Genomic DNA, 141,340 nt, shown 5'->3' on the forward strand with positions numbered 1-141,340 from the left:
ACATTTGAAGTTCTTGGTAAAGTAAAAGAAGTTCAAAATAAAGAATATTGTCACCTCTGATGTCTAGTGTACATGATGAATCTATGTTAAGAGAATATCTTAGTTGAAGCTACGTGATTGGATATGAGTATTTAAAAATTCAAGATGATATGAGTTTTAACATATTGAAAATATCTTTTTCAAATGGTTAATTGGAAAGAACAAGTTTTAAGGCAAAATGATTATTTTGTCGAAGTTTAATGAAACAATCATACAGTAAGAGATGTGAATGCAGAAATGGATAAGATGTAGATGTAAATCAAGTTTCGAGGATGTAAATCAAGTTTCGAGGATGAAACTTTTTATAAGGAGGGGAGAATGTGATACCCCAGCCCAAATAATAATTGGGCTAGACTAATACCAAAGCCTATCAATTTATTAAGAGACTAATTAGTAAAAGAAAAAAGGGTTGAATTATTAAATAAAAGAAAACCTCGCTATGGAGAAACAGAAAGAAAATGTGAGTTCTTCTTTCTCATCTTCTTTAGGGTTAGAGAATATGAAAAATTAAGTTGGTAATTTAAAATCAGAGGCTACAATCAAGTTAAACCCCTAAAGGTGAGTACATGCCCTCTTTTTATTAAGAAGAAATATCAAGTTGATTGCTATTATTTAGAGTTGAAATTTTGAGAAAAAAAACTAAGAAAATTATGAAATCTTTCATTAATCTTCATGATCTATTTAGATAAATTATTGGGCTTTGTTTATTTCATATTCTTAAGATTTATTGATGATTATTGAATGGAGTTTAAAGGCTGAAAGTAGGGATTTGAGTTTTTTAAAGATTGAAGGAGAAATTCTATTTTTGGATATGATGCTGTAATTTGTAATAATGAATTAAAATAAAATTTTGTATTAATGGATAGATTATTGCTATGATTATTATATATTGTTGGAAAGCATGTTGAATCTACTTTCTAATGAAACAAACAAAAGTTGAATCTACTTTCTAATGAAACAAACAAAAGTTGAATCTGAGTTTTCTACGAAGAGTTGTCTAATTTTTACTTAAGGATATGCCGGCTGTAAGGCAGCAGCATCAGGGTTGAATTTCAAAAATTATCTTAATTTTTATACAAGGAATTACAGATTAAACCATATATTTTTGGAAAGCATATTGAGTCTACTTTCTAACAGAATAAGCGGAATTGAATTTGGAGTTTCCTATGAATAAATACGTAATTTTTATTAGAAGGTATATAGGCTGTCTAGCAGCAACATATGACATAGATTGCAAAATGGTTATAATTAATCCACAAGGAATCACGAGATGGGCCATATATAGTTAGAAACCTTATCAAGTCTACTTTCTAACGCATTAGAAAGATCTTAACTCTAAGATGGATATCTTGAGATATGGTTGTTTTAATGAAAGGAGATCATGTTGCCAGTATTAATTAGTTGAGTTAACCCTTATGTAATTTAGTTGATTTTTGTATAAATGGTCTCAAAAAGGGTTGATTAAATTCTGATGTGTTGAAATGATCTTGAATAGGCCATTAATTATTTTGGGGGAAAAACTAAGTGGTAGAATCGAAAGGAGGTAAGCAGAATCTCACACACTTTGGTTGTTTTGGAATCTATGTATCTATGTATGTTTCTAAATGAATGAATACTTTATTTTATTATTTTCGATATATGAAAATAGGATCAAGCATATGATTATTTTGTGTTTCTCTATATAAACAATGGATCATGCTTATGAATGAAATGAGAAAATGGTTTATGTTTAAAGAACGATTTTATGATAGCTACATTTTTATATCCCTGAAAAATGGGATCATCGACACTAGAACTAGTTCTACGACCCTGGCTAACAGGTAATAGTAGTTAGCAAAGACATGATCATATGACCTTGGCTAACGAGTAATAGTAGTTAGCGTATTGCCCTAGCTAGCGGGTTATAATAGTTAGCAATGATCATGATGATGAAATTATCGATACGACCAATGTCATGGGTTATAGCAGTGACCATAGCTAATAATAAACGAATGATAATGATGATTTACAATGATTTTTAAAAATTAATCCATGATTTGTATATAAAGATTATTTATGATGATTTTAATGATTGATCCATGATTTGGTTTGATTACGATATTTGAATGGTAGCATATTTTACAATGATATATAAATTGACATGTTTTTATATTGATTTATGAATTTATGAAATATTTTATAGAAATATGATCTTTGAAATGTTTTGATATTATGATTTGACAAATGTTTCGAATGATCTATATGATATGTATAAAAATGATACTTGATCTAGTAATGTAAGTGAGCGTATACTTATTGAGCTGTAGTTTGCTCATTCCCTTTTACTTTTTCTTTACAGATGGGTAAATGATAAGTTGCTTAGTTTTGTGAAAAGCTAAAAGATCAAATGGGAAAGATTACTTAGTCATCGAAGACAATGTTGGCCGTGAGATTTTATGAAACAGTTTTCTATTTTATATGATTTGTATTTAGATATATAGAGATATATCATTACTTTGATTAAATATATGGATTTTACTTGACAGATTATATCGGTTTTATTAAAGAATTTTATAATAGTTAAGAAAGAAGGCTTCGTATTGCTTTGTGGTTTACTTCAAAATAATATGATCGTATTGCATTTTGATCTTGAGGCGTGAGAGAAATTCTTGTTGGAGCAGAAAGTTAAAGTTGTGATTAAGTCCCATTAGTCATTTATGTACGTGGTTTTGGTCGCAGTGGAACCATTCCTTGGGATAAAGTAGTACGATTGGATATCATTCCCATTAAAAATGTACTTAGGATAAGATAGGAGAGTGTATAACATTCCTTTTAATACATTATATTATTGCAGAAATAGTGGCCAAAAGCATATGGCATAATTAGATATTGCGAGGCTGCTATGCTATTAGCTAGTCGTAGCAGCAGTGTAAGTAGTGGTTCTTGTGAGGAAGAAAGGTTCCATTTATTGTTCTATTCCTATTCCCCTCACAACTTGTGAAAATGGGACCTCCCAGTATCCCATACCAATAGAAACTACAAATTAAATTCAAAATCCCAAGCCACTCTTCTTTACTTTCTTTGCAGACATGGATTGCAAAATCAACAATACAGTTGTGGAAAATTGACAGCGTGTCCATGGTGGCTGACTCAAAGATACGCTTCTCCATTCCATTTCTGTCTTCTTTTAATATATCTTTTCAGTTTTCTCCTTACAAATTCTTGAGTTTACATAAAACAGCAATAATATTTTAGCCAATCCTTTGTACCTGAAATTATTTCATCGTCAGAATAAATTACTGTAGGTTTTCAAGTTGACAAAATCATTCAAATTAATCAACCCGTTTTCTTTTCTTCTGCTGCCTGAAACAACTTCTCTATGGGTTGAACTGAATTTTGAATTGAGCCCATTAGTCGTGAATGTGCAAATTTATGAAAAAAGAAAGAAAAAAGTAGCAGTAGCAGTTGTATAGTTAGTAAGTTACATAAGCAAGATTAATGAGGTCAATTGCATTTACTTGTTTACTTGTAATAGCTATATATATATATATATATATATCCTATGGTTAAAAACCTAAAATTAGAAAACCATGCAATGTTGCAAATATCCGCTTAGAATTTCGAGCTAAAAGAGGAAAGAAAAGGTAGCCAGGAAATCTAAGCCTTGAGGTCAACCAAACCAATGACTAACCGGGAAAATGGTCTGATTCAGATCAGCATTTTTGGGTGCGCCCTTGCAGCTACCCAAGCCAACTCACTCCTCCTGTCCTCTGCATATTACTTACATTATCATCTCATATTCTCTGTTGCAATCAATCCTTTTGATCTCACAATCTATGACCCATGACCAACTTTAAGTATAAGACTCCGTAGGGGTCAATGTTACATTATGGATTTCTTTTCGCTTTTGCTTTGTTGTAAATCCTATTCTCCTCTATCTTTAATCATTTCTTTTTGTTTAAGTTGTTTTTTTTTTTTTTAATTTGTTTGAATTGTTTGGAGAGAGAGACCTCAATTTGAAACCTAGTTTCATTTTGATAATCCATGCATCTAATTATCGACTAAACTATATATATTTTTATATATATATGAGGAATCAATTTATACAATGTAATTTTATTTTTTTTAATTTTACACTTTTTTTTTAACTTTTACTTTTGATTGAAACAAATGATAAGAGAGACAAGTAAAAATAGAAAAAAAAAATTAATCTTATATCTTGAATCTATTGAAATTAATAGTTAAAAAAATATAAAACTAAAAAAAAGTTACATTTTGTAAGTTGAACCCTCCTCATATAGATGTCATCATCTATGTAAAAGTGTGAACTCTAAATAAATATTAAAAGTGGTTAACCTAAATACTCCAATGAAATTTTAAATTAATAATTTTGTCCTTAAGTACATAAATTTTATTAATTTATTTAAGTTTAATTTAAATCAACTAAAATTAAAAATAAAGTCTATATGAAATAAAATAACTTAAAATTTTAAATTTTAATTTCAAAAATGTTAAAAGTGATTCACTAAAATATTTTTCATAAATATTTTTATAAATTTTAATTTAAATAAATTTTTATTATTATATTCTTTTTTATAATTTAAAAAAAGTACTAAAAGTGATAGATTAAAACATGTGTTTTTTTAGTTGTTTTAAAAACAATTGCACTTATAATTTATGATGATAAATAAGTTCATTAAAGATAATCATAATTAAGTCATTTAAAAATATTTTTTATTTTTTTATCTTTTAATTGATTTGGTAACTATATATATGTTTGTTAATGATTTTATATTTTTTATGTTTTATGAGTTCATTATTTAATCATTGATAACATAATTAAATTTTTTAGTAATCAAAGATAACTTAAAATCTATTTGAATGGATGGTGAAATGGTTCTGGTGAGAATGAAAATGATGGTGAATGTGTAATTATTACTGTAGTGATAAAATTAAAATCAATAATAATATATATTTAAATGCAAAAGTAATTGGGATAATTATGTGAATTGTAGTGAGAATAAAAAACAACTATTAAGGGCATTAAAATAAAAATTTTAAGTGATTTAATATTTATAAAATTAATAAATAATTAAAAAATTATTTTTATCACATAATAATTTATTAATAAATAAATTAAAAATTAATAAAATATATCAAATAATATTTTTATTATGTTACACTAATAAAATTAATTTATTATTTTTAAATAAAAAATTATAATGGAAAAAATAAAAGGAATAATTATTAAAAAAAGATATTTTAACAATTATAATATTATGTAAAGGGAAAAATGGAATAATAAAAAAAAAAGTGGCCTGTTGATGACTGAACCAAATTTCATCAGCAGTTAAAAGCCACACAAATCGCACCATACCATTGACACCAAAACGGGTGATCAGTGCAATTGGCACAAATTCTTGCAGCAATTAGCCTCCATTCAGGTGCAGTTGATTTCAAACGAAATTTTGATAAAAAAAATAAGTAATAATTTGGTAATTAATTATTAATAATTTAATAATACACAAATAATAATTTAATAATAAAATAAAGATAATTTAGTAATAAATTAATTTCAATTTAATAGTAATTAATTAATAATAAATCTTAAATAATTTAATAGTAAATAATTAATAATTTAGTAGTTAGTTATTGAAAACTTAAAAGTAAATTAGTATAATTTATTAGTAAATTATCGATAACTTAATAATTAATTAAAAATAACTTAATAGTAAATAATAGATAATTTAATATAAATCAGCTATAACATGATAATGAATCATGAATAATTTAGTAGTAAATTGGTGATAATTTTATAATAAATAATTAAAAATTAAGTAATAAATCAATAATAATAAAGTAGTAAATATATAATAATAATATAATAAATCATTAATAATTTAATAGTAAATGATTGATAACTTAATAATAAACTAATAATTTAGTAGTAAATCACTAATAATGCAGTAATAAATTGCTAAAAACTTAATGATAAATAAATGATAATTTAGTAACACATTGTTAACATTGATAATTTCATAGTAAATCATCTTTATAAATTAGTAGTAAATCACTTATAACTTTATAATAAATTATCAATAATTTAATAATAAATCATTCAGAACTAAATAGTAAATCATTGATAAATTAATACTAAATTACTAATAATATAGTAATAAATCAATGATAACTTAATTGCCAATCATTGATAACTTTTTATTATTTGAAATTGCCTAAAATTGAATCATGATAATTAGTATAAAGAAAATTAGAATTTGTCATCTTTGGGGGTTAAAATGAACTTACCATGAACTTATTCAATAAAAAAATTTAATAAAAAAAAGTATAAATTTGAATGAAATAATATTATTATTATACAAAAAAATTTATCTAATATATTGTTACTAGATTTTTTAACTCTATTTTATAATTGTAAATACATAATAATATAATATTAAATTAAAGATAGCTTAATACAGAATAAATGATAACTTAATAGCTGTTGACGAGTGTTGGGGAAGAAAGCAATAAAATGTGCAATGTTCCAAATTAATATGTGTGGAGTTTTGGTGGCAAAGAGGAATCGATTCTTGGACTTTTGGAGGTTTTTATTTTTAAGATGATTTTAGTGTGTTAAAGTATGATGTTATGAAGTTTTGTATTCTTGCAACAGAAGTATGATTCGGTCCTTTGTATTTGCTTTGTCGTTATAAAAAAAACTAAACTATATGTATCGCCACGTTTTCTTTTTAACCAACGCCTTTATTTGGTTCCCTCAAAAAAACAATGTCTAATTAATTTGGTAATAAAGTAGCATATGTTTGACGACTCGATTGATCATTTTATTATTATGTATATTTCTATGTTAATTTCATGAACAAAATTTATTATTTACATGTTTTTAAGGAATCTATAAAGCCGACAAAATAATATTTGCGCATCTTCAATCAAGAATTTATTCATTTGGAGAAAATTAACTAAGAATGAGTTGTTATTATTATTATTTGAAGTAAAAAGAGTTAATTAGGACATCACTCTATCTTTTTCCCATTTTCCTTTTTTTTTTTTTTTGTTTTTCTTTCACCGAAACATATGTTGAAGGACTTGACTTATATGAATGGTGTTGAGCCCTTCTGACCCCAACTCTAAAAAGGAAAATAATCTCTGGTATTTGAGATGAGGGTATGATTAGCTCAATGTATTTGTATCTATTCTTGACATGCATCTCTCGTCAGCTCTTCTTTTGCATGCATATGTTTTACAGCATATTTATGGTTCCGAAATGAGATGCCTCTCTTAAATTATACAGTAGCTAGCCTGTACTCTAGCATGCATCAATCACGCATGCCTGTTTATTCTCCAAATATTTTCTTTTCTTTTCCTTTTAGTACTGTATGCTTGGTTCGACCTTTCAAAGCATGTAATTGAATTATTCCAGGTATACGATTCTGGATTAATTACTGTCATAACAATTTTTCATATAGGAGATTCGATTGCTAGATTTGATAAAAAATTTTACAGTCACTATCAATCTTTTTAAATGATGTAATCGGTCACCCAAAAATATCATCTTTTAATAAAAATCTTTAAATTAATTAAGATTTACTAAAAGAAGTTTAGGTCTGTGAAACTAAGGTTAGGTCCGAGAATACGATTACGAGTGAAAAAGGTATCAGCGACCTTACTCGCCCGTTCGAAGAATGGTACCAATTAAAAATATTTAATCCTTTAATTTTGATAATACGATCCTTTTTTCATTTAAACTTAATTTTCTAAAATTTATTTTAAAAAATATCTTTTTGTTGCAAAATTAGTATTATTATTATTATTATTATTTCGTATTCTATAAATTCTCCAACGCTTTGACAAAATTTATAAAAAATCACTTTTTAAAAAATGCTTCATTTATTTGTTTTGAAAAAGATTTTAGGAAGTTCTCGACTTTTTGGTGAGTTCTCAAAACTTATTAAACAAATTTTAAAATTATCCCATCTCTTCGGTGAAATCTTAAAATTTTGAATAAGTTTTAGGATTATCTCAATTTTGGACAAGATCCTAGATAAAAATCATTGTTTTATAGTTAAAAGAATTAATTAATTAATTAATTAATCTTTATTATGATTATTTTAAAATTTTAAAATTTTTTATTTTTTATTTTTAATTATTTTTTATTATAAAAAAATTTAAATTATCTCGACTCACTGGTGAAATCTAAATATTAACATTTTACTTGTATTAAAGAAAATCGAACTCTTTTAATTTTTTATTTTTTTTAAATATTCAAAATATCAATTATTATTATTTTTTCATTATTATTTTTTTTTTATTGTTTTACATTGTCTAAATCAATTCTTTGTCTTAGTAAAAATAATTTTGGATTATTCCAAGTCTATGGTGAAATCCGAAAAATTATTTTTACTTGCAACAATTAAAGAAAACTTAACTCTTTCAGCTTTCTTTAACAATTACATTTAAAAGATTCATTTAAATAATTTATTTTTTATTTTATTTATTATTATTTATAATTTATTATTCTTTTAGCAAAATTAATTTTTAAATTATCTCAACACTTTAGTGAAATTTAAATAACATTTTTACTTGTAATAAAATTTTATTTTCCTTAAATAGTTAGTATTAATTTTTTTTGCATATTATATTTTTTAGGTTTTTATTTTATTTTAATTTATTTATTTATTTCTAAAAATTATTGCTAATAATAATATAAAATAACAATAATATCATAAAAAAACAATACATAAAATAACATAAAATAAATCGAAATCGAAATCAAAAATAAAAAGAAAAAAAAAGAGAAAACCTACAAAACAGGTCGAGTCGGCGCCGAGTTGACTCGCAAATCCTACGCAGGTCAGGCTCGGTTCAGATACCCAAAATGACATAGTTTTGAAGGGCTTATAAAAGGCATATTTTTAATTTTTTTATTTTTTTTCTTTCCCCTTTCTCTTTACCCTAAATCCTCTCTTTCTAAAAACTCAACTCTTCTTACCGAACGTCGTGGTTACCCAATTTTTGACTGGTTGTTGTCATGCACTGGTAGCCAAAAACTTTAATCGATGCTCAAAAATTTTTAAAAATCTCAGATTCTGGCCTTTTTTCTAGATTTTGGTGGCCGAAAAACTCAATCGGTCATCAAAAAATTTAAATTTTCCCAAATTCTAGCAACCCAAAAAAAATCCAAAAATTTTTTAAAAATTCCCCCAGTGATCCTTTTTGCTTTCTAAACACTTTTTCAAGCCCAGATTTTTCAAAAAAAAATCTCAAACTTCTTAGATCAAGAATTTCATTCTCAGTGTGGTTTTTTTTTAAAAAAAATTTTTTGTTTGCTACTAGTTTCTTTGTCAAAGAGGACTGTGATTATTTGTTTTTTTTTTATGGTATTCCCTTTTGTTTTTTTTTTTTCCTGTAGAACTTAGCTCTATTTATAGAGCTTTTGGGATTTCAAATCCCATATCTCCTTATATTTTTTTATGAAAATTTTGGGTGTCTATCTAGTGACTTTTGGTCACCAGATTTCATGCTGTCAAGTTAAGTAATGTTAGGGAGAAAAATGGACCGCTTTGGCAACTTGATTTTCAGCTACTAGAGTTGAAATCAAAGATTTTTTTTATTTTTTTTTTAAAAATTAATAATAATAATAATAATAATAATAATATAAACAAAGTTATATTTAAGTAAAAAAAATTTTGTGCCTATAGCTGCCCCTCTTTACTTATTTTTTAGAATAAAAAATAAAGCAAAGATAAAAAGACATCAATTTTGTTTAAGCAAACACATATAAAAAAATGAAACATTGAACATAAAGTTTTTTTTTTAATTTTTATATAAGAAAATTTGAAAGGCTCATCTAAACAGAGGCTATGAAACTTTAAATTCAAAATGCTCCTTTAACCAAAGGCCACAAACTTTAAATGTAAAAAGCTTCTCTCACCAGAGGCAACGAACTTTAAATTTAAAAGGTTCATTTAACCAAAGGCAACAAACTTTAAATGTAAAAGGCTCATTTCACCAGAGGCAACGAACTTTAAATTCAAAAAGCTCTTTTAACCAAAAGCAACAAACTTTAGACGTAAAAGGCTCCTCTCACTAGAGGTAACAAACTTTAAATTCAAAAGCTCCTCTCATTAGAGGCAACGAACTTTAAATTTAAAATGCTCATTTCACCAGAGGCAATGAACTTTAAATGTTAAAAGGCTCCTCTCACCAGAAGCAATGAATTTTAAATTCAAAATCTGAAAGGACTTATAGATTATGCCTTTTAGTCTTACAAATCATACCTAAGTTTGATAAAGTCCTCTGACTAGAGGCTCTTAAAATTAAAAAGCTCCTTTAACTAGAGGCTATGAAACTTTAAATGTTAAAAGCTTTTTCTGACTAAAAGCAACAAACTTTAAATTCAAAGGCTGAAAGATAATGGTATTTGAAAGAAACCTCTAAACAGAAGGTTCACATCTTTTCTGCTTTTGACTTTTTTTTTTGTTGGTCTTAAATTGTCCTAGACTTGTATATTTGCTATACTAAATGTGTGCATCAATGACATTTTCATGTTTTTGCAATGCCATGCAATGAATGATGATCATAATGCAAATGCACTTATGATGCAAATGAAGAGACCATCTTTTTTTTTTCTTTTGTCATTTTTTTTTAATCCTCAAAATTTTTGAAGGTTTGTTTCATTTCTTTTTCTTTTGAATCTTATGCATTCCAACAGTTGATTAAGTTTAAATAAAAAGATTTCTCTCTATATTTTTTATATTCAATGTCTACCATTTTTATGACTTATAGGCCTTCCTTTTCATTAACCTTTATTTCTTACTATTTTGCTTATCATTTTAAATCTCTTTCAAAATAATGTGTGTCTTTTATTGTCATTGTTATTCCTTCATCATCTTTTGAATTTTATGACAATTATAACACTGCATATTTCTCTTTTTAATAAGAGAGACAAAAGGAAGGATAAACAAAAGGTATTTTATTTCAATAAAAGGAAAAAAGTGTTTCATGCATTATCCAAAAGGATATAACAAGGACAATAAGTAATCACATAACAAATATTTAGATCATTATAAACTAATTCATCATGAATTCTTTTTTGAAGTCTCTTGATTGGTGCCCTTGACTTTTTGAAAATACAACAAACCAAACTAGCCCAAAACCAATTAGATCTTTTGGCACATATTGAGAATTGACCCACTCAATTCACTATCCCCTTTTTATTTTTATCTAAGCTACCCTTTTAGGTTTTCAACTTAGATATCTTTTCAATTCATTTGGGCTTTTCTTTTTTTTAAGCATAATACTTTTTTACTGCATCGGCATTAACTGGATTTGACAGATCATCTCTATTCATTCTTGCTAAGATCAATGTCCTACCAGAAAAAGCTTTTTTCACCACATATGAACCTTCCCAATTAGGAATCCATTTTTTTTAAGGTTCTTGTTGATTAGGAAGAATCTTTTTCAATACTAATTCTTTCTCTCGAAATTGTTATGGGTGAACCTTTTTGTCATGAGCTCACATCATTCTTCTTTGATACAGTTGGTCATGGTAAAGTGCAACTAATCTCTTTTCTTTAATGAGATTCAATTGTTCATATCGAGTATGAACACACTCAATTTTTTCTAACTCAACTTTTATGAGAATGAGCAAGGAAGAAATTTCAACTTCAATGGGTAACACTGCCTCCATCCTATAAACCAATGAAAATGGTATAGCTCCTATAGATGTGCAAATTAAAGTTCGATTAGCATATAATGCAAATAATAGTTTTTCATGCCAATCTTTATATATATCTATCATCTTTTCAACAAATCTCTTTATGTTCTTATTGGCCACTTCAACTACCCCATTCATCTTTGAACAATAAAGGGCAGATTTATGGTATTTGATTTTAAACTGAGCACAGATCTCAATCATCATTTTATTATTCAAATCAAGAGCATTCTCTAAAATAATCCTTTTTGAAAGGCCATATCGACATATGATCTATTTCTTGATAAACTTATAAACCATCATTCTTGTCATATTAGCATATAAAGTTGCCTCTACCCACTTTGTGAAGTAGTCAATCATCAGTAAAATGAATCGATGCCCATTTGAGGCTTTTGGTGTAATAAGCCCTATCATATCCATTCTTCACATAAATAAAGGCTAAGGTGTTAACATAACATGCAAGGATATTGGAGGAACTTGAATCTTATCTGCATAAATTTGATATTTATGACATTTTCTAGCATAGTTAATGCAATCTTTTTTCATAGTCAACCAATAAATCCTGCTTTTATTATTTGCTTAGTCATCATGTGACCGTCTACATGAGTTTCACAAACACCTCCGTGAATTTCTTCTAGCAATTTTTTGGCTTCAACAGTATTCATACATCTCAATAGTATTTGGTCTCGACTTCTCTTATATAAAATTTTTCTATCTAGAAAAAAACCCATTGTCAATCTTCTCAAAGTTCTCTTATCATTCTCTTATATGTGTTTTGGGTATTGTTAATACTTAACATATTGTAATATGTCAAAATACCATGATTTTCCATCAACTCCTTTCTCATTATTTGAACAATGAGCTAGTTTCTCTTGCAAGCTCAATTTGATGGATTGAATTTTAGCATTTTTATTTAATTTGAACATTGCTGCCAATGTAGCCAAAACATCAGTCATCTGATTCTCTTCTCGGGGTAAATGATGAAATCAAATATTCTTAAATTTTTTGATCAATTTTGATATGTACTTTTGGTATAAAATTGACTTTAAGTCTCTGGTTTCCCATTCTCCTCGCAATTGGTATATGACCAAAGTAGAGTCTCCATAAACTTTTAAAGCATAGACCTTCTTTTTAAGAGCAACTTGAAGACCTAGAACACATGCTTCATATTCTACCATATTATTGGTGCAATCAAAATTTAGTTTTGTAATGATTAGGTAGTAATCCCCTTTTGGAGATATCAAAACTACTCCTATATTGTGCCCCAAAGCTTTTAATGCACCCTCAAAATACATCTTTTATATATCTTTATTATGCTTTTCTTTATCTATGTGCAATATAAACATTAAGTCTTCATCTAAAAAGTTAAAATGTCATAGTCACATAATCTTTATAAGCGCGTTTTGTAAAAAATTCAGCAATAACACTTTTTTTTTTATTGCCTTTTGGGACACATGTATAATGCCATATTCAAAAAATAACACTTGCCATTTTGTTATTCTTCTTGATAATGAAAGCTTTTCAAAAATGTACTTGATTGGGTCTAATTTTACAATGAGCCAAGTGGTATGATACAACATGTATTGTCTGAGCCGACAAGCTGTCCAAGCTAGTGCACAACACATCTTTTTCAATGGTGAATACTTTGACTCGTAATCAGTAAACATTTTTCTCAGATAATAAATGGCTTGTTCTTTCCTCCTTGTTTCATCATGTTATCCTAAAACACATCCCATTGATTTTTTTATGCACTGTCAAATATAGGATAATAAGTCTTCTAAGGACATGAAACATTAATACTGGTGAGTTTGATAAGTATTCTTTAACTTTTTCAAATGCCATTTGACAATCTTCATCTCATTCTCCTAACCTGTGTTTTTTAATAATCTTAAATATGGGATCACATTTAGCTGTAAGTTGAGAAATGAAACGAGTAATATAATTCAATCTCCCTAAAAATCTCCTTACTTCTTTTTACGTCTCCAAAAGTGGTAGCTCTTGGATGACATGTATCTTATCTGGATCCACATCTATTCTTCTTTTACTGACAATAAATCCTAGTAATTTTTTTGAGATTACACCAAAAGTACATTTAGTTGGATTGAGTTTGAACTTAAACTTTTTTAATCTCTTAAATAGCTTTTTGAGATTAGTCACATGATTTTCTTTTTCACAAGATTTGGCAATCATGTCATCCACATACACCTCAATTTTTTTGTGCATCATATCATGGAATAGAGTTACCATAGCTTTTGACAAGTTGCCCTAGTATTTTTTAAATTGAAGAGCATAACTTTATAGCAAAATATTTCCCATACTGTCATAAAAGTAGTCTTTTTCATATCTTCTTGTGCCATTTTAATTTGATTATAGCATGAAAATCAATCCATAAATCAAAATAAAAAGTGCCTAGCAGTATTTCCACTATAGTGTTAATGTGAGGCAATGGAAAATTATCTTTTGAACTTGCTTTATTTAGATCTCGATAATCAACACATATTCTCACTTTGTATCTTTCTTGGTTACTGGGACTACATTCGTCACCCATTCAAGATATTTGGCCACTTCTAAGAATCCTGCATCAAATTACTTCTTCACTTCTTCCTTTATTTTCAACAACATTTCAGATTTTATCCTTCTTAGCTTCTGTTTAATTAGTTTGTACTCAGGCTTCAAAAGTAACTTATGCATTATAATTTTAGTATCTAGCCCCGATATATCTTGATACAACTAAGTAAATACATCTACATATTCATATTTTAACTTTATCAACTCTTGTTTTATTGGTGATCACATCAAAGTACCAATCTTAACCTCCTTTTTAGCTTCTTTATCCCTCAAATTAACAACTTTAGTGGCTTCTTGATGAGGCATAATTTGCTTCTCTTCTTGTTCCACTAATCTCAATAATTTTAGGAATATTGCATAGTCTTCCACATTCTCTTCATCATCGAGTTCACTAATATAAACAAAATTTTCAAAATTAAATCCCAGAATATTGTCATGATGATCTTCATATTCATTATTCAAATACCTAAAAATAAGTGAAATGGACGAAATGTAGAATAATGTATAGTAATGCAATGAATTGAAATGAAAGAGGCAAAAGAAATGGACAAATGTGCTACGTTTGTCATTTATTCAATTGAAAATGAGGAAACACACACACATAAGACATTTAATGCTTTTAACAAAAGCATTTAGACTAGGTTCAACACATTACTTTGGAAAAAATTTAAAAACAATAGGTAGCTTCTTAATATGTTAATTTTTTAGTTCTGTATCAGAATCAGTAATATAAACCCATGAATAGCTGAGATCTTCATTTTTTTTTCTTCACCCACCATTTGTATTGAAAATTCAGCAAAGATATCTTCCAACGATGGTATAAACTCTTTCTCTATGTTTCTTGATACATCTGAATAGATATAGCTAGTTGAGATGAAAGTCTCATAAAAGAGAGAAAAAGATAAGCATTTAGTCTTTACTGCTGGCCTTAGAAAATAAGCCAACCTTTTTTTTCTTTTTTCTTTTATGAACTTCATTCTTTTTTTTTTTAGTTGGCTTGTACCCCAGCCCAAATCGATCATCTTTCTTAGGCATCATCCATGGTTGTTGCATTCATTGCAAGTTAACCCACACCTGTTGTCTTTTTCTTACCGCTTCTTTAAAGGCCATCTTGAAAGCTTTAGATAGACATAGAATGGGTACTTTTGGTCTTTCATCTACATATGTTGCATTAACGAATTCAAAAGATCTGAAAAAACATTTTGAGGCTTTTTCAGCTGCTTCAACATATAATGCAGTAGATGGTTTAGTCACCAACAAATCTTTTTCACTAGCAACAATGACTACCTTTTATCAATTATGAATTTTAGCTTCTGATGCATAATGAAAGGAACAACTCCTGCCATATGAATCCATGGTCTTCTCAAAAGATAGCTATAGGAAGAAGTGATATCCATAACTTGAAAGATTATATCAAAAGTACATGGTCCAATTTGGATTGGTAGCTCAATATCACATATCACTTCACAACGAGTCCCATTAAAAGCCCTTACTATCATATGACTCATCTTTATGTAAGACATGTCAACTGGTAATATAGATAATATAGTCATAGTCATGACATTCAAAGAAAATTCATTATCAATGAGCATCTTTGCTAGTGTATGATCCTTGTATCTTGTGGAGATATACAAGGCCTTAGCATCACCTCTATCACTAGGTGAAATTTCATCATCACTAAATGATATAAAATTTCTCACTATGATATTTTTTACTATGCGATCAAGTTTCTTCACAAATATATTATAAGTTACATAAGCCTCGTTGAGTACTTTAAGTAATGCATTTTTATGAGATTCAAAATTTAACAATAATGAGAGCATAAAAATTCGAGCTGGTAAACGATTTAATTGCTCCACCATACTATATTCACTATGCTTAATAAATTTCAAGAATTCACAAGTCTTTTTTTCTATAATCAAATTTTTACATTCTTGATCTAGGACTGAGGTTGGGTGAGTCTTTTGATCGCTGGGCTATTTATCTTCTTTTTCTATGCTTATCTCCCTTTTTTTTTGCTTTTTCTTTTTGTGCTCTCTCAAATGCGTCTGGGGTATAGCACTGCCCACTTCGAGTTATGCCCCTCATACCAATTATGCTTGCTGTGCTTGCATCACATGAGCCATATTGAAGAGAAACATTATCCAAACCTTGTGATATTATATTACAATCATAGTTTCAAAAGACTACCTTATTTGATTTGTACGAAAATAGGCTAAAGGCCTCAATTGTCATCTTTGGCATAGTTGTACAAATTGGTTCACTAATTTTAGCATTCAAATTTTTATCATAAAAGATCATGACAAGCTCAAAATTTATATGAACTAGCTTACTAACCTTAACACTCGATTTCTCTTCATAGAAAATGATAACAAGCTTAAAATTCATTCGGTAAGGTCTACTTTTGGACAAGTCTTCCGTCACAACATTCACTAAACTTTTTTCACGTTTTTCATAAAATTCAACCAAAAAAGAATCCATCATTCTCTGTAACTCATGTCGAAATGCTTTACAATCTTGAAGTGAATGACCAACAATCCCCATATGAAATTCACAAGTGTGATTTAAATTATATGTGAAATTTTCATTATCTGAGTTTTCAGGTATTGGATGAATCATATTTGCTTGCACAAGGACAACAAATATTTCATCCTTAAGGGTTCTAATCTCGTTTACTTTTCTTTTAATATTTTGAGTTGTCTCACTATTTAAAGCATTTATTAATCCTCTACCATGATTAGGTAACCGATTGGCCACCACACTTGGTTTGACCTTGGTTCTGAAATTTAAAATTTTGTTATCAATCAGGCTTTAGACCTTATGTTTGAAAGCTGTACAATTTTTTAGAGAGTGACCATGAATTCTATAATGATAGTCACAGAAAGCTTCAGAATCATACCACTTTGGATATGAAAGTTCAAGGGCTTTATGGGTTGTCGAGCCACCAAGTGTTTCTGAAATAACTGAGGGAACAATTTCATGTATATCATAGGAATTGAATCAAATCGTTGTTGCTCCCAATTATTTCAAGGTTTTTTTCGATTATAGTCTGTGATATTTGATTGAAGGAAAGGTTATGGTGAATGTGCTCGGGGATGAACATTGGCATGAAAAGTAGGTGTGTGGGTTTGCATTGGTTGGTAATGGTATAGGTTTTGAGAAATATTAGAAATGGTTGAGTAAAAAGGTTGGTATATAGGATATGAGGGGTATAGGATAAAAGGTCTTGGTTTCGATTTTTTAGTGGTAACAGTTTACACTTTCACTTTTTTCTTCTTGGACAGTCCTTCTTTTTTTGATCCAAAAACATCACTTTCATCAATCCTTCCATTTTTAATGGCATTTCTATTATCTCTCACGTAATCACCATATCAGGAAAGTTTTTCATGGCATGACCAATGAACCTATCATAGTACGGTGCTCGAAGGGTATTGATGAACAGAATAATTATTTCTTTCTCGGTGAGAATAGGTTGAACCTGAACGACAACATCTTGCCATCTCTAGGCATATTCTTTAAAATTTTTATTAGCTTTCTTTTTCATGTTTTGCAGGGACAATCTATTTGGAGCCATGTCTGTGACATGCTTGTATTGAGTAATAAATTCTTTGGTTAGATCTTTTCATGAATGAATATGACTCATGTCTAATTAAATATACTATTTGACAGCTGATCTAGTAAGACTATCCTGAAAATAATGGATAAGTAACTTGTCATTATTTATATGCCCAGTCATTTTTTGACAGAACATAGTGATATGTGCCTAAGGGCATTTAGTTTCGTCATATTTTTTAAATTTTGGTACTTTAAAATTTGGTGGGATTACCAAATTTGAAACCAAACTGAGTTCATTGGCATCAATTGTATCAAAAATATTTACACTTTTAACATTCTGTAGCCTTTCTTTCAAGAGATCTAACTTCTGCTATGCCTTTGTATTCTTAGATTGTTCGAGAGTGCTTTTTTTTAGTTTCTCCAGTTCTATTGGGTCATCTAAATCTAAGACCATAATGGGCTCAACATGACTTGCCCTAATATTTAAACCAATATGTCCTTGACTACATGGTTGAACCATGAAATGAGGTAATTAAACTGAGCATGTGGCTACCTTTCAGGCTATCATTTGTGGATGTGTTTGATGAGAAATTTGAGCATAGGGTAGAGTAAACCCTGATGGATGCAATGGATCTTCCCTATCACTGGTATTTTTTTGGGCTTGAGGCTTTTTCTCAGTGGTCACTTCTTCAGTTACCTCTTTTGCTTTGTTCATTTTTTTTTATCATGTCCATCATTGCAGCCATCTCTTTTCGAGTCTCTTCTTGAGTCATAGTCATTTGTTCTATCAACTTTTGTTGAGACCTAATCATTTTCTCTTGCATATCAAATTGAGTTTTTTTTATCTTTTATATTCTAGATGTTTACTCATTTTTCATGATTTTGACTTATGAACGAGTGTTGTAACGATGACGATTGGTCTGATCTATGATTTTTTTTATGGCCTAACTATCTTTGTACCCGATTGAGTTAAAGGAAACTCTTTGAGATTTGTTATTTTGAGGCATCTTTTTTTTAGTCATGATGCATTTTTTTAAATGAAACACACATATGATGCATGAATGCAAATGATGTGCTTATTATATATCCAATATTTGTAAAAGATTTTAAGTTTGAACTTGAACCACCATATCATAATTTCACATTATCTTTACTAAATACTTCTTTCATTACAATATTAAAATTTTCAAAAGAAGCGACATACATGCTTGTACTGTTCATAAGCACTATCTAGAAAATTGGTCAAGCATTGGCTATGCTGTCATGGGTAAACTTTTTTTTTTCACTTGTTTAGCCTTTTGGGCCATGTCTCTTGCTTTGAAGCTAACTTCTCTTATTTGTTCTACTAGGTGAGTGGCTTAAAATTCTTTCAACTGATAATATTCTTCATTCCAATATTGTGCTTTATGTTCAAATTAATCTCGTTCCTCTCTCAAAACTTGAATGGCTTCATGTTGATAATGCATTTGATATTTCAAATCATCTATGAGATCTTGTAGTATTTTTTTTTCTTTCATAGACTGACTAAGCTCTTCCTATTTAGATGACAAATTAGACCAAATCTATTCTGCATTCTTTTTGAATTTTTCAAGCTCTATGGTTATTGTGGTGATGGACCTATACCAACTTTCAAAAATCTCTTCTTGTTCTTTTTCAAGCATTCGAGATTTTGCTTCACTCTTATTAGTCTTATCTTTTCACTCATTAATCTCATATTGAAACCTCTTCTTTTCAAGCACCTATATTTCTTTTTTTTTCTTCAAATTTACATTTCATAGTCTTTATATCTTCAAGAATATTTTCACAATGGGTGTCTTCTTAGTAGCATGGTCTGTTTTCTTTATGACCAACTTTACTTGTGCCTTGTTGACTTCTTCATATTAGATATTCAGGTGTGGCTTTATTTGTATATCCCCAACGATCTACTCTCTGAGTTTGCTTCCATTCTCTAATAATCTCTTTTACCTTTCCTAGAAATCTTGATTTCTCAAAAGAGAATTCTAATTCTTGAAGCCCATAAGTCATTAAGACAAATTACTCTGACCCAAATTATCGACGAACCAGTGCCAGAGCATCGCTTATACCTCCCTATGGTCAAGAGTAAAACCCATGGCTTGTCACCTCACTTGTATAACATGGCTTCTCGTGGCATCCATGGAGCTCTTCATATAACCTAAGCACTAATGAGATTTTGCAAAGTTAATACCCATTCTTCCTTGGTCTTTAATTTTGACCACTCAACATTGTATCATTCTTCAATTGGTCTACTTTTATTACTATAGGTAGGATGAAATTTACCCATGAGATGTTAAAGATGACTTTTTGCCCAAATGTAGAGTAACTGTACACACCCTATGAAGCGTCTTCTTTTTCTTCGATAGTGATTCAAAGATCTAAAGGTTTCTACTAGCGTAAAAGGAACATGATTGATTTTATTGTCCACTTGCTCGAGAAAGTCAATCACTGATACCTCACTGTGCCCCAGAACCTTCGAAAAAATGATCAAGCCATAAATTGCTAAAGTTATCATTCTCATACCTCGTTCATCCTCTAAGTGTTTGATGATGTAATCACGTAAGATTTTTCACGGGATGCAATCACTTTTGCCTTTTATTTGGATATATAAGTTCACATTCTGAGTGGAGACCTCCATCATATAGGCGAGTTTTTTTTAAGATCCAAGTTTTTAACCTTGTTAATAGATTTTATCTGGATTGAAAAGATGCAACAATAACAATGTAGTATACTATTCGATCATCGGGATCATATCTATTTCGTTGAATATGAAACATTTGTATGCAGGGTCCCAAAATTGAACTAAAGCTCTTATCAACTAATTTTTCGTAGACACCTCAAGCAGTGAAGCAATATGATCATATTTTTCCTTGAAAGCCATCTTTTTATAAGTTGTTACATGGTGCCAGATCTCGACCAACTTAGAGATGTCATTTTGTTGAAATCCTAATTTGATTTCTTCAAGCAAAATTTCTTGTTCAAATTCTTTCAAACAATTTTCCATTCTACTTTAGGCTTTTAATGATACAGTTATCACCACATTGGTTTTTTCACACATGGTGAGCTTTAAAGCTGAGAATATAATGATGGTGTTTTCGAAGCAAGACTAAAAATCTTTTTACTGATATTGGCATATTGATAAGCACATCCTATATGCAAGTGTTTATGATGATGCACGATTATATAAAAAAAAAAAAAAAGAGCAAAATAAAATAGGGTTAGTAATCATATAAAATAAATATTCCCTCATGTGTCCTAATTTAAGGTATAATCTATAAAAATGGTATGGCCCTATCTAATGTTGGTTTCTTAAGGTTCACTATATGCATGGTTTGGTAATTAACATAGGCTAAAAAAGTTCCCAAATTGATCCTCACTGTCTCCATTCTGGATTAGTAAGGCTCCTAATCCTTACCCATAATGAGTTGCCGATAAAAAGGGTTCAACTTGAGTGAAAGTATTTTGCTAGCCCAAGCGGAGGCATTATAACCTCATGAAAACGTAAGTACTCTACTCCCTCCTAAAAGGGGATAAATTTGGAAGCCCGGGTATAAAGCTCGTGCATGAATGCAAATGTGCACATATGTGAGGGAATGTAACAATTATTAATAAAATTAACAATATAATTAGCAATAATATAAAACAATAACATATCAAAACTAAATGAAACCAAAAAAAAAAAAATTACTATTCTAAGATGAGACAAAAAATTAAAATTAAATATAAAAAAGACCATAAAATCAAATTTTGGATGACGCATATTTAATTTTTTTTGGCTTGACTCTCAGTTGTCTCTAGCGGAGTTGCCAAGTTGTCATAATGATTTTTTATTATGAGGGACTCGATCGCTAGACTTGATGAAAATTTTTGGAATCGCCACTAATCTTTTTAGAGGGGGTGATTGACCACCCAAAAATATCATCTTTTAATAAAAATCTTTAAATTAATTAAGATTTACTAAAAGAAGTTTAAGTCTACAAAACTAAGATTAGGTTCGAAAGTACGATTACGAATGAAGAAGGTATCAGCACCCTCACGTCGCCCTTTCGAAGAATGATACCAATTAAACATGTGTAATCCTTTAATTTTGATAATGCGATCCCTTTTTTTTTATTTAAACTTAATTTCTTAAAATTTATTTTTAAAAAAATATCTTTTTTTTGTGAAATTAGTATTATTATTATTATTTTGTATTCTATAAATTCTCCAACACTTTGGCGGAATTTATAAAAAATCACTATTTAGAAAAAAAAAAACTTCATTTATTTGTTTTAAAAAGGATTTTAGGAATATCCTGACTCTTTAGTGAATTCCCAAATTTTATTAAACAAATTTTAAAATTATCTCGTCTCTTTGGTGAAATCTTAAAATTTTGAACAAGTTTTAGGATTATCTCAATTTTGGACAAGATCCTAAATAAAAATAATTTTTTATAGTTAAAAGAATTAATTAATTAATTAATTAATTAATTAATCTTTATTATGATTATTTTAAATTTTTTATTATTTATTTTTAATTATTATTTTATTATAAAAAATTTAAATTATCCCGATTCATCAGTGAAATCTAAATATTAATATCTTACTTGTATTAAAGAAAATCAAACTTTTTTAATTTTTTATTTTTTTTAAATATTCAAAATATTTTTTATTATTGTTTTACATTGTCTAAATCAATTCTTTATCTTATTAAAAATAATTTTGGATTATGCCAACTCTATGGTAAAATCGAAAAATTTATTTTTACTTACAACAATTAAAGAAAACTTGCTTTAACAATTACATTTAAAAGATTCATTTAAACAATTGATTCTTTTATTTTATTTATCATTTTTTATAATTTATTATTCTTTTAGCAAAAATTATTTTTTAAATTATCTTAACACTTTGGTGAAATTTAAATAATATTTTTGCTTGTAATAAAATTTTATTTTCCTTAAATAGTTAGTATTAATTTTTTTTGCATATTATATTTTTTAGGTCTTTATTTTATTTTGTTTTTTATTTTATTTATTCATTTCTAAAATATTATTGCTAATAATAATATAAAATAACAACAATAATAATAACAATAATATCATAAAAAAATAACATAAAAATCAACATAAAATAAATCAAAATCAAAATCAAAACAGAAAATAAAAAGAAAAAAAAAAGGAAAAACCTATGAAACGGGTCGGGTCAGTGCCCGGATTGACGCGTGGATCCTGCGCGAGCCGAACTCGATTCAAACGCCCAAAACGACATTATTTTGAAATGCTTATAAAAGGCCTATTTTCGTTTTTTTTTTTTTTTTCCCTCTCTTTCTACTCAAAAGCCTTTCTCTCTAAAAACTCAACTCCTTTTATCAGCCATTGTGGTTACCTAGTTTTCTATCGATTGCCGCCATGCACCGGTTACTGAAAACTTCAATTAATGTCAAAAAATTTAAAAAATCCCAAATTTCGACCTCTTTTCCAAATTTCAGTAGCTGAAAAATTCAACCGATCGTCAAAAAATTTAAATTTTTTCAGATTTCGGCAACCCAAAAAACTTCAAAAAAATTTTAAAAATTCCCCTGGTGATCCTTTTTGCTTTCTAAATACTTTTTCAAGCCCAGATTTTTCAAAAAAAATCTCAAATTTCTTAGATCAAAAATTTCATTCTTGATGTTTTTTTTTTTTATTTTTTTTGTGTTTGCTACTAGTTCTTTTATCAAAGAGGACTATGATTATTTGTTTGTTTTTTTACAGTATTCTCTTTTTTTTTTTTCTTGCAGAATTTAACTCTATTTATAGGGCTTTTGAGATTTCAAATCTCATATTTCCTTAGATTTTTTTGTTAAAAATTTGAGTGTCTATTTGATAATTTTTGGTCACCGGATTTCATGCTGCGAAGTTAGACAATGTCAAGGAGAAAGATGGACCATTTTGATAGCTTGATTTCAGCTGCCATAGTTGAAATCAAATATTTCTTTTTTACTTTTTTTTTCTTTTTTAAAGATTAATAATAATAATAATAATAATAATAATAATATAAACAAAATTATATTTAAGTAAAAAAAACAAAAAAACAAAACAAAATTGGTGCCTACAATTACCATTAAATATTTGACTCTAATTCTAATTGACAAGTAGCTTGGATTCTGGTTGAATTCTATTAATTGAAAAATTATTTGATGATTAAATTTATATAAACAACAAATAAATAATAGTAAAAGTTCTTACTGAATAGTTATTCTTTGAGATTCAGTAATGCAAGTAGCTCTATAAATATAGAATGGATCATAATTTTTTGAAGTACAAGGGGGTTGCAACTTCTATGTACGAGATGGGTTGTAGGATGTGAGGAAAAGTTGGGAAAAATATGGGATTTAATGGGATAAAAGTTATTTCTTGTATTTTAACACTAGTGAACAGTCTAATGTTTATTTACTGGTATTTTATACTTTTTTTTTTTAATCTTTACATATATAGTGATTTTTTTTTTTGGTATGGAATGTAAGCAATTGAAATCAACCATGTTAAATATTGTTTTTTGTGTATATAATCTATTTCAGGTTAATCTCGCTATGGAATATATTTCTGCTTAAAAAACAGAAAAGCTGAAATTCGATGGCAAAGTAAATATGCAAAAACAAAAAGGAGCTAACTAGTTAGGTCCTATCCTTTATACACTTTAGTGGAAAATTTCCCTCTTGTCTTTAGAATATTAATTGGACTGAAATCCAATCCCTTCTATATCCTCTCTTCAAATCAAAATGTTGATGATTTCATTGAATAAGCATATACTTCAGTAAGAATAATAAAGATGTATTTCTATAATTAATTAAACGAGTAGATTAGATTAGACGATGGCCGGCAGGGATATTTTGCAAGTATATGCTCTTACTTTGCATCTTCCACTTATGATCATCATCCCTCGATTTTGAATTGATTCTGATTGTAGCGAACGTGTTAAAATATTCTGAAGGACTTGGGAAGGGGAATAGAAATTATGGAAATTAAAGATTGATATGGATATGTAGATATATGATATATAACTGGATGATTCATGAATTAATATATATAATATACCTTATGTCGAGTATTCATCAGTAAATTATTCAAGTATGGATTACTATCCAATTTGGGATTATTAATGTTGCAAGTGATCAATGAGATTCTTCCGACCTACGTGTTTCTCACAATCTTGGAAAAAACATTATAAAACAATGCAAATGCATGCTAAATCTAATGCTACTTATTTTATCATGCACATGATTCCTTTTGGTTGCTTTGATTATTATTATTATTATTTTGGAAAAGGGCTTGTGATATTCCATTGTGCTCCAAGGAAAAATTCAAAATTAAACCTTCTTATTATCACACATATAATATTTACAAAGATTTATTTTATAAGTACGTAGCTTATGCAATTTTCTTTCGGCTATATATTAGGAGGAAATTTTGCCTCGTTCAGCTTCCCATGGCATGTTCCTCATCTGCAGGATGCAAAATATTATGAAATATTAGACTAATCAATAATATATATCTAATAATATGTTATTTTTTATCCGTAGATTTTTAAAATTGTAACATTTGGTAATATGACTCAAATTTTTTTTTTTCATTTTGTCTTTGCTTTGTAATTCTATTGGTTACTTCTCTCCTGTTTCCAATATTGTACCACTTGTATACTACTACGTAAATAAGAAACATTCATCGTATCAACTTTTTTAGATTTTCAACAATATGAAAAATCCGCAACACTACGCAGAGATGTGGCACTAATTATTTATTATATGTGCCACACTTTTCCACCCAGATTCGAAAACAATGGTTTCACCAATAACATGGAATCCAATTTTTACAGTCATTTTTTACGATTTAAGATATTTTTTGGCATGTGGATACAGTGAATTGAATATTTAAATTTAGTTAGCTGTTGGCAAACAGGACCAAAGAATGAAAAGAGTTAAAATGTTTAGCCATTTTACATTTGTTCAAATTTTAATAATTGTTAAGAAACATTTGGTTCAAAAATTCTTAAATTTTGAAAAAAAAAATTGATTTTGAAAAAAGAAACTGATATTAAAAAAAATTGTGTGATTTTTTAGTATTGTTGAGCTAAGAGAACTTAAGATTTTTATATTTAATTAGAGGATTATAAAATTATTTTAAAAAGTCTTTTGTTATATTGTTTTTTATGATAATAGAATAACACATGATATTTATAATGCATGATACATAAGTAACAAGTGATTTATTTAAATTTTTATTTATTTAACAACTAAATTATTCATTTAATATTTTCACTAAATTATTTAAGTAAAAGTATTTTAAGTTTTATTTCACGTATAATATATGTAATAATAAATTTTATATGTAATAATAAAATTTTTCATTATATATCTTCAATGAAGATCACATTTTTTATTTTTAAAAAAATGTTCTTTGTTAAAATTAAATAATTACAAAAAAATAATTTTTTTATATTTTTAACAAAAAAGGTATTTTTATCTTAAAAAAGTCATTTTTGTTAAATTTAAAAAAATAATTTTTTTATAATATATTTTCAACAAAAAAAAGTTGTCTTTGTCAAAATAATAAAAAATAAAAAATAAATTATTATATTTTTAAAATAAATAATATTGTCTATATAGTTTAAAAATGCAATTAAATAAAAGTAAATGGAGCAAAGTTTTCGCTTGTATTTGGAAATTAAAAGTAAAAAAAAAAAAGGAAGAATAAACTTTTTAATTCTCCCACTTTTCCCTCTTTGACATTATTAGAACTGTAAAATTACTAATGAGAGCAAAAATTTTTAGACCACACCAAAGAATCACGAAAAGTTAAATATCAAAAAGAAAAATTAAATTTCACAATCAATCGCCTTCTTAGAATAAAATAAAGTCGTCTGAACCGGGACAATGCAATAAAGTACTAACTAACAAACAAAACGAATCGAAACAACATTTTGTTTTCAATCAGCTTTTCTCAATCAACCACATCTTGCTTGAGCCCTTTCAAAATTGAACTGATGGATTTTATAGCATTCTATTTTCTATTCAATCTGCATTGCACTAAACGCAAGTTTCACACACAGCATATGATCAGAGATTCAAACTAAAAAAGGTTAAAAAACTTTCACCATTGCATTCACCAAACTCCGCTGCTATGCAGTCCATCTGAATTTAGTTTTCACAAAAACATTGTCCCCAGTACACTTATTAACTCAGCTACCAAACGATAGCCCTATGACAACAAAAGAAATATCTATATATATATATAAAAGCTTAGTATTCATCCCACAGGTTGCACATTGATTACCGCTCAACAGATTTAACTTAGCCAGTGTTCCTCATACCAGCAGCAATTCCATTTATAGTAATTAGCAATGCATCTCTTAGTTTGGTGTTATCATCATCACGTCTAAGCCTCCTTAGAACCTCCACCTGCAACATGTTCATCGGATTGAGATAAGGGAGCCTGCTCTCTATCAGCCTCCTCAAGCTCCGATTGTTCTCAGATAGTTTCTCATGTCCACTAACCACCAATACATACTTTTCAGTTACCATGAGCTCCCTCCTAAGTTCAGCACCAAGTTCCCGCCTGCTCTCAGACACTAGCACTTCATCATAATGCTTGGCTATTGGAATATCAGCCTTTCCTAACACCATCTCTATAAGGTCGATCGTGGATTGGAAAAAAGGCCACTCTTTGTACATCGCTTTCAAGTCTTCTGGATGACCCTTCTCACAAACTCCCTTCAAACCTGCCCCAACACCAAGCCAAGCTGGAAGAACAAATCTGGTCTGGGTCCATGCAAATACCCATGGAATAGCTCGAAGATGTCCGATTCCTGTCGAGGCCTTTCTTCTTGTGGGGCGGCTTCCTATGTTAAGAAAGCCCAGTTCAGCCTGGGGTGTAGCCTCATGGAAGTACGCAAGGAAATCTGGGTTTTCATAAACTGTGCTTCTATAATTCTGGCAACTGATTTTTGAAATCTCCTCCATGAGATTACACCATTTCTGTTCTCGAGGTGGTTGAGGAGGACGCAGAGTTGCAAGGAGCACAGCAGTCGTGTATATTTCTAGCTGTCTAATGGCAGTCTGTGGCAAACCAAATTTTGCTTGCACCATCTCCCCTTGCTCTGTTGAGCGAAGTGTGCCCTGCCAATTCAACATAGCATTATCAATCACAGAACACAGAAAATATTCCTGAAAGCAAAGATATCCCAATGCTACATATAAGTTTAGCTCAACAAGGCTTTGCTACAACATGCAATGATATTAAAGTTAATGGTGGACCACAAGTGCTTCTTTATGAAATCAGTTAAACACAATCTACAATACACAAGTTCTACCTTTGGACAATAAAAAGGTTAGGACTTGGGAACTCAACATTTCAACTGTCCACGTTAATAAAATGTAGCAAACTGTAAATTGAAGTGACAGTGTAACTTTATCACATTGAGAGACAATCAAATACGATGTTGTCATTTATTGTTTTCAATTGCTCTTCAAATATGGAGTATTAAGTTAATAACTGAATAACAATACCAATTTTCTGAGGTATAAATTACATTGGCAACTCACCATTACAGAACCAGGTGGTTGGGACTGAATGGCCAGGTATGTTGGGCCACCACCACGACCAATACTCCCTCCTCGACCATGGAAAAGAGTTACTTTGATTCCAAACTCATGGCAAGCAGCAACAACATCCCCTTGGGCTTTGTAAAGCTCCCACGCAGCAGTGAAGCGCCCAGCATCTTTACCCGAATCAGAATATCCAACCATTACCTGTTTAAAATAACTTTGTAAACACAAGATTAATGACAACTTCAAAAAAAATCTTAGAAATGGCCATAAAAACAGCATACTTCTTGATGCCCATTATGGTTCTTTATAATGTGCTCCCGGTACCAATCAATTGATAATAGTTTTCTGATCACTGAACCCGCTCCTCTAAGGTCCCTCACAGTTTCAAACAGGGGAACCACACGCAACCTACTCAAAAGATATAGATGGAAAAATGTAGTAAGTATAGATATCTGTTATGCTAAATTATTTTAACCATTACTGAATGTGTTATGCAAAAATGTAAGATGAGCTCTTATTTTTCCCCTTCAGTAATGCTTTATTATTGTTCTATTATTCTTGCCCCGGTAAATCTCTATAATAGATTAGATAGTGACTTAAATAGTTTCTGAGTTCTATTGAATTCAAACTATCTTCTGCAACAAAAATAGCTTGTATTTTAAACCCTTCCTATCCCCCAACCTCAAACCCCCACCCCCTCTTGTCACTGAAAAAAGGATGTAAACGAAAAACCTACAGCTACGCATTGCTGACTAATGCACTTCTGAAAGCTTGATGAATAAATAACCATGTAAATGTGGATAGTCAGTAACTTCAGCCACTCCTCTACAAATGCATATAAGATCATCCATGTTCAAAGAGTAGCCCAGAACTTTAATCAAACACATTATAAGAACCCATAATTAATACCAACTTAAAGCAAGTGGATGCAAAAACCAGAACCAATTCAAGATAATATAACTTTAATTCCCAAGGGGAATCATAGTTGGACATTCAGACAAACATAAACCAATAGTATTTCTCTCATTATTATTGTGCTATTATACTTTCAAAATATGATAGCATTTACTATGTCTAAGAGCATATGAGTATCAATTTGTAAGAGGTATAAACATACGTTCCACCGGGACATGGTCTCCCCACTTCCCCACTAACTGCAAGTCGAGCATCTTTCTGCAAAAGCTCCACGGTAAGGACATCGCTGGCCTGCAAATCAGCAAGAATGGTAGCATTGTTTCTTTTTATCCCACATAAGATAATTGCAAAAGCTCTTCAAAAGAAATTAAAATAGAAAAGGAAATCAAAAGTTCTGTCATGAACTGCAGAGGTAGAAAATAGTGTAAAACAAAATATAGTTTTAGTAAATCATACATTGGATGCCATAGATATCACATATGCACCAAGAGAATCACTTCCTAGCTCGGCAGCTACGCGAAAGGTATCTAAGACTTCTTTAACATCAGGAGCTACCTGAAATATCCAGATGAGAGAAGAGCTACATGTTAACTAAAGCAATAAAAGTAAAACAAAAATAAAGGAAAGGAAAGACTTTGTTCCATGATTTGATTTGAATATTGCACAAAAGAGGGCACCATTTTTTAAACTCAAATAATGCATGCACAATTTATTTTGCAGTTCTTGAAGAAATGCATGTATAACCACATAAGCAAATCCAAAAGCCAAAGCACCATGACCTGCGCACATGCCAGGGGACCCCCCCCCCCCCCCCATAAACAATGGTATGCATGTACAAATTGCATGAGCATCGGAAATTCGACCATTCTGTGCTTCAAGGAACTTTTTGTGTGCTCTGAGTTTCGACACCAATGAACCAGCTCATGCAAAACCATCAAGGCCTTAGAAGACATGGGGAATGATAATTGCAAGAAGTGTTGATCAGTTTTCTACTTTCATATTCTCATCAATTAAGATTTATATCGACTACCTAATCTCCCAGGCTGTCACAACCTTGTTTTCATTTTAAAATAAAAACTGGATCGAGTGTTTTCTAAGGAACTATAACCATGCAAATTTGCCTGGCCGTGTATCCCTTTGACATCCCTTAATGTCAATTTTCAGAATTCAACACATGTCTGGAAATCACAATGCCAAAGAAAATGTCAAAGCAATTACATATGTTATCTAATAATAATATATAAAAAAAAAAAAAAAAGAGAATGTTTCCAGCACCATAGAGAAGGCCAACTTGCAATGCATTATAACTGGATGAACATCCCAATGCTAATTTTTCAGCTTCTTAGGAACATATACAGAGCCAAGAAAAATATGAATCTAAAACCCATCTTGACATGGTAACCTGATAATACCACGAGAATATATCCTTATTATTCAACTTTTTGGGACAAAATTTGCCTCAGAATCAAGGTTATTCTAGTTTCCTTCAAACAACCATGAGCCCAACCTTTTGCACAAGTTTGCTTTCCAGCCACCTTATGACCTGACAATCAAAACCTTGCAACCACCTATAGTTGATTTTGAGGCATTATTGTAATATATTTTGATTCTTATGCTTAAGGACTTCTGATTTTAGGCAAATTTCAATTCTCTTTAATTTGTTATTATTTGTGATTATTACAGATGGCAATCAAGGAAGTCAAATTGGGTCCAGGTCCTATGTTGTTTCAAGTTGAGTACTTTCGGATTTTGGCTGTTTCAGCCATCAGGTTGTTTAATTCTGGGTTATTTAAAGTTCAACTTAATCCACATATCCAATCATTTTTTGTGTCTAGTTAATTCGGGATTTGGGGTACTTCATCTATTGAGTCACAGTGAGGCTTGTGTCATTTCAAGTTTAGAAGCTTTAAATCTGGAGTGATTTATTTATAAGAATCTAAGGATCTGTGTCTAGCATCAATTTTTATTAACATGTAGAAGAAACTTAAATACAACAAATGAATAAAAACAATGCACCAAAGTGTATGATATAAGAGTTGTTTATTAAGAATTCCTAGCAAGCCACCATACACACCAATATACTTTTGAAACATCTTTACCTCTATAGTAGGAGGAACTAGTGGTCGCTTCCCCTTTAGCTCTTTTGTCAAAAATTCAAGTTTCCTTTCTTCATCCCACTCGCTATAAGTACCCATATCCAAATATCTGGTAATTGCATCAAGTGTTTCAGCGTGCCTACCAGATTCCTGTACATTAACAAAGTTTAGCTAAAACACATAGCATGAGTAGGTCACAGAATATAACTGAAAATAAAATGCACCTGACGTAAATCAAGCTTCATTAACACCATTCCAAAGGTGGCAACTCTTCGAATCAGGTCAGCAAGCCGACCATCAGCTAGAATCCCAGCCCCACATGATTGCTGCAAATTTTACTTATAGCACATTATTTCCATATTTACAACAGCATGAACTTTCTTTCACCAGCAGGAAATGGGAAAGTGGAGTTATTACCAGAGATTCATAACATAGAAGCAGTGGTTCCAGAAGTTGTTCTGTTGTTTCATAGTAATCCCAAGGATCATGTTCACAGGGAAGATCCTCCAGAAGAAGTTCCAGCCGTCTTCGTGTTTTCATGAGCTGAAATTACAGGTCATCAAACACAAATACACTATCTTTCTGTGTATATTAAAGACAGATTTACTGAAAAAATAAATCCATAGCCTGAATTTCAATAACTACAACTAATTGTTTAATGAATTTCATAAATTTTACATGCAAAACTAGCACGGCAGAATAAGCATGACAGTTAATGATAATTTGTTTAGTTCCCTACTAGATATAATCTTGAAATTTCAGATAAGCCTTTCCTTAGCATTGCCAGTCAAGGCAATTGTCCTAATATCTAGAAATGAATTCTATTGGAAGTAAATTTTTGAAAATGCCTTTCCTTTTTGTTCAATATAATTCTTGAATGAAGCCTAGTTCACTTGAATTTTTTTTATAACCCTAAGCTATTTTTGTAATAGACCTAGCAGATAAAGTTTGTCATAGATCGCTTTCACGCAAACCTGGTAAAAGTAATGTTAAATATCTAATGCCTTAAAATTTCAAATGACAGATATAACCCCATGATAGTCTAATTAATTTATGAAGCCCAAAAATTTCAAAAATTTTAAAATCTTTTAGCCATAATCATCAGCACATTTTGCCAAATAAATTTACATGAGAGTTTCCATTTCATTAAAACTAATGTTGACACAATCAAAAACATATTAAATCTTCCAGGTTTTTGAATTTTATCTTAAACCATTTCCTACATAATGGGTAACCTGCAATTTTTTTTTTTTGCAGAAAGGTACCCTTCATTTTGTATCCATCTTGGTATTGTTTTCTTAGCTCAATTCAAAAAGAGCAAGACCATATGCTAAACAAAAATAAAAATCTAAATATTTCCTATAAGAATTAAATTGACATCTCAAAAACAGAGAAAGGACATGTTCTCTTTCAGCAAGTCGTAAATACACCTGCTTCATCTCCATGAAACAGCTTTTACACGGCATTACATATTTTAACTCATAGAGAAACAATACCTTTTCCTTGACATCTCCAAGAACAATTCGATAAGGAGCAATTCCAGGACGTAGAGACGAACTTGGCTCAAGAAGCTTATGGAAGCTGGACCTTCCTATCTGAGATTCTGCAAACAGTTTCCTCTGAGCTAGAAGCTGACTAGAGGAGAAAGAGCCACGTGGTGTAACAGCTGATTGTGACCCATTGGAGTTAGCAAAACTTCCATTTGCTGATAATTTGAGTTGATTGTGACTAGAATCCTTAGATGAATTTTCTGAACTAGAACAGCCCTGACCATCCTAAAAGTTAAAATTTAAACTAAATTGTTAGCTATGATGCTCACGGTAAAATCGAAGAAACCATTTGAACAGCCAAAAACTATGAGAGAATGAACTAACCTGACGAGTCAATGGCATGTAATCAGTCCCTGGGAGTTCTAGTTTTGGATACTGAGATCCGCCATCATTGTAATCTGCATGAATAAACAAGTCAGATGAAATCATCCAATGAACAGTATCAGTTTGGAATTAAACGAATAGATTAATGGCATTACCAAAGGAAATTAAATGATATATATATATAATAGCTGTGGATGGATTATGGGTGACGAGATATGAAGTGAAATGTTACAGAAAGAATTAAACATTTTATTTTTCTTATTATTATCACAATCAACCAATAGTTCAATATATATATTCTTGTGCTTATACTTTAGAAGAATGATGGTTAGATAATATTTTTTTTCCTTTCCAAAAGAGACATTATGATTAATTTCAATCTTAAAGAAATTGCTTTCAAACATATTCCATTTCTAATAAAAAATCAAAACAAAAAAATTCCCCTATTTAAAATTTTCACTTTTCATTTTTTCTAACAACATACTTCAGCAGTGGATATAAAATTTACAGCTTCACTCCTAAAACAAAATACATTACATTAGAGAGGCCAAAAACTCTTCAAATGTATATGCACTAATAAGCAAACTTTTCCAAAGTAAAAACTACTAAAACTACTTTGCTTTTTTTAGATATGTACCAGTGCAGGCAGGTAAATCTGCTCTAGCTGGAAGTTGGGTAGGAAGGGATGGAGCTTGTTGGCCATGAAGCTTGAACTGATTTCGGCTTAAAGGTTGGTTCCGACTCTCATGCAGGTCCACCGATGAGGTTTCTGAAGATAAAGTAAACCTACTATCAGATTTCAGAAGTAGTAAGACAATTGAGATAAAGAAAATTAAAACAGATTACAATGCAAAATCTACTATGGAAGACTTGGTTGAAAATCATCAGATCTAACTCCATGATCTATCTCACGCAAGTTGACATATAGTGTAAAGCACACAATCATCAGATCTAAGATCACTTGTTTCTTCAAGTTTAGGTCTCTTTCAATGAATTTGAAGAATAATCTTCATGTGCCTAATTGACATTTTTGGTTTTCAAGGCCAACCATATTTATGCTCATCTCAACACTTTCTTAGTTACATGTGCCTGACATTAGACCCCTAAGAATACAAGAGTAGGTAGTCCTCAATTAGCATAAATCTATCAAACAGATATAATGACCGTAAAATTCTAAAATACTTGTTTTGAGGTTGAAAAGAACATAAATATAACTAACAGCCAAACCTTTTTCTAGAATTTCATGAGCCAATCTGGATAACCTATCATTGCATTGGTTCATGGATAGTTCAAATCTAAGGCTATCAACTTCCCGGATGTACAGATCAATGGCCATCCACCTAGATAAAAGTGAGACATCCCTTGTCACCTGAAAGAATGAGAAGAAAAGGAATGAAGGCATCAGGCACTTGGTAAGAGTAGAGGAAAAATACTAATTCTACATGAAATTATAAGATAGTACATTAGTACTTGCAGTGAATGTTAGGTATCACTAGTTGTAACATAGACAAGGCGGAAAAGTGAACACGCAGTTTCAGGAAAATGAACAACATCAATCTAGAAATTCCAAAACAAAGGTTCAAAAAGCATTCCCAAATGAACCAGTTCAATTTTTATAGTATAAATCAGTTTTAAAGCAGCCATGATAAAAGGAAGCAACCAGCCCCACCTTTGCTGTGACATTGGGATTTCCATCTCTATCACCCCCCATCCAGGAGCCAAACTTTATTGGGGTGCATGTTAGTGGAAGTGGTTTTCCTGTATGCTGAAAAAGAATGACAAAAAAAAGAAATAATGTGACCAAGAATGCCATGTGTATCCATTCAAAGAACCTAGTAGCTTCAAAACAGAAATTTATATCCCACTTTCTTTAGAGCATTGCTAACACGACGTAAGTAATGAGGTATGGCCTTCCAAAGGGATTGCTCCACAATGTTCAAACCTGATAAAAAATAATATTATTGTCATATAGAAGCTTTTACAAGAAAAAATGCATACAATTTGTAATATATGTAAAGTGATATACCAGCCCTGGCTTCATCTACAGGAGTAGGTTTGTGGCGTCTAAGTTCATCAGTCTGCCATATAGATGTTATCTCTCTCACCTACAAATGCCAAAAGGAACTCTGATTTAAAAAATGGAAGACATTTTTTTCCCGTGATCACCACAATAGTAGAAACACCAACCCCCTCCCCCCTTTCACTTTTTTTTTTTTCCTGGAGAGGGATCAGGAAACATTGCATTGGGGAACAATACCAGATCTTCGATCAGCATTTCTCGATCTTCATGACCAAGATCAGGTCGGTCATTGTATTCCAACAGATGCTGCAAGGTAAGACAGGCTGACATTCAGATAAGTGGCTCTAACACAAATTCAAGACTCAAGTTAAAAATTTTCAGCATAGCACTTTATGTATCTTACAGCAATTCTTAAATGTTTATATTGTAAGGTACGACGGTTAATTTGTGTGGGATGTGCAGTAAGGACAATCTCAACCTCCTGCAGCAAAAAGAATTTAGCAGTTAATTAGATCACAAAATAAATAACTGAACAACTTTTTTGGCATGTCTGGACTTAATGTTGCAATTATGTAACTCTTTCATTAGTTAAGGTTGCAAGAGAAGCTCCTATTAGTTCAGCTTCACTGAGATGAGTTTCACACTTTTCTGAAACAAAATGAGAAGTTGGAGCTTCTAATACTTAATCTAAAAGCACTTAATCTGGAAGCACTCTAGATTCTTTGCTATTTAGTATTGTTGGATTACGCAACTGAAAAAGGCACTTTTTTTCTCTGGACAATTCTGAACAAGGTGTAGAAGAAAACGAAATCTAAAAGCAATGATAAGAAATATACCTGCTTGCAAACAGTGTTATAAAGGTCATTGGGGGAAATGCCACCCTGAACCAACTGGCCGAAAATGTCATCACAAGATTTTGATAAATGTGTAACGCTTCGTCCCTTACGAACCCTACAGAAAATAATAAGTTATTTAAGTTTTCTGATTAAATAATAATTATTATAAAGTTGGTTTGCACAAACAAAAACTGAAAATAGTAATAGTAGAGTCCTTTAAAAGGCAAATGCAGGACATCTTATATATGTCTCCAGACTTTTTTACATTTTCTTAATTTTTATTTAGGAAACCAAAATGCAAAGAATGCATTTGCAAGTAGGTAGTTAGGCATTAATCTGGCCTATTTCCTGAATAGTTTACCCGCCATTCACAGAATAAATGAGGAAGGCAAAGTAAATGCTTGAAAATGTAAACCATTTCCCAGAGTTTCAAAAACTTCCATTATACTTAAGCAATAACCAAACCAACCCTTATTCCAACATGTTTTTCTGTTAAGATAAAGCCATGAAAATGTTAATGACTAGAAATCCTTTGTCTTATTAAGTAGGCAAAGATAATAGAATCATAAACTACCAAAAAAATTTTGGAGCACTCAGAGTTGTTGCAAAAAAAAAAAAACTACCTGAAGTTACATAGAGGAAACTTTAAAATAATCCAAGCGCAACATGGGATCCATAATTCTACACGCATTATTGCTTATAAACTGATAAGCTAAATCCCACTACCTGTGATGGGTCTCAGCAATTCCCATCAAAGTGAGGTGATGGCTGAAAGCACGAGCCAGTGTCAAGGCTTCCTCTAATGTCATCTTCGATATCTCTGATGCTAGCTGCTTCTCTAGCAACTCTGCCATATCCTCTATCCCGGACAACCGCATGTTAGAAGCACTCTACAACAATAAAAAACCAGGAAAAATCATTCTCAATAAATCTTTTCTCTTTTTTGCTTTGTGGGAAATCGTAGGAAAGAAAAAAGTAAAGTCAAATTCTAACATGCACTTGCAAATACTCACATAACCATGGAGAAACTTCCCTTGATTCGGTTAATAATTTATCTTTAATCCAAAAAAAAAAAGCAAAATAAACATATAGTATCATAAAAATATAAAATACAATTTGGCATTTTCCTTTATTTTCCACTTCTCCTTTTAATATGATTTCTCAGCAACCAACCAGAATCAAAAAGCTAACCAAAAAAAAATACTTGTAAGGAATATTCTTTACGAAGAAAAAAAAATTGTCTGAGTTGATTTTCGGTTTTTGAATTAGAAAAAAAAAAAAAACTTCGTAAAACATAACTTTTGCCAACCAGCCTTCCTAACTTTCGCTTCTTTTTCACCACCTTCTAAGCAACCAAACAGAAGCATTAATTGGGAAAAAAGCAGAGAATAATAAACAAGAAAGAAGTCCGCTGAAGAAAACTCAAAACGCCACCAGTAATAAGAAAATATTAAAGAAAAACAAGCAAGCATGGAAATAAACACAGTATTCGTTTTTTCTTTTCCATTTGAAAGAAAAACGAGCAAGATAGAAACAATCAAGGTTATAATGTTCACTTGTCACTGTTTTTCTGTAACCTTAGGCTCTCTGCTTTATAAATAAAGCGCAAAGCAGAAGTGAGAAATAGATACACAAGGAAATGAAAATAATGAATGAATCAGAGAAAAAAAAAAAAAAGTAAAAGGCAAAGATGGTTTCGAGTAGAGGAAGGTGAGTGACCTGAGCGAGGAGTCGATTCCTCTCGAGCTTCTCCATGAAATGGCCGCCGACTTCTCTCTGCAAGACATCGTTGAGTAGATTCCCCAGCAGCTTACAGTCATCGTCAAAACTCTGAAATGAGATTTCCTCAGCTATATCGTCCGTCGTGTCCGTCATTGCCGGCCACCAAACAGAAACCAAGAAAAAGAGAGTGAAACAGAGAGAAAGAGAGAGAAGAGAGGTATGAAATGAAATGAAATGAAATATGAATTATGAGTCAGCACTTAGCAACCGCATCTCCGTTAAAAACAAACTTAAAATTGAAAGTAGTGGAGTAGTACGAATATTTCTGTTAATTTGCGGGGCCTCAGTTTTACCGCATGTGATGCCAAGGAGAACTTAACACGTGGCAGTCTCTGCGGTCAGACCGGGCAGTTTTTCTCAGGCCTTCTCGTCTGTTGATGGCACTGAAATTGGCACAAAACTTAAAATTAATTTTTTTAAAATATTTACTAAAAATTTTAATAAAAAATTTAGAAATATATAAATTGATTTAATTAAATATAAAATTAATAATACATAAAAAATTATTAAAATTTTTATTTATAATTTAAATTTAATTAATAGATATTTAAGGATAAAAATTTGTCAAATTTTTATTAAAAAATTTATCTAAAAATATCAAAATTTATTAAAATTCTTTTAAATTTTATTTATTTAATTTATATAACAAAACTTTTTAATTTTAAGTTTTATTTAATTATTTTTAATATATAACTTCATAAATTTTACTTATCAAATCTTATCGAAATCTTTTTCTTAAAACAGTACCTTTGAGTCAATTTTTTTTTTTTTACCATAAACTTCATTCTCAAATTTCAACTTAATTTCAAAAATATAAATTTTGAATAAAAGTAATTTGAATTTTAAAAAGTAAATTTAAGATATGAACTTAAAATTTTAAATTTAAAAAACATGATAAATGATTATATTTTTATATTATTTAAAAATAAATAACCTGAAAATTTCAAAATTGATACATTTGAATCTAAAACAATATGAACTCACCTGATAAGAAACAAAATTACCCATTTGCCACCAAAGCACAAGCAAGGAGAAAAAATTTTAGGATAATCATTATAATTATATAGTATCTAGTATATGCTATCATCAGATTCGCTCGCGTATAAGAATCTTTTTTTTTTTTAAGTAAGATGTATGGAGTATATTCTCTTTTATTATTATTATTATTATTATTATTATTATTATTATAGCATGATTTTAGTTGTTTTTTATTTTATAAAATCTAACAACAATAAAAAAAGATAAGATAAGATTAGATAAGCTTTGATAGCTTATAAATCGAGCTTTCGGTGAAGGTGAATCATTCATTTTCAAATTTATACTAGCACTAGTACTAAATAAAATACTAGTCTATATTATTATCATGTCCTCGTGTGGTCCCTGTTTGATTTAACTTCATTATTATTATTACCATGTAAATATTGCAAGAGTCCAAGATGTTAGTTGAATCATATTAAATTTACTAATCCCATCAATTTCATTAATTTAAGTAAACAGATGATCTGCTTATATATTGCAGCAATTCCCGGTACTTTTTTCTTATTATATAGCACATATAAATATATATATATATACATATATTCCATAAGCAGATAATGTCACTGTCTCAAATCAATCAAGCCCCCAAAAAATCACATGTCGATGGGTCCATTCGGCCAGCGGGTTGGACCAAAATCACAAGTATATATGTATATGACCAAATCTACATTAATTCATTTTCTTCTGTACTTAGATCCACTGAAGATATGATCCACAAACTTATGCTATTCCTACGATAAAATCATATGGTGGTTATTCATTCTTCAACTGTTTGCATTTTCATTTGCTTGTTGTGTTTCATCTTTATATGATCGGATGCCAGTGGCTATCAATTTTGATCCCTTCGGATTCAAAAAGAGCCATCCCCCCCCCCCCCCCCACCATAAAATGTTCCTTGCAACATACAGACACATATTTCCGTACAATTTTCCCATAATTCTATTCTCCCCTCCCAAACGATACATATCATATAATTACATAATATAAAATTAGCCAACAATATTTACTTACATTAATATAAATAATTTTTTTATTTGATACATAAAATATTTTTAAATTTTATTTTTATGATAAAATATTTTTAAATTTTATTTTTATGATCACACATATTATAATTATTAATTTTATGTTATTTATCAAATAAATATATTTAAAATTTATTAATTATGTAAATCTTTCAACATTCATCGTATAATAACATAATATATAAGCTTAAGACCGCACACCAAGTTTATTTAATTTTTATCATTCATATCAAATTTAAAATCATATAATCAATTAAGTTTTTGATTTAATGGCAAGGAGAAAACCTTAAAATTTTAAAATCTTAAATTTAAATTTTATTGTGTATGAGTTTGGTTCATCAATTTGTCTAGATTATCTAGTTTATTTGTTAGTTTATTTATTTGATTATTTTATAATTTTCTTAAATATGGATGTAAATTAAAACTTGTATTTGTAATTTCATAAAAAAACCATATATATATATATATAATAATCTTTATCTCTATTAACTAGATGGTAATCCTGATATATTTATCATTACCAAATATATGTTTTTTTGAAGGTTTATTAAAGTAAAAACATTGTTTTACAATCATTTTGTACGCATTTGTATTGAAATATAATGTTTGAAAGTACAAAATAAATTTAGAATGGACAACTGCTTGCCCTAGCAACTACCCTGAGTGGCGGACTTCCCTAACAATTGTTTTTGCTCTGAGACTTTCCGGTTGAGGAAAGCAACGCGTTGAAGAGTAATCGACTGCCCTATCCAAAAAAGTGGAAACTGCATTCTGTTTGAGAAAGCAGTCCACTGTACTCGAAACAAAGTCAACTGCTCTTGTTACATAATCAAAAAATAAATTCGATAGACATTATCTTTCACTTGAAAAGAGGTATTATTTATTGACCAAAAGAAAAGAATAAAGATGAAAACGGATTGAATTAGGATAAATTTTTATTTATTTTAAATTTAATTTGATTTTATAAATTTTTTTTTGTTATATCATGAGAAAAAATTTTTAATATAAATAAAAAGAGAGAAAAAAATTTAATTCAAAATCAAATCTTTGATGTTCTCTTAAATGTCATTAGCCACTAAATTAGAGGTTTATAAATATATTTTTGAACATTATTTTAAATAAATTTTTTAGATTTTTACCTCATCAAATCAATACTTTTTATTTTTGGTTCATGGTTATGAGATATCAAAAAAGAAAAAAAAATTGAAGTGTAATCAATTCTTTTCCGTGACATTACATCATGGAGACAACGTTTTCTAATAATAATTTGCACGAGAACTATTGTATTTAAGAAAACTTCCTGGAAGTGCCCTGCCCAAAGTTTTTCTTGCAACTACTTTCATCTTTAACAAAGTTACATATTGGCTATTAGTGCATATACAACAATTTAATAAGTTTACAAATGTTGCATAATTTACCAACCTCCATATACAACAAAATCCTTAACTATTATTACGATAAAATTTTTTTAATGGAAAATTCAATTTAAAAATTAACACCTAAATTTTTTAAAGAGAAATATGTGTATATCATCTTAATTTTTACACTAAAGTAAGATGCATTTTTAAAAGCTTATGTGATTGTGAACAAGCGAACGATTTTTTTATTATTGATTTTTGCATGTAAATTTACTCACGAAATTTAAATCTATGTTCCTTTATTTGTTGATATTCGTTACTTGGATGGTTTGTACATTTAGAATTTTTCCGATTTAATTTCATTCTTTCTTCAAAATTTGCATAATGTTATTTGGATTCTTTTATGCTAATTTTCGGATCATCTTTGTAAAATTTTACTATAAATTATAGGTGGTTATGAATGATTTTCGTTTTTGTATCTGTTTATCCAAATTAACAAGCAAAATTTGTGGCATCTCTTGTACCAAAACACAATACTATGAGCAATATATGTAGCTATTTCTTTCACAATAACACAACAAAACTTTGCAGTCTTTTAATGATTCAGTTGGTTCATTTAATTTCAAATTGAATTATTCAAAATTGAATTAATTGAATTGTATTATTTTATTTTTATTAATTGAATTAAATTTATAAATTTTAAAAATTAATTAATTAAATTTAATTTGATCGGTTTTGTTAATTAAATAATTAATATATTTAAGTTAAATTATATTTTAAACTCTTAATTTCTCATATTTAAACAAACTAAATAAAATTATACAACAAATATTCAAATATCAAAGTATTATGTTAAAAATTTTAATAACTTATAAATTTAAATGATCTATTTTATGTATTTTTTATTTTATATTTGTATTATATTATATTTTAATTAAAAATTCGTTAATTTGATTAATTCGATTTTTCAACAAAATTAATCAAAAATTAAAAATTTTTATAAAATTATTTTTATTAACTGATCAATATTAATTTTATAATCAATTGATTAATTAAATTAAATCAATTTAATCAATTAATTCAAGTAAAACTAAATTATTAATACTCATATGTGAAAAAATAAATAAAGATCATATAGAATCAATTTTACAATAAAGTTTCTCATGCCATATTCCTCGACAAGCGGAGAGTCAATTGTTTCATTATAGTTAGTATTTAAATGATTACGATTTTTTTTTATATTATAGTTTTTCTCTATTTCTCTTTTTTTTTATTGAAAATTATTTAATTTTTTATTTGAATTATTTTTGAATGATATTATCATTGTGATTTCCAGTAAAAATTTTACTGTTTATTAAAAAATAAAAAGTTGAAGAACGTAATAAACTATTTAACACGTTTATATTTTTTTCATTTAATTACGCCATTTTGTTAAGATTATAATAAATTTTAATCCTTCCATCATGATAACTTTTTTTTTTTTAAATAAAAAACATAATAGTTTCATGTCAACATATATATACTAAGTAAAACCATAATTTCAGTTTGACAATTTAATTTTTTTTCAATAATTCTCTATAAGAGAAATTCAAGAGTAGATTTTTTTTTTTTGTTGGTGTTAAAGGAATTGATGAATAACATAATCTACTAAAAGCAATATAAATAAATAGATATATAATTTACCAAAAAATTATCATGGCCACATAAAAGTCACCAATCTAATAGCAAAAAGGATCAAATTTAATAGTCAAACTATCATTTAACCTAAATATCATTCAAATTATCTTGATTTATTTACTAATTAAATTTCTAACATGAAATTATGCATTTTTTCTAAATTATTACAGTGAATAAGGTAAATAATAAAACATAAAGAGAAAATAAAAATGAAACAAATTATCCGTAATTGATTTGTGTGTTTAAATGTTATCTTAAAGATCAATATACCAATATTATTTATACCTTATGCAAGATTTTATATATAGCAGATCAATAGGAATATGTATATTTTTTTAATATAATATAAAAATTAATTTGTACCCAAAATATATAAAAAAAATAGTGTGAAATAAAAAATAAAAACAACTGAAAAATATGAATGAATAAAAAAATAAAGTCCCACGCACAGCACGGGTTAAAAAAAGTTAGTGGTCCAATTTCTTTTGTTTAGGTTCTGTCCTAAGAAGATTTCTAAACTAAACCTTTGTCTCCTTGAGAAATAAGAGTGTTACAGTGAATTTTGGAGTACTAACTGATATAAAGCAGTGATAGATTGATCAAATCTCTAAAAAGTAAAACAGATTAGAGTAGGACATAACACAATTCACATCATAAAGAAACCTCCGATCAGCCTTTGGTTTTTTAAAGTGAGATTGGAAAAATAATATGAGGTCACCGCACTCTCACAAGAAACCCGCGCTTCTCCCTCTAGTTTGCGCTGCTGCATTTTTTTCTGTTCTTGTTTTCGGGATCCAATCTTCTTTCTTCTCAGGTTCTTTTGTATTCTTCTTCTTCTATTTTTTTGTAAATGATTAACTGTTGATTCTTCCTTTATTGCTTATTCCTGAATCTGCCTGATTCATACTTGGTTTTCAGGTTCTAGCAACAAAATATTAGATCTCAGCAAAGAACAAGTGCGGGTATCAGATCTCAACACCGAGGAAGTGGGGATTTTATCAGACTTTCAGACCAGCATTAAACAATGCGTGGTTAGTTCTTCTTCTTCTTCTTCCTCTTCTTCTTCTTTTTTCCCCAATTTTTTAAAGCTTTGATGATAATTTAAAGTTTTTATTTTATTTTTTTAGTTTATGTTGCATAAAATAATAATTAAAAATCTTGGATTAGTTTAGTTGAATCTAACTGCTGCTTTGTCTAAAATTGGATGAATTTGAGTGTTGACAATGATTGTATATTGTTTGTGAAAGTCTGCATTTACTGAGCTTGAATTGGTTGTAGGCGAACAGAGGACTTGGACTCACTGCACATGTTATCGATCATTGCAAATTGGTTCTTAAGTTTCCTCAAGGCACAAATAGCACCTGGGTCTGATTCTCTTTACTTACTCTTGATAATGCTTCCCTTCTTCTCATTCTTTTTAAATGTGTGTGTTTGCTGACTGTTTTGCCTTTCTGGTTGCAGTATAATGAGCAGTTTAAGGTTTATGAACCATTGGAGTACAGTTATGATATTTGTGATACCATTCTATTGTGGGAACAGGTTAATGTCCAATCCTTTTCCTTGTTATATTTGCTCACTAAGGAGTTATTTGTCATGATATAATGTCTTTATCAATGCAGTACCGTAACATGACAACTGTGTTGACTAGAGAATATCTAGATGCTCGGCCAGATGGATGGTTGGACTATGCAGCAAAAAGGATTGCACAATTGTATGATTTTCTTGATACTTATTCTATGGTTTATCTTTTCCAATTCTTAGCTTTGGTTTTACGCAATTTTGGTGCAATAGATGTTTTTCGAAATTACTTAAGTTTGTGAACTTTGTTTCTTGTGGCTCGTAGGGGATCTGATAAATGTTTCAATCAAACTCTTTGTGAAGAACATCTTAATTTGCTTTTACCAGCGAAACCCCCTTTCCATCCGCGGCAGTTTCACACATGTGCGGTTGTTGGGAACTCAGGTGATCTCTTAAAGACAGAGTTTGGAAAAGAAATTGATAGTCATGATGCTGTTATACGAGACAATGAGGCTCCTGTCAATGAGGTAAACTAAAAATCTAATACGTACCAAGTGAATCTGATAACTTTCAATTTTGTTTCTTCCCATTGATTTAGTTTTCCCTTATGTCACTTCAAGGAGTGGAATAGTTCGTCAACAATTTCTCCTTAATGCTATTTATTCTATATAAGTATGTTCTGCCAGGTTTTTAGACTTTCATTTTACTTTTCTTAAACTTAGACATATCTGAATTAGTAGCAAATTCCACTGTTTCTTTTTTGTCTTTATCTTTTTCATGAGGCTGATTGGCCGATGGTTCTTTGTTCTTCTGGTTTCTGGTGGTGTTTAGTCTATGAAAGTGCTTGAAGATTCTTTGTTCTTCTGGTTTCTGTTGGTATTTAGTCTATGAAAATGCTTATCTCCCATATCACTCACTTAACAGAAATATGCCAAATATGTTGGTCTTAAGAGGAATTTCCGCCTTGTGGTACGGGGTGCCGCTCGAAACATGGTTAAGATTCTCAAGGGATCTGGTGAGCGTCTGTCTATGTTAATGTTGCTGATAAAATCTTGAATGATTATCCTGCATACTCTTATTTTCATTTCACTTTCTACATTTTTGAGAAAAAGAAAGCTGCCCTTCTCTCTATATGTTTTATGTATACATATTCTATTGTTCATCTAGCAAACATGTGCCATGCATGCATGTATTGACTTCTTAATATGATGTTAAAACATACTCACATACTTGTTCTTCAATGCAGATGATGAGGTACTTATAATCAAGAGTCTAACCCATAGGGATTTTAATACAATGATTAAGGTGTGGATCATATCTCATGAAACAAAAAATGTTTATTTGTATTGAGTACCTGGTTGTGTGAAAAAGTAACAGAATTTGAAGCTGGCCACTATGATGGCATATTTGATTTTGGGGTGCTGTGCTAGGTATCAGTTGTCAGATCAAATCTCCAGCAACCCTTAGAGTGCCATCTTCAGTGTTATTTATTCTTGTTTGCTGTTGGTACTGGTTCTTGCAAGGGCATCTTTTAGGAATTCTCTCATTTCTTAATTCTTCTGATGATTGCAGGAACAAATGCTTGATTTATAAGCTGATTTTTCTGTGTCACAATTAAATTATTTTGTTTGATTTGCATCACAGAGCATCCCAAATCCTGTTTATCTCTTTCAAGGAATTGTTCTACGAAGGGGTGCCAAAGGAACTGGAATGAAATCTATAGAGCTAGCGCTTTCTATGTGTGACATTATTGATATATATGGTTTCACTGTTGATCCAGGCTATACTGAATGGTCAGTTAATTCTTCTATTATTTTTTTCTTCTGTGTCTACAGCTCATTAAGATTTTCGTACAAAATTACTTTTCACTTTTATTGGTTTGTCTCCAATGGTTTTGGATGTGAGGCTTAAATGTACTAGAGATGGTTAATAGACAAATTTTTGTCAATAATTCTGTCAGTTCAAATGGAGAAGAATGCCTAATAGTTTCTAGTTTTCTTTTTGAAAAATAGAAATCAAGTGATTTAGGGTTGGTGTCAATAAGTTTGTTTTACTGGTTGAATTTTGAAGAAGATGAATGTTGACTTTTAATAATTACTAGTATCCGGTAGAAAAACATATGTTCTCCAATACTTTTTCAACTGAATCATCATTATTATTATTTTTTTTCTTGTTCAATTTGAGACTTTTTTTGTGTGTGTGTGTGTGTAAGATGGTAAGCAGCTTTTTCCCCTGTTTCTTGCTTATAGTTTCACAATGTTTTTTTGTAGGACAAGGTACTTCTCTACACCAAGGAAAGGGCATAATCCACTGCAAGGAAGGGCATATTATCAACTGCTAGAGTGCCTTGGTGTATGATATTTCCCCCCCGCAAAATACTGTGGAGGCTTTTAATTCCAATTTTAATTTTTTATGCATAAAAAAAAATCCACAATTCATGGTTTGTGCTTTCCAGGTTATCAGGATTCATTCTCCTATGAGAGCCAAGAGGAAGCAAGACTGGTCTGTTGTGCCAAATCGAGAAATGATAAGCAGAGCTCATGCTGCTGCCTTGCGCATAAAAAGGGGTGCAGCTGATCTATGGGGACAGTTTGGTAGTTGCAAGGTCTGGGGCAGCGTGGACCCGTACAAAAAGGGGCCTATTTCAGGATCCCCAGACATGGGTCGTGTTAGGAAACATTCAAATTACAGCAAATGGGAAATCATGCCTTTTGAGAGTGTAAGAAAGGAAGCGCAAGATCATTATGCCCAAATGGAAGGCGTTTCTCTGTACAAAATGGATGGTAACAAATTGGATGATCTAGTATGCGTGAGGCATTCCTTAAAATCTGAGGGATAAGAAATGTTACACGTTGGTGCCCTTTCTTTATTCTTTTTGGTTTGATTGGGAGAAACCATTTCTCATCACCAACAAATCAACAATGAGGTGGCCCTTTTGGACTAAGTTGAGAGTTACTAGTTCTCCCATATTGAAATGTGCAAGCTCTTGCACGGTAATCCAAATGCCATCCTCTGAAGCTATGTGTGTTATAAGTGCCAGCATCTCTCACTCTCTCTCTTTTTTGGTTATATCTTTCATAGAGGGGGCAGGGCAGTGTTACTTGTTGTGGCAGTAACGAGACAGTAAATTGGTGTCATCAACTTTAACCCGTTTGTTATGGTGTTAGTGCTTTAGGATGTTAAAAATCTTCCTTGGTAATTGAATTTACTATGATGACCAAATTCGAAGATGTTTGTTTCAAATCTTCACTGATAGCTGTTCTTCTTATGGTTTTTTGGCAGATTTTGGTAATTTTAGTAGGTCCAAAAGAAGTAGGCTAGGGTAGCCTTCACGTGCATGATGCATGAACATGATGATGAAAACAAAGCCACAAGCTGACAACTCTGAATGCTAGTTAATATTGTCATCATGATTCATTTTTAGACAAAGTGTTGTGTATACGAAGGATTCAAAAGCGGAATAGCGCCGTAAAATAAGGGTAATGTCAACTGTCATCGTTATTGGATAAAATATGATTGTAAAATTTATTCACGATAAAAATAATTGATAAAAATAAAATGTAATAGTCATAAATAATGATTTAACGGAAAATAATGAAAATAATGGATCGTTATTATTATTATTTTGGTTTTTTACACAGATTTAATGCACTGATTTAATAATTCGAGAAAAAAATAAAATTTTAAGTTTTAATTATTCAGTATTTTTGCATTCAAATTTAAATCAGCATTAAGTTTTTAATTAATATTTAAAATCAAATAAGGTAAGAAAAAAAAGTAAAATTATTTTTTTTTGTAAAATTTTTGTAAAATGATCTGTTATGAGAGTTTAAGAATTGAGAGAGACGAATGAGATGTATTGGATAAGTGATAATGATTAAAAGATGCAAAAGAAAATAAGATATGAAAAGAAAAAAAAAGAAATTTCTAAAAAATAAAGTTTGGGTAGAAGTTGGTTCTAGATGGTTCTGTCGTCCTGCTACAATTAAACATTTGAAGGGCATTAAGGCAAGCACGTGAAGAGGGATTGGGTGGGATGGGAAGGGATTGAGTGTGGTGGAGTGTTGGGGGGTGGGAGTTGAATTTTTTATTTAGTTTGTAATTAATTTTTGAAATTTTTTTTAGATAAAATTTAGTTAGAGGTTTTAAAATTTTATAATTAAAAAAATAAGAGATTAATAATTTAATGTAATATATATAAAGATTTTAGATGAAACATTTTGATAAATTTTTTTGTATAAGTTAGATGAAAAATAATTAAAATTAAATATTATATTTTGATTGTGTTATATATTAATTTATAATTTTGTATCTGAATTTTAATATTTTTTTTGTTGTTTTGATATTAGATTAATTCTTGTTATTTTTGTGTAGTTATTGAAGATTGTATTTATTATATAATTATTGAAAGCTATTTGTGACAAAAAAATTTTATATCAATTAGTATATAAAAAAGATTAAGTTATTTAATAAATTTAGCATTTTATGATCAATTACTCTTACTAAGATTAAAAACTAAAAAATAAAAAATATAGGTTTGAAAATTTTATTAAAATATAAGTTTGAAAATTTTTAATTTTTGAAATTTTTTTTAGATAAAATCTAATTAGAGAGATTGAATGTTTATAATTAAAAAAATTAAGGGATTAATAATTTAATATAATATATATATAGATTTTAGATGAAAATTTTTGATAAATTTTTTTGTATAAGTTAAGACAAAAATTACTTAAAATTAAATATTATATTTTGATTATGTTATATATTAGTTTATAATTTTTATATGAAATTTAATAAATTTTTTTGTGAATAAACTAAATATGAATGCTTTTTATAATCTAAATAAAATTATGAATAATTTTTTTAAAAAATAAAAAATATAGTGTCATAAACTATTTTTAAAATCAGTGAATAAAAGTTTTTATAATTATAATTATAATTATTACATTTTATATAAATTGTATAAAAAAAAATTCACGATCGCGATGATCGCAATGATTACAATAATCTCCATTATATTCGAAAATACGATCAACGCGACGCGATCGAAAACATGATCATGATCACTATTTAAATTCTTGATGCATACATTTGAGCATTATTTTTAAAAGATATATTTTGACTCGGATGAATAATGAGATTGATTATAATGAGATTAAAAATAATGATAAAAATTATTATAATTATAATTTAAAAAATTTAATAAAAAATTTATATTAATAAATTTAATTAAAATTAATATTTAAATTGAATTGATGATATAATAAATTTAATTAGTCACGATAAAAATGCCAACGAATTCGAACGGATACTTTATATTTGAAAAGAATGGTTGGACGTCCTATTAACCCACACCACCCACCAAACTAAACAATCAAATTTTTTGACGTTATTATTATTACTATTATTAAATAAATATATGGATATATTTTTTAAAAAAGTCATTTTCCACAAAAGGCACACGTTGCATTGCGGGATAAACAGTTGGAGTGGAACGACGCCGTACCTTTCCGTTAAGTTCAAATGCTGTATAAAAGACCATGACGGAATGCCCCTGGCAGCAGCAACAGAGGTAGAAGAAACCGGGATGCTTTGACGCTCTGTTCTGTTCAACTTCAATTGCTTCGCTAGCAGAATCTGCAAAACGGTGTCCTGATGGAGGAAAAAAAGCCGGCGCCACGAGCAGGGGTGGTGTTGTTTGTGCTTAAGGGAAAATCGGTCCTGTTGGGGCGCTGCCGCTCCTCCATCGGTGACTCCACATTTGCTCTCCCTAGTGGTCACCTTGAGTTTGCTCTCTCTTTCTCTCCTCACTGCATATTTACTAAGTAGTTAATAAATTGTTTCCTTTTTTATTTTTTATTTTTGGTTCTCTTACATTTGAGAAACCTTTACTTGTCGTATTTAAAAGACAAGTGTTGCAGGGGAGAGCTTTGAGGACTGCGGCGCTAGAGAGGTGAAGGAGGAGACGAGTTTGGAAATGGAGAAAGCAGAGTACTTAACAGTGACCAACAACCTCTTCCTGGACGAACCCTAACCAGCCCATTACGTCACCATCTTTCTGCGTGCAGTGTTGGGGGATCCCGATCAAGTCCCGCAAAACCTGAAGCCAAATAAGTGCGATGGATGGGATTGGTATGATTGGGATAAACTGCCCCAGCATTAGTTTTGGCCACTGGAGAATGGTACGAAATGGCTTCAATCATTTTCCATCTCAATCTCATCCACTTGACAGTTGCTAAATGCGTTTTAAGATTTTGCTTTGTTGCTTTCTGATGACTGATCAACGGGTTTTAAGATGCTGTATTGTAATTGTATTGTACGGGTCAATGTGAATTTTGATGGTTTTTTTTTTCTAGCCAAGATTAAAAGATTTGCAAATTGGAGTTTTCATGAATTTAACAAGTGCAAATTTAGGAATTTCGCCCCCAATTTATTATTATTATTATTGTTGTTATTATTATTATTATTATTATTATTATTATTTTACTCACTTTTAAGCGGAATAAATCTTTATTTAAGAAAAATTTGCTTTGGATATCCTTTGCTAGTGGCGAGTGATTACATCACTCTTGAATTTCATGAACGTTGAGGTACCTTTTACATTTGTTGGTTTTACAGAGAAAAAAAAAAAAAACTCATAAGAATGAACAATGAGAATATGAAAATGAAATGTTGTTTTGCTTCTTCAAATAACGCAACTTCCTTAAATACAAAAGGATTTTAACCTAAAACTAGAATGGCTGCTAGTTACAAGGCTTAATTTTCCTATTGGCAAGCCATAAACAAAACCCACTAACACACAACTAACTTCCATAAATCACTAACACACATCTCATTTTTCATCACAGATTAGCAGCCCATGTTTGCATTCATGTAACATTCCTCCTTGCCTCAGTAGTTGCAAAGACCTAGTTTACTTCTTAAAGCTTCAAATCTAGCTTTGGATAGGGCTTTGGTTAACACATCTGCAATTTGATCTTCAGTTCTGCAATAAAGCAAACTGACTTCACCTTCTTTCTGCACTTCTCTTAAGAAATATAATTTGATCTTAAAGTGTTTAGTCCTACCATGAAAAACAGGATTATTTGATATTGGAATTGCAATTTAGTTGTCTATATGAATATGTGTTGGCTCATTCTCTTCTATGAGTAAATGCAAGTATCTTCCTGAGCCAAAGTGCTTGATTCACAGCTTGCAGTGGCTGCAACATACTTAGCCTCATCTGTACGTTGAGCTATCACTTCTTGCTTTTTTGAGCACCATCGAAACATTCTTGATCCAAAGCTAAAACAAAAACCTATTGTGTTTCTCATGTCATCAACTGAACCTACCCAATCACTATCAGAATAACCATGGAGTTTAAAATCCTAATAGTAGAAATATTTGATACCATAATTTATTGTGTCCTTAATATATATGATAATCCTTTTAGTAGCTTGAAAGTGCACCTTACCGGCATAATGCATGAATTGTGAAAGCAGGCTCACTGCAAACATGATGTTTGGTTTGGTGGCAGTAAGATACATCAAACAACCAATCAAACTTATGTACCGACCTTCATCAATTTTGTCTGATCCATCATCATTGCTAAATTTTTACTTCTGATTCATATGGATATTTGTGAATTTGCAGTCCTTCATATGAAATTTCTTAAGTATTTCCCCTGTATATTTCTTTTGGCATTGGCATATAAAGACTCCATCATGATTTTGCTTCACCTCCATTCCTAAAAAATAGGACATCAGACCAAGGTCTATCATCTCAAATGCTTTGAGCATTTCAACTGTTAACTCTTTTATTAGCTCCTCATCACTTCCTGTCACAAGCATGTCATCAACATAAATAGAAATTATAACTAGATTAGCATCAGTTTCTTTTTCATACAACATAGCTTCACTTAGGCTTTTAACAAAACCAAGACCTAGCAGGTGTTCATCAATCCTGCTGTACTAGGCTCTGGGAGCTTGTTTAAGGCCATACAAGGCCTTCTTTAATAAATAGACCTTCTCCTCTTGTCCCTTGACTTGGAAACCTTATTGCTACTCCACAAAGATCTCTTCCTATATATAACCATTCAAAAACACAAATTTTACATCCAGTTGGTAAACCTTCCATCCCTTCTGTGCTGCCAAGGCAAGTAGCATTCTGATTGTATCAAGTCTTGCTACTGAAGCAAAAGCCTTAGAGAAATCTACTCCAAACACTTGAGCATACTTTTTCATAACTAATCTGGCTTTATATTTGTTTATAGAATCATCTGCATTAAGTTTGGTTCGTAAACCTGTTTGACACTTATAGGTTTTTTATGTTGAGGTCTATCCACTAGCTCCCAAATGTCATTCATTTCAATCATTCTAAGCTCCTCTTTCATTGTTTCAACCCGCTTGTCATTCTTCTTTGTCTCTTTAAACTCTGTAAGCTCAAAAACAACAATTTCATACCTTTCATATATATAAAACAATGGCCTTGTACCTTTGACTGATGCTTCATCTATATCATCCTCAAGATTTTTTTGAAACTTTGAGTGTTGCTCCTTTTCTGACTCCTTCTAGTTTCATTGTCTATCTTCAATGAACTTAACATCTCTGCTCACAAGAATTTTTTCATTTTGTGGTTGGAAAATTCTGTAAGCCTTGGATGAGTTGCTATACGTAACAAAGACTCTTGGTTCTGCCTTTTTATCTAGTTTGTCTCTTTTTACCTGTGACACATAAGAAAAGCATAGGCAACCAAAGGTTCTTAGATGCTGTAAGTCTGGTTTATAACCAAACCATGCTTCAAATGGAGTTTTCTTTTGCAGAACTTTAGTTGGTAGTCAGTTTAGTAGAAAGACTACTGTGTTTGCAACTTCTACCCATAAAATTTGTTAAATCTGTTAGAAGTGTATTTCTTTCTATTATCTGACCTTATTCCCTGCATTCTGCAACCACTTTGATTCTTCACTCATACTTTAAATTTTTAAAATACACCAACAACCTCGTATTTGAATTTAAAAAAATAAATCCAATAGAATCTGGTATAATCATTAATAAAAATAATATAGTACTTACTATCCATTTGAAGATGACTTTTTTTAGGTCCTCCTACATCTGTGTGAACCAGTTGAAGCTTGTGTCTTGCTTTCCATGTAGTTTGAAGAAAGGAACTTTTGACTTGTTTGCCATACTAACAAGCCACACAATCTACCACCTTTTCTTCTAGCAATAGTACTCCTTTCACTAGATTGTGTTTTTGCATATAAAGAAGTCCAGCATGATGGAAATGTCCAGGCCTCCTATGCCATAATTCTGCATTGCTTGTGTTATATAGAAAGGCTATATGCTCCTTCTCCTCCATGCTTATGTGGCTTGCAAATTTTTTCCATATGCCCAATCTGACCTCATTTTGTGCATTAAATATCTGGCCCCCACCAACACTTCTTCTGCGGATGATTGGTCTTTTTGCAGTGTGGACAAGGTGGATAAGTTTCATCCTTGCTTTCGTTGTTGCTTGTATTATTGCTAGGCTTGTTGTTTTGCTTCCTATTGTTCCTTTTTTCTTTGCCTTTTCCTGAATTCTGTGCCTTTGCTTGAAAAACACCTTCCATAGAATTCTCTTGTCTCATCGTCTTTCTTTGGTCTTTTGACTGCAATGCATTCACCAATTCTGCCAAGAAAATGCTTTGACAGATTCTTTGACTCTTCTAAAGAAGAGATTTTAGCTTCATATTTCGCAAGTAATGTAACCAAAATTTTTTGCATAATTCTCTCATTTGAAAAATCCTTACCAAACAATCTCTCCTTGTTCACAATACTGAACAGCTTGTCAGAATACTCTGTGATGGATTTCGACTCTTTCATTCTTTGCATCTTGAATTCTCTAATCAAATTTAGCACATGCATGTTCTTTGTCCTTTCATTACCTTGGTATTCCCTCTTGAGATACTCCCAATTCTCTTTTGTTGATTATAGGTTCATGATTCTGGTGAATATGATGCTTGAAACTGCAGAATATAAGCAAGCTCGTGCTTTTGACTTTTTGATCCTTTTCTCTTTCTGATTCTTAAGCTGAGCAATTGTTGAATTAACAGGTAGTGTAGAAACTTTATAGTCATCCTCCACTGCTTTCCACATATCCAAAGCATCCAAATGTACTATCATTCTAATAGCCCAGGCTTGATAGTTGTCACCATCAAAGATTGGTGGTTGAACTAAGAATGTCTTATTTGACTTGGTGGTTCAACTGAGAATGTCTTATTTGACTCCATTTGACTAAGGATTTTGTGTGTTACTGTGTTTGTGTAGAGGATTTTTGTTTGTAATAAATTTTTTTTTTAGTTCACTCAACTCACAGATCCCTCAAGATACTTGGCTTTGATACCAATTTTGTTGGTTTTACAAAGAAAAAAAAAACCCGTAAGAATGAACGATGAGAAAATGAAACTGAAAATGTTGTTCTACTTCTTCATTCAATGCAACTTCCTTAAATACAAAAGGATTTTAACCTAAAACTAGAATGACTACTAGTTACAGGGCATGATCTTCCTATTTGCAAACCATAAACAAAAATCACTAACACACAACTAACTTCGATAAATCACTAACACACATCTAACTTTTATAAACCACTAACACATCTCATTTTTCATCACACATTAGCAACCCATGTCTTCATAATGCAGCTCATGAGGCATTCTTGCAACAACATTCAACTAAATTGTATGGGCATCATCTGGTACTTCTGTTAATTATCCTGCTGATCCTCCATAATAGGGCAAAGGTCCTCATTACCCTGCTTCCGTAACTCATTTCATCAGCATTTGGAAAAGGGGAAAAAAACATTTATTCTTGTCCCTGTCAGAATCTATGCCTCTTGCAAACAGATTTGAGCACTTTGTTTACAAGTATTCTTGTGCCACATGTGAGATCATTTCAAATAGAAAGCAGCTAAAAGTATTGTTACTGTGATGATAAGGAAATAGCAATTCTCTATGATCCGTTTAAAATTTGCTCTTATTCTTCGTCCAAGGTACAAATCCCTTGCATTTCTTGTTATTCATATAGTATCATATTTCTGTGTTGATTGCATGCTCTTTATGCTTCAGCTTTTTATATTGTTCTCTTGCTTGCTTCTTTCTGCTTTATTTATCATTTACATTTATTCATATAATGTTCTTTTTACTTATTTTGTGAATAAGTCAACTTAAAACAAACATTTATACAGACACATGAATCGGAAACTTTTGGGATATTACTAATCACTGCCCTTGTACATGTGGTTCTGCACATTTACATATTAGGTTTGTGGTTTACTAAAACTATGGTTTAACATAGGAAACTTTGTTGGTTGTTGTATTGAATAATTCTAATAAAAGCAACCAGGAGATATATTGATGGACTTGTTTATCTACCAAAATTATCTAATGTTCGTGGGCTTCTGCTTTTTTTTTTTTTTCTATTTGTATTTTCTATTGGAAAATATAATTTAAAAACTAATAGAAGAAAAATATAAAAAGTTAATATTGATAAAAGTATATTCAGTGTTAAAAGCGACTGGAAAGAATAATACTGGTAACAACTAGGAGCAAGTCCTTCAAACTGGATAATCAATGAGTCATGTAAGATGGGTTTGTCCTCTATTGTAGAATACCTACCCATAAAATTATGGTGAATTGCCCTAGGTAAGATTGGGGTAGATATATTCAACGCTGAGTTGGCTTTTTTGAGTTATTTTCTTGGAGCTTGGTTGCACTGTCAACATAATTACATTGTGTTCACCATTTATTGATCATAGTCTGATTCCTGTTTCTCTTTTCAACATCTTACAAATTAATCGAGGTTTCCTGAGTTTCAATAAATCCACTCTGCCAGACTAAAGTGTTTGTGGTTAGATGGATTTAGCATTTTATAATAACCAGGAGTTTGTTGCTTTATTGCACCATCAACATCAATGATTTTGGCAATACATATTATCTGAATCTTAACCAGAAGTTACATTTCTCTTGATTATTACATTGTATATTGGTGGATGATTCTTGTATCTCTTTGAATATCTAATGATTTAACTGGCGTTTACTTGAGTAAAATTAAATTAGTAAAGCAACAGTCATAAGGAATGTCCTTCACAAAGAAATGTTGAAAAGCCTCCTAGTTCGCAGGAGAATTAGTGAAGCAACATTAATATCTGTAATTCTGGACTACCAAGTTCCACTGCATGGCACAATCTAACCCCCCTCTTAGTTTGGCATGATATTGAATGGTCTCTTTGAAGCAGATTCCAATGGTTCAAAACATTCATTCTTGTAGCAGACATCCAAACGTAGTAATTGCTTCCGCAGCTCACATTCTTCTTCATTTCTGCAGGAACAAAACCTTTAAATTTCTCACCATTCGTATTAGACATATTATCATTAATCCTTCAACTTTATTATTTTCTTGTTAGCTTCCTTTTTATACATGTTACTTATTAATGTTTAGGCATCTAATTCTTTTTTTTTTCTTGGGAAATAATTACAATGTCTACGCACTAGTATTGTTGTAATGTTGTTTGTCTAATTATGATCAACCTTCTAAGAGTTTGACCTTGAATCTGCCACACTTATCTCAATAGATACTTGGCTGGTATTGGATGTGATTTGATTTGGTTTTCCAGTTTAACATTTTTTGGTTGTGTTTTCTTGGGGTTATGCCTGATTTATATCAGCCAAAGATTTGAGTTGTTTATTTAAACTGAATCTCAAATTACTAGAAGACTGTTTTTAAGAGGCTTGATATAAAATAATTGTTGTTCTGAAGCCATTTTGAATAGATTTTGAAACTACTAGGTGCTAAAATTCTTCTTGATATTAGGAGAGACTTTCGTGTTTTTGCATGTGTGTGCGATCTAATCTTTAGAGTTTCCTCTTTATATCTACATTTCTTTTAGTTAATTCATGTAAAACTACATGCATGTGAATTAAGTTTAATAGCAACAAGATCAAAGAGAGTAGTATTGACTTAATGCTTTGGTTTACTTGTCAATTCTTTGAAGATAAAAGTTTTTGATTGCCTAATAAAATTTCTGAATTGGAGATATGGAGTGACCATTTTTCATATCATGAATCCGTGGTGTATTACAAGGTGACAAATGGAATAATGACTCCAAGTGGACTTAATTAATACAATTGTTTAATTAAAGGTGTTTGACAGGGTGACCTCAAGAATAACTGACTGCAATGAGATTGTAGAGTTGAGCATTATTTTGATTGTTTTTTCCCCATCTGATTGCATAATGTTGCTAATAGTTTGAAGTGGAGCACTTTTGTTCATATGCGGTGTCCTTTGTTCTTTATTCTTTTGGGTTTAGGTTTCTCTGCTCTAACAGTGACTCCTTTACTTGATCAGGCTTGGTAGTTTATTGACATAAAAAACTTACCTGTAAGATTGATTTTTGTAAAATGCACAATGAGAAATTCCCGAATTTCATTGTTGCAGTCTGTAGAAATACTGTTATGTAAATTGCCACGCCATTAACCAAACTTATTCATACCGGTGTTACTGATTGTTATACTTAGATGTAGATAAGGTTCAGTCATACAAGTTGTCATAGAGGAACTAAAGTGAACAAGATGATTTAGCGAGGCGGGACCAAATCCAGATTTGGTCCTATAGTTTTTGTTGCAGTCATTTTCTGTTCTCATCTTTTCTTTCTTCTACGCATAGTAGCGTAAAACAAAGCTGTAATATAAATTTATGAACATTAACTAGAAATTCCAAAGCCAAATGATTGGTTTATTTCTTGGGTTTAAAGCACCAGTTCCAGAAAACGGGGAGCAAAGGTTTTCCAAGGACAACATTAATTTCATATGGTAGGAGATGATGAAGATAACTTACATCGTAGTGATTTTTCACTAGAAATTAAGTAGTTTCAGTTTTTCTGGATTGGAATTATATGCCCCCAGTTGCCCAGTTCATAAAATTAGGTCAGTTGCAGACAGGGTGTTGATCAAGGCATATCAACTTTCCTCTATTTCTGTCTGGGTTGAACTATTATGCTGAGTTTTGGCATCAAATTAATTAATTAGTGGGTTGTTTTTGTTTTGTGAAATCCTTTCTCGTTCACCTTTCAGGGCCAGGGGGACTTACAAACTTTGTTTATGCTGAATAAGTTTGGTTGGTTATCTATACATCAGTCACGGACGAATTTTGCACCAGCAAAGACTATCTTCTCAGTTCTTGATTGTTAATGCATTAGTTATTGCCTAATCTTGAGTTAAATATGCTTTATGATCTTCTTTAGCTGTCCAATAAGAATCATGATATAAAGTGGTTGGTAGTGATACACAAAACAACTATGTCATGATATAAAGTGGTTGGTAGTGATACACAAAAAAACTATGTACTTCGTTGCAGTTGTAGCTCAACTTCTACTTTTTGGTCGTCATTAATTCCTGGTTGGTTGATCCGTGAGCTTTGGTTGGTCCCATAAATTGGAAAATAGCTTAAAACATGCGATTTTCTAGCTATTTGCATGTGGATGGGACTTAATCATGGTGGTCGAAAATTCAACCATGTTTGACCCTATAGGATTGCCTGCAGCACATGTGGAACATATGCAATAGGGAGACAAAATTCTGAATCAATCTCGGGGCCTGACCTTGGGATCTACGAAGCTTTATATTTCAAACATGTCTCAAAAGAAGATGATTGCATTTGCAGCCTCATTTTTTTTTGCAGGAATTAAGTTTATGGATTCAATGGTTAAAAGATAAAATTTGAGATAGATAAGTTATTTAATTTATTAAAGTAAGATAAAATTTATTATATTTAATAATTTAAAATAAATAATTATAAATTATATATTTGATATGATTTTAATAAATGATCATTAATAAAATTAAAAATCAAAAATTTTTTATCGAAGAAAATAAATCTAATCAATTGAATTAACTTGAAATAAACACTTACTTCATTTGTTCTGTCAATAGTCCTCGAGATCTGGTACGGCACGTGCCAAATTGTTTGGCAGCATCAAGTTCCATCAAAATTTTTTTAGTTTTATTTAAACAATAAAATAGAAAATTCATATGCCATTGGTTAGGGAGCTAAGAAAAAAGAATGTGGGATAGAGTATTATTATTATTATTATATGCATTTTAATTACCTTGTTGTAGTATTAAAATGAAGGAAATGAGTAAGATAACAATACTCTTTGAACCTCAGGATTAAACAAAGTAGAAGAGGGGCTAGCTTTAATCCGGCTTTCAGACTATACTGAATCTATCTATAAATCCAATGCTGCTGGCCTCATTTGCAACAGTCAGACTAATTATTCTCTCAAATTCAGAAAGATAATACTGCTACTCCATAGTGAAAGACATTGAAATAAAGGAGGCTAATTTTGGTACAGAGAAAGAAAGCAAAGCATATAAGAAAGCCGATCGGAGCTACAGTGGGTGTCGTAACTTGTGAAAGGCAGAATAGAGGGTGGTGGGTACGGTTGGTATGGCTTTACCAGCTGCCTTTAACATTTCCAAATGCAAGTCAGGCTAGACAGTCAATTTTTTTTTTTGTTACGTCTGAAGCAATGATCATAATAATACAAAAATAATAAATAACAATCAATAATTAAATATATAAAAAAAATAACGCACAACAAGATTTACGTAAAAAATTCTTCAATGTAGAGAGAAAAAATTACGGATCATCAAAAAAATCTTCACTATCAAATAATAGTTATATAAAATTTTTCTCTAGTTAAAATTAAAGCTAATCAACAACTAAAAAAACAATTGAAAAAATCTCATCAAATAAGTGACTTAATAAATACACCTTGAATTTGTTCCTAGAGAGCTTCAAACCTGATCTTCACCGTTCAGAATGTAGAACTCGAAATCATAAACCTCATGATAAAGTTCCAACTCAATCGGATCACGGATTAAATTCCGTTCAACCAACTCTCCCTTCTCTTTTTTTCTTTCTACTTTTTTTTTACTTTTCTTCTTTTTCTGTTTAATTTTTGATACACACTTAAAATAATTCCACATCTTTTTTATTAAGTAACTAAGATTCTGAGTAAAATAAAAAATAAAAAATAATAATTTTTACTTGATCCAAAATCACTTACACAAGACTGAACCCATTTCCTAACACCTTTCACTCTCTAGTCTCTACACCACGCTTCCCTTCCCTTATTTTCAGTCTATCCTCCCCCACATAATAAAGAAATCCCGCTATTCTATTCTCCAATAATATCCTTTTCAAATCCCTCTCTCTCTCTCTCTCTCTCTCTCTCTCTCTCTCTCTCTCTCTCTCTCACTCTCAGTTCCCCATTTCTTTGCCCCTGGCACGGTTAGGTGGGGCTGCTCAACTTCTTTTTGTCAGATTGATTCCCTTGCAAACCCCCGCCCCGGGCCCCCAATCCTACAGTGTTGACAAAAAAAAAAAAAGGCCTTAATAAGCAGGGAATAAAAGCCTCCCTACAGTCACTAACAAATCACTAATAGATAGAATACAAAAACACACGGACACACACACACAACTCTTTACTTATCTTTACTTCATTCTCTCTTTAGTCCAAAATTTGTTGTCTGTAAGGAGTTACTTGTTGTGCCTACTTGTTTCTTCCCTTTCCCATATGAAGACAGTCACAGCGAAGAGCCCCCACGATTCTTCTTCTTTCTCCTTCTGTAGGAGATATTTCAACTGGAAAAAGAAGGTTGAAGATGATGATGACGAGGAAGAAATCCTAACCCACAGCTCCTCTTGGCATTTTTGTGCGCAAGCCAAAGAAGCAGAGGAGCTCCGAATCCCAGTCCCATGTCAAGTTTCTTTAGTTCCAACACCAAGAAAGAAGCTGCCAACTATAGCAGTTTCTAAGCTTCGGTCAGCTCTCAATTTGTTTGGTAAGAACCGATCAGCCTACCGTTCGGCTTTAGGCACCAGAGTTGTAGGAACCCTGTTCGGATACCGGCGTGGGCACGTCCATTTTGCTTTTCAAGAAGAAGCAAAATTAAGTCCAGCATTTTTAATCCAACTTGCAACATCAACAAGTGTTTTGGTTCGGGAAATGGCTTCTGGATTGGTTAGAATTGCCTTAGAGTGTGAAAAGAAGATAGGGAAAAAAGGGGTGAAGTTGCTAGAGGAGTCTGTTTGGAGGACTTACTGCAATGGCAAGAAATGTGGGTTCGCAATAAGGCGTGAATGTGGACCGGAGGAGTGGAAAGTGTTGAAGACGGTGGAGCCAATTTCAATGGGTGCTGGTGTGCTACCAGGATATTGCAATGGGAATGGAGCTGGGTCTGAGGGTGAGCTGATGTACATGAGAGCTAGGTTCGAAAGGGTTGTTGGGTCAAAAGACTCGGAAGCCTTTTACATGATGAATCCTGATGGTACCGGAGGCCCTGAACTCAGTGTTTATCTGCTTAGAGTTTAGATTTGAGTTTTGATAATGATGACAGTGTCTTAAGATCCGCTAGGCTGTAGAATTTTTTTTTTCTTTTGCAAAGCGCTAGGCTTTAGATTTTGTTGTTAAGCAATGAAGAGGTAACGTGGAGGTTTGGTTTTCCATTTATTTTGCCTTATTCCTCATATTAATGGAAATGGGGAGCATGGGTTGCAATTTGTTGTCTCATGCCAAATAAAGCTACCTTTTAGCTAGTGGAAGGAAATGGGCAACGGCATGAATGTGATTATTTGACAGGGTATATCTATGTATAGCTTCTTTCTCATTTTTTCGGAAGTAATGTCTCTTCTTTTAAACTTATTTGATTTCATCTTCCGTTGCGGGAAAAATCTTGTCGTTTAGGATGAACATTCTAATTTTCGCTCGAGTTGGAAAGTGAAACCTGTTACTAAACATTCATTCTATTATACTACTGTAAGTTTTTTTTTAAAATTTGTCATCATCAAATACTTATAGTGGAAGCCTGCTCCTCTAACAGTTACTAGCATGTCACAATGATCGTTGTAGGAATCAAATAACGTCTTTTTCTCTTCTCAATCCAATTAAGTCTGGATGAGATGAGATGAACGAAACACAATATCTGTTTTCTGTTTCCTCGATAAGTTTTTCATCAAGTAGAAAATTTGCAGCAGATTCATAGCACAGATATTGCTGTCGGAGTCAGATTATGTGAAGGACATTAACCTCAAAAGTTATTAATATTAGGACATTGTTTTGTGTTATTTATCCCGTTGATTACTTAGTCATAGTACCTACTCCGTAAGTATCTTTCTTGCATTTCAAAATTTTAAACGAAAAGGGTGAATCAAACGTTGTTGGTTACAGTTAAAGCAAAAACAAAGCCAAAACCAAAATCCATTGGGATTCTTGAATGGTCAAAGACTCGAGAGCAGTCTTGATTGACTCGCAGTTTTCATACAGAAAGAGAAGGTCAGGGTTTTATTTGTATATATTCTCTGGCTCTAGTTCTTCTCCAATTGATGCATGTGCGAGTACAACTCTTACTTTACTAACCATATCATATCATGTTTTCTGGAATATGATGCATTAATTTTTTTTTTCTACTGGTGGAAATGTGGATCGATTTTGCTACACTTCTCCAGAGATTGTGTTCTCTCAAGGTATAAATGCCTCTTTCAAGGCAAAATGGCTTTATGCTTGTCTTATGTAATTCCTTCTAAAACTAAACCAAATCACTCCTTTTGTCCAAAGATGCACGTGGTGGCTGTTTTTTCTTTTAGAAGAAGACCCGCTTTACGAGAAACTTTTTTTTTTTAATTTTAATGTACTTTTTTTTTTTTATCTATTTAATTCATTTAAAGATGATATTACACATTTAACTTCGCCCGTAATTACAATTTTTAAAAATTTGCTTACTATGCATACCTTTTGAGCAAATACTTAATTGGCCACTTTACAAAACATTGGTTGTATCAAACAATATAATAAAAACAGCAACCAATGACAAATTAGCTCAATGGATAAGCAATCAAAATCTTCCTTTTAATATAAAAAAAAATTAAAAATAACTACTAAAATTTAACATAGAACAATTTCACAAAAAAAATTTTAATATATTATTATTGAAGATTTGGCAGCAAAAAGCAACCTAATTATATACCCCTAAAAAAAGAGTTTTAAAGTGAAATAACACACATTCAAGTTTCAGGCCATAAAGAAAACTTCAAAATTTATTGGTAAAACAGAAAAAAAAAAAAAAAAAAAAAGAGTTTTGCATTTTAAACTTATAAAATTAACACTCGAGATTTTGGAGTTGAGCTTGAGCTCAAAACAATATGGGCTGCTGCTAGTAAGTTGATGAGCCCAACATGAGCCTATCAGAGTTTTGCTTGTTGGGCTCCATTTGGCAGTAAGCCCTCTTGTTAACTACATGGTTCAGATCTGATAACCATGATCATTTGTATTATCACTTACCTTATAATTAATTAGGCATCAATTAACTGAAACAAAAAGAATTGAGGTAAAAGTCATCTGCATGCCTCTGACCCCTGTGAACAAAGCGTTTCAAAAGGCAAAAGTTTGTTGAATGGTCTCCTATAATCAAATTTTATATTACAAAGGCAGCTTAAGCCTGTAAACAATAATCAGCAAATTGAATTTTACTTATGAGTGAGAGTGGAATGAGATTTCGAAAGTGCAAAATTCATTTTCCTGAAATCATATATATATATATATGTTGAATTGTTTAACAGCTTCATTTTCTTTCATAATTCATTCATTAAATTAACCACTAATCTCAGGAGGAGACACGACAAATATCCCTACATAAGACCAATTAATAGGAAGAAAAACAGTTTAAAAAAAGAACGAAACCTGACTTTGTGACTCGAGTATAAATGAAAATAATAGACTTTGACATAGTCTTGGTTTGAAATAGAACACAACTCTCAAGGGATCAGTCCAATGAACATTCAATTTGGGTCAGAAGCCAACCTAGAACAAAGACAGCTCAGCAGGCACAGCATTTGAATTTGTCTATCTTTATTCTTTGTACAGTGTTAAATTTTCAACTGATTATCATCTTTAAACACAACACAGACCTCTGCACTGTACCTATACAGGCTGCAAGTCTCTATCCACACAAGCAAAAGTACTGGCCTTGCAGCTGAACAGCAAGCTACAGCCTAAAAGCCTCCATTATCCCCCATACTTCGCTTTCAATGTATTAAAATCCTAACTTCCATGCCTTGGAAATCCAATCAAAAACTCAAAACATGCATCGCAGTTCATCTCCATTCTCCTGCTTGCAGAAAATTCAATCATTTGAACTCGCTTATTTTGTTTGTCCATCAGAAACCAAAATAAGAATTGCTGGATAAGGTTGACAAGTAAAGAGTTATGACTGAAATGTTCAGGGAGAGAAGACAAATTCACAACTTGGAAAATGGTAGTATATATTTTATTCCCCAAAAGATAATAACCTTACTTGACACCAAAGGCATGGGGCAAAGCAGTGCATCAATGCATGTTAATTAGCGGATTTTTAGCAATATGGACAATGAAAGATTTGTAATTACAGAAACGATTTTAGCTTGATGTTAAGTTACAAGACAGAAAGAGACCATAGCTCTTGCATGTGAAAGGGTCCAATTATGAGGCCTAACCATTTCTTTTTCTAAATAGGACCTAACCTATAGGAAAAGATTCAATAGTAATACCGTTATCAATATATCTACCAAGAAAAACAGCCAAAGCCCATGAATACCATAGCTTGAGTATCCCAATGAGGCAATGAAATGGGAATTCTGATTCAAATTCCCTTCCCCTAACTTTGCCCTGGAATTAGGTTCAAGCAAAGTGACACCTCGTTGGCATGGCCTTACTCCATATGGAGCATTAGTTGCTTTCATTAACCCGACTGGGTAGCAGAGATTTGGGTTATTCCAAGCCCCAAAGCGCCTTCCCATTTTCCCATAAAAGTCAAAAGAGAATTTAAGCACTCCTGTCAGATTGTTCCCATTTATATAAAGTGCACTAAGACTAGGCAGAGATGCTAGCTGTGGTGTGAGGTTGCCAATGAGATTGTTGTTACCAAGGCCTAGAAATCTCAATCTCTTCAATCCAGAAAGGGATTCAGGAATTTCACCCATCAAGCCTACATTAGAGAGATCCAAAATAACCAGATTTTGCAAGCTTTGCCACTCTAGGCTTATAATATCTCCACCTAATGGGTTGCGAGACAGCACCAACTCTTCCAAAGAATGCATCTCTACAATTGACTGGGATAATCCACCTGAAAGCTTGTTGTTTCTCAAATCCAATAGGGTCAAATTCTTCAGATATGCAATATCTCTAAGCAGCATCCCCTCCAATTGATTGTTACTCAAATCAAGCTTCAAGAGTGAAGTCAGACTACCAAGAGAAGAAGGCAAATGGCCAGAGAGTGAGTTTCTACTTAAATCCAAGATTAACAGCTTCTTTAACCTTCCAAAACTATCTGGAATTTGGCCAGTAAACCTATTTCCAGCCAGGACTAGTCGATTCAAGTTAGTTAAGTTGCCAATGTTGGTCGGTAATTCTCCTGTTAACCCATTTTCTAGTAAGACTAAAGATTGGAGCTTAGTGAGGTAACCAAAGCTTGTAGGAAGTTGCCCAATGAGACCTGGGTTGGATCGAAACCCTAATAACTCCAAGCTGTCAGCAAGTTTTTCCCATTTACCACCAGGGATGGTAATTGGATGTCGGTGAGGTGAGATGAAACAATTGAAAAAGCTGAGAGATTTTAGGTGCTTAAGCTGGAACAGCTGAGGCCTAAATTCCACATTAGTGGCACAACCAAGAGAGTTGTCATGGACGGGACCGATACTCAAAGCAGTAACATACCATAGGCCACCAACGATATCACAGGAGACCCCCTGCAGAAAAAATCAAAGCAAGATATTACCGCTTAATCAAATCTGTCGCATAGTTTATATCAATTAGAAATACTAGTCATTCTAACAATTTACTGAAACAAGAGTGATATACAGTAAAGTTTTGGAATTTAGAGAAAGAGATTTTATAAAATCCCATTGGTTTTAATAAATAGGCAATTATTGATCTTATCCATTAGTTTATTAGAAAATAATTAATGTAAGTCAAGTTTATCTGCCTCACAGTCATATATATATGCTAGCATTAACCATACTAGTTTCTCTTAAATATCAATATTATAACAATTAATTAACTGAAAAGTGTTTCTGCGGTTTGATTCTGACTAGTGACTATGCAATTTGGTTTCTTTTTTAATGCAAAATGCAGTAGTTGTTTTTATACAACCAACGTAAAGCCTAGTGGTATGCAGATGGAGTTCAATTTCCAGCTGCCTTACCCAAAATGTAGTGTTATAAATTATACCTCAGGCTATACATACAAAAAATGTATATACATAAATGTAACTGAATGAAAACTTGAAGTGCAAACATTACAAACTTCATCATCTCAAGCACTACGAAAGATAAAAAAGAAAAAGGGGCAATGCGTAATTGGGCATCCAGCAAATTCCACCAAGGAAGGTTAAAAAAAACCTATCATACCTGTATAGGAGTCCAACCACAAGGATCTGGATAGAGATCAGAGCCATTCCACCAACTACCTACAAAGCCTTGAATGGTAGAGTACAGGGCGGCTTGCTCAGCTTTCTCCATGGGAGCTGCTTCAGTACTGTCTGCTTGCCCACAGCACCAAACACCCAACCACAAAAAGCAAACAGCCAAAACGAAATGATTGCTACTGCTAAGCATCCTCGCGACTGAATATCGTTAAAAAAAGAAAAAAACTATACTTAGCAATCTCAGGAAGACAAAACAAGTATACCTCGGCCTAAACGCCCCTAAAAGTGTTTATCTTTGAAAAGAACCAAGGAAGAAATATATAGATAATATAAGTTAGAAAAGCAAAAAGTCCAAGCAATCAACATAGATGCAAATGTCTTAAGGAATATCAGTATGGGACCCCTTTGAAAGCCACTTATGTGTGTTTGAGAAAGCTTAGAATAGTATAGAGATTTGAGAGACAAAGATACAAAAAGATGGTTAAGAGAGAATGGAAAAGGAAAATGGAGAGAGAGAGCAGAGAAGCACAGTAAGGAAGTTGAGCAATTTGCTTCCTTGTGTGTTATAGGAAAGCTAAGGTAAGTAATATAGCAGAAAGAACACAAAGATCTACGCACAGTTCTCGAACCCAAGAAAGTAATGACAGTAATAACAAGATCATAGCAGTAGAAAGTAGAAACTGAAGGGGCTTTGAGTACTGAAAGGAACAGTGACTCTTAATGTTATATTATATTATATTATATTATACGGCTGGCACTGCTTTGCTTTGCACGATGCAGCCCCCTTCCCTTCCCTTGTGATTCAAGCTTTCCACAAACTCCTTTATTTGGGTTATTGTATTACACCATTACTACTTCGTTTCTAATTACTACTAATAATTACTAATAATTGTTACCTTTTTATTCAATGTATTGTCAGAGATGGTTAAAGAGGCTTGTGGTTGAGGGATTTATGGTGGGAGAGTGGTTAAAGTTGCAGGATTACTTAGGGTTTTCTTTTTTATTTTTAGGGTTTGGAAAGGAGGGGAGGGGACCATGTAAAGTGCATGCAAGACAAAGTTGAGGGTTTTATATCTCTAGTTTACTTTTCTGTTGGTTTTGAGCTAATTGGTGGCTTTTTCAAACAGTAATGCCGCTCAGACTCAGAAACGGACAAAAGAGCATTAACTTGTGGTAGAAATTGTGCCTAGACTGCAAATATAGTGGAAATTAAGAAGTGGCAAACTGGAAATTGGAAAGGGAAATTAGGCAATAATAATGCCTTGCCATCACCTAATATAACTATTAGAAAATGAGCAAGTGTGCTAAAACGGATACCTTGATAGATGAGATCAAATCAGCAATCTTCGTTTAGTTAGGAATTAGGATACTAAACCAATCTAAAAAAAATATCCTACATTCAATTTAAATGATCTTTGATAATAAAACTGGTTCATATCATTGGAGACAATTTCCGAAATGAAATTTGAAAGAACCAAATTCATTTGCTTACATGAAAGTGACATGTTATGTTCGTAAATTAAAACTTAGACTGGCTTGTCATATTCACACTTTGACTAATTTAGAAAATCTGCTGTCTCTCTCTCGCTCCCCACTATGCAAAGGTACATTCAAGATAGAAGATGAGAACAACAATATGCACCCATCAAAGCTCACATTGGCATTGCTTTGCTCTGTATTCTGTAGTTCATGTTGCCGCGTGAGGCTGCGAATCTGTTGGATGCTTGAGGAGAACCAATAAACAAAAACCAGAAACATGAGAAGCAAAAATGCAACTGTAAATGCAATTAAGGGACTTCTGAGGCTTTGTGGTTGGGGATCTGAACCACAATTCGTGTGCTTATTAAGAAGAGGGAGAGGAAGGCAGAAAGCCTACACTATTTTTTTTTTTGTTCTGTTCTGTTGGCGGAAGAGAAGGCACATCTAATGCACGCTGACCAGTCCTTTTCTTTTCTTTTTGGTGATGCCACCTTTTTTAATACAATGATTCACAGATTCAGGAAAACCAGCAACAGCAGCGGCACCTCCGCTGTCTTATTTAACTCGCTTCTTTTTACCTTTTCACACTCAAAGCCTATTTCTCTCCTTCGATTTGAAACCCAGCCTCAGGTTCCGAACCATATTTGCCTATTCTGAAATAATCTTTTGGAGGAGTTATGTTTTCCTTAGTTGTTCCTAAGCCTGATTTATATTCATTAAAGACAAAAAAATGCCGACCAAAATATAATTTCGCAACAAGGAATGAAAAATATGAAGCAAAAATGTGGCAGCTAATAATTGCAAGTGGATACATGATAACGAATCTAGTATACAGAATGAACTAGAAATTGTTGTAACCACTTGCACATCACCTTCCTAGGGAGTCGACAGGAAACACTCCTATATAGCGGATACGCAAAAACTAAAGATATAATGCAAAGCTTTGAAGCTGAAGCTGAAGCTTCCAAGTTACACACATAGTTGTGTCATGTATTGCATAGCATATGAGTGAACCACCTGCAGTCTCAGAAGAGGAAAAGAAATAGGGGGATGCCTTCATGAGGTAAAAAATGTCCAGATTCTCTTTCCTATTGAGACTTCATCAGGATGTTCCATCTCATCATCATAGTCATCCTCATGGATTGTGCTCCCACTCTGATCTTCATCACCATTTTCAGCTGTACCATTTACTTCTTCACTCAAATCAACACTCATAAGTGACTTTTGCTGTATTCTCATTGTCATCCATACTTGTCTTGAACTACATGAAAACAAGGGTGGGGAGAGTCAGAAAAAACATGATGAAAATCCGAACATAGCATCTTAACACAAATGTAGTAGGGAGACTTTTACCCTAACAACCTTGCTTTCTAAATTCTCCACATTTTTCAATGTCGTGACCTGCACTAAATTAGATCTTCTGCTCCCAGTATAAAAAAATCCTCCCTTCACGCCATCACTATCAGGCTCTTTCCTACTCTTCAGAACATCAGATGAGGCTTGTGCTGCTGTGGCTGTGACTGCACTGGAAAAGCATTAAAATAAATCCTTAGAATGACCAAGTGTTTTCCCATCTTGTAAAGCTTGATCATATCCAAAACAATCACATAAGACCATAAAAAACAAGATCAATCCTTTTATAGAAAAACCTGGTTAAATAGACCATGATATCTTCTGCAAAACATACTTTCTATGTTAGGTGATTAAAGATACATAAACAGTTCCTTGTTATGTAATGAAGCTTATAGTAGCAGTTGACATTCTCTGACATCCGAAAATACAAATCCCAACCTTCAATGTGAACAATAAAAACTTGTTTTAAAAATATAATTCTGGAAAATTATTTAACCTTCTATGTTATAGATGAATTATTTTTTTCATATTTATTTTGTCGTGCACTGTATGCAAATCTGAACAATAATAATTGTCCTCGCACCACAATCCAACGAAAACACAAAAAAGAACTAACGTTAAAACTTCTTTGTCATTAAAACCAATAATAAACAGGTTTGCTAACGTCTTTTTCCAATAATTAAAAAACCAAAACAATGTTTTCATAATTAATTCAAACAAAAAATTTCCTCCTTTTCACCATTTTTTTAATCTAATATTTCCATTTCTAACGCTATCCATATGCAGCTAAATAGTGTGAATCCCTAAACTTTCAATTGTTTTATTTGAATCTCACCCCTTTTTAAATCATTACAATGTAATCTTACCATTAGATAGTTTATTTGAAAGGATGGAAAGTGCTGATGGGAGAATCAACTCAATTTAGTTGTAACTATATATCGATATATGTAATGGTATATTATTATATAATATCATACTAAGTTTTAATTTCTTTTCTTTTGTCTTCAAAATGCAACAGTGCTTATAAATCATTTAACAGCTAATGGATTTGTTGAGTCTACTTTGCATTCCAAACAGACGTACATTTTGAGGTCCAAGAAAGAAGAGTATAGCTGTAGCTTCCCATCTGAAGAAGACCCTTAAAGGCTGATAAATCCATGTCCATTTCAACATTAACAGCCAGTCCAATTAAGTTCAACATTCAAAGGCAGACTTAACAACTTAAAAATAAAAAATCAAAATAAAAGAACATTCTGCAAACAAAAAGTTGGCATTCCTTCCCTTTTAATCAATTAAACAGGGTAACATGCTTGATTCAAGCCAAAGCACCATTGTACACCGTATAAATGTCTAAACTATAAGTCATTTAAGACAATTACATATATAATAAAATGGACCTTACGTCTTGCGTCGTCTGAGATTGTATCGTTTTTCTCCCAGGGTTTGGAGGCCTAGAGCAATTGTTTGTTGCCTCTTCCTTTGCCCACCAGCTGTGACACTATCAGAACGTCCTTTACTATCTGCAGCACCCAGCTCATTGTCAGTAACTTTGGAATTTAGCAGGAGTTGCCTTTTTCTTCCATTATTGCATGCTCCCTTTTCAGAATGACTAGAAACACCAGCACTTTCTTCATTGACATGGCTGATTTCATGTGGCTGCACGCTCTTACTAGGCTCAGGTTCTTCACGGCTTTCACCAAGGAATAGTTTTGCATCTTCAACTACAGCCTTCATGGACTGTATCCAATTCAGTCCAGATTTAGGTTTTATTCCAGGTTTGCAGTGACCGTTCTTCTGCTCTGACTGCTGAGAATCTTCAGGAACTTCTTGCACCTTACAGTCAACATAGCTATGATCAACAGATGGACCAGATCCTTCATCCAACTCTCTAGCTGTATTAGATTGGAGCAATTGGCTATGGATACAGTCACCTGGAATCCCTAAAGAAGGCTCCCCTGCCTCTTCATGAATATTCACTCCGACTTCCTCAGTGATAATCATACCACATCCTTCAGCTTTAATTTCATTTCTCTTTGTTGGTGAAATGCTAAAAATCTTTGAAGTGCATTTACGGAGCCAGGACATGCGCCCAGCAGATGCTGGATATTGCCCATCAGCTTCAGGAGATTTCTTGATATTTGCAACACCAGAACCACCAAAACCTTCTCGATTCCTTAAGATTTCATCACCTAGTAGTGGAAGAGGAAGGATTTCTCTATCCTCCACATCAGGAAGCTGGAAGTTAGACAGTATAAAGTCCCTCGTTACTTCTCCACAGGTCTTACAAGACTTGAGCTTCTCAACAAATTCAAGGAAGCTATGTCTTTCATGGATAAACTGTTCCCGCTGGTCCTTGAGCCTGCTGCTAAGGATACCAAGTTCATAAATGTCCTTTCCCATTTCTAGCTGCTGCTCTTTGAGCTTATCCCTGTTGATTACAATTTCTTGTTTGTCACTTTCTACAGCATGCCTCACACATCTTATTTCTTTCATTTCCCTCTCAGCATCTTCTTTTGAGCATCTCATATTAGCAAGTTCTCTCCCCTTCACCTCCTCGAATGCAACAATCCTTTCTTGCAGATCTTTCAGCATTTGATCAAACCTATTCCGCATATCAGTTTCAAGATTCATTTTCTGCAGTTCAAAATCTTGAAGCACTTTAATCTGCTCATTCTGAGCTTCTTCCAATAAAACTGACTTCTCATACTTCATAGTGGCATCAAATGATTCTTTCTGCAGCCTGATTGATTCCATCTCCCTACAAATATAATTTTGCATAGCAGATTCCTCTTTCTTCAACCTTTCTTCTTCTGAATGTCGCAACTTTTTGAACTTCTCCTTTTCTTCAACAATTTCCTTTTGTTGCATAATGATTTCAATTCTTTTTTCATCCAAAACTTCACACTCTTTCTCAAAATTTTCTCTTTGCTGTTTCAGATCCTCATGTTCCTTCAAAAGCAACTCCTCCTGATGTCTGCAGTTGTCTATCTGTTCTTTCAATTCCGACTGCAAACAGATATGTTCAGACCTCTCCTCTTCGGTTATTTTAAGCTTTTCAGACTCTTCACAAATCCATAACTCTTGCTGATTAGTTTCAGCCCTTATCTTATCGATCTCATCTTTGAGAACCTCTGAGCTCTCTTTAGCAGAAAACAGCTGTTGCGTTTCCAACTCCAACTTTTTCTCCTCAATTTTCACAAACTTCTCTCTGTCCTTGATGGTTTTCAATCTCACCTCAAGGTCCTTTTCTTTCTCCTTCACTCTCTCTAACTTTGTATCCAGTGCTTGTTCTCGCTTTATCAACCTTTCTTCCTTGTGGTTAATTTCGGCTTCCTGCTGTTTCACTTCATGTACCTTTCTTTCTAGTTCCTTGTCAACAGACTTCCTCCTTTCTTCCAGTTCCAATTCAAACTCCTGCATTTTCGCATCCAGCATAACCATTTGTTTATCAACAAGTTTCTGGATCTCCACCTATAAATACCAAAGGTGTAAAAAATTTGAGACTGCTAAACGATTATTATTAAATAATAACCAATTCATTCTGTCTAGTGCTCATTTGCCAACGAAACAACGAAACAACACCACTTTGCAACAGGCAAACACAAGGAGCATACCAATTGATAAGGATAAAGCATAGACACAACAATACATAAAATTGTGTGCACACATACAATAAAAGACTGATATGTTCTACATTGTATCAGTCTAAGAAAAAGGAAGACATGAACATCCACTTCTTTAGAGAACTTAGCAATTTTGTCAAACTGCATTCCTTGCATTTAAAAAATAGGAGCATAGCAACTTACAACCCTAATGAAGTGCATGTGATGGGAATAAGCAATCATTTGTCAAATTTGCAGTGCCTACTTCCATTCCTCATATTTATCAGAAACAAAATTTACCTACTATCATTACGGAAACTTTTCAAACTTTACTGAAGTGTCGAGTAATTGTTAACATCATTATCATTACTCTCACATCCTAATGTTCTCATGAATGCAAATAGGATACAGCTATCTTGCCAATCTGTCACCAAGTTCCTCATGATCCAATAACATGCCAATTCTCACAAGAGGTGCTCCCTTCAAAAACGGTATGTCTTTAATCAGCAAAATATTCAGTCCATTTGACCAAACAATTTATATGTGTTCAGTAATGATCTATGTATGCGTGGTGTCTTTCCTTATGCATAGAATAGTACAAAACACGATACAAGGTGCCAAGAAAAATAGTAAACATCACTCTGTTGAAGAAAAAGACAAAAACAAGAAAAGCTGTCAAAAAGTGAAAAAAATAGAATATTAAGACTCATTTAATCCAGGACATACAGCATTTTTTGCATTATCTACGAGGCAAAGAGAAATAACATGTATTGTAACTCACCCTTTCTCTAGCTGTAAGCATTTCTTCAAATGCAACTAGGTCCTTCTCTTTTGCCTCTAGAGCATTTCTCATGGACTCGGCTTCCTAAAATACTTAAACAAAATGCAATATTAGGAAGGAAATCACAAAAAACTAAAGCATTAAACTAGGCATGAAACCCACCTTCTCTTTTGAAATCAAGTCTTCAAAACGCTTGCTTACATCATCTTCCATCTCCTTTAACTTCAATGTTGATAAATCAATTTTATTTTGCAGCTCTCCAAGGTTCCTTTCTCTCTGCTTAAGAAGTCTATCATTCTCATTTGCATTTTCCTCCCTCTGATTGAGTATCCTCCTAAGCTCAGTCAGCCTTTCTTCTCCTTTATTTAGTCTTTTCTCCCGCTCGTTGAGGTCTTCCCTCTGTTTATAAAAAGTTACCTGATGTGCTTCTCGTCTAAAAGCAGAGGAATAAATGCATAAAGAGAGCAATATAACATGAGAAGTGAGCATAGTCCATGAAAGTTCAAGTAAAAACAACCATTATAAAATATAGTAAAATGTTGATTATGGGGAATACTCTGCAACTAAGGAGAGGTGCTCTCTTTGAAGCACACTTTCACGGGCCTCCATTTCTTGCAGTTCCCTTTCCAATTCTGAATTTTTTCTATTTATCTCTGCAAGCTTACCATCAGCAGCATGCAGCTTTTCTTCCACCTCTAAGGATTTTCCTTCAATTCCAGCAACCAATGCATTCGCATCAATGAACTTTGTGTCAGAACTAAGCTTGACCTGGGCATGTTCTTCTTGAATATCACGCAATGCCTTTTCAAGCTGCAACAAGGGATATGGCCAGAATATCATTATCAATGAACTAGAAAGGCAAAAGAGTTTTGATTGGAAAACAAATGACAAGCCTTAGGGTTAGTTTAGCATTGCTGTTGCGGTTGAAAAATGTTTGGGTTGGAAAAAGTGTGGTTAAAATTTTGAAGTCTTTAGTATTGCTCTAAAAATTGCTGTAAGCAATTGAAATGTCTAAAAAGACATGCATAAAATAATAAAATATTAGAAATATAAGGTAATATAGTGATTTTCTATCCCAAAAGCAATTTTCCACTGCAAAAGCACCTCTTGAGTAGAATTCTGGTTTTGGTTGCAAAACCAGGCTTTTAAACTGAAAAGCCATTTTTTTGTTGTTTACTATTAAGGTTGAGTGAAAAGCAGCTTTTGAACGCAAAAGTTATTTTCAACAATAAAACTAAACTAGGCCTTAAGGATGCTACTAAACAGAGACAATATATGCATTTCTATAAACAAAAGAAAATGAAGAAAAAACGTACATCCACCACACACTGCTTTTCAGCACCTACGGCTTTTGCCAAGTTGTCGTCTCGCTTTTCAACTTCAGATAACGAAATCAAGTGTGCTGCCTGCTCACGTCTGAGGATCTCCTCAACTTCAGCAAGTTCTTGCTTTAATTCTTCACACTTTGATGTCCATTCTTTTTTCTCCATGAGGAGAAGCCCCATATTATACTGGTAGTTAAAAAGCTGAACAAAAATATAGACATTAAACAACGAAAAAGTATTTAGCAAATTTTTTACGTACATCCTCAATCAGGAACTCAAAATAATCTGACAACAAGTAAAACTGATGCTCAACCATACAAAATCATCTCCATAAGCAATCTTGAGAAGATGGGTGTTTAAAGATCATGCACAACTAATAAATTCAATGGAGCATCACCATCTATTCACCCATTTGAATCACTAAAGAGTGCAGCCTAGTGAAACTCAATAACAAAAAGATTCATGTTTCACCAGTACAGCTATGAAGCATCATCACATAATTCACGTGTTCAAATCACTAACGAAGGCAGCCTAGTGCAATGGACTCCCACGTTACAAAGTGTGGAAAATTTTAAATATAATGCAGCATTAGCCTTGCCTTGCAGATAGACTGATTCCACAATTTGACATATGACCTTCAGGATCATAATGGAGCAATCTAAATGTTGCATCAAGGCTTACCAATTCACCACTAAATAATATTAACTTTCCATATGTAGGGTGAAAAAAAAAAAACATAAAACTCACATAAAATTAACATGTTTAGGCACCTATGAGATGACCACGAAATGCCCTAAAAATCCTTCTACCTCACAAATACTGCAATAACTAGCTTGAGCAGCAAGTGATGAAAGTGCATATGACCAAATAAGAGCAGACCCTGAAGGCCAATACAAATAAACCCAGCACAAAGTCAGTAGTGTACTGAACTTGATGCATTTGATTGATTTAAAAGCCAAATAGACAAACATAATACGCCAAAGAATTCTCCTAGAAGCAGTCTAAGCTCCCAACCAAATTTTAATTTTACTACAGAGGTGAACTAAAATTTTGTTATTGGTTTTTTGCAGCAAATCTTGAGCTTATGTGGATCAAAGTTAAGACATCTAAATTTAAATTTGTAGAGAAAAATTTGTCTTCGTTAAGTAGCGTATGGTTCCACTAGAACATTTGAACTAAAACCACAAACGTTAAACGGAAGGTAGAAATGACTCACCTCTCCTTTCCATGGCCGCTTCGTCCAATAACCCAGCTTCCTTGAAACGCCTCCAGTCCTCCATGTCCTCCTCTTCCACCTTAGCTTCCAAGGCCCCCTTGCTGCTAAGCGAACCAACAGTTGGCAGTGGCAGTTTCCTAGGACCATCAGCAAATACAACGGCTTTTCCCTTCCCCCTAAGGTTTCCACTCCTAGTGTTTGAAACACCCGCTCTTTGCGGGTCAGTTGGCGGCGTTAGCGTTAGTCCCGGCCACGCCTTCCTTTGCGGCGTGAACATATCACAAAAAGGACAAAACAAACCCGAGATAGTAAAAACAAACAAACAAACAAACAAAAAAAAAAGAAAAAACTCAACTTTCTTGGAGACCCTAGAGACCCCTCCCAATCGCGCAGTTTTGCGAATTCAAGGAGATCGACAGCGATAACTGAAAACACAAATTTTATTTAGACGGAAAAGAAATAAGAAAATGGAAAACGTTTGTGTTGTATATCTTGTGGTCATTTCGGGAGGGATCATCAGCGTACGGGCTAAGTTGGATTTTAGTGTAATCCGTTGAATTCCAAATCTTTAAAGGCCTTAAATCACATACGGGCCAGTCCAGCCCATTAATAAGTATTATTAATCTTGTTTGTGCGTAATGGCTGAATGCTACCCAGCATTTCGTTATACGTGTCAAATTGAAATTCTTGAATACTTTTTTATTCTTTGTTTTCTCTTTCTGTTAATCTTGGATTTTTGCTGATTGTCTGAGAGTAAATTCTTGCATTGTCATTATCTGTTATCAAACCCACTGATTTGTATTGTGGGGAATTGTATATGAAAAGCATAAAATATTGGAAGGAAACTGCCTTATTCACCATGGATTGGATGGGACATGGGATCTGAACTGCAACTTCCATCATGCCTAAAATGCTTCTGTACTGTCACTTATGTTTGAACTGCATTGAGGAGTTTTGGTCTATTCCAGTAATCAAATGGTTGTGAATTGTTAAATTTCAAGTTGAACGTGAATCCAAGTTAGTCTTGTCAAGTTACCGAAATGATTATCATGATATTAGATTCCCTGGTACCTTTTTTTCTTTTCTATTTCAATTTCTGGATTAATATATTTAATGATTTTTGAACTTTTCATAACTAAGAAATAGAAACAGAAGTTATTAGTTTATCTATATATTTATGTTATAATAGAAATGTTCCCAAAGTAGGTTTTTATTATTTCTTTATATATATTTTAAAGAAACATTCCATGGCACAGTGATTTCTTATTCAAAATGGTATTTTGATGTGTGATATCAAAACAAACCGATCCTTTTTAGTTCAAAAGAGGCTTATAAGATGTCTTTGCTCAGTTTTTACTAGGATGGATACAATACAAAAAAAGGGGACTTTACTTGCAAGTGGCAACGAGTACTCTTCTAGGGGGCTTTGCGGGCCTCCGACCGTGGAGCAAAGCTAAGTTGTCAAAGAAGAGAACATCACCCTTCTCCCAATCGAATTGAATGCTTTCTTCTTCAATGATCTCTTCACATCTCTTAACTATTTTTTCTGGTATCTCTGTTCCGTCTGCCATCAAGGCTGAGCTAAGCTCTTTTCCATGCATACCAACTACAGTGTTAAACCACATTCTCCTCCCTTTTCTTCCGTCAAACACCTTTGTTAGAGATCGAGGTCCCAGTATAGTCTTCACCCCTCCATTAGGTTGCCACTTCAGGTCCATTCCCAGTGCTTTGGCCCTGAAACAATTTTTGCTCTGTGATTAGGCTCACAGTCTGTCTTAGAAAGAGAATATACATGTATGTGCTTCAGTTTTTAGTAAATAACTAGTGACTAACTTATAATGGTCAATCATATCAAACCTTCTCCCGGCCTCTGCACGGTCTGATGTTCCAAAAGCATCTTCCCAGCCTCTACCCCTCATTGATGATGTATCATTCTTGCTGAGGGCTGTGAATGTGTATTTTAACCCCTTGGCATCCATATCCTCCACAGCTTCTGGGAACTCCTCTAGCATCCGCTCTGTTACTCGAAAGCTAGGAACAAAAGGTGTCTGTCCACCTTCCGGTGGTGGCACCTCGCAGAATAGTAATAATATCTTTGGATATTCCTTTATCTGGTATAAGATGACATTGTAAGATCTAGTTAAATACCAATTAGCTGCTATACAAGATGGTTTCATAGCTGATTAGTGAGTAGTGACTGCGTCAACACATCTCCAGTTTAAGACAAATCAGTGAGAAGCTAGGTCAACTTTGTAAGTGGAAAATATTATAACATGTGTAGACACCCAATTGGGTCCGGGCCCAGATCAATTGGGCCTGACCCAAATGGGTAAGGCCCATTTCAATCCTGTATATTTTTTTTTTTCTTCTTTTGTATTTTATGTATTCTATTATTATTATTATTATTATTATGTATATCTTTATTTATTAATTATTTTTATTCAGATTAGATTTATATGTATTTTATTTATACAGTTATATATTATTATTATTTTTTTTTGTGTAATATATTTTTGGGTTTATCTTATTTTATTTGTTATTATTTTTTTTTAATCATCTGTTAATTCTATCTTCTTTTTCCCGAATTATCTGATATTATTTTTAATTTTTAATTTTTGATTTTTTTTTCTAATTATCTAGTTTTTTTTTTATTTTGATTTTGGAGGGCTGAGATTGAAGGCTGAAGAATCCCATTGGAAGTGGGAATTCAATCAGAAGAGTCCAGTGGGATTCAAAGATTGAATTCCCGTCCAAGGAGGAATTGGGATTGATCAGAAACTCCTGATCAATCCCTATATAAAGCACCTCCTGGAACAGTTCAAAAACACAGAGAAAACAGTAAGCAAAGCTACTGATTTAAGAGAAAAGGAGGCGTATAGGAAGCTAGGAAAAGTTTAGGAGTGTTCTGGGAGTGAGAAAAAAAATTTTTAGAAATTTTTGGCGAAAATTTTTTCTGGAAATTTCTGGGAAATTTCCAGATTCCGGCGAAAATTCCGGCGAAGTTTGAATTTTCCGGCGAAAATTCCGGCCAACATTGAAGTTTCCGGCGACCTGCCCAGTTTCCGGCGAAGAATCCCAGAAACCGGCTACTTTCCGGCCAACTTCCGGTGAAATTTCCAGATTCCGGCGAAAATTTCCAGAATCCGGCACCGGTGTTCTTCGGTTTCTAGAGAGAAGGGAGAGAAAAAGGAAGAAGAGAGAGAGAGGGGGAGGAGCGTTCTGCCGAAAAACGGAGGAAGGTGCCTTTTATACCCTCCCAAAACGACGTCGTTTTGGCCTTAAGTAACCTAGAGGATCCGCGCGTTTTGCCTCAACCCGACCCGACCCGGGCGTCGACCCGCTTTTTGACCCGCGCGTGTCAGCCCCCTCCGAGTCGAGCCGAGCCGAGCCAAGCCGCCAAGCCGCTCCCCCCGAGCCGTTTTCCTGCCTTGAGCCGAGCCGAGCCGAGCCGCGATCCGAGCCGCTCCAGGTTTTTTTTTTTTTTTCTTTGAATTTTTTTATTTTATTTATTTCTTTGTTTATTTTAATTTTTATTTATTAGATTAGGTTTATGTAATATTCTTTTTATTTATTTTTTATTATTTTATTTTCTTTAAATAAAAATAAAAAATTCCAAAAAAAAATATATATTTTTAGGGAAAAGTTGAAAGTATCAATTTTCCTCAGAAATAAATTTCAAAAAAAAATATTTTTGGGGAAAAGTTGAAAGTATCAATTTTCCTCAGAAATAAATTTCGAAAAAAAAATATTTTTAGGGAAAAGTTGAAAGTATCAATTTTCCTTAAAAATCAAAATTTCAAAAAAAAATATTTTTGGGGAAAAGTTGAAAGTATCAATTTTCCTTAGAAATAAATTTTCAAAAAAAAGGTTTTTGAGGAAAAGTTGAAAGTATCAATTTTCCTTGAAAATCGAAATTTCCAAAAAATATTTTTAGGGAAAAGTTGAAAGTATCAATTTTTCCTACAAAAAAAAATCATTCTTTCCTTCCTTTCTATCTTAATTTTGATTTTGTTTTTTTCTTTAAATAATCCGACGACGGAGCCTCTGTAAGTGAAACAGTAGTTTTCTTGCATACTCCTGAGGTGAGGGAATTTTCTCAATTTTTTGCTAAAAGTATTAGAGTCAATTGAGAATAATTTCCAATAACTAATTACTTGGTAAAATTTTAAAGCTTTTGGATAACACAAATTTAAGCTGGTACCATCTTTTGATGGGCGTTGTGAGGGTGCTATAACCTTCCTCACACATAACCGAACTCCCGAACCCTGTTCTGGTTAGTAGACCTGAACCTATTCTTTTAGGGACCCTTAAGCTTAGGTGTTCCCTGAAAGGACAGATTCCTTAGGTGGCCAATCACACCTAGATAAAAAAGATTGGTGGCGACTCTCTAAAAGTTAATGTCTAGCGATAGATCCCCGGATCTAGACGTTATGACAACATGTTTCAACTTCATTAGGCATCATCGATCAAGCTGTCTGCCATAGACAAAGTTTAACTATAGTAAAGATTAACGGAGGATCAAATTCCATGTTTGATTCCAACAGAATGTCATTCTGTTATTCCATTTATATATTCATGCCGACTTTTACCCCTTCATAGCCTTCCCATCATTTACACCTTTATTGAATTAACAGAAATTAAGAAATAGCTGAATTAAGTATTTGAGGTCGGCAGTTTGGCTTCTATATATTTGAAAAGAAGGTGAAATCGCTTAGTTTAAAAGCAAAAGCAAAAGATAATGACTGGACATACCAGAACCATTTCATGGTGGTAATAAATGAACTCAGAGAGTGGTCCTTCATTAGCTGTCCACACACGTTTATACACATGCGTCCGAGATGCTGGTCCGACATAACGAATATCATCCCAACCGAACGCTTCCACGATGTCATTGAAGTCTTGTGCATTCTTGACATCGAAACCTCGGAGGAGGACAGCACCGGTTTTGATGATCAATTGCTCGAGCCAATCCTTATTTGTCTTTAAGGCCAACAAAAGTGACTCTATATCAGCCTTGTCTGCCTCGGGGGGTTGCAGAACCAATGGCATGGTTTCACCATCCACCAGCTTTTGGCCTTGGCATTTTCCAACCTTGAAGTCCTTGCAAGAAAATTCCATATCTTTCTTTGCTGCTTAACTTGTATTTTGTTGTTTTGATGCAGAAGTTTTCAGTGAAATAATAGTTATAGTAGGGTTAAGTATTCATGGCCTTGGGCATTTACTAAGGCAGGCAGGGATTATGGCATCAGAGTCAATGGGCGGCTTTTAGATTCTTGTTTGTCGTGTTGTTCGCAGCTCAGTTAACGGTTGTACTTTTATACAACCTAAGGTAAGAGTAAAGAATAATGACTTTGGAAGTACTTTACGTAAAAAATGAAAGATAATATTTTGAAGACTTTTTGGAGTTTGACATTAGTAAGAGTTTCGTGATTGGTGAATCAGCAATGATTTTTCCTAAGTTGGGTGGAGCTAGCCCCCGATAACACCTAGAAACGAGAGAATGCCATAAAATGTTGTAAAATCTTGTCTCCTCGTATCAAAGTTTAAGCAGTCGAGGCTTATTCCTTGTTCCAGCAATCATACATATTTTCCCATTTTCATAGCGTGAGCCGCGAAGGAAAGTTAAGGGGACAAAAATTTTCACCTCATAAATACATGTATATATATATATATATACACACACACACACATGTATCCTCTCATTGTTATGGATATCTTAATTCCCTTCAAATCAGTACTCCAAGGCAAAGAGGGGCTTGAAAGGGTAAAGTCAACCATTTTAACAATTGGCCATATCTTCCAAAAGAAAGCAGGCATAATAATTAATAGTACAATATTATATCCGTTTTTTTTTTCCTTAAAGTTTGGGTGTCATCAGGTTAGGGAGCTCCACTCGTAAATTCATTTATACAAACAAGAAGTTAGAATAGCCAAACGCAAAAGAATGGTTCAGAGTTGCCGTCCCTCCACCACACATCACAATGCTCAAATGATACAAAACTAAAAGTTGCGTTGGTAAAAGGTCATGCATTAAAATATTTCCAGTTAAGATGGTGAATGAAATTTAAAATGGCAAAAGGGGAAAAGATTATGAAGATAGGACGCATCGTTACTATAACTGTACCAGCGTGCCACACTCTTTTAAAATTTAGTATGTGCAATGATACTGCTTATATACCACTATCACTTCCCCCCCCCCCCTCCCCCCCACTGCAGTGTATGATGGAAATTGAGATTAAAATCAAGCTCACATTTGTAACTCAAAGCTCAACCATAACAACAGCAAAACCTCAGCTTGAACTTGTTAAAAATTAAATAAATAAATAAAGTCAAGTGATCTTAAATTTGTTAAGAAGCATACATTACAAATTCAACAGTTGAATTTGGTTTTATCTGTTACAATTTGATGAAAACATTCCATCATCAACCATCAATGTCTATTTCGATCAAATGATTAAGCAAAGCATTTGGATGCTAGCAGCCAGGCAGGCAACTGTATAATTGGGCCAGGATCAGCCTTAATGGACTTATTAACTGTTGAAGGACTCAATCCTAAATTTAGTTCCCGGGCCTCAGATGGAAGCCCAACTGCTCCTTGTTTCAAAGCAAAAGAATCATTAAATTCAGATCGATTGAACAAGGTTAGTTGGCTTGCTGCTGGACCCGGTGTTATGTACTGTCGATGGAGTCGGCAAACAAAACATCCCAAGATTTCATCCAATCACAACGGAAGATTTGTTTCTCTAAAGGGACGAGTGGTGCTACTGAGAGAAAGACGTAAACCCCAAAGCTCACCTCTTCCAAATTCCAGTGCTTGCTTCCTTCGTCTCTATTTTCAATCCAGTCCCCCAATTTTTTTTTATTAATCCAAGAAGGATGGGCTCATTAGCCGCATCTCCATCGTCTCTCTTCATATCACCTGAAACCCCCTCCTTTCTTCCCCGCCTTAGCACCACCCTTCCTTTGTTCAAATCGCCAACTACATTTCTCTGTTATCCCAGATCCTTCAAATCCCGGATTCTGCGTCTCTCTGCTTCTCTTCTTCACTCAAATGTCAACCTTTCCTGGTTCCCTCCCGATGCCAATTCTCAACCGGACAACTATGGTGGTTGGGCCGTTGTTCAAGCTCCTCCAACTCCAAACACAAGCAAAAAAGGTTTCTTTTTTTTTTTTTTTAAAGAAAACATTTTTTTTAATATAAAGAGTTTTGTTGAATTGGGTTTTTCTGTTTTCAGGATTTTCTTGCATTATTCTTAAGGGTTTTATTGCTTCTTCAGTTGCTGTTGCCATTGTCGCCGTTGCATACTTTCCACTCTACAGAAAGGGTTGGTTACTTTCCATCATTTAAATCATTAATCTGCTTTATCAAAGACTTGCATTCGCTTGCAGTTTCTTGACACAACAGTGCTTTTGGGTTTTTTTAATTGAAGTTAAGTTTAATGCATTTCTTTTGAGATTTGCAGGGTTTAAGTTTCAGTTTAGCAGTCCATTAAATACTTTACACAGGGTCTTTAGCTGGACCGAGACGAAAAGTGATCAAACCAAAGCTACGGCCTATCTTGAATCTGATGAAAAGCCTGCTGAGGCAATACCCGACTGTGTGCCTCCTGCAATTACCGAAGCTGTTCCTTCAGGTGCAGTCAATTGTAAACTTTTTACGTTTCTTATTTTTATTTTTATAGTTCAGTATTTTAGGTTGCTTTTTGCTGGAGAGAATCAAGCTAAATTAATAAAATCAAAGTTTCTAACTTTTACATGTCATTAAGGCCCTTTTTTTGAGCAGCGGTAGAATGTTTAATTTATTGATGCATTTACCAATTCTTTAGAAAATTTTGATTTTCTTCCTTGACACTTTTAGCATCTACGTATAAGCGTGAACACATTGTGGTACCAGTTGCTGTGGATTCTACTCAACAGGAAGCTTTATTGGTTCTAAAGAAGCTGAAGGTATTTTTTTTTTTTTTTTGAAGACTTCTTTTATGTAGAATCCTCTCACCACCTTTTCAAATGAACTACATATGATTATCGAGTAATTAAGTTTTGCAGATCATTGAAGATGATGTAAGAGCTGATGAATTATGCACAAGAAGGGAATATGCAAGATGGCTTGTTCGTATGAGTTCTTTATTTGAAAGGTAGTAACTGTCCTGTGCTTGTCTTTTGGGAATAGCTTGAAATTGAAAATTTGGGGGTTCTAAGCATTTTTTTTGCTTGATCTGATCTCACTTGGCAACTTATTTGTCTTCTAGGAATCCTAAGCACAGGATTGTTCCATCAATTGCACTTTCTGGGTCAGAAACTACAGCATACGATGATGTTGGAGCTGATGACCCAGATTTTGAATCCATTCAAGGTAAAGCCCAGTTTGACATTTTCTATGTAATTTCAGGCTTGTATCTTTTATAAATATGACCCATAAGAGTTTTTCTCCTTGGAACTTTTGGTTTAGCTTTGGCTGAGGCTGGCATCATTCCAAGCAAGCTTTCAGGGAGGATTACTGGTTCCAATGATTCAAAAGGCCAAGAACCAATCAACTTTTCTCCTGACCGGTAAAGCTACACGGTCATTGATTAATTTCATCAATTGTTTAAAAGTACTTTTTGACTCAGTGAAACATATCTGGTGTTCTAGATTCATTTCTCGACAGGATCTTATAAACTGGAAAGCCCTGGTAGAGTGTGACTTTGAGCCAGGAGTAATAGAGCAGGTACAATAAATCTCCCCCCGCCATCTGCTAGAATTTGTTGTATTTGTTTAGGAACTATTAGACTGATGCTTCACCAGTCTTTTCATTGCTCTTAAAACCTGACTTGTTTACAGTCCAGATATCAAGGACAAGGATAGATTATATGGATTTGAAGGAGATCAGTCCAGATACATTGCCAGGACTTTTTATAGACATGTTGGCCAGGGAAAAGAGCATACTCAGAAAAGTTTTTGGTACAATTCTTTTCTTGGCTTATCACCAACATACTTATGCACTATCCCCTCCCTTTTTCCTCTTCCCCACTGCTTTATTTACCCTCCTCTCTAATAAGCATTTAATATGTAAATAGCATAAGTCTTCTTGACTAGTACAATCTCCACAATAGAAGCACTCAAAACTGACTACCCTGGCAATATATAGAAGATAAAATTTAGGAAACCACGATAGAAGATAAAATTTAGGAAACCATGATAGAAGATAAACCCTAAACTATTTCAAAGAGCAAATGCTGAACTAAAACATAGATAATAATGAGTAGAATGTGCAGAGTTGTTTTTGCAATACTGTCATTAATGTAAATAAGACAATTTGCTAAGTTGCACATTTTTTATCAATTAAAAAAACCTTTGTGCTTTTATTCTTACTAAGATGGAAAATCAGCCACTGCAAGCACATATTATGCTTGCTTTCTAATCTCATATAAATTTATTTCTAAATTTTCTAGGACAAAGCAAGCGATTTCAATCAAATAAACCTACATCAAAAGCACAAGCAGCAGTGGCTTTGACAAGTGGCAGAATGGCAGAAGCAATTTCTAATGAGTTGTTGAAGCTAGAAATGGAGAGTTCTTCAAGGAGAGCTGAGATGAAAGAAATCAAGTCTGAGTTACTCGAAAAGGGAGATATACAGAGGTTATGGGATGAAAAGCTGGATGAAGAAAGAACCCGAAGTTTTGAGGTGGAGAAGTTTTATTTTTCTGCAGCTCAGGACCTGGAACGCGAGAAAATTATTCAGGAGAAGTGGACTGCTGAGTTTTTGAAGAAAAAGGCAGCAGTGGATTGCCAGAGGCAACTGCTTTCTAGTCTTAAAGAAGAGGTTGCTGAGATGTCAGAAAGGCTTGCATCTGAGAGGACCATGTATGTTACTGAGCAGAGTAAGTTGCAAGATATGGTCAGTGGTTTACAGTTCAAGCAAGAAGGAATACTTGATGCAAAATCCATATTGGAAGCTGAGATTGAAGCTCTTCGGATTCTCAGGTAAATGCTGAAATTGCCCCCCCCTTCCTTGCCATACCATGCTGATTTATTGTTATTGCTTGTGTCGCAAAAACTAGTTTAGCACTGAGTCACTAGGCTTATCCTATATAATATAATATTAATTCTTGGGAGGACTCCTTGGGTCCTGATTAATCTAACTACCTTGCATGGTTAAAAGTAGTGATGCATGGTTCTAATTAATAAAAGCAATGAACACAGATCTTGGGTAGAGGATGAAGCAAGAAAAAGCCAAGCCCGAGCTAAAGTTCTTGAGGAGGTGGGACGAAGATGGAAATGGGATAACCGAGCTTGATTCTGAGTCAGTTGAAAGTAGAGTCAGCACTGACAGCTTAAAAATGATAACATTGGAAGAATAAATAAGAAATTCCATGGACATGAGGGCAATATGAGAAATCTTTATTATTTTGTTGAGTATGCACAGGACGAGGGAATGTGGTCAGAGTGTTGATATTTGGATTGTATCTACGCTTTTTTGCACGTTCTTCCCTATATATATTATATCTTTTGATTGGTGCTTTTATATTGGTTTACTGTTGAAGAATCAAAGGGATGAAGGAATTTGAGAATTTTTGTTGTTGTTGTTGTTATTTGATTTAATTTTGTTCAGCGAAAGTTCTTAGGCAATGCAACGATGGAGTGTAACATTCAGCAGCGAATATAATGTTCTGGAATTGAAGCTGTGATTAGTTGAGTATAAAATGAAGTTGTAATTGTGGGCAAATGAAAGTAGATTACCAGCAATTTAATCCAGATTACCATTGCAAATTTCATGAGTCACAAATTTATGGCAGTAAGTGTGACTGGCTTTGAGCAATTGGTGAAAAGGGTTGCTTTAAAACAAATGCAAAGCTCCATGCTTTGAGATCATTTTAATAAATAAATATATTTATTTAAATAGTCGTAATTGTTAGTGTAATGGTTAAAATATGAAATTTTATATTTTTATTGAGGTAGGATAATGAGATTCGCGGTTTCTAATAATAATAATAATAGTAAAAAGATGGGGCTTGCGGAGGGGGAAAGTGTTGAAAAAGTTATTCCCGCCAGGATCATTTGGCAACTAGGAAGGCGGGAGCCAGGCACTTTCAATTGGACTCCTTGTCTCGTGTCTGCCTGAGAAATATGGCATTGGTTAGTTAACACCAACATATTCCTTAGCCAGGAAAAAGGAATATTCAGGGTTTGGTGAATACAGTCCCATTTATCAAGTTGTTTGCTCGTTAACTTCCCATTGTCATCATCTTGATAGAATAAAACTGCTAATTTACTTTCTTTTTTTTTTTTTTAACCAATAGAGTTATGTGCATAATGCTACTTTTGTTTTTCACCTCTACAAATTTCACCAAAAACACACCTGGCTGAGAAAATAGTGGATAATATTTTAAGGATAATTAGTATGGTATAATTAGACATGCCTTGATGTATATTATTTCTAGGTTATTAGAGCTGCGGATAATTCTACATTGGTGGCCCAGACAAGATGTCTTTTCATCAGATAAACCCAGAAAATCCCAAAGAAAAAGCCTAAAAAACCAACATGTGGTTGGGGTTCAATCACCGGAAAAGTTGGGTTACATTGTTTTTTTTGCTTGGATGTCCCTCTGCATTTGCTTTCGGTCCATTAAGAAAACGGCTGGGAATTGAGTTTCAGCCTTCGCTGTCTAGTATCTACTGTGGTTTATCGTGTGGGATGGGAGTCCAAGTCTGGTTGGTGCATAGTTGATCCAACGGATGCGATTGGTCCATGGTTATCCTTTAATCTACAAAATCTTAATTAGAGAAATTTAATTGGACAAATCCTGCCAATTAGTTGGAAATAAAACATTCAATTAAATGCACTAGAAACAATGCAGTTTCTCTTGCTCACATCTAACAAAAAGGGAAGCAATTTGGCCACGCTTGCTTTTTGTTCAAATTTACAGTTTATGGTCTGTTTCAGCTTTTATTTTGGCCTTGTTTTTACTGTATAATATTCTTCTCGCGAAAATGGTAAGGTTTTAGTCCTACCCATGAGTAAATTGTTAATCCTTTCGCAGAAACTGGCCACTAGTTATTGGTGGTTGCTGTGGCTCTTAGCATGCCAGTTGTTTTAGGTTCTACTTAGCAAGGAAATTTGTGTATACTAGAAAGTTTTTCTTTGAAAGGTCTACAAATCTGATAACATGATAATGCTAATGGTGTAGGAACGTTTATGTCAGGATATGGCGTTTATAGCTGAGCATATTCTCAACTTCTCTAACTTTGGGTTCTGCTTGAAGTTGCATCAGGATTGCGTTTATACAAGCCTTGCTGGCGAGCTCTTACATTCTTGGTTGCTGTATTTGCATTCAAAGGGTCCTAATGGCTTAAGTTATTAATGATGGGGGATGAGGAAAAATGGTGTGGGGAATGTCCTTGGATTATTTCTTTCTTATAGATGAGTGGAGGAAGACGAATTTTACATCAACAATTCCTACATGATAGTCAGTGTCGGATTCCTTGTTGCTGGTTCAATTGCAGCTTTTGCAGCTAATCAGCTCAATGTCAAAAAACAAAAGTCATTATCTTCTTTGGTCAAACCTTCATGTAGCTCAGTTTGTAATTTCCTAGTAATTTAATTTTTGGCAATCCTAGGTCATATTTTAATCAGCAAAAGAAAGATTGCACTTTTTCATTAATTGATGGTTTCCCATTAAAGAAATCTAGTGTTCATGGTTAACATCAATTACTAAACTTACATATTAAAAACAAGGGTATGTCATTTTTTTACTCCAGTTGCCTCTGAGCTTCATTATGTTGCTATACTTTTGCTTCGGTAACACTGAAACTCAGAAAATGGAGAAGCAAGCTTTGAGCAACATCCAATTGAGGGGGGCAATAAAAAGCAGTTTACATACCCTAATGATTACCTCAAAGAGAAGGCTGTGACGTAACTTCTTCAATCAAATTCTGACATCCTATTGTCAATGTACTTCAGTTTCCAAATAGGATTTACTCTTATTAACTTATAGCCTAAGAAATATTAGCTAGTCTTTGTTAATTAAATTTGAAGACCTTCTCTCAGGGGAGATTGAATATCCGCTACCTACTGACAAGTTTGACAGGGCACAGAAGGAAAAAATTTATGAAACTGAGATGGCAAACAATGCAAGTGAACTGGAACGGTTGCGCAAGTTAGCAAAGGAACTGGAGGAGAGCGAAGTGAAGCTCGAGGGTGAATTGCTTTAGTACTATGGTTTAAAGGAGCAGGAATAAGATATTATTGAATTTCAAAGGCAGCTCAAGATCAAGACAGTTGAAATTGACATTGCTGAATATTACCATAAACTCTTTGCGAAAAGAGAGGAAGAAGGTCCAAGAAGGGATTGCCATTGGAGCTTCTGTACAGAAGGAGCTGGAGGTGGCAAGTGTCAACGATATTCTAGTAACATTCTTCTAAAATTCTAGATTGATAATATTATTTTAATAATATTTTAGTAATATTTTAAATTGATTTTATAGAGAATATTAGATATTGATTAAGTGATTATAGGAATTGATTTAATCATTATTTCTATTTATTGTATTTTCTATTTTGTAACATTTTATCTCTGTATAAATAAGTTTTAAGCATCGTTGTAAAATACAAGTCATTACAATACAGTTTTCAGCATTTTCTTATTTGTTATGGTATTAGAGTCAAGATTTCTTTCCATTACTTTTTTCTAATTTCTCATGTAAAAGACTTTTTCCATATTCGTCTACACATGATGGGAGCTTATTAAAGTAGCTTATCCCACATTTAATAAATTTTCAATATCTTGTAGTCTTATATTAAGGTTGGTCCTTTCACTTACTGTTAATTGGTTTTAAGTTGAATTTTTAACATGATATCAAATGATTTCATGGTTCATTCCGAAGATGAACTACCTTGGAATAACCAATATTTGTTTATTCTCATCCTTGGTTGATTTTCATTTTTAACTTCATTTTTGCTTCCACGCTTCATTTTTTTTCTTTGTTTCTCTTCCCATCTTCAAAATTCATCTTTTATATCAATACTTATAACTTCTCACATCTTCATTTCATTTTTTTTTCAAGAGTTTAATGGTAGGTATTAAACAAGAGAATGTACAATCAATTTCAATTATCATTGACAAAACTAACTACAATAGGTAGGCTACAGCAATGCATAGTTATCTAAAGGGAATAAAATTATGACTTGTTGTTACCAAAGAACACAAAACACTAGAAAGAAAAAAAAAATCTAATGATAAATTTACAAATCAGCTAAAGGAATGTAAAAGTAAGAATCATCGAATTTGACATAGTTCACTAACACCACTGTTCCCTCTATCAATGTACATTTTAAGTGATTTGAACTTACTAAAGATGTTTGGGAATTTTTTGTCACACAATACAACTCTACTACTTTTGCTCATCAATATCATATTTTGACCACCTTATCTCGCCTTCATCAAGAAGCAGGTTAGTCGATTGATGATTTTTATTCTAAAATGCAACATTTATAGGATATGTTCGAAAATTTTGAGCCAGAATTCAAGAATGAAAATGATGCTAGTAATTTTATTACTTATTGAAATCAAATTCATCTTATTCAAATTCTAATGGCACTTTGAGATGGATTTGAGAATATCAGGTCTTTACTTTTGTGCCTACATCTCTTACCAACTATGGATAATGCCTTCATGAAATTGATATATGAGGAAACTCGGTTGGCTATGAGTCGAATTCATAGTGCTAATACTATTATTGCTATTGCTCCTAAAAAAATTACGAACTCTACTTTTCACAAGTTTTGTTCACAGTGTGAGAGAACTAATCATTCCATTTAGAAATGTAAAGTTAAATATCATTGTAACGGTAGTCTAATTCATGATCTTAGCATTGACAAGACTGTTATGGCAATAACTGCTGAACTAAATATTTCTAAGTCTTTTCTTGAAACCATTATAATCTTCACCACTAATCTTCAAACTTTGCTAAATTAAGTATTATCTCGATCTCATTTTCTTACCATGTCTGCTGCTACATCAGGTAATTTTGGTTATTTGATATTGCCTATGAAAATCATATGACTGCTGATGTTTCTTTGTTTAAAAGCAAAATACTTATACCTAATGGTCTAATAATTAAAATAGCAAATGGATCTATCTTAAAAGCTAGCCACATTGATAATACTGAAACCTCAAAACTATGTATATCTGACACTTATCTTGTTCCTAATCTTGCCTTAATTCTATTTGCCAACTTTGTGACCTTGGTCTTGATTTGCATTTTTCACAACAATATGATTGTATTATGCAGGTAGGGGTGAGCAAAAGTTAGTTTGAACTGACTAGACCATCCGAAATCAAGTGAATTTGATTGAATCGATTTGGTTTATTCGATTTTAGTTATAATCAATTTTTTAAATAGGTTAAATTAGTTAATTCAGTTGATTTTTTATTTTTAAAATTGATAACCGAACTGACTGAATTAATCAACTTTTTAATAAATAAAGGTAAAAAAATTCAGATAAATATTTTTATTTATTTTTTTCTTGTAAAATATTGTTGAAATTATTAAATTATTTAGTAATTTAGTTTGAATGATACTTGAGTTTGAGTTTGAGTTTGAGTTTTATTGAATTAAATTTGTGGTTAAATAATTATTCATAATAGAAAGAAAAATGATAAAAAAATTGGTTATTTAATCAAATTGATCAAACAAAACCTATTTTAGTCAATTCGGTTATAGTCGATTATTTAATAATATTTAGTCGATTAGATTATTTGTTATATGAAAGTGGATTAAGTCGGTTATTGATTTTTTTAAATCGAATCGATCGAATCGACTGATTACTCACCTCTAATATGCAGGATCTTCAAACAGGTCAAAAAGTTGAAATAGGGCGTAAGGTTGGAACATTGTTTGAGCTTGAAACATTGAAAATTCCATAACATTTGATTACTGCTGCGATATCTCAAATAACCAACTCTTTAGTTTCTTTAGATTTATGGCATTCGAGGTTATGACATGCATCTATTTCTCAAATAAAGTCACTTGCTTCCACTAGTGTTTTAGGTAATATTTCTCATAATATTTTTGATTGTTTGTCTTGTCAACTTGGAAAGCAAATTGCTTTCCCTTTTAATAAAAGTGATTCTATCTCATTTGTTCCTTTGATTTAATCCATTATGATAGTTAGGGTCTAGCTCCCACGCCAACCTTAGGATGTTTATGTTACTTTGTTATATTTATTGATAAATTCTCTTGTTATACTTAGATATATTTATCAAACAAAGAACTGAACTTTTATCAATTTTTTGTGAATTCAATCACATGATACAAACTCAATTTTCTAGAAAAATAAAAATCTTTAAGTTTGACAATGCTACTGAATATATAGAAATTGAGTTTCGTAACTTGTTAAAAGATGATGAAACTCTTCCTTATAGGTCTTGCCCATATATTTCATAATAAAATGGTCGAGGTGAAAGAAAACATCATCATATTCTTGATGCAGTTTGTGCCTTTCTCATTTTTTCTTTTTTTCTTGAACATTTTTGGGGTAAAACTGCTCTCACTACAGTTTACATTGTTAATCGTGTTTTCACACCAGTATTAAGCACACGATCTTCCTATGAGTGTTTATACAATAAAGTACCTGATTAACATTCTCTTAAAGCTTTTGGATGTGATTGCTTTGTTCTACTTCCTACTTATGAAAGGACTAAACTTAAACCTAGAGCTAGATTATGTTTTTTTTTTTGGTTATGGTATAGAACACAAAGGGTATAGGTGTTATGATCCAATGTATAAACATCTTCGCCTATCAAGATGTATAGTTTTTTGGGAATATAAAATGTTCACTAGTATGTCATCATTCTCCATGTATTTTTACAAATTTATCTTTTCATTTTTCTTTAAATGATGAGACTATTAGGGGTACTTTTAACTCAAACAGTGATCCATCTCCTTCCACTCCTACTATGTCTGACTTGATCGAAACTTCGATTGATATAATTGTCCCTTCACCATGCATATCGGCTCCACTTCATTGTTCCACCTGGTTAAAAGAACCCAGTAGTCAACTTCATGATTTTTATTGTTATTATGGTTTTGCCATGTTAAATGAACCTCACAATTTTTATAAAGCTGTCTCTAATCTTATGTGGCAACAAGCAATAGTAGAAGAGTTTCAGGCTCTTAAAAAAACTCATATTTGAGATATTGTTGAACGACCTTTTGATAAGTTAGTGATTGATTGTAAATGGGTCTATAAGATCAAAACCCGATTTTATGGGTTAATGGAACATTACAAAACTTATCTTATTGCTCGAGGATTTACACGAGAATATGGCATTGACTCTGAAGCAACTTTTGCCCTAGTTGTATGTTTTATATCTGTTCGTTCACTATTAACTGTTACTACAGATAGAAAGTGGTTAACCTTTCAAATGGATGTTAAATATGCTTTCTTGAATGGTTATCTAATCTATATTAAGCCACTTCTCGATTCGTCTATACCTTCTAACGTGGTTTATCATCTTCGACGTGTTTTATATGGTCTTAAGCAAGCCCCTCGAGCTTGGGTTTTGAATTTTAGTATCACTATTGCATAATTTGGTTTTACATTTAGTAATCATTATTCTGTTCTTTTTACTCAAACTACTAAAAATGTTACTATTCTTCTCTTATTTCATGCGGATGACATGATCATTACGGGTAATGATTTAAACGGTATTCAAGATTTGAATATTTTTCTTTATTCCAAGTTTAAGATGAAAGATCATGGTCCTTTGAGTTATTTTTTGGGCCTTGAAGTCACTAATGATTATATTAGCTTACATTTGTCTCAAACAAAGTATGCTTCTGATCTTATTGCTCGAGTAGGTTTAACTAATAGTAAGATTGCCTCTTCACTACTTGAATAGAATTTGAAACTTTTTCCTTTTGATGGTACACCACTTCTAGACCCTTCTTTGTGTCGAACTTTGGTGCATAGTTTTTTATACTTAACAGTTACTCATGCAGATATTGCCTATACTGTTCATCTAGTTAATCAATTTTTGTTTGCTATTTGATCTACTCATTTTGCTGCTATCTTTCAGATCCTATTATAAGTCAAAGGTACTATATTTTATAGTTTACATTTTTCTTCTACTTCTTTTTTGGACTTGCATCATTATTGTGAAGGTGATTGGGTAGAAGATCCTACTGATCATCGTTCTACCACAGGCTATTGTTTCTTTTTTGGTTTTTCTCTTATTTCTTGGCAAAGTAAAAAATAAATTATGATGTCCCGCTCTAGCATAGAAGCTGAGTATTGAACTCTTACAGATATCACATCAGAACTTCTATGGTTACGATAGCTACTTCAAGATATAGGTATTTCCAATCACTCTAGACCTTTATATTTTGTGATAATCAAAGTGCTATTTAGATAGCTCACAATGTTATTTTTTATGAGTGTACTAAACATATTGAAATTTACTGTCATTTCATTGGTCACCATCTGCTTGCTTGAACTCTTCGACTTGTTCATGTTACTAGTGCTAATAAAAAAGTAAATATCGTCACCAAATCACATCGACCTTGTCAATTTCTTATCCAAGTTTCCAAACTCAAGTTGGCTTATACATTATCATCTTGAGTTTGTAGGGAAGTATCAATGATATTCTAGTAATATTCTGATTATATTTTAAATTGATGATACTATTCTAATAATATTTCAGTAATATTCTAAATTGATTTGATATTGATTTAGAAAATATTAGATATTGATTAGGTAATTATAGGAATTGATTTAGACATTATTTCTATTTATTGTATTTTTTATTTTGTAACATTTTACTTATATATAAATAGGTTTTAAGTCTCATTGTAAAATACAAGTCATTACAATAAAATTTTCATCATTTTTTTCTTTTTCAACAAGAAAACAAATTAGGGCGCTACAAAGGCAAATTCAGCTCGATGCTAACCAAACAAAAGCTCAGTTATTGTTTCTCAAGCAACAAGTTTCTGGCTTCAAGCAAGAAGGCAAGAAGCCATCAAGAATGATGTTGAGGTTGAGAAGAAATTGAAAGCTACGAAGGAGTTAGAAATGGAAGTTATGGAGCTTAAGAGAAAGAATAAAGAGCTTGAACATGAAAATAGGGAGTTAATTGTTAAACTAGATGCTACTCAAGCAAAAATAAACTCCCTTTCCAACATGACAGTGGTAAGTCTCTTGAAACTCTCCTATGTATCATATTCTCAACTTAAGTAAAGGGTTAATGTTTAATGCATAGAATGATAAATAGGATAGGATGATAATTATTTTATATTATGTTTGGTTTGTATCTAAAGAAAGGGATAGAATTGTAAGAATGATTAATCATCTTTTTGACATAAGATGATTCAATCCTCCCAAAATGGAGAAGATTATTTTTAATTAATGGGATTGAACTTATATATTTTATTATACTCTTAAAAATTACATTAATAATTTAAATTGTATAAATTTTGAGAAAGGATAATTTTGACCAATAAATAAATTATTTTATCATAATCATTGGATACATCAAACATAAGATAATATAACATTATTTAATCTAATGCTAATCATAATATCATCATATCTTATCTTATCATAACCTTATACATTAATCACACCCAAGAGCTTTATATTCCTAATTATCTAATAATTTGCTGAGCAAGAGCGACAAAGGAAAATTGCTGACTGCCGAGGAACTAGAGCTACCTGCTAGATTGGTATGCCTGAAAACAAACATTATTGCATATAAATTTTATCTAGATGACTATAAGTCAAATATTTTATCGAAGACATTTCTCTGCGAAATTCAGAAGCATAAACGAAATTTTCTTTTAAAAAAAGAGAAGAGCAACAACCTAGGAACATGGCTTAGAGGATTTTTAGGAACCGCTTAGATACGGATTTTGGAAAATGATTTCAGAAGTTAAAGAAATCAGGTCTAGGCTGTGTGACCAGTAATAGCATAAATGTTCTACTTTGTGCTTCTACATGATTCTTTCTTTTGTTTGCCTCATGCTGTCGCAGAATGAAAGCAAGAGAGGAGGTCAATAATTTAAGACATGCAAATGAAGATCTGCTAAAGCAAGCGGAACGACTTCAGAAGAACAGATTTAGTGAAGTTGAAGAGCTAGTCTACCTTCGTTGGGTCAACGCATGCTTGAGATATGAACTCCGAAACTACCAGGCACCTGGAGGAAAAATAGCAGCTCGTGACCTTAAAAAAAGTCTGAGCCCCAAGTCCCAGGAGAGGGCTAAAGAGTTACTATTAGAATATGCAGGAACGAAACTTGGGCAAGGGGACACAGATCTTGAAAGCAACTACTCTCATCCATCCTCTCCTGGAAGTGAGGATTTGGATAATGCATCTATTGATAGTTCCAACAGTAGATATAGCAGTCTCAGTAAGAAACCTAGCTTAATCCAAAAGCTAAAGAAATGAGGCAAGAGCAAAGACGATTCAAGTGCTCTTTCATCACCAGCCAGATCACTCTCTGGAGGCTCTCCAAGCAGGACTAGCATGAGTCTCCACCCTAGGGGTCCACTAGAAGCACTTATGCTGAGGACTGCAGGTGATGGTGTCGCAATCACAAACTTTTGGTAAAATGGAGGAAGAACTCACTGATTCCCCTGTAACTCCAACTCTTCCAAACGTTAGAACACAAGCGTCTTCTGGTGACCCTTTGAATTCTGTTGCAGCGTCATTCCACTTAATGTCTAAATCAGTAGATGGAATTCTAGAGGAAAAATATCCTGCTTATAAGGACCGTCATAAGTTGGCCGTGGAGAGGGAGAAACAAATTAAGTAAAAGGCAGAACAAGCAAGGGCTGAGAGGTTTGGCGACAAGTAAAATTTCAATTCAAACTTTGAGTCTAGAGCAAAGGCAGAAAGAGAGAAACTTGTAATATTACCACCAAAACTTGCTCAGATAAAGGAGAGGACGGTTGTTTCTGGTGACTCAAGTGAGCAATCCAATGACTTTAAGCATGGAGATTCTCAAATGATAAGCAAGATGAAACTTGCACACATTGAAAAGAGACCACCTAGGGTACCCAGGCCACCACCAAAACCAGCCAGGGGCACTTCTGCTGGTGTGAATGCCACTATAACTGGACAACCTCCTGCTCCACCTTCACTACCTGGTGTGCCACCGCTGCCACCACCGCCTCCTGGTGGACAACCACCTCCGCCTCCTCCTCCAGGAAGCCTACCTAGAGGGGCAGGCAGTGGTGATAAAGTTCACCTAGCTCCTGAACTTGTTGAATTTTATCAAACATTGATGAAACGAGAAGCAAAGAAAGACACATCAACTTTGATTTCTACAACATCTAATCTATCAGATGCTAGGAGCAACATGATTGGAGAGACTGAGAACAGATCGTCATTCCTCTTAACTGCGTGTCAAAGTTTTCCTTTCCTTTCATTTATCTGTTTATCTTCAGATAAAGTGTAGATGTTCTTTAATCAAACTTAACAGCATGAGATTGCGTGAATTGATCCAGGTAAAAGCTGAAGTGGAAACTCAAGGTGACTTTGTCCAGTCCTTGGCAACTGATATTCGAGCAGCTTCCTTCACCAACATAGAAGATCTGGTGGCTTCTGTAAATTGGCTAGATGAGGAACTTTCCTTCTTGGTACGCAATAAATATTCACAAGCTAAAATACGTATTCATCTGTAAGAGGTACTTATAGTTTGGATTTAAAAGACACCTTATTGCATAAAAGAGGCACAGATCTTTCGAGGTAATATGGAAGAAAGATGCACCTTGGAACTAAACCATGGGTCTAAGACACGTGCAATGTTGCTCTCAATAGTCAGCTCTATTGTTCTACGACTCATAAAGAAAGACCTATTGCTCTACTTTTTTTCTTTTAATTTCTATCATCAGAAAAAGACCTAATATCATTAATTTAACTTCTATTGCGGCAAGATGTATTATATATGAATCCCATTGGTCATTTGTTTGACATATTCACTAGAAATTGTCTGTCTACCATATTGACTGAATTATCTTCCTTCACCTGTCTAGGTTGATGAACGAGCAGTTCTCAAGCACTTTGATTGGCCTGAAGGAAAGGCTGATGCATTAAGAAAGTCAGCTTTTGAATACCAGGACCTTGTGAAGTTGGAGAAGCAGATATCTTCCTTTGTTGATGATCTTAACCTCCCATGTGAAGCTGCTCTGAAGAAGATGTACAAATTGCTTGCAAAGTGTGCCAATTTGGATTCATTTAGTTTAATTTCTGAACCTTTGGGCAATAATCTACTTAAAACCTAAATAGAATGCTACTATTTTTCCTTTAGGAGCATGTCAGGAGGTCAGCCATTTTTATCAATTCTGATTTGCTAATTCATTTTTTTGTTTTTCAGAGTGGAACAACGTGTATATGCACTCTTACGAACACGAAACATGGCTATTTTACGATATAGGGAGTTTGGAATTCCAGTTTATTGGTTATTAGATTCAGGGATTGTTGGCAAGGTGTGAATCAAAACTATGAATTGAAAGGTTTATTTGGTCATTTTGTGCAATGTGTAGTTTTATACGTGGGACTTCAACTTCTTTGGTGGCAAATAATAATATGATATATAGACGTGTTGGGCCAAGATTTATGTGAAAAACCCTCCAATATAAAAGAAAAAAATCACAGACTACCAAAAAACTTTCGATTATAAAATAATAGACATACAAAATTTTTTTCTAACTAAAACTAGAGCTAATCAACAACTAGAGAGACAATTAGAGAAATCTCACCAAATAGGTGACTCAACAAATACATCGTGGATTTGTTCATAGAGAGCTTCAAACCAAATCTTCACCGGTCAGAATGTAGAACTCTGAATCATAAACTTGCTGGTTAAGTTTCGGCTCAATCAGACCACGGATTAACTTTCGTACAACCAACTTCTCTTCTCTTTTTTCTCTTTATTTTTTGGCTTTTCTTCTTTCTCTTCTTAGTTTGCGACACCACTTTAAAACAACCCTATCTCTTTTTATTAAGTAGCTAGGGCTCTGTGTAAAAAGAAAAACCAAAGCCCATGGCCTTTGATTGGTCCAAAACCAATTACATGAGGCTGAACCTTATTTTCCTAACAATCTCCCCCTCCAGCCCATTAGGAGGAGATTCATCACCATAGTAGTTTCATTTGGAACTTATCTTGGCCAAAGAACTCATTTTGGCCAAGTTACTACAGAGCTCAAGCTTCTCCTTAGGAAGAATCTTAGTTAACATATCGTTACATTCTCATTAGTATGGATTTTCTTCAACAACATCTATTCTTCCTCAATCACTAAACATAACCGATAATATCTAACATCAATGTGCTTTGTCCTAGCATAGTACATGGTATTTTTACTCAAATATAAAGCACTTTAGCTATCACAAAATATCACATACTCTTTTTAATTCAATACCAATTTAAGAAAAAAATGTTTCATCCAAAACATTTCTTTACCTACTTCGGTTGCTGCAATATACTCAGCTTCTATAGTTGACAAAGCAACACACATCTGTAATTTAGATTGTCAAAACACAGCTTCTCCTGCAAAAGTGAATAAATATCCTGAAGTAGATTTTTTACCATCAAGATCACCTACCATGTCAGCATCAGTAAACCCTTCTAGAACTGATTGTAAAACTCTATAACTCAAGCACATTTTTGAAGTGCCCCTCAAATATTTGAAAATCCATTTTACTGCTTCCAAGTGAACCTTTCTCAAATTAAAAAGAAATCTGCTTACTACACTAATCGTATGATCAATGTTAGGCCGTGTACAACTCATAAGATACATTAAAAAATTGATTGCAGAAGAATAAAGAATATTAAACATAGCTAGTTGCTCTTCCTTAGACACTAAATAAGTTTTCTTACTCATATGAAAATTGTTGGCAAGTGGACTGCTAATTGATTTAGCATGTTACATATTAAACAAGTGCTTGTTGAATCTACTAAACACTTGTTCAACATACTTTTTTTGTGACAACCATAGCTTTTCAGCTCTTCTATTCGAATAATGTCCATATCAAAAATCCATTTTGCCGGACCTAAATTCTTCATGTTAAAGGACTTAGTCAATTGTTATTTTAACCTGCCAACCATACTAGTATCTTGTTTCACAATCAACATATCATCAATACATAATAAGAGAATAATAAAGTTACTATCAAAAAATTTTTTGACATACATACGAGGATCTATTATCGTTCTTTTATAGCTGTAACTTACCATAAAAGAATCAAACTTCTTGTATCACTATTACAGAGTTTGTTTCAAGCCATACAAGCTTTTTTTTAATTTGCAAACTAAGTGCTCTTTCTCTTTAACTTCAAAACTCTTAGGTTGATTCATATAAATGTCCTCTTGTAAGTCACCATGCAAGAATGCAGTTTTAACATCAAGTTGCTCAAGCTCAAGATTCAAACTAGCTGTTAATCCTAGTACCACTTGAATGAAACTCATCTTCACAACTGAAGAGAAGATCTCATCAAAATTGATGCTAGTTTTTGAGAAAAACTTTTTACCATCAATTGAGCTTTGTACCTTACTAGCTTGTTACCATCTTTTTTCAACTTGAATGCCCATTTATTTTTCAATGACTTTTTCCCTTTCGAAAGTTTAGTAAGATCATAAGTATCATTTTTCGTAATGACACAATCTCTTCTTTCATTGTTTTGAACCAGTGTTTTTTATCCAAAGTAATTTGTACCTTTTGAAAGCTCTCTGGCTTCCTCTTACTAGTAACTAAAATAAAAATAAACTTGGATACCTGGTAGATGGCCTGCGCTCTCTAGTAGATCTCTTAGGCTGAGACTCTATATCACTTGATGTCAAAGGTAGCTTCTTATATTTAACACTCACAGGCAGAGAGGATTACTCTCTCTGCTCAAAACTGATTGCATCTAGCTCATCACTAACTGTGACTGGCTCATTCATATCCTCAAGTTCTGTTTCTTGTTCATTTTCATCATCTATGACTTTTTCCTGTGAAATCTTTATCGGTGTTGAAATATCATACGTAACAGTAATTCGTATAGTCTTCTTATTTTTTTCAACGTCTATTATGGTTTTTTTCATGAAAGATCACTTATCTGCTTCTGACTGTCTTTCTCTTCACTGGATTCCATACTCTGTAGCTAAATTTATCATCACCATATCCTACAAACACACACTGTATAGCTTTACTATCAAGCTTTGACCTCTGCTCTTTTGGCACATACATGAATGCTTTACACCCGAAAACTTTCAAATGAGAGTATAAAGTATATTTTTTTGTTCACACTCTTTCTAAAATGTCAAAGTTCAAAAGAATTGATGATGATTTGTTAAGCAAATAATAAGCTATGTTGACTCTTCACCCTAGAATGGCTTTGGTAATTTTGCCATCCTCAACATGCATCTGACTTTTTTCACAATAGTGTGATTCATCCTTCAGCTATACCATTATGTTACAGTGTTCTAGGTTTTGTCATCTCATGCCTGATTTTATGCTTTGAACAATACTTTTCAAAGTCTTTGAATGTGTATTCCTCACCATTATCAGTCCAAATACACTTCAAGAGCAACCCTATCATCCTTTCTATCATGACATAAAATTTTTAAAAATACTGCAATACCTAGCTTTTGTTTTTCAACATATATACCCAAGTCTTACGTAAAGCATCATTAATAAAAGTAACAAAATACCTGCTACTACCTAATGACTCAACCTCAATGGGATCACATATGTTAGAATAAATCAATTCAAATATATTTTTTTTTCTGTGAGAACTCTTACAAAAATAAACTCTATGATGCTTATCAAACAAACAATAATCACATGAATTGAGAAACATACTTTTGGTCAAGGAAACGAGAGATTGCCTTACCAAAACCTGTAATCCTTTTTCGTTCATGTGTGCTAGCTTCTTGTGCCACAAGTTTGTTGAAGCATCATCTTCAATGACATTTACTTGGTTGTCGTTTAATTGCATCGATGTCTTATACATTATGCAGCATAGTTTTTTCTTTGTAACTATCATAGATCCTTTGAGAAGCTTTCATTGTCCATTCTTTTGTCAACTCTCATATCCCTCCTTATCAAGGACATTAATAGCAAGTAAGTTCATTTTTATATTCAAAATGTGTCTGACATCCCTTAAAGTCAACATTTAACCTGTACTAGTTTGTACAATAATATCACCAATCCCAACAATCTGTGACACACTCTTATTTTCTATCCTAGTATAACCAAAGTTTTCTAATTTGTAAATTATAAACAACTTTCTTTTAAGAACACAATGAATTGTCACTCCTATGTCAACTATTCAATCAATGTCGGGATCATCAACATGATTACAATTACTATGTGTACAAATTAAAGTAATTGAATCGCTATCTGAATTCACTATTGTAATATTGCCATCATCTGAACTCTTACTTTTCTCATCTTTTCGCTCTTGCTTCAAGATTTTACAGTGTCATTTTATATGACCTACCTTATCACAATGGAAACACTTCACTTTATCTCTGGACTTGGATCTATGTTTAGACTTACTATGACCTTTTGAGTTTTGACTTCTGTCGATGTTTTTGCCCTTGTTCTCTGTTACCAGAGCTTGATTCTTAGAGTCTACATTTTTTTGCCTTACTTTTTCATTAAGTGTATTGTCTTTTACCATATCCAATATTACCTTATAATTAGGAGCTAAATTAAAAATAGTCACAACTAGAGTATTTCAACTGTCTAGCAATGAACCTAAAAAAAATAACGCCTTCATTTCACGATCCATCTTAAGCTCCATAGTAGTCATTCGATTAAATATATTTTGAAAATCACTAAAGTGCTCTGTAATAGATCGTTCATCCTTGTACTGTAAAGTTGCAAGCTTTTTAACAAACATAACTTTATTCATATTTATTTTTTTCTTATAATGTTGTCAATTTTTCTCAAATAATATGCGCATCTGCCTCCTGTGCTATATTATGAAACACGCTAATATCAACTCATTTTTTATTGTAGCCAGCATCTTTTTATTTAACTTCTTTCAGCTTTCATCTTTCATATCTGCTGATTTAGTCGAATCACCCAATACCTACTCATACAAATCTTTGCAATATAAATGATTTTCTATCATAGGCTTCTAAATTGAATAATTTGATGCTGTCAATTTTATCATAGAATCTGTATCATCCTCTATGATCTCAAATAGAATTTACTTCTATTTTAGGCTACTTCTGTATCGTTGTCTCAAAATAACTCTCATTCTTATATTACTTGTTGGGTCAAGATTTACGCGAAAAATCCTCTGGTGTAAAAGAAAAAAATCATGGACCACTAAAAAAATTTTCACTATCAAATAATGGATATACAAAGTTCTTCTCTAGCTAAAATTAAAACTAATCAACAATTAGAGAGACAATTGAAAAAATCTCATCAAATAGGTGACTCAACAAATACACCCTGTATTTGATCCTAGAGAGCTTCAAATTTGATCTTCACCGTTTAGAATGTAGAACTCTGAATCATAAACATGCTGACAAAATTTTGGTTTAATCGGACCATGGATCAACTTCCGCTCAAACAACTCTCTTTTCTTTTCTTTTTTCTCTATTTTTTTGGCTTTTCTTCTTTCTCTTCTTGGTTTGCAACACCACCTTAAAACAATCTCACTTTCTTTTATTAAGTAGCTAAGACTGTATATTAAAAAAAAGATCAAAGCTCATAACTTTTGATTAGTTAATAACCAATTACATGAGGTCGAATCCTATTTTTTTGACAGAGCGTAGCTCACTAAGTGGCACCCTCTTATGACGTGTGATGGCAAGTTGATCAACACTACTATGTTATGCTACTAATAGTTCAACATGTCGTTGCTAAGTTAAGGATTTGGATCATTAGAAGGGCCATACGGAAAATTTTACATTTCTGTGAGTTTGGCATACTTTTCTAGGTTTATATTGAAGTGTTCTTATGATATCGAATATGCATAATTTGCTGTACGCAATTAAGTACAGATGAAACCACCACTACGAATATAAAATTATTATGTAACTTTTACTACTATATAATGCAATTACTTCTTTCGCATATTGCAGATCAAGCTTTCATCTGTGCAATTGGCGAGGAAATAGATGAAACGTGTTGCATCAGAACTCGATGCATTAAGTGGTCCTCGGAAAGAACCAAATAGAGAATTTATACTTCTGCAAGGTGTCCGTTTTGCATTCCGTGTTCATCAGGTATTTTGCTTTGGAATTGGTTCTCTTGGTCTTAAGCATTAATGCTAAAGGTAATAAAATTTCTTTAATTTTATTATTTATTTATTTTAAGATGTCTAGTTTAAGATCTTTAGTTTCCATTGAAACCTGAATTCTGATTCCTGTCTAATCGAAAGAATCCCTTACTTGTACTGCTTTAAGTAGAGCTCTCGCTTAAATTCTAGTTGAAAAATAAAATCAAATAAATGACAACTGGATTTCTTTTTTCCTCCAGTTTGCGGGTGGTTTTGAGGCAGAAAGCATGAAGGCTTTTGAAGTAACTTAGGAGCCGCGTCTATACACAAATGGGAGAAGACAATAAGCCTGAAGCATGATATGCTATTTTTGGCCTTTTAACTATTTTCTTTGTTTCTCCGCTATTGCGTTTATACTTGAATAGATTGGATACTGTACAATGAACCTGCCCGGTTCAATTAGAAAAGGAAGACGGAAAAAAGGAAAGAGAAATATTACCGCAAGGGTATAATTTGAGGCTTTGTGGTTCAAGTTTTGTTAATATAAGCTTAAATTTATGCTAACATTTATACAATGGTACCTGAATTAAAAGAGCTGCAAAAATTGTTCTATATTATATTAAAATGCTATAACTAAGTATTTGACTCAATGATGGATGCATGTGACCCCTTGTTAGAATTGAATTCGTATTCTCATTTTCCTCAAAATAAAACATAACAAACCTCACAAGAGGTAGCTTTCATTGTCCAATAAAAAAAGTAAACAACTGACGAGATGAAAAACACAGCAGAATCTGGTAAGTCTTCAAATTTCTACATCTTTTACTATCTCTAACTTAGTTATAGGTTTCTGTGAGCCATTTGCACCACCCAGATACAAAGCAGAAAGCTTCCTTTCGGGATAGTTACCATCTCTTAGATTTTTATTATCCTCTAGGTCCCTAACAAATAAGCCAAATTTGAAGTCCAGTGCTTTTTCTGTTAATTTAAAGGAACCTATCACATCAATTCCTTATTCAATTGCTACAATAAAATCCGATCACTTTTGTTTCAAGAAGATATTCAATATGGAAAAGAGAATTAAGCATTAAACAATGTTTCATAACTACTGGCCAAAAAAAAAAAAATACAATCTTTCATAACTGCATTATCGAATTGTGATTACAAGACTTCTGTCCATGAACTTGGCACCTCCTACCTTCCCTTGAACTTCTGGAGGCAGAAAAATGACTCGTCTTTGGTCCCCTGCTTCCACCAACAACTCAGATCCTCCTCTATACTGCATTTGTCACATATTTAAGTAACATCATACTGTATGAATTTCTGAACTTCACAATAAGTTAAGAAGTAGAATAACATGTGAGCAACAAGCAAGTTAAATACCCCAAAAAAAGGTTTCCAAGAAGTTAGTTGAATTCTTACTTGTATCTGACAAACTAGCAACAAGCAAGTTAAATAACCCTAAAAAAGGTTTCCGAGCAGATTGTTAAATTCTTAGTTGTATCTGACCAACTAAGCTACTTAAACTTAATGCATCATTTCCTGTAGTAAAAAGTATCTCTATCAGCTCTTGTGGCATTAACAAATGCAGAATGCAATATTTCCCTCTCCAGGCACAACTTCACTTTTGCTCATTTCAAAGATTAATTAGAGGGAGAGTTGTATCTAACAGACTAAGATACTTAAACTTAATGCATCAATTCCTGTAGTATAAAGTATCTCTATCAGCACTAGAAGCACTAACAAATACAGAATGCAATATTTCCCTCTCCAGGTACAACTTTATTTTTGCTCATTTGGAAGATTATTAAAGATATGAAAGAAAAATTTTTGCCACCACGTGAGAAAACCCTCAGAGCTATCAGAAAACATGGAAGAAATGAAGAGTTCAGATCTGAACATACTTGATACAGCTTGATCTCTGACTTGTCAAAACCAGGCATGAGAAGAGTTACTGATTTTCTTGCTGCATCAAAATTTATTGAGGACACCATTCTAGACTTCTGGCCTGCCGGCAAAGAAAGAAGATCCCTTGCACCTTCACTGGAATTGTTCAGAATGATGGCATTCAAATCTTGAGAGGAACCCATTGAGAGATTTGGAATGAAAGCAAATGGCAAGGGTGAAAAATTCTCCTCCATGTTTTCCATAAATTTTACATCCAAATGAGGGGAAGCAATGGCGAATGCACCAGAAACCAGGGTACCAGCTTGAATTGCACAACCCCAATAGCGCAATGCAGAATTTAGAGATGTTGGAATGTTTGGATTCATTACAAGAAAGCAGCCAAATTGATGAGGTTCTGAAACGGTAGAAGATCCTCTCTGCACAACTTACAGTCACTCAGCCCTATTTGATCTACATGAAAACTTAGTAATAGATAAATTGAAATCCACATTTACCTCAAGAATTCGTTCCAGACTGTCCCATATTTCTGCACTCATTATTCCATTGAGTTGGGATGGCTTCCCACTTATGCCTATGGCTTCATCTACAAGTCTCAGGAGTGAAGGACCAGCCAATCTCCCAAGATCAGTCTTCTCAGCCATGCTCCGCAGGTATTTTAAGTACAGTCTGTACATGGTTGTACATAGTCATAAGGTTGTGTATAGATCATTTTGAACAAGAAAGGTGTTTTTTTTTTTTTTTCTTTTTCCCATGGGGACTAGGGGAAGAGAAAACATTATTTCCAAACCTTGCTTTACTGCTTGCACCTATCATTCGTAGGGTTTCCTCGGTGCTGATACCATCATAAATTATTATGTCAAATTTATCTTTTTGATGGTTCCTTCGAGCCCATTTCCCAAATAATCCCAGAAGCCTTACAAGTGCAAGTACTGAAAAGATAGAATCCATCCCAGGAAGCACCCCGAGCTCTTCTCCAACAACCTACTACATGCCAAATAAAGATACAGAGCGAAGTACCGTGCAGACAAATAAAACACCAAAGGTAAGGAAGTCAACACAGAAAAAAGATGATGAGATATTACATACCCACCCCTTCAAGAACTCCTTGTGTCAAATTAAGACGGGCATCAGCTTGCTTCAGCTCATTGAGCGGTTCAAGAAGCATCTGCAGTTTAACAAATAATCCATTCTCAGCATAGAGCCATCAGAACCAATTCGACATAGATGGAATATGGAAAAGAAAGAAAAAAAGAAGCATACTTTAGTTGTTTCCAACCTAACAACTGAAAGGTTGCCACTGCATACAATAGGAGAGGACTCAATCTTACAATTGAGAAGGTAATCAGCAGTGCGATCCTGGCCGTGTAACACTAAGCATGTACTCAGTCCAGCCATTGCATAATGCTAAGCAACAGCAAAGCAAGTCAAAATGGGAGGGGGAGAAGAAAAAGATTAGTTTTGCCTGCATGATAAAAACTCGAAAGGGGCCAAATAATAATCAGTAGATGAATGATGCTAAAGTTGTCAGCCTTTAACACAGCCTCAAGTCCTCAACCAAGATACTAGAAAGAAGAATTTAGAGTAAATCTAATTCGTCTGATCACCACTCACCAATCTATGTGTCTAAATCTAATGAAAAGAAAAAGGCATATTAGAAAGTATTGAATAAGAAAGAGAAAAACAGATAAAATGCAAAGAAATAGAAAAGGAACCTGGGCAGCAAAAACAGCGGAGGTGGTCTTGCCGGAGCCACCTTTTCCTAAGAAAGTGATCAATCTTGTACTTGTAGCGTTTGAAGAAGAAGAATCAGCGTTGTCATTAATATTGCTAACAGAAGAAGCCGCCTTAAAAAGAATTACTTGAGATGTTTTTCTCCTTAAAGGACTCGAAGGGAGGAGAAGAGGGGAAGAGAGAAAAGAAGACATTTTTTTTTTTAATATTTTCGCAGAAGCTCTTTGTAATCTTCACTCTGCAGATAGAATTCGATAGCGGATTGGATCAGGTGTTGATGTGCGGGGCCGATTCTGGCCCAATTGGACAGATATCTTTAAAACGCCAGCCCAGCCTGTTCCCTCATCTATATAATTTCTTCTACACTAATTAATTCACTACGTTTTTTTTTTTTTTTATTTTAAAAGTTATTCCGAATTGAATTTGATTATTGAAATTAATAATTTAACTACCTTGTTATCCGTATGATACAAGGATTATTTTTATTTTATTTAAATTTAAATTAATATTATTAAATTATTAACATTTTCAAAAAATATATAAAATATAAATAATATAATTAAAATATCAAATAAAAATAAAAATTTTAATTAACAAATTAATAAAATTTAAAATATATGATAAATAATATTGGAGGAAGAAAAAACATCCAAAGATATTGTAAAAAATATTATTAATTATGCCAACAAAATAATAAAATAGAAACTAAAAGTCTTATCACTTCAAATGAATTTTATTCAATTTGCATCATTTCTATATTCTTTTATCATTTTTGTGCACCTACAGTTTTATGTAATTTTAAGATAAATTTTATTTATCTAAGAGAAATAATAATTTTAAATGTTTAAATAATATACGCGATAACTTACTCTTCTATATATTTTTTTTAGGAGTTTCACTAATATCATAATTTTTAGCATTTATATGACGTTCCAAATCTTTGTCCCTTTCAATTGTTTTGAGGTTAACATCTAATATAGAATTATGTTCTTGTAAAAATTGAAATGAAATAGTTTTATATTTTAAATAATAGTATTAAATTATAAATAATTATTTAAGAAAATTATTGATAAAAAGTTTTAATGAAATGTATTAAACTACTTACCTTTTGTATTTTTTCAAGTAAATACCAACTCTCATTTGTATAAAATATCTCATGAATATTTGTAACAGTCAATCTTAAACTTTCATAAAAAAAAAATTATAATCATTGAGTTCTATTTCAAAAATATATGAATGGCCTGTCAATTCTTTCAATATTTTTTTCACTTTGGCATCTCCATCTTCATGTGAATGAGTTTTATATAAATTTAATTAAATAACATTAATATTCATACAAATTTAAAAAATTATTTTGAATATGATATAATCTCATTTTTTATTTGAAATAATTGTTTAATTGTATAGTATAGAATTCGATGATAGCAAGACTTTTTGCTATTTTCTGAGGATAGTAGAACTTTTTGTACTTCTACTGAATATGTTGTCAATTACAAAAATTAAAACAAAAAAAGAAATTTAACTTGACAAAACTTTAAAATTTTAGAAAGAATAATACTTTTACAAAAAAATAGCAAAGGAAATTTTATTTAATAACAAAAATTTGAAAAATAAAACATTTGCAGAGAAAGAAAGAGTTCCACGACTTTTTTTATCAAAAAAAATGAAATAAATCAAATTGGTATATAACTCTATTATATCAATTAATCATAGCATTATTTTTATTTTATATGAATGGAGAATATTGAATAAATAATTAGTTAAAAAACAAAATATACTACTTGATTGAATGAATAATTCATAAAAAAAATAAAATGTCTACAGACAATACTAACAAAAATATGAGAATATATGTGTTTTTATAATTTTGTATATTGTAATATATAAAAAAAAGGTCAAAATTAAACTAAGAGAGCTTACCTCAACAAAATAAAAAAAAAAATTCACCTTAAATGGCAGAGTGATAAAAAAGTAACGCTAAAGTCTATGAGATATAGAATGTTGTTTGGAAAATAAGTTGAATGGAAACACAGTAAATAATCAAGCTATATAATTTTATTTAATCCATAAATATATTTAAATAATAACTTATCTATTTAATTATGTTATATTTAAATTGATTTTTCATTTAAATCCTGATAAACTTTAACCATAAATATATTTAAATAATAAATTTATTTATAGATAATATCTAATTAGAGAATAATATTTAAATTTTAGTATTTTATACTTTTATCTTATAGTTTTTCTGATGTTTTATATCTTGACTCTATTCATAACAGATATCTTAAAAATTTTTTACTGCTAACATTTTTATTGTAAAGGTATGACAAAGTTTAGAATCTAAATGGATTCTTTATAGTCAATTTATCAAACATATTATAGATTTAGACCATAAAATATTCTTGCAATCGTATGACTAAAAACTATAAAAATTATATATCAATTCTATTTAGTTGAACATGAAAACTTAAGAGATGTTGTAAGTGTGAAAGTGTCATTGATACATCTGGCTTTATTTTATTTTTTTAATTTTGAAAATTATGCATTTGCCTTTTCACTAAGTTGAACTAGTTCACTAATTGTTTGACAAATAGTTCCCAATTTGTAACATAGAAAATAATCCCTAGTCTTCATTTCTGTCAAGGTTTATATGATTGTGTTAGGACATGTGTTTGTTTATTATATATATATATATATATATTTTACATTTTTTTATGAAATATATTTAAAAGTTGAAGATAATGTAATAAGTATTTATCAAAAAATGTTAAAGATATTAAATAATATTTTTAAAAGTTGTGATAAATTTAAATATTCATGTTAATTATAAATAAATTAGAAAAGATAAGTTACTTGAAAATTGATTTAAAATTAAGATAAAAGTGATGTTCATAATAAAAGAATTTCATTAGAATTTAAATTGATTTTGATTTAAATTTTAAAATTTTAGATAATTTAATAATTTTTAATATATATATTTTTATAAATAATTTAAAATTAATAAATATCTTATGTGTCATCATAATGAGAAGTTTTAAGAATTATTTTACATTTTAAAAAAAAAAAACTGTCCATATAAACGTTTATGTTAGCAATTACTCTCTGATAATTATGTATATTGTAATATAATATATATATATATATATGATACCCTATCAATTGAGCATACAGTTTTTGGCAATTCAATCTCTAAGAAATCTCAAATATAAAAAAAATTATTATAATTTTGAAAGTTTAGTAAATTAAAATAAAATTAAATAAAGATATATTTTCATGTTGAACTTAAAAATTTAAGTCCAAACCCAAGTTGAAGTATGCCAAATTTGCATAGCATAATCCAAAGAGAATTTTTAAGATAAAGATCCTCATGTCAAATTTATCATCACGTTCTAATGTAGCATAAGAAACATTTATGAAAACTTTAAAAATTTTCAAACAGGTAAATTGATAAATTTTTAATTTGTAATAATATATATCATTTTGGCCAACTATATAAATATAAATATAAATATATATAATTAGATCAATAATGAAATACTAGTATGTATAAAGAACTTCGGCTAACAAGAAATCAAAATTCCTTTCCGTTTCGACGAAATTATTTATAGCCAATGTATTTATATTAACTAGTTAAGGAAAAAAAATAATGCAAGCCTAAAAATTAATTAAATATTAAGTAGATAAGCAATACATAACAACTCAAGCTTGATTATATAATTTTTTTTGAAGTATTATTGGTTAAACATTTTGTTATTTCTTTAATAAATAAAGGGTCAAATTTTATTATACTCAATTGTGCCCACAGAGACAAAAGCAAATTGTTGATCGATGATCCCCTTACAAATTCCCCTGTCCTCTAATATCCTCTCTCATTAAAAAAAAATTACCATCATATATAAATTTTCAATCCATAATCATGATGATGGCCATCATTAGGACATTATTGATTTTTAAGGAATATATGTTACATATATCTTCTCCTCAACCCCCAACCAAATATGTTGTCATCTCATCTCTTTATGTCGATTTTGAACTGATAATTTTCCTATTTCCAGTACAATCATAGCTAGCCCTGCCCATTGGAAACTTTGTTCTTAGTATACATAGTGTTTCAATGGAGCTAGGTAGCTACACAATACATATACTATTATAATTTTGACAAGCTATCAAAATAAATCTAATTCTCATAAATCTCCATAGACTATAGTTTTTTTTTTTTTTTTTTTAAGTTTCTAATATACTCTTAAACCCCTACTCAACTAGATAGATATTACGCACTTAAATTTTTTTGAATCCACAATTTCTAATTGCCAACTCCAATGACTATAGTTAATTATATGTATTTAATCCTCTCCTTAGCTATGAAATTCAACAATTCATAAATGACCTATATATATATATTTATATATATATATATGGAGATTTGTTAGGTCTTAAACTATATATACAAGAAAAGATAAGCATCTTGCATCTTATATAAATCCAATTCTTTTTATCAAATAATTTTTTTGAGTCTATATTTGATTCATTGTAGATTTCATATATTAAACTTTGATGACATCATCTAATTTATTGATAGTATATAGAATTTATACACTAACTGTATATCAAATATAAACTCAATTTTTTTTTTTTTTTATAATTTCACCCCTTATAGCATTGTTCACTTAGGAGCAGCAGTTGTCAATTTATTTTTGGCCAAAATTTACCACATCCAAAATTCCAAACACATTCCATGAAATTAAAAGAAAAAAGAAAGAATTGAAGAAGAATACTTTCTTTAAATCAAGTGGAGTGACCCATAGGTGATACCCATAAATTAAAAGGACTAGTAATGATAGAAACACCACATGCATACCAAAATTAAGTGAGTGCCCATTACTAAAATCCTCACCAATTGGACCAATTTCCACTCCAAAGCTTAGCTACAAAATGGGTGAGTGCAACCATAACCATTATTTATAAATTAATCCACCATGTAGCGTGAAGTGAGAACAAAACACGATCTTCAACACAAAGCAATCAATCCATTTACACTATCCAACCTCATTTAACATATGGAGAAGTATTGTGCGTAACTAATCAATAATTATTATTAGTAATTCTTTTACTTTCATAATTAGCAGGAAAATATGATTATCAATTATGTTGTGTGTTAGCTGATATATTGTTCTTGCACTCATTGTTTCTTTGAAATCGCAAAAGGAAAAAATAAATCAAATCAAGTATCAAGTATATATAGTCATTGTTGATAATATAGAAAATCAATCTCCAAAACCCTAAAATTAATGTATACAACGTCATTTCTGCATGCCTTAGGATTATAAAATTGTCCTTTACGTACGATACATTTACAAGCTTAGTCTCACAAGAATACTCTACATATATAATGATCAATATGATCTAAAAGCATAAGGTTTCATAGAACTAAAGGATGACAAAAAAAATTAAAAAAAAAAAAAAAGAAGCAAAGAAACAAAGAAACAAACTCACCATCGTAAAATATAGTACTGTAGCTAACTGTTGATTTTTACTAATTATCAACCTGTTTTTCTTTTCCTTTCATTCACCTGAGAAATAATAATTAATATTCATCATCATCATCATCAATGATGCAATGGGTTTGGGCCAGTGGGTACAAGGCGCTTTTGGACACCATAACGCGGATCAATCTCGTTATCAGCTGGCTCGGACTGTTTTTTCATGTCTGGAGAGTGCTCATCCTGCTCTTGTTGATGATGCTTTTGAAATGGAGTGAAGACAAATTTGCTAGCAACAACTTTTCTAGTATTGATCAAAGGGTTATGAGAAAGCGAGGAAAAGGTTATGGAGTTGGTTTGTTTGCTGGTGGTCTTGAACTTGAAGTTCTGGAATTGATGAAGCAATAAAAAGAGAAGGGAGAGCCAAAGAATGGTGAAGAGAATGTGTGAAACTGTCCAGGCCATGGAGTAGCAGCAGGAGGGTTAGAAGGGGAAGCATGGAGCAGAAAGTGAGGAGAACCACAAGGAAGGGATTATAATTAGTGGAGATATTTTGAAGTTTGACATATCTTGAATATTGTATTCTAATGGACAAAATATAGGAAATGTGTCTGGATTTCGACTTTCATGTGAGATTTGAGGACACCATTTTTAATGCTAATTTATTGAACAAGAAGAGAAATAGAGGGAAGGGACGGTAGACCCTTTTCCCAATGAAAGTTCCTTGGAAATCAAGGCAAAAAAAGGGTCATTATTAAAAGATTGTCAAACATTGAATAATTATATAAAGTTTGATAATGGTTAGTATTAGTAATGTTTTCAATATCTTTGAGGCATAGTAATAATGAATGAATGAAAGACTATATATTTTTATTCTGTCTTTTATCTAGAATAAGAATTGATGATGATGGGGTGCAAGGGAAGATCCCATGCTGGTTAAGAGCGAATAGCAACTAATGAAAAGGGTGGGGAATGTCCAATCCACATTTTCTATGGACAAAGCAATGTATGAACGGGTGGCAGGTCGAAATATATATATGAACAGTTTTTTCCCAAAAGTGAAAAAAATTATTGCCATAGTGTTTAATTTGCTCATAATAGTTGTAATTGTTAATTAATTAATTAATTAAAGCAAACGTTCGGTTTGACACCAAAATAAAAAGGCCTTTACTTGGTTGTTTGGGGCTTAGATATAGTAAAGCAAAGAGATGTCCATGGAAATAAAAGGTTTAGAATGAAAATTGAATAATGATATGATATGATTTAATTTAATTTAATTTAATTTAATTTAATTTATAACTACAAGTCTAATTAAAAACTGTCATTGTTCTTCTGTCAAACACGGGTGGAAATCAGATCATCTTTGTCCTCTTTCTCCTTCTTCCTCCATACTTTTTTTGGACAAAAGCTTTCCTCTCCCTTGAGATCTTAAGTTTTTCTAGGATTTTTTTCAATTATTGGCAGTTATGAGTTTGATTGTTAGCTGATGGGTAAAAAGGGTATGAGGCAGAGTTGAAGTTCACTAGACCCTTAAGGGCGTGGTTAGCCCAAGGAGGTGCAGCACAATGAATATATTTTTACCGCACCACATCCATGATACCCAAACAGATCATCACGGTATGTTTGAGCCCAAAAAAAAAAAAAAAGGAGCTTCAACCACGTCACATCATAGCTTGGATTCAATCCAAACGACGCCTTACTATTTTATACTACTTTTTGTTTTTGATGAAGAAGTAATTTAAGGTCTTATTTTAAATATGGATCCATTTGCATTAATATAAATTTTATATTTTTTATCATTGAATCAAGATGATTAAATTTAAAAATATTATTTTATTCTAAATTAATGATGGAATTTTTGATTTAATGATAAAAAAATTATAAGTGACCCCTGTTTTATAATACTTAGTGTAATTGCAAAACTTAGAGTATAAAAATAAGAAAAAATGTAAGACTTATTTTTTTATTTAATGAAAAAAATAGTGTAAGACTTAGGTGATGCATATTGTATATAATATTTTTAGAGTTGGCTCTATACCTTGTCAGCTTTTCGACTTAATACTCCTATCCTATCAACAACAAACCATAATTTCTTTTCTTTTTTTTTTTACCCAAAAAATGCGAGGTAAAATTTTATCCCAAAAACATATGATTGGGCCCTCAACCAGCCCATAGTAGCCCAAAATGGAACCCAACAGATTACCACATCTATTATCCTTGTCGGTGATAAGCCCACGCAACAGGGCTTCGACTATATATGATATAAAATGTTTTTCTTCCGCGCCTTTCTGTTACTTGCTGTTATAATTGTTTTAATCAAACCACAAACAAAAAAACCCAATCCTAATTTCCAGAATCCTAATCAGAAGAAAGACAAGAACAAGAACGAGAATAAAACATGGTAGGCAAATTATTACACCTGATTTTCGATTACATTTAAGATTAAATTTAATATTTTTTGGCTTATCCTTTTCTCCCTTTTTTTTTTTTTTTTTTGCCTAATTAGGGTTTCCTGCAATTGCAATGGTTCGTTATAGATCTTAGGATCCTTTCATAGTGGTTTAGTTTTACCATGTTTGATTAATTTAAATTTATTTTTCTTGATTATGTTGCTTTTATGATATTAATATGGCTTTAGTTTCATATGGCTCGATAGATTTAATTCAATTTCTTAAAAACGGTTTACATCAATGTTTCAAGGGGAATATATTTTAAGAATATTAAGTACTCTTACTCTGTTTCTCATGTGAAGTTGTAGTGTTAACTAGTTCTTTTGTGGGGTGAATTAATGCTGTTAAGTTTTTCTGCTGTTCAACATTTGTCTGAAGATTGGTTTTTTCTTTCTCCCTCCTCCATTGCCAATTAATGTAAAAATGCTTGACCCGCTTTGTTTGTGCTTCTGCAGTCTTCACTTGCCGCTGCTAGAGCAGATAACTTTTACTATCCTCCAGAATGGGACCCAAGTCAGGTATCAGGGTCTAGAATTATTTGCTTCATGAATTTATTTTTGGTTCTAAGGAAATCTTTTGCTAAGATAAGTTATGATTTATGACATAATGTTTTAAATTTCGGCATTGCTCTTCTTTCTAGGGCTCTTTGAACAAGTTTCATGGTCAACATGCTTTGAGAGAGAGGGCAAGGAAAATAGATCAAGGCATCTTGATCATAAGGTAATAAATCACGCCTCCTTTTGGAATTTCAATACTATTTTTTTGCCTTAAATACGTTGTTTCAGTATCTTCAATATATTTATTTTTTGTCATCGTTAATCTTGAAATAATCATCTGAAAAAGTACATGCTGAGCTTTTTTGGGGATATTTCACTAATAATTTTCTCACTGAATTCTGATAAGAGTGGTTTGCAACTAGGCTCTAACTTGCCATTTTCTTTTGCCAAAGATTTTGTTAATTATTCGGTTTATATTAGAAATCAATATCTCTCTATCCTTTTTCTTTTGTTATTCCAAAAAAATAAACTAAAAAGCTCTATACTTAAGAAGGCAATATCTATCACTGTATTTTCGTTTTAAATGGCCCTTGCTAATGTTATTGTTTGGGAAGTTGGTTTGTAAATCGTTATTGTAGTGTCTGATTTTCATTGTTGCCATGCTTCCAGGTTCGAAATGCCTTTCAATGTTTGGTGTGGTGGATGCAATTCTATGATAGCGAAAGGTGTACGGTTCAACTCTGAAAAAAAGCAAGTGGGAAATTACTATTCTACGAAGGTATCTTCTCTTACTGATTGCATAAGCTACTCTCTGTAATTCATTTTAATTTGAACTGGTGGAAGAGTTTCTGTGTGTGTTGGTTTTTGTTAATTGCGCAGATCTGGTATTCCTAACAATTACTAGTAAATTTTTTTAGATATGGAGCTTTACCATGAAGTCTGCTTGCTGTAAACATGAGATCATCATTCAGACAGACCCGAAAAATTGTGAGTATGTGATCATTAGTGGGGCTCAGCGGAAAACTGAAGTGTTTGATGTTGGGGACGCAGAGACATTAGAACTTCCTGGTGATGAAGGTATGTAGTGAGTTACATGGATTTATAGATTCTTATATGATGACTTCCCACAGAGCCACCTTTTCTTTGCTTGAAAACAAAGTTTTGTGGCACAATTTGCACCAATGGCAGGGACCTAACGGTTTGACAAAGTGTGAATCCTTGTATATCTTGCAATCAAAAGCGCAGGTTGACTGATGATGAGGGTCAAACCCGTAGGCCTCTGCATGACACTTAATGAGCCTTGTCATCTTTTTCCAAACATTTTTTTCCTTTTCTGTTTTTCTGTCTCCATTGGAATTATACTTACAGTAATGTGCCTTAGAAAGGTCCATCTAATGGATTATAATACTAGCAATTTGGTCATAACATTGTAGTGCCGTTACCGGGGCTTACTCATTTTATTCATGATTACGATTTTAAAGTTCTGATCATTTTATGCAGAAAGAGGCAAGCTGGCAGATCCATTTTATCGTCTTGAGCATGAGGAAGAGGATTTGCAGAAGAAGAAAGAAGCTGAACCAGTACTAGTTCGCCTTCAACGAGTGTCTGATGCCAGGCATTCAGATGACTATGCGCTCAACAAATCTCTCCGTGGCAAACTTAGAGTATGTTACTGATCTCAGACTAATTAGTTGTTTGCATATTCTAATAGACTTGCTTCCACATTTTACTCGCTCTTTTTATGTTCTCAGAGTCAAAAGAAGAGGGTCTTTGAAGAAGAATCTGCTTCCAGGAAGATGGGCCTTAGCGTTCGACTCCTTCCAAGAAGCAAAGAAGATGCCGCTGCAGCTGCTGGAGTCAAATTTTCTTCCAAGTTTGACAGAAATAGGAAAGATAAACGAGCATTGATTAAAGCTGCTTCAATCTTCGCTGGATCATCTGGGTCCTCCACGTCTGATAAGAAAAGGTTGGAGCTGGAGTCTAAGAGAAGAAAAATCTGTGCAGCTGCAGCTTCTAACTTGCTGACAGGGGGATTCAAGCCATCGTCATGGTCCGAAAATGCTGCGAAGAAGAGTGCATCAATGAATACACGAAAGTTTTAGCTTGAATTTTCAGACTGTTATTTGGATTCACATAAGCTTATTTGTAAGGCAGCAGGGATAGATAGACTCTAGTCCCTGGGTTTTCTTGTACGAGATTGTGGTGGAGCGTGTATATAAAATAAAATAAAATAAATACATGTACTGCAAATTAACTCTATTCCCGCCTCCGGCTTGAAGCGATCTATCTGTTCTGTGGTCATAACAAATGGGGTGATGTATAATGGATGAATGGATATTTTTGCTTCACATACCATTCCATTTTTACAAAATGTTTTTAATCTCATTAATAAATCTTTGTGAAGATTTATTTGAAAATTTTGTATAATCTGTTTCTGATTTTGTTTCAATTTAATAGAAATATTATCTATTTTTTCTTCAATATTATTCATTTTTACAAAAAGTTTTATCTCATTAATAAATCTTTGGGAAGATTTATGCAAAGATGTATGTGAAAATTTTATATAATCTGTTTCTGATTTTTGTTCCAATTTAGTAGAAATATTATTTATTTTTTCTTCAATATTATCTATTTTTATAAAAAAGTTTTTAAAAAAAGAAAAAGAAAGATCAATAAAACAATTTATAGTTCTACTTATAACAATATTATGAGATTCATAAGCTGGATCTATATACAAACTATTATTATAAATTTTTTCTTTATAGATATAATTATCGTCTTTATTTGGTTCTATATTTTAGGTGCCTAAAACCAATGTCAAATTCTTTGAATGATTTCAAAAAAATCAATTAACAAAGGCAACTCCATGCCACAAATACCAGTAACGAAACCAAAAAATTAGGCGATATGAGCTTTAAAACATGAAATAGAAATAAAGAGATAAAAGTATAATTTTTTTAATTTCTTTGATATTATTTTCTTGTAAAAAGTATAATGTCAAATAAATATTTACAAGATCATATTATTGGAATACTTGTGAACCATTTGGTTTAACTGGTCAGGGTTTTCAATGGCTTCAGTTAGTTGTTCAGTAGGAGAGCCAGAAACAAGTTTTTTAACTTCCCAAATTTGATATGGTTGATAGAATTTTTCTCCAATGAAAGATCCTATCAAACTATAAATTTTAATATATATATATATAGAAGAAAAATCGATTATTTTTTCGTATTGATGAAATTAAGATTTTATGAAGGCTAGAAAATTGGTGATATGTTGAAATGAAAAATTTTGAACGATCATTTCTCCAACAAAACCCATTTCAATGCTTGTTACATCGAATGTATCATGATCAAGTTTAAATTTTATTTTAGGAAGTTTTTCTCTCAAAACAGAGTTTTAAGATAGAGAGAAAAATAGTATTCTGAAAATTTTTCATGCAACAATTTTTCTGTTTGCAAAATAATACTTTTGTTAATTTGCTAAAAGATTTCCTTTGGGAGCAGTATAACAACCTTTTCGAATAATAAAACTCTTTTTAGTTTTATTATCAATGAACTATGTCATAACATATAGATTCGAAAGTCTACAGCTAGACTTAACAAATAGAGTCACCACTAATCTTTTTTATCTATGTATGATTAGCTACCTAAAAAATCTATCTTTTTAAGGAGCTCCTAAACTTGACGAAAGGTCTCTAAAAAGATAGGTTTGAGTTTACAAATCAGAATAAGGTTTGGGAGTTCGGCTACATATGAGAAAGATTATAGTACCCTTACATGCCCATTCGAAGGATGGTACCATTTTATTTTAAATTTATCTTATGGTCTTGATTATAATGATTTCAAATTTTTATGTTAAATATTGGAAATAACTCATAAGATTCTTCCAACAATCTGATAGAACTCTTAAAAATATTTTCTCATTTTAAAAGTATTCAAGAATCTCATTTGTTTTCTTGAAGAGGCTTTGTCGTCGAAAGAAAGTTTAATCATTTTTATATTTTATTTTTTTTATTGAAAATATATCTAATTATTCCACCATTTAAGCCAAATTAAAAATATTTTTCTTTTTTGAATTTCTAAATTCTCCACAATTTGAACTTTTTTAGAAATTCTTTTTATTTCTCTTTTTTTTTTTTGAAAGAAAGTAATATGACAATTAGTTTTTTTAAAATTTTTAAGAATCTTATCCTTGGATAATTATCAAATATTTTCAACCAAATTTGGAAAAGAATACAATTACTTTTATTCAAATTTCATCTAAATTATTTCACAATTTGGGACAAATTTAGAGAAAATTTCTCACCTAGAGATTTCTTAAAAATTTACTATTTGAAATTTCTAAGAATCTCATCCTTGGATAATTATCAAATATTTTCAACCAAATTTGAAAAAAATACAATTACTTTAATTAAAATTTTATCTAAATTATTCCACCATTTGAGGCAAATTAAAAAAAAAATTTCACCTAGAGATTTCTTAGAAATTTATCATTTGAAATTTTCAAGAATCTCATCCATGGATAATTTGTATTTAATTCCAAAATTTTTATTTTTTTGGTTTTCTCTTTTTTCTATTTAAAAATAAATATTAATTATTGTTATTAAAACTTTATCTAAATTATTTTATCATTTGGGACAAATTTAGACAAAAATTTCCCATTTAGGAATTTTATAAAAATTTACCATTTGAAATTTTTATAAATTCCATCATTGGATAATTAATATTTATTTCAAAATTTTATTATATATTTTCCCTAAACTTATCATGCAAAAATACACATAAATAAAAATAAATAAATAACAATAAATAAAAAATATAAAAAAAATGAAATGGCTCAGCTTGAGGATTCGGCACGGCTCGACTCTAGGCACAAAAAACGACTCAAAGGATGCGGCTTGACGGCTAGGCTCAAGGGATCAACTGGTATGCAGGTCAAAAGTAAGTCAATGCTATAGTCGGGTCGCTCGAATGGAAACGCATGGATCTTGATAGGTCTCTTAATGCCAAAATGACGTCATTTTAAAAGGGTATATAAGCCTAAATCCTAGCTTTTCTTTCAGATTTCTTTTCTTCTCTCTTTCTTTTCTCTTTTTTCTCTCTCTAGACCCCCTAAGAACATCGGTTAAATTTTACTGAATTCTAGAAAATCTGATCGAAATTTGGGTTATTTATCGAAAGCTCATCGAAAAGTTCACTAATTTCTGGGGATGTGACGTCGAAAATTGGGGATCTTGCTGGAAATTGGGAATTTTGCCGAAAAGTCATCAAAAAATTCAACTTTTGTAGAAAAATTCAATCGAAATCTGAAATTTTTAAAAATTTTCTAGAAAATGTTTTTTTTTGAAACCCAAAAATTTCCAAACGAGCTTCTGACTACTTTTGCGTGCTGACCTCCGTATTTCTAATTTTTGCTCTAATTTTTTGTGCGTTTTAATCTGTTCCTCTGTATGGGTATTTATAAGCTATGATCAAAGGAGTTTTTGAACGATTCTAAGTCCACCCTTGATAGGAACTCCTAAAATCACTAGACTTATCCTCGTAGAAATTGAAACCAACTAAGATTGTGCCAGCCCCAATTCACGGCAAGATTCATTTTTTTTGTTATTTTGACCACTATCATTATCTCTTAAAATAATAATAATAATCAAAAGATAAATAATCAAGATAAAATTTAGAATAATAATAAAATAATATAAATAAATGAATAAATAAATAAATTAGTAAATCATTGGGCTGATTTGACCCATTGAACATGCTTAATTGATCCGAGCCTAGACTAAATTGGGTATCGATAGTTACCCCTCTTTGCACATTTTCTGTGCAACAAGAATTACGTAAAGATGTAGATACCCTGCACATGATCATCCCAGCATATTCACACTTTTTTTAAAAAAAAGTAAACAAAGTGCTTCTAAACAGAAGCTCAACAACTTTAAGAAAAATAAATGCTCCTCTAAACAGAGGCTCAACGACTTTGAAAAATAAAATAAGACTCTTTTAAACAAAGGTATAACAACTTTGAAAAATAAAATGCTCCTCTAAATAGAGGCATAACAACTTTGAAAAATAAACTACTCCTCTAAATAGAGGCATCCTCTAAACAAAGGCACAATAACTTTGAAAAATAAAAAGCTCCTCTAAACAGAGATATAACAACTTTGGAAAATAAAATGCTCCTCCAAATAGAGGCATAACAACTTTAAAAAATAAAAAGCTCATCAACAATCATGTCCAAATGAGTCACAAAATGTGTCTGAAAGAATTTTAAGAGATTATGCCCAAAAGTCTTATAAATTGTTCATAATACTAAGAAATATCCTCTTCTAAGGATTAGAATCTTACCTTATAAATCTTTCCTCAAACAAGAATTTGAAACTCTTTTATCAAAAAGTCTTCACATCTGTCTTCTCTATGTGGGATCTTGAAATATCCATGCTCCCTAAATTCATGCATTATACCCTTTCTCATATGCTATGCATTGGATATTTAGAAATACAATGCATGCTATGCAAATGTTGGTTAATTAATTTCTCTTCAATTATGGTACTCAAGTTTCTCAAGCTCTTTTCTTAGGCTCCGAACCCCTCAATCTTCAGGTACAAAGACCAACTCAATGTAATTCTCAATCATTCCTTTCTTTTAACTCTCATTCTTCTATTTCAAGAAATCTTTTTCCTCTTTTTCAAATTTACTGCCCTTACCAAGAGCTGAACATGTCATACTTACCTTTTCATTCTTAACCTTTCCAAGGTAATGTAGAAATCTTTCATGCTATTATTCATTTATCAACCATTATTTCAATCTCAAAAAATGAGAATACAATCACGCATTTCTTCCATAGCAAGGTATTGAAGAGAAAATAGTAGGAATGATTGGAAAATAAATGAAAAATAATCAATAAAAGAGAAACACAAAGATTGAAGTGGAATATCGCTTATTAGCAAAAATGATAGCACAGCTTTGGCCAGTGTGAAAAAGAAAGAATTACAAAGATAGGTATGGGGAGACAATGCTAGAAATAAAACAATCAGACAATCATGATAACATATATCAAAATCTTTTTCAAAAAACTCAACCACCCGATGTACTTAATAACTTAGAGCTCATCAGAATATGCTAGCCTCTATACTGGTGAATTTTCTAATTCAATGTCGTATTCTCCTTATCTAAGTCATCTTTTCAAGTTTTCAATTTAGATAAACCCCATTTTGACTCAAATCGCCCTTTTAAGATTTCTGCCTTGAGTTTTCTTTTTTTTTTAAGCATAGTATTTTTCATAGCATCAGAATTTATAGAATAAAATAGATCATTTCTATCCATCTCAACTAATATTAATGCTCCATCTGAGAAGCTCATTTCACAACATATAGAAGCTCATTTCACAACATATGGCCCTTTCCAATTCATAGTCTACTTTCCTCTATTATCGTGTTGATTTGAGAGGATTCTTTTCAAGACTAACTCCTCTTTCCGAAAACAATGAGTTCGAACCTTTTTATCATAAGCTCTTATCATTCTTCTCTGATATAGCTGATCATGGCATAACGCTGTCAATCTTTTTTCTTCAATAAAATTTAACTACTCATAGCACTCTCAAATCCATTCAGCCTTTTCTAATTCAACTTCTTTTAGAACCCTTAAGATGGGATTTCCACTTTTACTAGCAATACAGCTTCCATCCCACAAAATCAAAAAAAATGGGGTTACCCCAGTAAAGGTACTCACAGACGTCCAATAAACATGTAGTGCAAATGGTAACTTTTCATGCCAGTCTTTATAGGTTTCAGTCATCTTTTCAAGAATTTTTTTATATATTCTTATTTGTTGTCTCAACTGCCCCATTCATTTTTGGATGATATGACACTGGATTATGATGCTTGATCTTATACTTGAAACATATTTCTTACATTATCTTACTATTTAAATTTTTGGCATTATCTGAAATGATTCTTTTAAAAGGCTATATCTATAAATGATTTCTATTTTTATGAACTTACAAATCATAGATCGTGTCACACTTCTAAAGGATGCCACTTTCACCCATTTCGTGAAATAATCTGAATCTATACCCATTAGAAGCCTTTGGGGTTATAGAACCAATGACATCTATGCCCCACATAAAGAATGGCCAGGATGGTGCCAAAATATGTAAAACAAATGGTAGAGTATGAATCTTATCAGTATAGATTTGGTATTTATGACATTTTTAAGCATAGTCAATATAGTCGTTCTTCATTATCAACCAATAGTAACTAGCTCTCATTATCTATCTTGCCATTATATGTCAATTTGCATATGCCTCACATACTCTATCATGCACCTCTTTCATAACTTTTTTTTACCTTGACCTTATTTACGCATCTCAACAATACTTGATCAGGCTTCTTTTATACAAAACATCTTCATCTAGGAAAAAGCTCATAGCTAATCTTTGAATGACCCTTTTATTGTTCTCAGTTGCTTAAACAGGGTAGTATTGATTCTTAAAATACTGTAAGATATCATAATACCATGGCTTCCCATCCTCTTCCTCTTCTACATTAAAGCAATGAGCCGATACATCTTTGACATCTAACTTGATGGGCTGAATATCGGTATTATTACTAATTCAAACTATCGCTGCCAAAGTAACCAAAGCATCAACAATTAAATTTTCTTTTTGAGGTAAATGATCAAATTGAATATCTTTAAATTTCTTGATCAACTCTAGGATATACTTATGATACAGAATGAGTTTCAAAACTTTTGTCTCCCATTCTCCTTTCAATTGATATATAACTAGAGTTGAGTCTCTAACTACTTTTAATGCTCTAACTCTTTTATCTATAGTAGCTTGTAAACCCATAACACATGCCTCATATTCAGTGATGTTATTTATGCAATTGAAATTCAACATCGCTGTTATATGATAGTATTATTCTTCTGGAGAAATTAAAATTACCCTAATTATATGTCCTAAGGCATTGGTAGCTCCATCAAAATACATCTTTCAATACTTCTCTTCATGCTTTTCCTTCTCCAGTTGGAATACGATCATCAAATCTTCATCAAGAATTTCCAATCTCATTGGCTCATAATTCTCAGCTGCACAATCTGCAAGAAACTCAGCTATAGCATTTTTTTTTATTGCCTTCTAGCTTACATATATGATATCATACTCCGAGAGCATTACTTGTCATCTAGCAATTCTTTTAGACAAAGAGGGTTTCTCAAATATGTATTTAATTATATATAATTTTGCTATAAACTAAGTGGTATGGTAGAACATATATTGTCTAAGTCTTTTGGCAGTCCAAGTTAATGCACAACATATTTTTTTGTAAATAAAAATACTTGGACTTATATTCTGTGAATTTTTTACTCAAATAGTAAATAGCTCTTTCTTTTTTGCTAGACTTATCTTGCTGTCCTAGCATATATCGCATTGAATTCTCGCCTACTATCAAGTATAAGATCAAGGGTCTTCCTAAAATAAGTGGTACCAGCACTGAAAAATTTGATAAGTACTGTTTAATTTTATCAAAAGTCGTTTGGCATTCCTTACTCCATTCTACAAGGTTATTCTTGTGGAAAAGCTTAAAAATAGGATCACATTTATAAGTAAGCTGAGAAATGAACCGAGAAATATAGTTCAATTTACTCAAAAAATCTCGCACTTCTTTCAGTGTGCTTAGAGGTGACAAATTTTGAATGGCTTATATTTTGTCTATATCAATTTCAATCCTTTTTTTACTGACCACAAAGCCTAGCAACTTCTCTAATCTTACCTCGAAAGTGCACTTAGCTGGGTTCAACTTAAGTTGAAATTTTTTCAACCTCTTAAATAGCTTTCTAAGGTTGGTAACATGATATTCATCTTCTCGAGATTTTACAATCATATCATCCATATACACCTCAATCTCTTAGTGCATCATGCTATAAAAGAGCGTTACCATGGCTCTTTGGTATGTTGCCCCAGCATTCTTTAACCCAAAAGACATAACTTTGTTGTAAAATATTCCTCACATAGTCACAAAAATGGTTTTCTCCATATCATCGATAGCTATTTTTATTTAGTTATACCCTAAAAACCCATCCATAAAGAAAAACACAAAATGCTTGGCTGTATTATCCACCAATATGTCAATATGAGGTAAAAAAAGTTATCATTTGGGCTAGCCATATTCAAATAGTGATAATCTATGCACATTCATACCTTTCCATCTTTTTTTGAGATTGATACTATATTAGCTACCAATTCTGGATACTTGGCCACTTACAAAAAATCTGCATCAAACTGCTTCTTTACCTCTTCTTTGATCTTTAGCATTATTTCAGGTTTCATTCACCTTAATTTCTGTTAGACTAGTTTACATTTTGGCTTCAGGGGTAGTTATGCTTTACTATTTTTGTATTAAGCCCAGGTATATCCTGATAAGATCAAGCAAATACATCTACGAATTCCTTAAGTAGATTTCCAATCATTGCCTATCTTTTAACGAAAGTGAAGTACCAATTTTAACCTTTTTTTTTATTCTTCTCATCTCTTAAATTCATCAATTCAATTATCTCTTGATAAGGCTCAATTGGTTTACTTTTTTGCTCAATCAATCTCATTAGGTCCGGAGGGATAACATATTCTTTAGAATCCTCTTCATTATTAAGTTCATCAGTATTAATCAATTTTTAAAAATTAACCCTTTGATCATTATCATGATTATCTTTCCGTTCATTTAAAGATATGAAATTGAATGAAATAGGATATGTTGGCAAGATGTATTTAGAAAATGAAAAAAATAAAGGCACTAAAAAAAATAAATGAAAATGAATCCTTCTTAATTTTTAATAAAATAATAATAAATAAATGGCCCAAATAAGAAAGACCACCTCAAGGCTTTGGGTATAAGCTATTAGGATGTATAATTACATTGAATTTGTCTCAAGGATAGCAGGTATTTCAATGATGCTCTAATTGTTCAGCTCATAATCTAGCGGACAAAGATGAACCCATATTTTTTGCTCATACCCATTATCATCTCCAATCGCATGGATAGACAACTCAGCGAAAGCCTTCTCCATACTTTATTTTAAATCTTCTTTTGTAGTTGGGTACATAAACAAGTGTGGGATGATCATTAGTCTTACTATCTTATTAGCTTGTTTTCCCTTGATTTTTTAATTTTTTACTTCATAACTGAGACCCAGCCTCTCACTATTATCTATTATTATTGAGAGCTCTCTTATCCCCTGTAAATTTTTACCCAGCCCTACTCTAGGATACCAATTATTATTGATGACCTGACTCATCACTATCTTTGAAAATTATTGGCTTTTAGGTCTTTCGTTCACAGAATTAACTAATTCAAAGGACTAATAAGAGGATTTCATCATTTCTTCAATAGCTTTCACATATGGAGCATTCAACGGTTGGGTTACCAGCATATCATCCTTCTCAAATACTACCACCAACCTACCTTCTACATTGAATTTAATTCTTTGGTGCAAAATAGAGGGGGCAGCACCTGTCATGTGAATCTATGACCTTCTCAACAAGCAGCTATAAGAAGAAAAGATGTCCATCACTTGAAATTTTACATTGAAAGTGCATGGCCTAAGTTGCGAGGGCATCTCTATATCTCTCAAGACTTCTTACTTGGTCTCATCAAAAACTGAGACAACCATTTGGTTATCCTTTATATGTGAATAGTCAATAGGTAGCCTTGCCAAAGTTGATATAGGCATGACGTTAATAGCAGAGTCATTGTCGATGAGAACCTTAGTTATAATGTAGCTTTTGCACTTGACAGTTATATACAGAGCTTTAGTGCTTCCTTTTCATTTCAAAAAAATCTCATCATAACTAAATGATATGTAATTTGGTATGACTAGGTTTCTAGCTAAGTGGTTCACATACTTAACAGACATATTATGTGTATGCTTGGTTCAGCACTTTCAGCAAGGTATTTTGATATGGTTTCGAATTCAATAATAGTGATAATAATGAAATTTGTGCTGGCATCTTATTCAGTTGTTCAACCAAAGATTATTCATTATGTTTTATTAGTTTTAAAAATTCACATGCTTTTTTTTCTGACACTGACTTCTGGCATTCTTTTTTAGGTACCACTTTCGGATCATTCTGTTCCTCTTTTTCTTTGACTTTTTTAACCCTTTTTTCGTATTTTTGGAGTGTAGCATTTTTCACTTCGGGTGATGCATCACACACCAATTATATTGGCGACATCAGAGTTAGAGACATTCTCCTCTTACCATTGGACTATTGTATCACAACTATATTTTTATGACACAGCTTTATTATTCTAGCAAGAGAATGGAGTAGAGATTTTTAAAGTTATCGGCCTGGGAACGAACTTGTCTATGGTCGACTTTGGCTTATCCCCATAATAGATTGTTACCGACCTTGAAAATAGTTTTGATGGCTGGTCGATCATAGACACTTTAGTATTTTTTGAATCTTCACCTTCTTCATAAAATTCAATCTGGTAAAAATCCATGAGCTTTTATACTTTCTGGTCAAATTGCTCATAAGTTTTAATAGAGTGGCTAGATGCCCTACTATGATACATGCAATTATTATTCGATACATACTTTCCATGGTAACTATGTGAACTCACTAACTGTATCATGTTGGCTTTCTATAAAGCATCAAACAAACTGACTGAGAGATATCTTAATTTTTATCACTTTTTTTTTAGGTGACAATCTCGTTCTTCACTTAGAGCATTCACATTGTGGTTGGGCAGAGGATTGTCACTAATGTTTGGTGCAGTTACCCCTCTTGTATCAAAATTGATCATTTCATCCTTGATTAATTATTGCACTTTATGTTTCAAAGTAATGCAATTCTCAGTAAAGTGACTCGCAATCCTATAATAATAGTCATAATGGGCTGTAGGATCATACCACTTGAGGTAAGGTGGCTCGAGTGGCTCTACTCGACTAGAAGCAATCAAGTGATTATTATAGAACTCTCGATACAATTGTATATATGACATAGGAATTGGATCGAATATAGGCTTTTTATGAGTAGTTCGTTGATCTCTTGAACCACCTATTGAGTTAATAGGACGAGTTTGAGGTTTTGGGAGAGTTTGAGCATTATGACTATTTATGGTAGTCTAAAATCTAAAAAGGGATGGATAGGTTGAAGGGTAGGATGGCTGCAAGCTTGGTTGATATAGATAAGGAAAAACATTATTCACAATAGGATAATATAGAGAGTAACCTTGTAGTGGATAGGGTTGATAATCCCTGAACTATTATCTATCAAAACTCACAATTTAAACTTTAATTTTTTTTCTTTGGGGCTCTTTTAGTGGATGCTTCTCCTCTTTCTAACTTGCCATTCATGATGGCATTTTCAATGATTTCATTAGAGATCACCATGTTGGCAAAATTTTTTATTGTATTCTTTATCATCTTTTCATAATAGGAAAATTTCAGAGTATTAACAAATAATACTATAGTTTTCTTTTCAGTTAGAAGAGGTTGCACTTGAGAAGCTACATCCTTTCACCTCTGGACGTATTTCTTAAATGACTCATTTACCTTTTTCTCTATCTTCTGTAAAGACAAATGATCAAGAGCCAAATTCATGATATATCGATATTGACTGATGAAATCACGGGTCATATCACCTCATTAATGGATATAGGTTCCGTCGAGCTGGATATACCATCTAATAGTGAAACTAGTAAGGTTATCTTGAAAAATGTGCATTAGTAGCTTTTTGTTATGGGCATGGGTCGTCATTTTTTTATAGTACTTGATAATATGAGTCTTTGGGTACTTCATACCATCATATTTTTTAAACTTTGGTACTTTAAACTTATGAGGAATAACAATATCTGAGACCAAATAGAGCCCAATAGTATCTACAGAACCATAAAAACTAATTTCTTTCACAGCTTGTAATCTTTCTTCTAGCATACTAATCTTTGAATCTTTTAGAGATTCAACTACTTTTACCTTTTCTCTTTTTTTTTCTTTCAAATCATCTAGATCAAAAACTTAAATTGGTTCTACTATCTTTTAGATAAAGACAAGATTCACATAGCTATGGTAATACCTTAGGTTAGAGGCTGATGGTATTCTAAGATATGTAAGATATGTGAATTATTATGGTAGAACTTTTTGTGTAGTCTGGGCTTAAGGTGGACCAAAACTAGGTGGATATAGAAGGTCAGCCACATCTTGTGATGGATGATCTTGTTGGTTGGTATTCTCTTATACTCTTTTCCCCTTGTTTAACTTGTTTAGAGCATCCAAAATTTTACTCAACTCATTTTTAAGCTTTTTTTTAGTTTTATCTATCTTCTCAAGACAATGAAAGTTTTCTTGCTCCATTTGTCTAGCTCAGGCCCTTATGTTGTATTGATGAGTGAGGTTTCTACTGGGTAGATCTATTCTTGAACTTTAAGTACCATAATTATATGATTATTAAAAATTATATACTCTATGTTTGATATGTTAATGCATGAATGAAATGTACTAATATTTGCCATATCACCATTATTGATAACAAAATCTCAATTCAAAATTTTATTTAATAAAATTTCAAAATTAAATCTTAATGAAGCCAAAGCAATATTTCAAAGTCCTAAGCATCATCATTTATTTCTAATGCCTCTTTATAAATTTCCCAGCTTGCTGGTAATGATTTTGTGCCTCATCTAGGAAGTTAAGCAATTACAGCCTATGACCTCCTACATGTTCCATAATAACCTTCAAATTTTCTACTTTTTCTTTCATTTCTGACGCTTTATCTATAGCAATGCATAATTGATTGAACAAATGCCTTAAATGTTTTTATTTTTCTTTGCACATGTCTTTCCATAGCTCACTCTATTTAACTTGTTTCTTGCATTCATTAGACAAGGCTTCTATTTGTGTTATGCGTCAATCCACTATCTCTTGTAGCATCTGGCTATGTTTGTGTGGCCTAGCAGTGGCCTTTTATCCTTATTCCACCCTTGTTTTTAGTAATTTATTTTTTTTAAAAGTCAAACAACCTCAGATGTGACCAACAAATGTGTCATGTCTAGGTCATTAAACAAGGCTTTCCACTGATCTTTTTGCTCTGTGAGGCTTTGGATTTTTAATTCTTGAAACTTTAAACTTTCTTTCATTTCTAACTTCAATCGTTTATTTTCTTATTTCAGCTTATCTTTCTCAGTTTGGAGTTTTCTTTTAGTCGTTTTCACTTTAAGTAAAGGATCTTAATGAATTAATTTTGAGGAATGACCAAATATTTATTCTTGAGAAAGCATAATGTCTTTACCCTTTCTTGCATGCCACACACTATATTATGGGGTGACGTCATATGTAAGCCTCTATTGATTAACTTAGATGGTTTGTTTTCATGTTTTTTTTATCTTTTCAATCATTCCATACGCCTTTTTATTAGTGAAAAAAAATTTTCGTTGATTAAGTCCATAGGTTTTTGGAATGAATTGCTTGCATCCGGATTGTCTTCTCACCAAAGTTGAAGAATAAGTAATAGCACCCCATAGGCCCAATAGAAACACCTAAGACTGATTTCTAAACTATACAACACTATATCATGACACATTCAATGAGCTCTCTAGATTATCCTTTGACTATCAAAAGCTCCAAAGTAGGAAACCCATTCTTTTTTTTACTTTGCTTTAGACCATGTGCTGAAACAAAACTCCTTAATTGAAATGCTAGAACATAGGTATGATTTACGAAACTGGCTTTCTTTACACTCAATGTGACCTTCATCCATACATAAAGTAGTTGTAAGTACCCATTAAATCAACTTTTACCATTTCGATAACAAAAATTTAGAGAATGAATGGTTTCTACTAAAATGGTTGGTGCTGCATTGACTTAGTATGCTAACTGATCGACGAAGTCTATCACTGCAACATTCACATACCCGATGACTTTTGGGAAGATCACTAGTCCATATAGATCTATAGCCATTACCACTAACCCTTGATCATCATCCAAATACCCATGGATGAAGTCTCATAGAAAACTTCATGGGATAGCCTTACTTTCACCTTTTGTCTTGACACATGCATCAATTTGAGGCAAGCTAAGTTCCAGCATTTGTACTAGCTTTTTATGATAGCTCACCTTATTTGACCAGTCAATCTTGTTCAAATTTGGCAAATCAAAGTGAAGTAAGACCATGTACTCTTCAATCATGGGCACCATGTCTACTTCGTTGAAGACGAAACACCTATAAGAAAGATCTCAAAATTGAAGGATAGCTCTAATCAAATTATTGTCCACATCTACTTAGAGCAATGAAGCTATGTCTCCATTTTTGTTCTTAAATGTCTCCTACCTTGTTCTACTCATGCATCCCCAGACATTACTTAAGCCAGTCAAGTCATTTTATTAGAGATTGAGATGAACTCTCTCGAGCAATGATGAGATAAAACCTTCAGGCAAGTAATTTTTTTATTTTCTTCAATCTTTCTCTGACTTGATTTTTAATTGATGAGCGGATTCATAATGAACTGATGTAGACTTTTATTATGTTTGGCTTTTTATGGATGTAAGTGTGAAATCTAATTTATCAATAACTGATATGTGACAAATATTTCCTATATAAGAATGATGTAAATAATAATGCATAAAATGAAATGATATGAAAATGATGCAGATACATAAAATCAAACAAACAAAATGGTTAGATAAGCAATATATAGGTTGTTCTTTCTTATGTCCTAATTTTGGGTTATATCTATCAATGGGTAGAAAGGGCTTTATCTTAGGGTTGGCCTCTTAAGGATGAACTCTATGCAAGCTTAGGTGATTTTGACTACTAAAAGTTTCCAAATTATTCTTTACATCATCGTCCATCGCAGACTAGTAAGACAGTTTAATCCTCACCTATCACAGGCTACCAACGAAAATGATTCAATTTGAGTTGGTGTATTTCACTAGCCATTACAGAGATTATCATCTCACGAGAGCGTAGGTACTTTACTCCCTCTTAAGAGGGACGAAGCTCGAGTATAGAACTCATGTAATACAAATGCATGTGATAGTGTGTGTGAAAGAACATATAGGTTTCATGGCCCAAAAATAAAAGACAAACAAATAAAAATGTTAGTAAACAGATAACACAAATCATTATAATTTAAAACCATTAAACCAAATAATAGGATAAATTTAAAAGTTTATAGCTTGACTATCTATAGCTGCCCCCAGTGGAGTTGCTAAACTATTATAACATATAGATCCAAAAATCTATAGCTAAACTTAACAAATGGAGTCACCACCAATCTTTTTTATCTAGATGTAATTGGTCACTTAAGGAATCTATCCTCTTAAAGAGCTCATAAGCTTAATGAAGGGTCCTTGAAACGATAGGTTGAGTCTACAAACTAAAACAGGGTTCAAGAGTTCAGTTACATATGGGGAAGGTTATAACCCCCCACATGCCCATCCGAATGATAGTATCATTTTATTTTAAATTTATCCTATGATCTTTATTCTAATAATTTCAATCTGATAGAACTCTTAAAAATATTTTCTCACTTCAAGAATATTCAAGAATCTCATTTATTTTTTTGAAGATGATCCGTCATCGAAAAAATGTTTAATCATTTTTATTTTTTATTTTTTTATTTTTTATTGAAACTAAATCTAATTATTTCACCATTTGGGTCAAATTAAAAATATTTTCCTTTTTCGAATTTCTAAATTCTCCACAATTTGGGCTTATTTAGAAATTCTTTTTATTTCTCTTTTCTTTGGAAAGAAAATAATATGACAAATATTTTTCTTGAAATTTCATTGAAATTCTTTCACTATTTGGGATAAATTTAGAGAAAATTTCTCACTTAGAGATTTCTTAGAAATTTACCATTTGAAATTTTTAAGAATCTCATCCTTGAATAATTATCAAATATTTTTAACCAAATTTGAAAAAGAATACAATTATTTTTATTGAAATTTAATCTAAATTATTCCACCATTTAGGATAAATTTAGAGAAAATTTATCACCTAGAGATTTCTTAAAAATTTACCATTTAAAATTTTCAAGAATCACATCCTTGGGTAATTTGTATTTAATTCCAAAATTTATATTTTTTAATTTTTTTTGGTTTTCCCTTTTTTTGTTTGAAAATAAATATTAATTATTGTTATTGAAATTTTATCTAAATTATTTCACCATTTAGGATAAATTTAGAAAAAAAAATTTCACCTAGGAATTTTATAGAAATTTACCATTTGAAATTTCTATAAATTCTATAATTGGATAATTAATATTTATTTCAAAATTTTATTTTATAAATTTTCCTAAACTTAATCATGCAAAAATACACAAAAATAAAAATAAACAAATAAATAAATAAATACAAAATACAAAAAAAAATGAAATGGCTCGGCTGGAAGATTTGGCATGGCTCGACTCGGGGCATAAAAAATGGCTCGGGGGATGTGGCTTGGCGGCTCTGCTCGGCTCAAGGGATCAACTGGTACACGGGTCAAAAGCGGGTCAGCACCACGAGTTGGGTCGCCCAAATGGAAACGCACGGATTCTAATGGGTCTCTTAATGCCAAAATAACGTCATTTTCAAAGAGTATATAAGCTTAAATCGTGACTTTTCCTTCAAATTTTCCTTCTTTCCTCTCTCTCTTCTCCTCTTTTTCTCTCCCTCTCTCTCTAGACCCTCTAAGAACATTGGTTGAATTTCATTGAATTCTAAAAAATTTGATCGAAATCTAGGTTATTCACCAAAAATTCGTCGAAAAGTTCACCGATTTCTGGGGATGTGATGCTGAAAACTAGGGATCTCACCGAAAATTGAGAATTTCACCGGAAAGTCATCGAAAAATTTAACTTTTGCTAGAAAATTCAACCAAAATCTGAAATTTCCAGAAAATTTTTTTTGAAACCCAAAAATTTCCAGACGAGCTTCTAACTAATTTTGCATGTTGACCTTTGTATTTCTGATTTTTAATCTGATTTTGTATGTGTTTTAATTTATTCCTCTGTATAGGTATTTATAGGCAGTGATCGAAAGAGTTTTTGATTGATTTTAAGTCCACCCTTGATAGGAACTCCTAAAATCACCAGACTTATTCTTGTAAAAATTGAAACCAACTAGAATTGTGCCAGCCCTCATTCACGGCAAGATTCATTTTTTTTTTATCACCGTCATTATCTCCTAAAATAATAATAATAATAATAATAATAATCAAAAGATAAATAATCAAGATAAATTTTAAAATAATAATAAAACAAAATAAATAATATAAATAAATGAATAAACAAATAAATTAGTAAATCATTGGTTGATTTGACCCTATTGAATCAGATTCAATTGATTCAGGCTCGGACCAAATTGGGTGTTTATAAACTATAATGTCTTTCGGTTTATATAATACCCCTAAGATATTTTAGAGGTGGATGGATAAAATATTTTCTAAACATAAACAATATTGTTGTGTTTGTATCGATGATATTTTAATATTTTTTGAAAATCTTAAAGAACACAAGAAACACCTGAATCGTATCTCTCAAGAGTTTATACAATATGATATTATACTCAATCTAAAAAAGATTGAATTAGAAAAAACAGAAATAGAATTTCTAAAATTAAATCTTTCAAATAATGGTCTTACTCTACAAGATTATATTACTGTTAAAATCAAAAATTTTCCAGAACAACTAAAAATAAAAAACATTTACAACAATTCCTTAGTCTATTTAATTAGGGTAGACAATTTTTTAAAAATCTCCCAAAAAGAGAGAAATATTAACAAGAAAAACTCAAAAAAGATATTAAATTCTCTTAGTCCTCTACAGATTTAGATATTATCAAGCAAATAAAATCTGATCTCATTAATATTCCTAAAGTTTAGCTATTATTTCCTAAAGTTAAGCTTAAGTCAAATCTACCTTTTTTTTTTAATGGGAAAAAATGAAAATAAGAAATTTATACATGTCTCATTGTTTAACACCAGCGTTCCACAGTGCGAAACCTAAAGATGGAGTAAAGAAATGAATATGGGAGCTTTGTCAATAATAATAAAAACTTGGAGGTTTAATATTTGCTTATAAATATCATAATTATAAAGCTCAACTTATGATATTAGTAGAATATGCCTTTATAGTTTTACATAAAGAATTTGTGAAATTTGATCAATCAGGCATGCTATACATGTATCGACATGAATTAATCCAATGAAAGCAACGATAAATAGGAATGTTTAGAAAAAAAAAATGCTATTTATCCATGCACTATCAGCCGGTTGAAAAAAAAAGAAAAAAGAAAGAACAGAAATCGCAACAAGAATCAATCTTGAGCCACATGCAACAGGGGAATCATCTGATTCTGATCAGTGATCACCTCTCTCTCTCTCTCTCTCTCTCTCTCTCTCTCTCTCTCTGCAAATAGCAATGATTTGGTTTGCTATAACAATAATAATCTTCCCAACATCGCGTGGCTCTGTATACAATATGGTAGAAATTTCCTTATATATAATGTGTTGTGAAAGTGATCTATACATCTATGTACACGATTGAAAGCGTAAAGAGGAAAAGATCAATGTTGCAGTAATCCTGTGTCCTGATGATCACTAGTATTGCAGCAGGCTGGCAAAGGCAGAGACTGATTATCAAGAGGCTTAAATTCCGCCTCAGACACAGCTTAATTAATACAAATGCCACTGTATGTCTAGGGTGTAAATAAGATGTTCATTTCTTTGTTTGTTTTCCAATTCAAAATTCACTCTCCTTTTTGTCCGCAGCAGTGGTGTTAAGTTAATTTGATGATGATGATGATGGGCATTGATTGAGCAACTATTTTTATGTCTAGCATGCATGCAGCTGCAAAGGACCAGTTCCGTACTGCCCTTTAATTTGTAGGCCATGCTCATATCTTCATCTTTCTCGCAGTCTAAAACTGCCATAAGATCACGCAACTGACTCGAAACGAACAAAGCAAATCCAAAGTAACTAACCCTTAATAAAAATAATACTACCAATAAATTAAACAAAAAATTTTTCACGGCCAGCAGAGTTTTTGTCAGTCTCTTTTAATTTAATAAAATAAATAAATAAATAAAACTTTCACTGTCAGTACAAAAGCCATCATTCGTATCCACGTTAATTTCTTTTGCTTTCTCTGTCTCTACTATGTCTAAATAATAATAATAATAAAGAAAAAGAAAACAACTTGTGTTTCTCGTTGCAGGTAGCTGGGCTTTTCCGGGTTTGTCGCTAAAATAGTTCAGCCCCTTAACTATTATTATTATTTGTTGCCTCTGAACGGTCTCTTTCTTTAGCTTTTCTTTAATTTCTTAGCTCTCATCTCTTTTTTCTTTTTGGCGTTTTAGTGTGGTTTTCTTTGGCTGCTTTCGGGTGTATGGTAGTGAGCTCAGAGTAAGATATTTAGTCTTAAACTGAAATGAGTGGGCAATATGCTATGATGTAATCTGTGTTTATTTGCTTCTGCTGTTGCACATTGGCACTTGCTTGATCTTCTGTACAGTGATATCATTCTTGTTCGAGCAATCAATAAACCAGCGGTTTTGGAATTCAGGTCAGTTAACTTCGTAATTTCCTTTTTTTTTTTGTACTTTGTTTGCTCTCTTCTCTGTCTCTCTTGATTATTATGTTTCTTGAGCATGAATTTACAGTCAGTCGTCTTGGAGAGAAAATGGTGTAAGAAAGTGAGTATTGCTTCAAGTAAACATCTAGCTACCTCTGTTTGCATTCTTCCGAGTCTTTCTTTCACGCACAATTGCACGAAATTATTGTTTGCTTCAAAATTGGACGGTTGTTTGTTCATACGACTGCATGTTAAAGGGATAGTTAAATTTAGATTACCAGATCTATATATATACTTATTGAGGTCGCATTTTAGATGAGTTGACGGTCTCTCTCGATCCCTTTCTCTCTCTTTTTGATCTACAGGACCCAGAATCCAACAGCGGATACAATCTTGAAAACGGGTTGAGGATCATTATCTCTCTCTTTTTAAAAAAAATAAAAAAGACAAAAACCATCATCTTTTGGTGTCTTGCGTGTCTATCATTTTTTTTTCTTTAGGTTACTCTAGCTAGTTACGAAATATTGTTTAGAGAGAGATCTGAGATGAGCAGAAGCTTAAAAGTAGAAAAAAGGGTATTAATGGTATGCTTTTCAGTGTGAAATATGTACTCTGATACAGAGTCCATTAAAACAAGAAAAAAACCTAAAGTTGTTGATTTTTGCTAAGATTCCTACTTTTAACGTTTAACTGCTGAGAACTACAGTTGCTTTCATCACTTGCTGCCTGTCGCTCGCTGCCAGTATTTTACCATTATATCTTGTATAATTAACAGAATTTCATCTCAGTTTCATTAAAGCATGCACTTGCATTAATGGCCTTGGCACAGCTGTCCTTGGGGAAACACCCCTTTTTTCCTCTTTTTCCATTGAATCGTGGAATTTAAATATATAGATGCATGCAGCGTTGTCAGTTTAGACATAGTTGGGTTGATAAAAGAGAAAGTTTCTCATTTCTTATTGATTTAGGGTTTAATTCTTGTGAAAAAGGTATTCCAAAAATAAAATTTTGAAAGCAACTGATATAAGTAAATGCATCTTTAAAATGTTTTGAATGGAAATTAAATTTAGACAAAAGCCTGCGGATACCTATATAGAAGGTTAAAGTTTTATATATATATATATATTACTATTCATATATTATGATTGCATCTATGTTTTAACATTATATATAAAAAAAACCATTAGGCTTTAACATCACGACAAAAAGATTTAAAGTTGCATCGATGAAATGAGCAGATATTCACTAAGTTCCTATCAAAGATTTTAGGAAAATAATGAAAATTTCAAGACAAAGGAAAAGACATTATGTTCTTAAATTAATACTACTTCTTTCTTCCATATTAGGCGTTCTTGCTTAACTTGCATTCAGTTTAAGAAAAAAATTTTGATTTTAAGGTGTTTCATAAAATTTTAAATTGTTTTATAACAGAAAATGTAATTTTTATGGCTTTTAATCAAGAATTTTACAAAAGATAATATAAAAATAATTTGAATGGAGAGAACAATCATTGAGACAAATGATGATTAATTATTCTTATTATTATTATTATACCCTTTTCATTTGTATTGTTTTAGGGTGTGTGTTTATATATATATATATATAACAAAATTCAGTATTATGATATTTATTATGACTGGACGACACCATTAGTTTCAGTTGAGTTTATTTTGTGGACTTTGCACAAAATTATCATTAGGCTTCGGAACTTACCCATCCAATTGTGAATGGTGAGTGAAACTGAGTTGATATTACCAACTCTAAAACCCAAGAAAAAAATGACAGACAGAGTGGAAGGAGCCCAACATTGTCCTTGAGCAGGCCGAATAAAAGTAAGTCCCAAATGGGCCCCCATCAGCCCATTAGCTTGAGTTGAGTTGGCCAACTGTTCAGTTCTTAGGGATTTTGAGTATGAGCGGTGCAATCTCCTTAATTTATTTCTTAGGGAACGGAGAGTTCGGCTAGCCTAGCTTTAACGATTTAATCCATCCATACGCTATACTATACTGCATCCATATATATATATATATATATATATAGTGTTCATGGATGGAATGCATACATATCCACATATATATGATATAATGAGCAGTCAAATACTAACAGCCGCATATATAATATGTTAATGGTGAAATGTAATATATATATATATATATATATCAATATTATCTCTTACAGTTCGAAATAAATTTGAATTCAAAATCTTCACTGTTAGCATATATACATGTAATTGTAAAAGTTCTTAGATTGCTATAAATATTATTTTCTTGTTTGTCGGCTATTTTATTTGGTTTGATTATATAGTTATAAGGAAATTAATAAAAATCAAGATTTAATTATGATATATATGGACAAGTAGTTGAGAATTTAGCTGTTATTTCTTTTTGTTTCAGGGCTTAATTTGTTTTCTTGGTCACTTGCTAATAAGGCTAAAGGGCATTAAAGTTAATTTGGGAGCTATGTAGTTGTTAGATGTATTAGTTAAAGCAGATAAGAGCATGCATGCATTAGCCCAGGGCATGCATCTCCCATGTGTCCCCCTCCTTCCCTGCAAAACTGGTGTGCTATGTTTAATTTCTTGACCCAACTTTTCCGCAATTCCCGTTTTCTGTATTCTCTCTCTCTCTCTCTCTCTCTCTCTCTCTCTCTCTCTCTCTCTCTCTCTCTCTCTCTCTCTCTCTATTTATATATATATATATATCATC

The 141,340-nt window shown here is 32.0% G+C and overlaps 8 protein-coding genes, 1 long non-coding RNA gene and 4 pseudogenes across 18 annotated transcripts; 7 read left to right on the top strand and 6 right to left on the bottom strand.

The window, feature by feature from the left end:
• Nucleotides 1–26,973: 26,973 nt before the first annotated feature.
• Nucleotides 26,974–38,178, bottom strand: LOC111282170 (phosphoenolpyruvate carboxylase 4-like). Its single transcript, XM_022870153.2, has 20 exons — nt 37,911–38,178; nt 36,918–37,081; nt 36,192–36,306; nt 35,759–35,836; nt 35,593–35,661; nt 35,362–35,440; nt 35,201–35,277; nt 35,005–35,100; nt 34,563–34,704; nt 33,973–34,104; nt 33,336–33,409; nt 32,958–33,236; nt 31,879–32,004; nt 31,686–31,787; nt 31,465–31,611; nt 29,822–29,920; nt 29,568–29,656; nt 28,732–28,858; nt 28,445–28,651; nt 26,974–28,018 (listed from the first exon to the last, which is right to left on the bottom strand). The coding sequence occupies exons 1-20, from the start codon at nt 38,064–38,066 to the stop codon at nt 27,194–27,196; spliced, it is 3,183 nt and encodes a 1,060-aa protein (XP_022725888.2). The 5' UTR covers nt 38,067–38,178; the 3' UTR covers nt 26,974–27,193.
• Nucleotides 38,179–43,562: 5,384 nt separating this feature from the next.
• On the top strand, nt 43,563–47,838 carry LOC111282114 (sialyltransferase-like protein 1). The gene is made up of 11 exons (XM_022870065.2): nt 43,563–43,885; nt 43,990–44,102; nt 44,350–44,436; nt 44,533–44,610; nt 44,691–44,782; nt 44,915–45,116; nt 45,514–45,604; nt 45,836–45,894; nt 46,234–46,382; nt 46,860–46,941; nt 47,045–47,838. Exons 1-11 carry the CDS (start codon nt 43,780–43,782, stop codon nt 47,426–47,428), a joined length of 1,443 nt encoding a protein of 480 aa, XP_022725800.2. The 5' UTR covers nt 43,563–43,779; the 3' UTR covers nt 47,429–47,838.
• A 2,197-nt stretch (nt 47,839–50,035) lies between these two features.
• Nucleotides 50,036–50,983, top strand: LOC111282450 (nudix hydrolase 1-like; annotated as a pseudogene). Its single transcript, XR_016342014.1, has 2 exons — nt 50,036–50,379; nt 50,498–50,983. The product of XR_016342014.1 is annotated as a nudix hydrolase 1-like (transcript).
• A 4,243-nt stretch (nt 50,984–55,226) lies between these two features.
• On the top strand, nt 55,227–59,015 carry LOC149518627 (uncharacterized). Its single transcript, XR_016342015.1, has 2 exons — nt 55,227–55,596; nt 58,676–59,015. It is a non-coding gene; the product is annotated as an uncharacterized LOC149518627 (long non-coding RNA).
• A 1,629-nt stretch (nt 59,016–60,644) lies between these two features.
• LOC111282654 (protein MIZU-KUSSEI 1 pseudogene) lies at nt 60,645–62,112 on the top strand (annotated as a pseudogene). Its single transcript, XR_016342449.1, has one exon. The product of XR_016342449.1 is annotated as a protein MIZU-KUSSEI 1 pseudogene (transcript).
• Nucleotides 62,113–64,298: 2,186 nt separating this feature from the next.
• Nucleotides 64,299–67,771, bottom strand: LOC111281923 (uncharacterized). The gene is made up of 2 exons (XM_022869726.2): nt 67,047–67,771; nt 64,299–66,386 (listed from the first exon to the last, which is right to left on the bottom strand). The coding sequence occupies exons 1-2, from the start codon at nt 67,251–67,253 to the stop codon at nt 65,163–65,165; spliced, it is 1,431 nt and encodes a 476-aa protein (XP_022725461.2). The 5' UTR covers nt 67,254–67,771; the 3' UTR covers nt 64,299–65,162.
• A 1,534-nt stretch (nt 67,772–69,305) lies between these two features.
• LOC111281922 (nuclear matrix constituent protein 1-like) lies at nt 69,306–77,318 on the bottom strand. Of its 5 annotated transcripts, XR_016342016.1 has the most exons (9): nt 76,820–77,318; nt 75,595–75,804; nt 74,835–75,088; nt 74,441–74,711; nt 74,279–74,362; nt 71,298–73,366; nt 70,979–71,041; nt 69,896–70,067; nt 69,306–69,803 (listed from the first exon to the last, which is right to left on the bottom strand). XR_016342016.1 is itself a non-coding variant. In XM_089760448.1 (8 exons), exons 1-8 carry the CDS (start codon nt 76,964–76,966, stop codon nt 69,747–69,749), a joined length of 3,255 nt encoding a protein of 1,084 aa, XP_089616574.1. In that variant the 5' UTR covers nt 76,967–77,317; the 3' UTR covers nt 69,306–69,746. The 5 variants fall into 5 exon arrangements, 4 of the variants coding, with proteins under 4 accessions (XP_089616574.1, XP_022725460.2, XP_089616576.1 ...); XM_089760448.1 differs by lacking the exon at nt 70,979–71,041 and having other exon boundaries at nt 69,905–70,067; nt 76,820–77,317; XM_022869725.2 differs by lacking the exon at nt 70,979–71,041 and having other exon boundaries at nt 76,820–77,316.
• Nucleotides 77,319–77,981: 663 nt separating this feature from the next.
• Nucleotides 77,982–82,312, bottom strand: LOC111283051 (clavaminate synthase-like protein At3g21360). The gene is made up of 3 exons (XM_022871434.2): nt 81,572–82,312; nt 78,677–78,930; nt 77,982–78,553 (listed from the first exon to the last, which is right to left on the bottom strand). The coding sequence occupies exons 1-3, from the start codon at nt 81,935–81,937 to the stop codon at nt 78,208–78,210; spliced, it is 966 nt and encodes a 321-aa protein (XP_022727169.2). The 5' UTR covers nt 81,938–82,312; the 3' UTR covers nt 77,982–78,207.
• Nucleotides 82,313–83,457: 1,145 nt separating this feature from the next.
• Nucleotides 83,458–89,149, top strand: LOC111282919 (uncharacterized). Of its 3 annotated transcripts, none has more exons than XM_089760452.1 (11): nt 83,458–83,975; nt 84,055–84,144; nt 84,283–84,453; nt 84,678–84,766; nt 84,866–84,954; nt 85,069–85,172; nt 85,269–85,368; nt 85,451–85,526; nt 85,645–85,759; nt 86,251–86,782; nt 88,987–89,149. In XM_089760452.1, the coding sequence occupies exons 1-11, from the start codon at nt 83,696–83,698 to the stop codon at nt 89,015–89,017; spliced, it is 1,677 nt and encodes a 558-aa protein (XP_089616578.1). In that variant the 5' UTR covers nt 83,458–83,695; the 3' UTR covers nt 89,018–89,149. The 3 variants fall into 3 exon arrangements, with proteins under 3 accessions (XP_089616578.1, XP_022726945.2, XP_022726946.2); XM_022871210.2 differs by lacking the exon at nt 88,987–89,149 and adding an exon at nt 87,002–87,369; XM_022871211.2 differs by lacking the exon at nt 88,987–89,149 and adding an exon at nt 87,002–87,369 and having other exon boundaries at nt 83,468–83,975; nt 84,097–84,144.
• A 110-nt stretch (nt 89,150–89,259) lies between these two features.
• On the top strand, nt 89,260–99,174 carry LOC111282418 (uncharacterized; annotated as a pseudogene).
• Nucleotides 99,175–106,017: 6,843 nt separating this feature from the next.
• Nucleotides 106,018–108,878, bottom strand: LOC111282943 (P-loop containing nucleoside triphosphate hydrolases superfamily protein). 2 transcript variants are annotated; one of them, XM_022871253.2, is made up of 7 exons: nt 108,639–108,878; nt 108,187–108,330; nt 108,017–108,091; nt 107,714–107,907; nt 107,421–107,592; nt 106,923–107,342; nt 106,018–106,297 (listed from the first exon to the last, which is right to left on the bottom strand). In XM_022871253.2, the coding sequence occupies exons 1-7, from the start codon at nt 108,849–108,851 to the stop codon at nt 106,166–106,168; spliced, it is 1,350 nt and encodes a 449-aa protein (XP_022726988.2). In that variant the 5' UTR covers nt 108,852–108,878; the 3' UTR covers nt 106,018–106,165. The 2 variants fall into 2 exon arrangements, with proteins under 2 accessions (XP_022726988.2, XP_022726992.2); XM_022871257.2 differs by having other exon boundaries at nt 108,187–108,388; nt 108,639–108,777.
• A 4,920-nt stretch (nt 108,879–113,798) lies between these two features.
• Nucleotides 113,799–114,995, bottom strand: LOC111283178 (CLAVATA3/ESR (CLE)-related protein 12 pseudogene; annotated as a pseudogene).
• A 1,417-nt stretch (nt 114,996–116,412) lies between these two features.
• On the top strand, nt 116,413–119,346 carry LOC111283024 (uncharacterized). Its single transcript, XM_022871374.2, has 7 exons — nt 116,413–116,541; nt 117,046–117,108; nt 117,231–117,310; nt 117,757–117,865; nt 118,005–118,164; nt 118,588–118,751; nt 118,839–119,346. Exons 1-7 carry the CDS (start codon nt 116,539–116,541, stop codon nt 119,187–119,189), a joined length of 930 nt encoding a protein of 309 aa, XP_022727109.2. The 5' UTR covers nt 116,413–116,538; the 3' UTR covers nt 119,190–119,346.
• Nucleotides 119,347–141,340: the final 21,994 nt, after the last annotated feature.

This window comes from Durio zibethinus, chromosome 5, assembly GCF_047325235.1.
Source record: "Durio zibethinus cultivar Kanyao isolate XHJ-2024 chromosome 5, ASM4732523v1, whole genome shotgun sequence".
In the NCBI taxonomy this organism is placed as follows: Eukaryota; Viridiplantae; Streptophyta; class Magnoliopsida; order Malvales; family Malvaceae; genus Durio; species Durio zibethinus.

What these genes read in the sequence shown, in the direction of transcription:
- LOC111282170 (XM_022870153.2), bottom strand. Translation starts at nt 38,066, where the DNA reads ATGACGGACACGACGGACGATATAGCTGAGGAAATCTCATTTCAGAGT. An exon ending in GGAATCGACTCCTCGCTCAG is followed by an intron (nt 37,082 to 37,910) that starts GTCACTCACCTT and finishes TTATTGTTGTAG; the next exon opens with AGTGCTTCTAACATGCGGTT. An exon ending in TGTAGATGAAGCCAGGGCTG is followed by an intron (nt 35,278 to 35,361) that starts GTATATCACTTT and finishes ATTTTTTATCAG; the next exon opens with GTTTGAACATTGTGGAGCAA.
- LOC111282114 (XM_022870065.2), top strand. Translation starts at nt 43,780, where the DNA reads ATGAGGTCACCGCACTCTCACAAGAAACCCGCGCTTCTCCCTCTAGTT. An exon ending in CCAATCTTCTTTCTTCTCAG is followed by an intron (nt 43,886 to 43,989) that starts GTTCTTTTGTAT and finishes CTTGGTTTTCAG; the next exon opens with GTTCTAGCAACAAAATATTA. An exon ending in ATGAGGCTCCTGTCAATGAG is followed by an intron (nt 45,117 to 45,513) that starts GTAAACTAAAAA and finishes CTCACTTAACAG; the next exon opens with AAATATGCCAAATATGTTGG.
- LOC111281923 (XM_022869726.2), bottom strand. Translation starts at nt 67,253, where the DNA reads ATGCTTAGCAGTAGCAATCATTTCGTTTTGGCTGTTTGCTTTTTGTGG. An exon ending in GTGGTTGGACTCCTATACAG is followed by an intron (nt 66,387 to 67,046) that starts GTATGATAGGTT and finishes TTTTTTCTGCAG; the next exon opens with GGGGTCTCCTGTGATATCGT.
- LOC111281922 (XM_022869725.2), bottom strand. Translation starts at nt 76,966, where the DNA reads ATGGTCCTAGGAAACTGCCACTGCCAACTGTTGGTTCGCTTAGCAGCA. An exon ending in AAAAGCAGTGTGTGGTGGAT is followed by an intron (nt 75,089 to 75,594) that starts GTACGTTTTTTC and finishes CCCTTGTTGCAG; the next exon opens with CTTGAAAAGGCATTGCGTGA. An exon ending in TAGAAAGCAAGGTTGTTAGG is followed by an intron (nt 69,804 to 69,895) that starts GTAAAAGTCTCC and finishes GTTTTCATGTAG; the next exon opens with TTCAAGACAAGTATGGATGA.
- LOC111283051 (XM_022871434.2), bottom strand. Translation starts at nt 81,937, where the DNA reads ATGGAATTTTCTTGCAAGGACTTCAAGGTTGGAAAATGCCAAGGCCAA. An exon ending in ACCACCATGAAATGGTTCTG is followed by an intron (nt 78,931 to 81,571) that starts GTATGTCCAGTC and finishes ATCTTATACCAG; the next exon opens with ATAAAGGAATATCCAAAGAT. An exon ending in CGTGCAGAGGCCGGGAGAAG is followed by an intron (nt 78,554 to 78,676) that starts GTTTGATATGAT and finishes AAATTGTTTCAG; the next exon opens with GGCCAAAGCACTGGGAATGG.
- LOC111282919 (XM_022871210.2), top strand. Translation starts at nt 83,696, where the DNA reads ATGGGCTCATTAGCCGCATCTCCATCGTCTCTCTTCATATCACCTGAA. An exon ending in ATCAACTTTTCTCCTGACCG is followed by an intron (nt 85,369 to 85,450) that starts GTAAAGCTACAC and finishes CTGGTGTTCTAG; the next exon opens with ATTCATTTCTCGACAGGATC. An exon ending in CATACTCAGAAAAGTTTTTG is followed by an intron (nt 85,760 to 86,250) that starts GTACAATTCTTT and finishes TAAATTTTCTAG; the next exon opens with GACAAAGCAAGCGATTTCAA.
- LOC111282943 (XM_022871253.2), bottom strand. Translation starts at nt 108,851, where the DNA reads ATGTCTTCTTTTCTCTCTTCCCCTCTTCTCCTCCCTTCGAGTCCTTTA. An exon ending in TTAGGTTGGAAACAACTAAA is followed by an intron (nt 108,092 to 108,186) that starts GTATGCTTCTTT and finishes GTTAAACTGCAG; the next exon opens with ATGCTTCTTGAACCGCTCAA. An exon ending in GTCTGGAACGAATTCTTGAG is followed by an intron (nt 107,343 to 107,420) that starts GTAAATGTGGAT and finishes TAAGTTGTGCAG; the next exon opens with AGAGGATCTTCTACCGTTTC.
- LOC111283024 (XM_022871374.2), top strand. An exon ending in CAAGGCATCTTGATCATAAG is followed by an intron (nt 117,311 to 117,756) that starts GTAATAAATCAC and finishes CCATGCTTCCAG; the next exon opens with GTTCGAAATGCCTTTCAATG. An exon ending in AGAACTTCCTGGTGATGAAG is followed by an intron (nt 118,165 to 118,587) that starts GTATGTAGTGAG and finishes CATTTTATGCAG; the next exon opens with AAAGAGGCAAGCTGGCAGAT.